Source organism: Hibiscus syriacus, unplaced genomic scaffold, assembly GCF_006381635.1.
Source record: "Hibiscus syriacus cultivar Baekdansim isolate YM2019G1 unplaced genomic scaffold, ASM638163v2 tig00110788_pilon, whole genome shotgun sequence".
Lineage (NCBI taxonomy): Eukaryota > Viridiplantae > Streptophyta > Magnoliopsida > Malvales > Malvaceae > Hibiscus > Hibiscus syriacus.
The window spans coordinates 455,729-592,667 of record NW_024062863.1 but is presented as its reverse complement, the minus strand read 5'-3'; the positions used below and the strand labels follow the sequence as shown (position 1 = coordinate 592,667).

The window sequence follows — 136,939 nt, the reverse complement described above, 5'->3', positions numbered from 1 at the left end:
CAAGATAAAAATAAGATTAAAACAAGATAAAGAAAAGATAAATGAATTGCAAATAAAATAAGATAACCAAGAAATCAAAAGATCTCCCTTATGAAGGTGAACGATAAAGATGATTGATGACATGGATGGATATATGGAAAATCGATGGATAATGTCCTATCGAGCCCTCCTAGTCGCAATGAAAAGGCAAACACGATAATATGGCTCTAACCAACCCTCCTAGTCGCGATGAAAAGGCAAATTGGAGTGTGAAGATTAATCTCCCTCACAAGAACTTGAAAGAACTCAAGGAGAAGAAGCTTCAAAGGCACAAGGCAATCAGCACTTGCAAAAACGAACTCTCGTTGTATTATTAATCAAAGAAATCTGATTTACAAAGTTGAATGAAGCCTCCTTTATATAGGGGCTGAATTCTAAATGTAACACCCCCAACCCGTATACCAACCCGGATACGAGTCGGAGATATTACATTGACTTTTAAAACACCACACATTACAAATAATAGTAAAATACTTGAACTTATTTTACGAAAATACAATAATATACATATGGTATTATAAGTTTACTAAAATATTCAGAGCATACACAACTTAACTTTTTAATTACATGCCAACATCTATTTTCTTAACAAAATGACCTACTGATTAAGTTGCTTCTGATCTGATGGTTGCAGGAGTAATGCTGTCAAGCTGCTTAACCTGTCTCGTCTACTTTCTCGGATCCTACGTGTGAAACACTCACACGCTAAGTCATCGACTTAGTGAGGCAATGTAATAATAATAACAAGGCAATGTAATGAAAATGTCATAATGAAATGAAATGAGATGAAAGCTTATACTTAATCAAGGTAGTTTACATCACCATTATCCTTACCTGTAAGCATATTACTTTAACATTCATGAATTTGTATTAATGAGTTTATTGGCCCATGATATCATATTGAGAACCTAAGGTATCTGAGTATTGTGAGGTTGTGCACTATGATGTCACCACAGCTCGTATAAATGCACCGAAGTGCCGCGTAGAATTGCACCGTAGTGCCATATAATAATGTCCATAAGGACCACATAGAATTCCTTAAGAATCATATACATATGCTAGGGATCACATATGTGTCTCACCAGACTTCACACATGTTCCAAAGAATATATATATATCCCGAATGACCGCGTAGAATTTTGTCCCGAAGGACCGCGTAGACCCTCTACCCTTGGCATGCCAACTATACCTATAGTTCTCATCTACATAACATGGGCTTTTACATTTCACGTAGTCTATATCGCGTAAACATGTAAATTCTTACCTTTTCACATAGCTCATAACTTTTCCTGCATATTCATGTCATATAATGCATTTTATATGAATTCATGTCATGTCTCATAATACAAAATATGATCATGTACCAAGATATAAAATCTAGACTTATCACAAGTCTAGAATTGAGTATATTTCTATAATTATGCTATGCATATGCACTCACCTATATTTCTTTGCCTTTTCCTCGATCGATCCTACTTGTAGATTGTTCCAGAACTCGTGTAGGCTCAGTATCTACATAAACATAATTTTCAAGATGATTATCAGATGTCTATGTCTTGAAATTAATCTTTAATAGCCTACCAATTTAAGGAATTAATAGTTTAGTCTTTCTTCTTTTTTCTTCTTCTTCTCTTTTTTTATATGGGGGAATCGGTTCCCCCCTGGGGGTATCGATTCCCCTCTAGCATTCTGGAAATTCATATTCGTTGAGGGGGTATCGATTCCCCTTGAATGGGTACCGATTCCCCTAGCCCAGAAATCCTATTTTGAGCTCGAAAATCATCTCATTTCAGCTCAAACATTCATATTTCACTCCCTTTAATACTCTTAACTTTCATACACTTACTTAAACTAATTATTATCCATTCAATACCTCTAAAACTAAAAAAACTAATCATCCATATAGAATTTAAGAATCTTACTCAAATTCCAACTTGTTCTAATTTTAATTCTATCACCTCATACTTCTTAATTAGCTTGATGACAAGTCAAATCCAACTTCTAATTCTTATTATGACCTTTAATCTAAGATTTCATTCAATGGCTCTCAACCTTTAATCTCCCTTAACTTGCAATTCTTTGAGTTCTAGGATCCTTGTTTCTCTCCATCATATTTCCTAAATCTTCATTAACCAAACCCATGCTTAACTCATAAGAATTAATCCAAAAGAAGACAACTCACCTTTGCTTGTAAGCTTTACGGTTGGAGAAGAAAGAGAAGAAGAGAAATGTCTGGAACCTTGTTTATCTCAAATGCTTCCCACGTGATTTATAAAATCACCCTAAGGAATATTTAATTATTTCACTTACTAAATTACTCTTTTGCCCTCATAATTTTCCTTCTTTATAATTCAATCTTACACCAAATAACTCAAATAGGTCATTGAACTCTTCCATCATTTTACTTAAATCACCAAATGTTGAAACTTTGCAAATTAATCACTAACCCGGCATGGAGGATGTTACAAATCTCCCTCCCTTAAGAAAATTCGTCCTCGAATTTTCAATAAGAAAAGAGATGGGGATACTGATTCCTCATATCCTCCTCACGCTCCCATGTTGCTTCCTCTACTTTGTGATTCTTCCATAAAACTTTAACCAATGGAATAGTCTTGTTCCTCAATTGCTTAACCTCATGAGCTAAAATTTGAATCGGTTCTTCCTCATAAGTCATATCCGGTTGTACCTCGATCTCTTCTGGATTTACGATATGGGAGGGATCCGATCGATATCTTCGAAGCATTGAGACATGGAATACATTGTGAATCTTTTCCATTTCTGGTGGTAAAGTCAATTGGTATGCTACATGTCCCACCCTTTTTACAATCTCATATGGTCCAATAAACCGGAGACTTAACTTTCCTTTCCGACCAAACCTCAACACATTCTTCCATGGAGATACCTTTAAAAACACTTTATCCCCAACTTCAAATTCAATCTCCTTTCTTTTAAGATCAGAATACTTCGGTCTTTGAGTTCATACCAATTTAATGGAGTACGACATTTTCTTCCATATAATGCTTCATATGGGGCCATCTTTATACTAGACTGATAACTATTGTTGTAAGCGAACTCTGCCAGCGGTAAATACTTTTCCCATGATCCTTTAAATTCCATTACGCATGCTCTCAACATATCTTCCAATATCTGAATAGTTCTCTATGATTGCCCATCAGTCTGAGGATGAAAAGCCGTACTAAAGTTTAAACGAGTCCCCAACGCTCCATGCAAAGATTTCCAGAATCTAGAAGTGAATCGAGGGTCTCGATCAGAGACTATGGAAACAGGTACTCCATGCAATCTAATAACTTCTCTAATATACAGCTCTGCATATTTTTCCATAGAGAAATCCGTTCTAACCGGAAGGAAATACGCTGACTTAGTTAATCGATCAACAATTACCCAGATTGATTCTCTTTTGTTCGGAGTCAAGGGTAACCCCGAAACAAAATCCATCGTAACATTTTCCCATTTCCATTGAGGAATGAAAAGCGGTTGCAATAATCCTGATGGAACTTGATGCTCGGCTTTGACTTGTTGACATATCAAACACTTAGACACAAATTCGGTGATGCTTCGTTTCATCCCTGACCACCAAAATCGATCCTTCAAATCCATATACATCTTGGTTCCACCCGGGTGCATCGTTAACGGACTGCAATGAGCCTCTGTTAATATTTCTTTCTTCAAGTCATCATTGTCGGGTATTACAATTCTTCCTTTACAATATAGATTTCCATCTGACTTAATCTCAAAGTCTTTAATCTCTTTGTTCTTTACTTGTTCAATTCTTTTCAAACACACTTCATCTTTACTTTGCAATTCTCCTATTCGTTCCAACCATGCTGGTTTAAGGGTTAATTCTGCACAAAGACCACCGTCTCCCGTTAAAGATAATCTTGCATCCATAGCTCGTAAAGCTGCAAACGTCTTTCTACTCAAAGCATCTGCTACCACATTAGCCTTTCCGGGATGATAGTCAATTATCACATCATAATCCTTTAAGAACTCTACCCATCTACGTTGCCTCAAATTCAATTCTTTTTGAGTCATCAGGTACTTCAGGCTCTTATGATCCGTATATAAGTAACAACGCTCCCCATAAAGATAATGACGCCAAATCCTGAGAGCGAATACTACAGCAGCCATTTCTAAATCATGAGTGGGGTAATTCCTTTCATGTAGTTTCAACTGTCTCGATGCATACGCTACCACCTTTCCTTCTTGCATTAATACATACCCCAACCCGTTATGGGATGCGTCACTGTATACTACAAAATTCTTGCCAGATTCCGGTTGAACCAATATCGGAGTTTCCGTCAGAATTCTCTTTAAAGCTTCGAAACTTTTTTGACATTCAGAAGTCCAAACAAATGGTACGTTCTTTCTCATTAACTTTGTTAGAGGTAGCACAATCATCGAAAAATTCTTAACGAATCTTCGATAGTAACCGGCAAGTCCAAGAAAACTCCGAACTTCAGACACATTCTTAGGAACTTCCCAATCCATTATAGCTTTAACCTTCTGAGGGTCTACTCTAATCCCAACTGCCGAGATCACATGCCCCAAGAAAATTACTTCGTTTAGCCAAAATTCACATTTGGATAATTTCGCATAGAGATTTTTATCCCTGAGAATTTGCAAAACTAGCCTCAGATGTGTGCTGTGCTCTTCAATGGACTTCGAGTAAACCAGTATGTCATCAATAAAGACAATAACAAACTGGTCCAGATAGGGCTGAAAAATCCTATTCATGAGATCCATGAAAGCAGCTGGTGCATTCGTTACTCCGAATGGCATTACGATGAATTCATAATGACCATATCTCGTTCTGAAAGCCGTCTTTGGAATATCTTTCTCCTGGATCTTCAATTGATGATAACCCGGACGTAGATCAATCTTCGAAAATATCGAAGCTCCTTTTAGTTGATCAAACAAGTCATCAATGCGCGGAAGGGGATACTTGTTCTTGATGGTCACCTTATTAAGCTGTCGATAATCAATACAGAGACGCATTGATCCATCATTCTTCTTAACAAATAACACCGGAGCTCCCCAAGGTGACACACTTGGTCGAATAAATCCTTTTTCTAACAACTCTTGCAATTGATTCTTTAACTCTTGCAATTCTTTCGGAGCCATCCGATAAGGTGCCATTGCAATTGGAGCGGTTCCTGGCATTACTTCAATTTGAAATTCTACCTCTCTATCCGGAGGTAATCCTGGCAACTCAGCCGGGAAAACTTCAGGGAATTCTTGAACAATTGGAATCTACTTTAGCCCTTTCTCTATAGCTCTTAAATCTATTACATTTGCAAGAAATCCTTGACATCCCTGTAGCAATAACTTCTTAGCTGACATTACTGACATTACATTTGCTAAGGGATTAAACTTTTCACTGCTCACTTTTATCTCTGTTCCTCCTGGACTTTTCAGGGTTACCTTTTTCAATCTGCAATTAACATCTCCATAATAACGGAACAACCAATCCATTCCCAGAATCACTTCAAACTCGTCAAAGGGTAATTCCATCAGATTAGCAGGGAATTCAATTCCCTGAACCTTTATGGGACACCCCTTACAGACTTTATTCACCCGGGCACTATGGCCTAACGGAGTTGTTACTATAATCTCATTACTCGTAGCTTCTAAGGGAATCCTCAACTCCTTTACTAACTTACTTGTAATATAAGAATAATTAGAACCCGGATCAATCAGTACCAATACTAATTTATCATACAACTGAAAAGTACCTGCTATAATATCAGGGTCATCACGGTCTTCACTTGTCTTTAGATTGTACACCCGTGCGGTTGATCGAACTTCAGGTTGAGCAGAGAATTTAGACGGGTTCCTTCCTCTGCCTCTTCCTCGTCCTCTTTGTGAGGAAGAACCAACTCTTCCAGATGGTGCAAGCTTACCAACAATCAATGGACAATCCCGGATAAAATGTCCGGCATCTCCGCATCGAAAACAAGTCCCAGTAGCCATCCGACAAGCCCCATAATGGTTTTTCCCACAGTGCTGACACTGTCTCACTTGACTCGGAGTAGATCTCCCAGCACCAGATTCCACTGACTGTGTCTGTCTAGGTCTTGCCTGACTTGCTCCCCTAGCAGACGATGCAACTGATTCTGATCTAGCTTGTGATCGAAATCTCGAGTCTCTTCCCCTTTTTGATGGTACTGAGCTAGAAGAAGCACCCGTTCTCTTTGATGTTTGAACTCTAAAATCCCTGAATCTCTCATTCTGAGCTCTTTCAAGAGTCTTGGCGCGATTGATCACCTATTAGAACGAGGACAAATTTAACACTATCAACGTCTCTTTCAATCTAGGGCGTAAGCCCTCCACGAACCATTCGCAAGCCTCTTTTTCAGTAGGCACAAGCTCGGATGCAAACCTACTCAGCTTGTTGAACTCACATTCATACTCATATACAGAGCGGTTCATCTGTTTCAAATTCAAAAACTCCTGCTTCATTTACCGAATGAACTGTTCTCCTATGTACTTGTTTTTGAATTCATCTAAGAACAAAGACCAAGTCAACTGGTCACTGGGCATCCTTATGGTGACTTTCGTCCACCATATCCTCGCCTGACCCCTCAATAAGGATACAACTCCATCTAACTTCTCCACTTCAGAACAGTGGAGACCATCTAACATGATTTTCAAATCATTCAACCAAAGATCCGCTGACACTGGACCTTCCTCAGCTTCTCCCTTAAATTCAGGAGCTCCTAAGCCTCTCAACTCTTTTGATACATTTATTCTTTGAGTTAGTGGAGCAGAAGGTTGAAGACGTGTCAGAATAGCGTCTAACGTTCTGAAAAACGTATCTTGATCTTGCACAGGCACTCCTTGAGATGCTTGTTCTTCACCTTACCTGGCCAGGGCAGGTGAATTACTGCTTTCATCATGCCTATCTTCTCCCGCTTCACTTCGGGAGCTATTATGTCCGGACATCTAATAAGAATAAACACATTGTTCTATTAGCAAAACAACATACTCATACTATACCAGATCAGAAGTTCTCACTATTTGTTGGCATGTATTCCATTTAAAGACTCTATAGACTCAGGTTTATGCCTAGAATCGGCTAAACCATAGCTCTGATACCATTAAATGTAACACCCCCAACCCGTATACCAACCCGGATACGAGTCAGAGATATTACATTGACTTTTAAAACACCACACATTACAAATAATAGTAAAATACTTGAACTTATATTACGAAAATACAATAATATACATATGGTATTATAAGTTTACTAAAATATTCAGAGCATACACAACTTAACTTTTTAATTACATGCCAACATCCATTTTCTTAACAAAATGACCTACTGATTAAGTTGCTTCTGATCTGATGGTTGCAGGAGTAATGCTGTCAAGCTGCTTAACCTGTCTCGTCTACTTTCTCGGATCCTACGTGTGAAACACTCACACGCTAAGTCATCGACTTAGTGAGGCAATGTAATAATAATAACAAGGCAATGTAATGAAAATGTCATAATGATATGAAATGAGATAAAAGCTTATACTTAATCAAGGTAGTTTACATCACCATTATCCTTACCTGTAAGCATATTACTTTAACATTCATGAATTTGTATTAATGAGTTTATTGGCCCATGATATCATCATATTGAGAACCTAAGGTATCTGAGTATTGTGAGGTTGTGCACTATGCTGTCACCACAGCTCGTATAAATGCACCGAAGTGCCGCGTAGAATTGCACCGTAGTGCCATATAATAATGTCCATAAGGACCACATAGAATTCCTTAAGAATCATATACATATGCTAGGGATCACATATGTGTCTCACCAGACTTCACACATGTTCCAAAGAATATATATATATATCCCGAAGGACCGCGTAGAATTTTGTCCCGAAGGACCGCGTAGACCCCTTGGCATGCCAACTATACCTATAGTTCTCATCTACATAACATGGGCTTTTACATTTCACGTAGTCTATATCGCGTAAACATGTAAATTCTTACCTTTTCACATAGCTCATAACTTTTCCTGCATATTCATGTCATATAATGCATTTTATATGAATTCATGTCATGTCTCATAATACAGAATATGATCATGTACCAAGATATAAAATCTAGACTTATCACAAGTCTAGAATTGAGTATATTTCTATAATTATGCTATGCATATGCACTCACCTATATTTCTTTGCCTTTTCCTCGATCGATCCTACTTGTAGATTGTTCCAGAACTCGTGTAGGCTCAGTATCTACATAAACATAATTTTCAAGATGATTATCAGATGTCTATGTCTTGAAATTAATCTTTAATAGCCTACCAATTTAAGGAATTAATAGTTTAGTCTTTTTTCTTTTTTCTTCTTCTTCTTCTCTTTTTTTTTTATATGGGGGAATCGGTTCCCCCCTGGGGGTATCGATTCCCCTCTAGCATTCTGGAAATTCATATTTGTTGAGGGGGTATCGATTCCCCTTGAATGGGTACCGATTCTCCTAGCCCAGAAATCCTATTTTGAGCTCGAAAATCATCTCATTTCAGCTCAAACATTCATATTTCACTCCCTTTAATACTCTTAACTTTCATACACTTACTTAAACTAATTATTATCCATTCAATACCTCTAAAACTAAAAAAACTAATCATCCATATAGAATTTAAGAATCTTACTCAAATTCCAACTTGTTCTAATTTTAATTCTATCACCTCATACTTCTTAATTAGCTTGATGACAAGTCAAATCCAGCTTCTAATTCTTATTATGACCTTTATTCTAAGATTTCATTCAATGGCTCTCAACCTTTAATCTCCCTTAACTTGCAATTCTTTCAGTTCTAGTATCCTTGTTTCTCTCCATCATATTTCCTAAATCTTAATTAACCAAACCCATGCTTAACTCTTAAGAATTAATCCAAAAGAAGACAACTCACCTTTGCTTGCAAGCTTCACGGTTGGAGAAGAAAGAGAAGAAGAGAAATGTCTGGAACCTTGTTTATCTCAAATGCTTCCCACGTGATTTATAAAATCACCCTAAGGAATATTTAATTATTTCACTTACTAAATTACTCTTTTGCCCTCAAAATTTTCCTTCTTTATAATTCAATCCTACACCAAATAACTCAAATAGGTCATTGAACTCTTCCATCATTTTACTTAAATCACCAAATGTTGAAACTTTGCAAATTAATCACTAACCCGTCATGGAGGATGTTACACTAAAAGTCCTAAATAACTAAAGAATAAAATATTAATAAACTAAACATGTTTTAACTCTAATTCCTAATAAAATAATAATAACTAAAAATATTGTTTTAACCCAACCTTAATTCCTAATAAAATAATAATTCTGATCCTAAAAGATAATTAATCATCCTATATTAAATTATATTACAAATAATCAATATAAATATTGAAAATTCGTAATATTTACAAAATAACGTATTAATCCCGTATAGGATTTCCTGCATGCACCGTCTTCAGTAAAATGGTCATATCTTGAGTTACTGATATCGGATTGATGCGATTCAAGAACCGTTGGAAAGATAAGAGATAGATGGTTTTATCTCCAGAAGACATGTCAATTGGATAACAACTGGATCCCCATAAAAAAGTTGTTGCAAATATGTTGCTATTAGACCCTTACGGATGAATGCTTGAACTGTGATTTGAAGCTTGTCTTTAAGAAGTTTTGTCCGGCCTCGTGTGATAGGGCCAAGTGGTATAGTAAATTCATCATCCTTAGCTTTAGGGCATGTGGTGCATGTATCATAGTTGTTGTGCACAAGTTTTATGGATGAAACAACAACTTTTTTATTATGGAATTGAAGTAGGTACTATTCCTATCAAGTGTGACAATACTAGTGCTATTTGTCTCACTAAAAATCTCATCCAACACTCTAGAACTAAGCACATTGAAATAAGACATCACTTCATTATAGACCATGTCACTAAGGAAGATGTAGTTCTAGAATTTGTTGATACTTTGCACTAATTAGCGGATATCTTTACAAAACCTTTAGACAAGGAAAGATTTTGGACACTTAGGAGAGAATTAGGTTTGACCAACCTATCTTCACTTAGTGTTTAAAATAATTTTAGCACTTTTAAGACTAAATGAAAAATGCGTAGAATAGTAATTTTTGATTGCATTCATTACTATTAGTTAGGGGGAGTTTATGATTCTTGATGAAAATTAACTTCATGTTCAGATATAGTTTAAAGATTAATTTGATTGTTTGAACATGATTAATTTTCAATATATGAGTTGTCAATACCACTAGAGCTAATTAATTTAGCATTTTGATTTTTAAACTAGATTTTTGAACATTTTTGTGCTTCATGCACCGATGCACTTAACAATGCATCGATGCATCCCTTTGAATATGCATCGATTCATCATGTTGATGCACCGATGCACGCCTTGAATATGCATCGATGCACGGGGTCATGCATCGATGCATCCGTCGGATTTTGGGTTAAAATGCCTTATTTTCTTCATTTTCTCAAAACCTAAAATCTATTCTCTCCAAGCCGTTCGTCCCTCTCACTCTAAAATCTCCATTCTTGCTCAAAATCAACGATTTTTCGTCGGAATCTTCAAGCTTTTCAACTTGCAAACCTGCTTCAATCATTAAATCGTGCAAAACAACCCCTCATCCCTCTCAATCCGAATTTTCAAGGTATTTTTCTAAAAACCTCTATTTTATAAATTTTTGATTTTAGAACTAGTTTTAATTAGTTCTAGAATGTGCATTATATCGGGGATTGATTGATTGTTGGTTCTAAACTAGATTTTACTAACAATTTCGTCAAAAACAAACAATTTTCAAGATTCTTCTTTGAATTTCGAAATTAAAAAAAATTATGACTTTGAAAATTAGTAATATTTCTAACTTAATTGTTTTGTTTTCATGAAAACTATATTATGATTATCAAATATTATTTTTAAATAGTTTTCAAAACATGCCCATTAGGATATGGTTTAGAGAACCTTGAATTGTTGAGGACTCATTTGAGTTTTGGGATTGATTGTGCATACATGTGTTTCAAATTGCATGTGATATTCCTTATTCCGATTTCCTTTAATCATGTCTAATCTCAAACGCCCTAGAACTTCGTCTAGTCGTTCTCGTTCAAACCAACCTCCTAATCCCGTTCCTCCTCCACCTTCATCTCTATTAGGATCTTGTTTTAACATGCATGAGCGTCTTAGAGATGAATTGTACTCTAGGTACAGAAATTCTTTCCAAACTTATAGAATTTGCGAAGAGCGTATTCCTTCGCTTCAAACCATGGTTGACATTGACTTCGAATACCTTCTGACTCTTAAAGCTTGGAAGTTTGATAAGTTATTTCAGCTTAAACCTATCGTATATCAACAATTGGACCGCATTTTCTATTATAATGCGGTGTGTATTCAAAATGAAACTCAATGTGGAACTATAGCTATTAGATCCTATCTTTTAGGTCAATATATTAATATTGACCCCGAAACTATAGCTTTCCGATTTGGGTTAGATTATAGTGGTGTATATAATGAGAATGAAAATATGGAATATCCCTATGTTCCAAACTCCAGTGTCAGTACTCTACGATCCCATCATGACCGTTTTCTCCATTTGATGATCTCCTGGTGGTTTAGACCATCCGGAGGTAGGTACTCCACACTTCGTGCTAGGGATTTATGGTGGATGTATTATATTAAAAATAAAATCAAAATAAATCTACCCCACATTATATTTAGTCAACTAGTGGACATCGTAAACATTGTTCCTTCAAAACATGTTGAAACATTGATTTATGGATGTCTTCTTAGTAATCTCTTTATCAAACTAGGTCTAGAAGTCTCTCTCAACAATCCTATCTCACTCCAAAATCAAATCAATATCATATCCTTGAAGATAGCGGATTGGAAACAAGATGAGGTAACCAGTCAATGGGTTTTTAGACCCAAAAAACAAACTCTGGGAGCTAGTTCCTCACGAACTGCTCCTAGCTCCTCTTGTGCTCCTTCTACTCCGGCTGATGACGATGATCCTGAATTCCAACAGCTTATGCAAGACATAGATGATCACGTACCCGATGACGAGCCTGGACTGGAACCAGCTCCACAAGAGGATCAAATGCCTCCATATTTTTGATCGTTCTTGGAGACATTTGATCTACGGTATGCTTCCATCGAATCACTCTTAACTGCTACTCACGAAGTAGTAAATCAACGTTTAGACACTTTGGAAGCTCGACAGATGGAGTTTCAAAGGGAGATGTTTACACGCATGGATAATCTCTCACTTTAGATGCAAGCCCGTTTTCCTCCGCCTCCTCCCGATCCTTCTATGGACAAGTAGATTTTATTTTGGTTTTGGATAGTCTTGAATGTTTATTGTTAAAACATTTTGAATATTTTGGGGATTTTTGTTTGACTTGCTTGACTTTGTTTGGATATATGATTTGGATGTTTTATGGATTTTCACTTAATATATATTGGTTTGGTTTGAATTTTCATTTTGAGCTTAATGATTATTAATTTTTGCATCATCATCATATTAGTTGCATTATGACCAATTATCCATTTATGATTATGAATATTGATTATGAAACTAATGGCTAATCTCTCTTTTGATTGTGATCTTAGCAGCTTAATGATTGTTAAGTGTTGAATGTTTTTAAAGGGGAGAAGTGTTATAGTAAGGGGGAGTAATTTTTCAAAATTGTTTTCAAATTTTAGAAAATCTTAAAATAACACAAATGTTTTGTTATATAAAAAAGGGGGAGATTGTTGAAAACATTTTGATATTTCGATATAACAAATTAAGTTAAATGAATTTTAAGATTTTACAAATGATTTTCTAAGTATATTCGATTGAATCAATCGAATATCAAAATTATTACTCCAAGCCTTTCAAGATCAATTTTAATCCTTACTAAAAGTGTAAAATTGTGATTTGTACTTAAACTATTTTTGAAACAATTTTCACAAAATATTTTGAACCAAAATCAAGCCTTAAATCAATTTTTAGTGTGATGCACCGATGCACCAATCCATACATCGATGCACCATGAATTAAATTGAACATCGAATGCATTTCATGCATCGATGCACACACCATGCACTGAGGATTTTATGAAAACATCGAATGCATTTGATGCATCGATGCACTAGCCATACATCGATGCACTCTGGCTATTTTGAAACATCGAATGCACTTAATGCATCGTTGCACTCTTAGTGCACCGATGCACTAAGGGTCCAACGGTCAAAATATTTGAATTTTACACTGATGCACCGATGCATCTAGGGTATGCATCGATGCATGAGACGCTCCCAACTGAATTTATTAATTGTTTTCACACTTAAACGACTCTATTGAATTCACTAATTATCCCCAACGTTCAGAAGAGATTCAAGGTGTATTTAAACAAGCTTAGAAGCCATTGATCAACAACAAGAAACATCAAGCAACTAAAATCAAGAGAGAATCAAAGAGAAAACATCAAACCTCAAGTTTGAGCATTTCAAGCCTATTTTTCATTCAATATTCATTTTGCTTTCAAGAACACTTATTGTGCTCAATTGTATTTATTCTTGAGTGTTCTTTCTTTGTTCTAGAATTGTGCAAACATATTTGCCTTGTGAGGTTTTTCTTGTGAGTTTGCAAATTTGTAATCTTCTCTTTGAGAAAAGAGTGTTCTAAAGAATTGGGGTATATTCTTGAGGGAGTTGTAAGGTTATCTCTTTGGCCTCAAAAGAAAGAACAAATTAGTGAATTTGTTGGAAAATCCTTAGTGTGGATAGCTAAGGTAGTGGACGTAGACTTTGGTTGATAAAGTCGAACCACTCTAAATCGCTGTGCAATTACTTTCAATTTTCTGCAAAAGCTTCCACAAAATTTTAATTGTCAATTCACCACCCTCTTGGCCGATTCCGTCAATCGATTAACTCAACAAATACATATAATCTAGAATAGGAAAACTTTGAGGGTAAGTATTTTAAAATATGAATAATTTTATAAAAGTTTTATAACTAGTATTTCTTTTATAAAATAATGATGATGATAATAAATATTTTAAAAATTTAAAAATTATAAATTTCATATATTTTTGAAAAAATTATTACCTTTTAAAATTAATTGTTTAAAAATATAAAAAAAATATTAAAATAAACTTTTAATTACAATTGAGGAATTAAATGAATTATTATTCATTAATTTTTACTTTTTAACAATAGTTAATAATGTTTATTCATTTTTAATAAAATTATTTAAATTTTTGCATTAAAATTACACAATACATATAATCTAGTATATAAAAACTTTGAGGATAAGTATTTTAAAATATGAATAATTTTATAAAAGTTTTATAACTAGTATTTCTTTTACAAAATGATGATGATAATAAATATTTTATAATTTTAAAAATTATAAATTTCATATATTTTTGAAAAAATATTACCTTTTAAAATTAATTGTTTAAAAATATAAAAAATATTAAAATAAACTTTTAATTACAATTGATGGATCAAATGAATTATTATTCATTAATTTTTAATTTTTAACAACATTTAATAATGTTTATTCATTTTTAATAAAATTATTTAAATTTTTGTATTAAAATTACACAATACATATAACCTAGTATATAAAAACTTTGAGGGTAAGTATTTTAAAATATGAATAATTTTATAAAAGTTTTATAACTAGTATTTCTTTTACAAAATGATGATGATGATGATAAATATTTTATAATTTAAAAAATAATAAATTTCATACATTTTTTAAAAAATTATTACCTTTTAAAATTAATTGTTTAAAAATATAAAAATATTAAAATAAACTTTTTAATTACAATTGGAGGATCAAATAAATTATTATTCAATAATTTTTTCAAAATATATGAAATTTATAATTTTTAAAATTATAAAAAATTTATTATTATAAAAAATAAATTTGTGACACTAAAATACTAATAAATTCAACTATTATACACACTGTCCACTTCATTAACTTGAGACAAGACCCCATCCAGTTCACAACCTGGAGTCGTGCGGTGTGGGGTGCCTGCACAATTCAAAATGCTGACGTTTTTACACAAATGTCACCATAATAGAAATTAATGACACATTTGGCACCCGTTTAAAAGTATTTATAAAATTAGCACCCGGGTTTTTTTACACATTTGGCGCGCTTTCGACCACGTGGCGTAAAGCATGGCGCAGGAGGCGCGTCTTCCTGCAAAGGGTGTTAGATCGAGAAATATAGTCTGAACGGTGTCTGACAGGGAAATATATAGGGTTAGGGTGATATTTCAGGAAATACGCCGTAAAAAACCCACTACCTATTATTTTAAATCATCAACTACATTATACTAAAATTCATCATAAAAATCAAAGCGAAGAAGGAGGAGCATACGGGAGAGAGAAGAATTGAAGAGAAAAAAGAGAAAAAAAACATTTCTTGCATTCTGTCGGATTTTCGTCGGCGATCGGCATCTCCGATCAATGTTCCGAATGGTGAAAAGTTACGCAAGGTCAATACGAACAACATACTGAAAAATCAGAACGATCGTACGGTGGACAGCGGCGGATCGAAGAAAATAAATCCGAACTGTTTTTGACTTCTTTATGGATATCAGAATTTACAATCAACGTTTCGAACGGTGAAAAGTCGTACAAATCCAACACGAATAATATACTGAAAAATCAAACAGATCAAAGAAAATAAATACGAACAATTATTATCATATTAAAGAAATAAATGAAAAATAATTTAATAAAAAACTTTAACAATAAAAAAAACTTTAATAAATAATAAAAAAATAATCATTACATAATCTAAAATACTTTACTAGCATTCTACAATGTACGCTTGAACCTAGTAGTTTAGTTTTAGTGCAGTGCAGTTATTTTTTTTTCAGTCTTTCATTAACCTATATTATTGTTTAAATTATGTAAATAATATTTTTTATTATTTAAAAATAACACTTAGAAATAATATTTTTATATGATATTCAAGATAAAAGTTTACTATACAATGATAGATCGATGAAGTAGGGTGAGAATAATAACCTCTTAAAATTTAAAATTATCATATATATTTTTTATTAAAAATTTTGTTTACGTTTTTATGTTTCCTAAACTTTTATAAATTTGTTATTTTTTTAAAATTTAGAAATTCATTTCCCTCTACGTTCGTTCTTGATATTATATCAATCATAAATTTTGAAAAGCATGTTTAATAGAATACACATTTACTTGATAGAAAATTTAATAAAAAAAATTTAAAATTTCAATGCCAACTACAGTTTATAGCGCAAAACTAAATTTTGAAAAAATTTAAAATTTTTAATTATTAATATAGTCTAATTTTGAGATTATTTTTTTCTTTTTAAAGTAAAATAAACAGTATCTACCTAAAGACGTCAGATGTTCTATGCATCTTCAAGTTAAATATAAAGACTATACGATTGTATGACGCCTCATGTAAATAAAAAAATTCTACAATTGTTTGACGTCTCCAGACAAATTAAGTTGATCCTAAGAATGCACAATATCTTCATACTAAAAAGAAGTTCTAGCTAAAAAAATAATAATATGGTTGATACATTATAAGATAAAATAATTTTTCTCACAACAGAGGAAGCCTTTATTTCTTGCAATTTATGAGCTATGAAAACAAGCTACTGACTGGAAGGTTAAGGATTAGTGGTTGGATATTTGGAATTTATATATTTTTGTTTAGAAATTTATGAGATTAAGATGACATTAAAGGGGCGTTTGGATGGGGAATGTGAGATTCTCATGAAAATGAAATTCACATTTCATCGTTTGGTTAGTTTGAGAATCTCATTCCTGGTAATGTAAGATTATTAATAGTGAATTTTTTTTGGTATATTACCGTGAATGTCTTTACATTCTTTTCCTTAGGTATTGTTAGATTGCTGGCGTTTTGGACTAAAATGCCCTTAAATTTTTTTCCAAAAATATCATTATTCTGTGATTGAATAATAAAAATTCTACGAAGGTTAAATTACAAATTTATCCTTAAACTATTTTAGATTTACAAACAAAAGTCTATAATTAAAATTTTATATGAAGTTCAGGGGTTAAAATAAAAATTTACCCTTTCATTAAACCTTTTTATATTTTTAATTTTGTAAAAAAAATTATATAAATTTTATGAATTTAAATTTTTTAAAGAAAATATATAAATATTTCTCAACTTGTTAAAAAAATAAATATATAATAAGGATAATTTGGTCAAATATACATTCCAATAATCTTTTATTCCTTTAACCAAATACGGTAATCTAACATTCCTGCTAAACCAACCAAACACAAAATACAACATTCCCATTAATTATATTCCCTGGTAATCTTACATTCCCACTGATAATCTTACATTCTGTGAACCAAACGCACCCTAAAGGATAATCGGCAGTAGTGATTTAAGGATCAACCGATGAATGGGGTTAATTTTTTTAATTTAATAGTTAAAGAAATTATTATTGTTTTTAGAAGTCATGAATTTAAATATCAATAACTTTAAAGGTGATTGAACATTCAATATCATATGGTTAAGAGTATTTAGAATATATACTATTTCATAATTACCTTTAACATAATAAAAAAAGATTTTGAGATTTTTTTTTTAAATTTTTTAAAAATAATTGTAATTTTAAGTTTTTCAAATAAAGTTTTAAATATTTATAAATATACCATGTATCATATTTTAAGTGATTGACAATATTTATTTTAATAATTATTATAGATCATATACTTAAAATAATAATGTTGATAACATTAAGGATGCGTTTGGTTCACAGAATGTAAGATTATCAGTGAGAATGTAAGATTACCAGTGGGAATGTAAGATTACCAGTGGGAATGTAAGATTACTGGGAATGTTATATTTTGTGTTTGGTTGGCTTAGCAAGAATGTAAGATTACTGTGTTTGGTTAAATGAATAAAAAGATTATTGTAATGTATATTTAACCAAATTGTCCTTATTATATATTTATTTTTTTTAACAAGTTGAAAAATATTTATATATTTTCTTTAACAAATTTAAATTCATAAAATTTATATAGTTTTTTACAAAATTGAAAATATAAAAAGGTTTAATGAAAGGGTAAAATTTTATTTTAACACCTAAACTTCATATAAAATTTTAATTATAGATTTTTTTTTATAAATCTAAAATAATTTAAGGATAAATTTGTAATTTAACATTCGTAGAATTTTTATTATTCAATGACAGAAGAATGATATTTTTGAAAAAAAAATTAAGGGCATTTTAGTCCAAAACGTCAGTAATCAAACAATACCTAAAGAAATAGAGGTAATGGCATTCCCGATAATATATCCCAAAATATCCACTATTGGTAATCTTACATTACCAGGAATGAGATTCCCGAACTAACAAACGGAAAAATATAAATTTCATTCCCATGAGAATCTCACATTCCCTAATCCAAACTACCCCTAAATATTTATATCGATAGAAAATTGTTTTAAAACGTAAATGAAAAAATTATAATTTAGATAAACTTTTTATTCTAAACTTAAAATTTAATCGATATATTTGAAACACGTGGCAGCACCGCCTAGACATCGAATCCGTCATTTCTCGTGACCCCAAAATCAAAAGACAAGAATGGGTTTTTCCGGCCATTACTCTTCGCCACGGTTATGCGTAAGCTAACGCCCTCGATTACACGTGTCAGCATCTCCTTGTCTTTCAAAGCCGACTACTCTCACCCACATGTGACATGACCAGTATCCTCTCTCCTATACTATTTATATTCACGTAAAGCTACCATTTCAATGGCCTAACTGTAAACTGAAAAATAAATTAATCAAAGTTTGACGAACGCTCTTTTCAGCTATGAAAGCTGTGATTCTGAGAGGTGGTTCGATTCCGGTCACGTCACCGGCTCTCGCCGCTTCTTCGTCTCCACGAGTTTCTCTTTCACGTCAAAGTTCGTTTGCCGGAATTTACTCCACCGAGAGAACGGCCTTTGGCTCTCCGTTGATATCTTTGCTTTCCCCTATGGATAAACGGAAGGCCAAGGAGACTCAACCTCACATAAGGCGAGCGTTGTCTGATTCCGATATCGTGAGATCGGCGTCCCAGATTCCTGTCGGATCTCGGGGCTTTTCGGCGGGTATACCGGAGGAGGAGTGCTTGTCGGACTGTGAAGTGGATTGGAAATCCCGAGCGTTGGTGACTGGGAATGGAAGTGATAGGGTGAGTTTCGCGCCGTTTGGGCCGGAACGCGGGATATCGAAGGAGGAGATTGGTTATTCGGGTGACGGAGTAGGGAATGGCGGGAAATCTGGCGGCAACCACGGGGATGATCCGGTCGGCCATACGATAGAGATAGGTGATTATTATAAAGAAATGTTGAAATTGAATCCGGCTGATTCACTTCTCTTGAGAAACTACGGCAGATTCTTACACGAGGTAAAATATTATTGTCGATTGAATATCAAGTATTAAATTAAAAAAAACTAAATATTTGGTCAAAATCTAGGGGTTAAATTACAATCGTTAAAAAATATAGGTAATTAATGCAAATTATGCCAAAGTTCTTCTTTTTTTTTTTTTTTTGAACTAATCACTTGTATCTCGTTGTTTTGGTTTGATTTTGAAGGTTGAAAAAGATACGGAGAGAGCTGAAGAGTACTATGGGAGAGCGATCTTAGTGAGTCCTGGAGACGGAGAGGTATTGTCTTTGTATGCAAAGTTAATATGGGAGAGACTCAGAGACAAGAGCCGAGCTAGCTCTTACTTCGACCGAGCCATCACTGCTTCTCCCGATGACTGGTAAAAAAATCTATTTACAATTTTACACTTCAACATCTTTTTATTTGCAAACACACCCAAACTTAGTATTTTTTTAATTTGCAGCATGGTTCTGGGATCTTACGCACACTTCATGTGGGAAGCTGAGGAAGACGATAATGAAGAAGACGAATTGGGTGACAAATTTGGATTTTCTCCTCCTATGGTTTCAGCCTTTTAATGCTCTCTCTTTATTACTATCTTTCATATTTCATGGTAGATTCTTATTAACAAGACACTGCCCGGGTCTAATTATGAATTGCACCCCTGTTTTCTACAAATATTAAAAAGTTAGTCTCTCTACTTTAATAGTTAGAAGTTAGTCCAATGGTTGGTATTTATTGATTTTTGTTGAGGGATCTTTCTGATTATATGGTCGGTCAAAATCTTTCATATTCACATGTTGTATTCTAGGGATACTATTGTTCTAAAATGTTTGAGACTCCATCTCTCTATTTTGTAACCAATCTTATAAAACGTTTTGGAGAGCAAAAATATAATTTAAAGATCATGTAGGGTTGAAAGTTACCTCATGACACCATGTGAAATTTAACGGCATTAGCTCAATTGGACTGATTTCTTAGATTCCGTAAACTGTGGGAATCAGATTTTGATAAACTAAAAATACTAATTTCTTTTATAACATAAAAGGATGAAATTCATAATTAGACCGTATTACATAACAAATGGAATGGAAAACTTTTGGAAGAAGGAAAATATGAAGGAAATTTGGAGGAAATAGGAGTATGAGAGTTGTAGAAAGTGGAGGGAAAGTATTTTAGATCAACGAGAATAGATAATGTTTTGTGTAATATTGCATTAATGCTAACTTTAATATAAACTTTAAGCTATCAAATGTTGTACATGTAATATGTTTTTACATTAAAATATATTAAGATTTTATGAATTTACCGACGAATTCATATTTCATACGTTAATATTATATATTTTTATATTAATAAATTATATGATGATATATTATTTAAAATTTTTAAAATTAAATAGTTTTACTTTTAATAATATATACTCCCCTGTTATCTTTGTTTTAGCTGGTGTATGAGTTTTTAATGTAGAAGTAGACTTTGGTATTTTTCAGAACAGAAGTCAACAGCTTATCGACGATGACGATAGGATGACGCCTTAATTCAATAATAAATTAACTAAAAAAACAAATTCAAACAACATGTAAGCAATGACCAGAAGCCCAATACTTGCCATGTTTTTTCCCCAGAAAACTCTACTAATTGAGGAATTCAATGTACACTTAATGATATGAAAACCATGTAGGATGATGATAAAAGATTGAGTCTGCTCACTCTTTGTTGATAATCACTCCGCGAGAAGCCAGGGTGGGAGTAGTTTTTGCGGCCTGTTCCGAAGCATTGGCTAGAGCTTGCAACATTCTCAAAATCTCGCTTCGGTCTTCCACGTAGTATTTCGCCTTGCTTGGTTTCTGCCCCACAGTGCAAGCAAACACCTCGGCGACCGGGGAGAGACAGGGACCGGTCTTCGCACGCATGATCACCTCGAACATGTCCTCGTCTGACCGGTCATCCCCAATACAAAGAACAAAATCGGGGAGTTTTCCTTTCTGTCGCATTGTCGTGAGAATATGTTCGGCAACAAGACCCTTGTTCACACCCTGTAAAATTAGTTGCACAAAGGTATTATGGGTTACAAAAACTCATGCAATAACGTAATACATATAATGTAAAGTGGTGCTACTAACCTGCGGTTTAACTTCTACGACATGCTGGCCACTCTTAACCGAAACCGGCTCGTTGGCGAGAACGCTTTCGAGGTGATCTAAAAGCTCCTTAGCCTGGCAAAATCCAAAATCAGGATCGGCATAAAGGTAATTCCACACGAGAGCGCTCTCTTTAGTCTCAATGGTAGAACCATCGGTTGTTTCAGTGTATAATTTCATCACCGGCTCAGCAATCTGCTTCCAATCAAAGTCCGGCAGCGAGACGCATGTTTCCCAATCCGAATCATGGTTTGGCCTGGAGAAAAACAATGATAATAAGGGATAGAGTAAGTTAACAACAAACAAGATCGAGAAAAAGAAAAGAAGCAGACCTGATATAATAACCGTGCTCCGCCGCAAGTCCGAGCTTTTCACAACAGGAAAACCATTCACTTATAGTCTTTTTATCTTTTCCACTAACAAGGAAAACAGCATTCTTGGGGTCTCTACACAGATTGTTCAAGATTCCAACAGCCTCTATATTGAGAGTAGTATTTAACGAACCGGTTGGCATCAAGGTGCCGTCGTAATCCAAAAGAATTGCGCGGTTCTTGGTTCTCTTGTAAGCCGAAACTATATGCTCGACGGAAAGCTTCCTAAAATTTGGATCCAAAGCTATTACTCGGAATCCTAAACCAAAACCAAACCCCCAGCACCTCCTCCTCAAATGATCCCCACAAGACCTCTCGAGATCCTGCAAAAAGCTGCGTGCCCAGTATGCCACATCATGTGTACTCACATATCTATAGTGCTTCTCATGCCGCAGTTGCTTTTCCGCCTCGGAGACGATTAGTGCAGAATCCATAGCTTCAGCCACAGCATCGATATTCCACGGATTTACTCGAATTGCTCCGCTAAGAGATGGCGAGCATCCAATGAATTCAGAAACAACCAGCATGCTCTTTTTTTGTGCCGATGGATGGAGCCCCAGTGTCTCATCTAGATTTTTGTTTCCTTGTCGGCATATAATGTACTCGTATGGGATAAGATTCATCCCATCCCTCACTGCTGTAACCAGACAACACTCGGCAATAACATAATAAGCAATTCGCTCGTAAAACTGAAGAGGGTTATCAATCAAAACAACCGGATCATACCCCGGTCTTCCAAACCTATTGTTAATCCTCCTCACCGTGGCGTAAGTTTCAGACTGGATCTCTTCTACATCTCTTCCTCGACCTCTCGCAGGATTTGCAACTTGAACCAATACAACTTGACCTATGTTCTTGGGATGTTGCACGAGCAATTGCTCCATGGCCAAAAGCTTCAGACTGATTCCCTTGAAAATGTCCATGTCATCAACCCCAAGCATAACAGTTCGACCACTGAATTTATCACGCAACTCGACCACTTTAGCTTCAGTCTCTGGAAGATTAAGCACAGATTGGATCTGTCCAATATGAATGCCCACTGGAAGGATTTTAATGCTCACTGTACGACCATAATATTCAAGCCCTATGTAGCCACGCTTAGATTGATAAGAAAGACCGAGCATTCTGCCACAACATGAGAGGAAGTGTCTGGCGTAATCGAAAGTATGAAATCCGATGAGGTCGGAATTGAGTAGTGCTCTTAGAATTTCAACTCTTATGGGAAGTGTCCTATATATTTCAGACGATGGGAAAGGGCTATGGAGGAAGAATCCGAGCTTCACCCTATTAAACCTCTTCCTCAAAAATGTCGGTAGAACCATCAAATGATAGTCATGAACCCACACATAATCATCATCAGGACTTATCACTTCCATGACTTTGTCGGCAAAAATCTTGTTCACCGAAAGATAAGCTTGCCAAAGGGAGCGATCAAACCGACCCCCGAGATCCGGTGATAGAGGGAGCATGTAGTGAAATAAAGGCCACAGATGTTGTTTACAGAATCCATGGTAGTACTTGGTAAAAAGCTGAGGAGGGATGAATGCAGGGACACATTTGAAAGTTTCAAGCAACGTTTGGGCCACGTCATCTTGTTTGTTAGGAGCAATCTCCTCTTTAAGACAACCTACATAGATTACTTCTACATCATCTCCGAGCCCATCTTTGAGTTGCAAAAGAAGAGAATCTTCATCCCAGCTAAAGCACCACTCACCGTCATCTTCTTTTCGATGTGCTCGAAGTGGAAGCTGGTTTCCCACAATAATCATCCGTTCTTGAGAAACAGAAGGAGCATCAGAGCCAACACTGTGGCAACTCTCATCATCTACCTCAGACAAGAGTCCAGGGACAGTAGCCACTCGAGGAAACCTTTTTCTTTCTCCACTGAAACTCGGGGAATCACATGAAGAAAGGTCCAAGAGATTTGAATATGACCTCGAAACCATGACAAGGCGGAAAACGAAGGAACAAACAAACAAAAAGGAACACTGGTTCGATGGACCTTTGTTCAACTAGTTTGAACAAGCCTTCAAAGAAAAAACACAGTAACAAACACAATCAGAACGAATAATGGTGAATAAAAATACGAATTCGACCCGTTTATCCTTTGACCCAACAAGTGAACTGCGGTGAAATATTCAACAAATATTAAGCCTAAGATTCCATTGAAAACATAAATTTATGAATGCCAGAATTGAGATATGATTCCTCAAACATGAATGGACCAAACACGTTTGGGCACTTCCAAAGAAAAAGAGGAATCTCACTAGTGGCAACCGACACTGGTTTGATCTGAAACCCAATAAGAACCAATAAAACCAAAGCTCTTTCATAAACCCAAAAGTTAAAATCACTCAAGCTTTTGATCTACCAAGTTCACCACTACATTCTAAACAAACTCAAACCCAGATAAGCAATCAACACATACATACAGGTACTTGGAAAACATAGAAGTGTACAACAATCTTCATGAATGAAAAGAAAAACGCAATGATAAAAAAGAATCAAGTGGGAAGCTAAGTACAAAGGGTAAGAGATAAAAACCCATTATTGCAGCTAAGAAGAGGAGAAAAAAAGTTACCTTTAGAAAGAACAAAAGATTCTCCTCCTGCTGCTGCCGCTGCTTTCTCTTTGTGACTAAGGCATGAAGCAGCTCAAATAATGGACCTTTCTCTTTGTAGGAATTAAAAGCACATTGGTTCTCTTTAGTTTTCTGGGTGATGAGTATGGTGGCGAGTGGAATAAGAAACAGTGAAACCAAAGAGCGACGGCAACTTTTGGGTTGAAGTTGATTAAACCATGGTTAATTTCCAGTTAAACTGAGATTAAACTACTATAATTATAATTGATTCCACACTAAACTCAAAAACTCCTGACAATGATGACAGTGTGTGATATTCCATAGTCAACGCTCACTAACAGCACGTGTCTGACACGGACCAATCATACATTTACGAGTAATTGTATGAGATCAAAGATCATTATCATGATTGGATAAAATACTGAAGAATTTATTCTTCATAAATATAAATTTTGGTTCGAGTCTTTTAAATAAAAAAAAGAATTTTATCTCATTTAAAAATATATTATATTTTAATTTGAAATAAACTTGAGATTCATATAATTATGAGACACAAACCATTCTCAAAAGAAAAAGGAAAAAAGTATCATCATGCATGATGCAACAATCTATAAGTGAGCTTAGTACTCAATTAAACTTGGTCTGCACTAAAAAAAACGTTACTAAATCAAAATATTAACACTTTAATAATTATATAATATATTAGCCAACGTAAAAAAATAAATTTTAAAACCAAGGGTAAAATACACAAATAGTCTCCTATTACAAGATATTGTTTTATTCAATCTCCATCTATTAAAAGTTACAAAATAATCCCCGACTATAAGGAGTTGTTTTGTTAAGTCCCTCGACTATTACAAGTTACAAAAATTCAATTATTCATTATGTACCAAACTCATTATTTTTCGTTAAAAAATTAATAGTCGTTTGAGTTGGACGGTAACATGTTGACTGAGATATGATAATTGTTTAAGATTATGAGATCATATTTTATTATATCTCAGTCAATAGTTTAACGTCTATCTTAGACTGTCGTTAATTTTTTTTTTATAGAAAATGACTATTTTGAAACATAATAGTAATAATTATTTTATAACTTTTAATAGTCGATTGATTAAATAAAATAACTCTTTATAGTCGAATAACTATTTTATAACTTTTAATAGTTAGAGATCTAACAAAATAATGTCTTATAAATAGATAGGTTTTCAAAAAAAATGTTTGGTATTGGTTAAAATTATTTTTAGACAAATAAATAGATATGTTTTTTATAAAAAAATTGATTTCGGTTAAAGTTATTTAAAAAAAATAGATTGGTTTTTAAAAGTTAATGTTTGGTATTGGTCAAAGTCCTTAAAAAACTAGCAATAGCAGATTGAATATTCAATAACTATGGGACTGGCATTAGGTATTTTCATTATTATAGAAAGTTCGTGTTGTTTTTATTAATGCAATAGGAAATTGGTACTGGTTGTGGCGGATCTATAAATATTTTTAGGGTGAACACGCATATATTAACAACATAAAATTTTTTATGGGTTGACACAAATAAAATTTCAATATAAGAATAATAAATAAATAAATAATTGAAGAAAATTCAAATTTCAGAATACACGCGCTCACCTATAGGTCAATGTGGATCCACCATGTGTATTAAATCTTCTTTTATAATACATACTACACATGCAGCTATATCACTTGTCTTAGGCTAAACAAATAAGAAAATATGATATGAACTACACGATCTCAATGATCAAGGGATTTATTGGTATTTCTTGAGATTTCATATTCGAGCATCACATATATAAATATTGATACCGTTTATTGTTAAATGATTAAAAGTCTTTTAACAAATATTATCTTATATTCACTCTAAATTGATTAAAAAATAATTAAGAAAATAACACCTAATTCAAAATTGGGTAAAGTACACAAATAGTTGTCAACACACCTTTTCGTCCTACTAGGATTCAAACTCTTAAAAATAGGATAAAATTTTGCTATGATTCAAACTTCTAAAAATAGGATAGAGCTATTATTTAAACTCCTAAAGATAGGATCCACAAGCATTATAAATAGTCATTGTAACTCACTATTGTAACACATTCAGAGAAGGATATACGAAATACCAAGCAAAAAATTACAAGCAACTCGTAGCCATTTTTCGAAGCGTTTATATTTTGAAAGGTAAAGTTCATACCTTCGCATGTTATTTTTCCTTACTCTTGTTGTGTTTTGATTCGAAAGAAAACTGAGAGAAGTGTTTTTGGCCGATGAACGGGGGCGTTTTCGAGATCTATTTTTGTAGATCTAGTCCCCGAGGCTTGTGTTTTTGAAAAACTATTCGGATTTTTATAAACGGGTCGTGTGGATCCGCGTGTTTTGTCGTTTTTTTCTTCGATTGAATTTTAATTTTGACCCCTAATTCATTTTTTATTTTAATTTAACCCTTATTATTTATATGTATATATATATATATATATATAATTATATTTTATTTATTTATTTATTATATTTTTTTTTCATTTTTCTTTACGTTATATTATATTATTTTCCTATTATTATATATATATATATATTATTTTTTATCTATGTTTACTTATTTACTATGTTTTTTTACTATATTTTCCTAACGTTATATATATATTCTTACTTCATTTTATTTTATATTTCTATGATTATTATTATTTTTAGTTAATATTATATGTATATTTATTTTTCATTTATTTATTATTATTGTTACTATTTAGTATTTTATTATATTATACATACATTTTTATATTTTTATATATATTTTTTATTTTTTTTATTTTATTTATACTATTTATTTATTTTCATTATGTTTTTAGTTTCTTTGTTCTTATTATTATTTTTCTTTTTTTAAAAAAACACTTTACATTTTTTATTCTTTTTTTGTATCTATATTTTTTTCTTCATTTATTTTATTTTATTCAATTTTATTTTTTTTATTTGTTTCATCCAATTATTTTATGTTTATTATTATTGGTTTCATTTATTTCCTTGGTTTACTCTTTAGTTTTGTTATTTTCTTTTATTATTATTATTTTCCTTTTAACATCTTATTTTAATTTTTTAAGGGTATTTCCGTAAACTCATTAAGGGTAAGTAATTCAGATCAAATTTTACCTTTTAATTTAACTTGCAATTTTCTTAATGAAAGACAACTGGAAATTACGTAGTACCCAAAGGGCGGTTCAAGGGTGCTAATCCTTCCTTGACCGTAACCGACTCCCGAACCCGACACATCTTTGGAAAGACGCCGATCAAGTAAGAAATAGGGTATCCGATCAACCCATTTGTTTTAAATAAATGATCGGTGGCGACTCCCAATCCATATTTTTCAAGTCGAAACCCAATTTCGGGGCCCAACCGAAAGACGGTTGCGACAGCTTGGCGTCTCCACTGGGAACACAGGTAAGTGAGTCAGGCTAAGGTAATTTCCAGTTGTCTTTTTAATGAAAAGGTAAGTTTAAATTTTAAGGTAACATTTCGATCCTTATTACTTACTTTTGATTATATTTTCGAGTAAATAGTTGTACTGACCGTTTTAAGTGGGGGTGAAAGCGACGCTTCGTGTGAATTTATTCATCGTATGGGCCTAGCAAGTAACCTTCGGGATTCATATACCTTATGCCTTCGTGTGAATTTATTCTCCGTATGGGCATAGGGGAATGTTTCCTCTCGAGTTTAACTTAGTCCACACAAGCCTGTGATGAGTTTAGGACTAAGGGTCTGGTAAGCCCAATGGGGCACCGACAAGGAGAACTCGAGTACCTTTTTTTAGAACCTAAACTCGGAGACTACAAGGATTTAGGGCCTACCCCAAAACCTCATTTTAAACCCTAGGATGCCGAAATTATTTTCTGCTTTGTTTTCTGTTCAAAACATGTGAACTAGAAATTTATGCGGTTAGGACTTGTTCAAAATCAACTTGCGGGATAGAGATCATGTCCGGGTAGGAATAATAAGCATGTGGGGTAGATATCATGTGGGGTAGGACTTTTATTTTCATGATTGCTTTGATTATTATCTTTACCTTACTAACTATTTTCATTTTTTCCTCTCTTTTATTTTATTTCCATCATCTACATCATTCAAAAGAGGTGTTGATCCACCAAAAAACGTGTTCGTTAACCATAAATAATCTGCATTAATGGACAAAGGTGTTGTAATAGAGGAGATTAAAAACCCCAAGGTACGACTATGGTCCGAGAAGACTCAGAAAGAAAAGGGAGTCAGTCTTCAAGGAAGTTATGTGTCAGAGCTTGTTAGCTATGCCTCTATCAGCCTAAAACAGAACAATGTGCAAGAACTTCGAGACATCTGGGACAGTTGGAAGAATGATTGAAAACATAAGTTTAGTCAGCGGTATGGTGACATTGCACTTTTGCTTCATGTTAAGACCGGTGAGCCCTTAATTAGAGCCTTGGTTCAATTCTGGAACCCGGGATATAGTTGCTTCACTTTTAACCAAGAGGACATGGTACCTACCATCGAGGAGTATACTACATTATTGCACTGTGACAGCATTAAACTGGAGCGAGCCTACATCAAACACATCAAGAGTCAGCCTTTCAAGAACAGACTGGCTAAGTTGCGGGAGTAGACGAAAAATGGGTAATTGACCGGACTCAGCGCAGAGGCGGTGGGGAAGGAATTGAATAGATCCACATAAGGCAATTAATAAAGAACCACCCTGATGAGTGGAAGACTATAGACCTTTTTGCACTAGGTCTGTACGGGTTGATTATCTTTCCGAAGGCATTGGGTTGCATTAACGCAACCGTGGTAGAATTGTTTGAACAACTTCCGAGACGAATCAACCTCGCACCGACCATCTTAGCCGAGACCTTTCGGTCTCTTAATCATTATCGAAGATCTGGTGGAGGTAGGCTCATTGGGTGTATTCAGCTCCTTCAAGTCTGGATTCACAGCCATTTCTGGAAGACTAACGGGGTCGCCTACAACCGATTTAGCACCACATATTCACCTTTAGGGGAGTTCATCACAATGAAATGGCATGAAGGTGCTTCAAAGGAAAAGTGGATGAAAGTTTTTACACATCTTCAGGATCGGGATATTACCTGGAGAGCCCCCTGGTTGTTCCTCGGTGACGTTCTTTTCCGGTGTGGGGATTCTGATACTATAACTTTACTCGAACATTGGGGTGCAGTTGGGTATGCTCTATTGTTAACACTTAGACAGTATGGGGCACGTCAGTTTGTCCCCACAACATACGGACTAATTAAATCAGAGTTTGTGTATAGCGGTGACAGTTATAAGAAGATGATCAGGGAAACATCTGAGTCATGGAAGAAAGTATTTCGAATGGATGTTGTTGCTGCTAGAGACATGCTTACTCGGGATTATGTGGAGTGGCGAAGATTGAGAAAGAATGATAACGTCTCGGTGCCAGACTGTGAAGACACTCGGACTATGGAATAACATCTCAGGCCTGTCCCTTCCAGACTGGAGATAGCCAAGGCAGAGTTTGAAGCCGTGAATAGCAAGCTGAAGCAGAGGATTAAGGAACTTGAAACTGAACATTATCAATGGAAACTCGAGGCCGACTCACATATAGATAAATCAGACAAACTAGAAAGAGAACATAAAAAAGTCCATTTTGAGCTTGAAGACTTGAGAAAGGGGTATCAAGATACGGTCAAGGATAACTCCAAGTTGAAGGTGTCTTATGAGTACTGGAAAGATGAAGCTCACAGCTTGAAAAGAAAGTTTGAGGGGCCTGATGAGAGAGCCTGGAAAGAACAGATAAAAACTGCCCAGAGATGCTTAGTAGACAGCCAGTATTAAAACCAACGCTTGAAAATCCAGATGGCTGATCTGGAGAAACAACATGAAAGAGATGGCAAAACAATAGCTGAGTTAGAAACTATTGTAGATGGGTTCAAGAAGAAAGGAAGCGAGCTTCAGATAGTTCCCTTCGACAGAGGTTTACAGTGGCGTTTCCGTTGGGAGCAAGCACAACAAAGGGTGAAGGCCAGAGATGCAGTCATCCGAGACTTCCTGGATCAAGTACAGAAGACAAATCGCCATATACATGGCCTGGCAAGGGAAGCTGGAGTGGTCCAACAAGGCATACAACCAATGACAGATGAAAACAGAAGACTTGTCAACCTGCTGGAAGCTGTTCGGGGTCTAGAGGATTTAGTCCGAATGTACCTTTGATTGTTTCTATGTCTCTTACAAGATAAAACATTTTTGTCGAAATAAGGATTATTTATAATAATGGACACTTTTCTGGATCAATGCCTCGAACATTTCATCCATATTTTTCATTTTGCGTTGTGCATCTACATTTCATTTTTAAGCATTTTCATAAACATGAAATTTCTTCATGGATGATTCGATGAAGTGGTTTTAACCACATGACACCACATGGAAGCAAGGTTGTAACATCAAAAGGAAAAAACTAAAAACAATACAGTGGGAGCCTGATCAGCTGATTGTAGGACAAAGCCTGTCAGGATGATCTAAGAAAAGAATCCTCATATCCTAAGGGCTACGATGTTGAAGCTGTTAGCTGTTACCACATAAGAAGCCCCAAACATTCATCTGAAAACTATAAGGCGCTTGCCGAAGAAGGGGGCATGGCATATACCATTTGTACTTAGAGGATTGTTTTGTTTAAACATGTCTTTGATCTTTCATGTTTGCTTAATTTTTTAAATGATTGAATTTATACCGCTTTCTAAGGTGGAGCAATTGAACAAATTTTAATCTTTAGTTATTCGAATATTAAATGAATTAATGATTCTTTTAATTTTTCAAGAATTATAGATTTTTGACATATGGAAAGATTAGACCTTTCTTACCCTGTCTCAAACCCCAGAATAAAATACATTGATTCTTTGCCCAAAATAACTCGTGGTCATTACCAAAAGACAAAATTTTGACATTACCTCCTTTTGATATTCTTGAACATTACCTTTATCTTTTTGATACACTCATACCTTTCTTTGAGTTAATAAGATCACACCACTGTCTTTTTTAGACTCAAAAATAACCTTTCTTACCATTAAAACCCAAGGCATTGAGTTGTTCATTTTAACATGAGCATTCTTCTAAAGAACCAACTTGGGGCATCTCGCGGGGAGCCTGAACATTGAGACATCTGGGAAAAAAGAAGAAGAATTTATTCGAAATAATTCTATCATACATTAATTACACTGTTTTCATGTGAATATAATTAATCTTGAAAATCTATCCACATTGGGATACCTCTTCTGTGAAGATTTACATGTATGAAATGATGAACGGCTTTCTTTCTTTATCCCTTCACAACAGGAGAAAAAAATATATCCCTTGTGTCCCCTTTTGAGCCTGTAGTATTTTTCTTCTGATTTAACCCTAACCAAGGATCATCCTCCACACTGGGGGGCAAGGTGAAAGAAATATGCTCACATGAGCGAAGACATTAATTCAGATGAGATACCAAAAGGTGAACCAAATGCCAAGTGCGAAGATTCAATCAGAACAAAAAGGGCAAAAAAACAAAAAAGACAAGAAGAAAACAAAAAAAAAGAAAGAACAAAAATCAAAAGGGACAAAAAAGAACATACAAAGATTCCCTGAAGACAAATGGTACATCAAGCTTCAAACTATGAGATTGATCAAGCACAATCATTCTCGAATCACTGAATCACTTCACTCGAAGATCATAGAGCATCAAGAGAGAGAAACATTTTGAGCAAGATTGAAGGCATCAGAATGAATTGATCCTTGGTTCAACACCCTGAAACACTTGTTTGGGCCTATTTATCCTTTTCTTTCATAACCATGAACCCTGGCCTACATTACGTGCCTTAAAAGTCCCTTCTAATCATATATGGATTTCTAAACAGAAGAGAATATCTTTAGATTTCATCCCGCCCATCAAGATTAATCTTTGTTTGCAAAAAACAATGTAATTAATGCATGGTAGAGAAAAATAGCAAAGGGGGTTCAAGACGTAAATCCTGAATAACGTCTTGAAACCAAATGAGGATTCGAGTTGAAAATCTGAAAAGGCGGCTCGAATATAAAAATTGTGCAACTGAGGCGATCACACAAATTCCTTGATAAGGCATCGTACAATCCGAGTGTGACAACGAAGGTTGGGAGTCAGAGAACACTTCCAGCAGAGAAATATGCAAGCTACCCCATCAAACCTTTGAGCATCAAATGCCAAACCTTTGAACATCAAATGCCAAACCTTTGACCAAACACAATAACCTGAGATTTTTTTTATCATTTCCTTACTTAACCACTTCCCAAAAAAAACTTTGATCTTGGCACTTGTCAAATAACTATAATTCATTGAAGGATTAACATTATAATTAATTCTTTGATATCCAATGAACTATAGTTTTATGATTCATCTCAATTGTAAAATCGTGAAAGTGACAATATTTTCAAAACTTTGGATCAAACATTTTTCAAAACTCTTTTAATTGATATTAAAAGAGAAAGAAAAACATTTTTTTCAAACAAGACAGTCTCTCTAGAGTGGATCTTGGTAAATGACATGTAACTCTTAGACACAAAACTCATGCTCAGAATCAATGCTGGAGCAAGAAATGAGGAACATCTGGGGCATCTTTGAAGATTCAACATCAAATATTGGGGTATTTTTGGATATTGGGGCATCATTTGGGGATTTAACATCCTAATGCAAATTATCAGACCTTTTTCATGAGATAAAATATAACCAATTCATGTTACATGCATCTTATGCATACATTTTAGAGCATCATATTTATCATTTTCCACATACATAATTTTTTGCAGGTTTTAGAGTCAAGTTTCAACTTCAAGACGAAGGATACTCGATTCAAAAGCACCTTTAAAGATTCATGTTGGTTGCTTAACTCAGCAGCAAGAAGCTACACTTCGACTAACTCGACAGATTGAAAGTTTCTCTCAAAACAACACAATTTGTTCGAGAGTGGATTTCAACTTCACGACGAAGGATATCTAGCTCGAAGTCAAACTTTACAATAAAGGGGTCTCCACGGTTTCAACTTCACGGCGAAGGGAATTATGTCCACCCGCAACATACAATACTTGGATTTCAACTTCACGACGAAGGATATTCAAGTCAAGGCTTAACTTCACAACGAAGTGGCCATCCGTGATTTCAACTCCACGACGGAGGATATCGTGCCACTCGAGACAACACAAGTTCAACTTAACAACGAAGGGACAACTGGTTGTCAACAAACAACTTCCCAATTTCAGAGCCAATTTCAACATCACAGCGAAGGATATTGGACTCCAGACAACGCAAGTTCAACTTCACGACGAAGGGACCGCTGGTTGTCAACAAACAACTTCTCAATTTCAGAGCCAATTTCAACTTCACGCCGAAGGATATTGGACTCCAGACAACGCAAGTTCAACTTCACGACGAAGGGACTGCTGATTGTCAATAAATAATTTCCCAATTTCAGAGCCAATTTCAACTTCACAGCGAAGGATATTGGACTCAAGACAACGCAAGTTCAACTTCATGACGAAGGGACCGTTGGTTGTCAATAAACAACTTCCCAATTTCAGAGCCAATTTCAACTTCACAGCGAATGATATTGGACTCCAGACAACGCAAGTTCAACTTCACGACGAAGGGACCGCTGGTTGTCAACAAAAAACTTCTCAATTTCAGAGCCAATTTCAACTTCACAACGAAGGATATTGGACTCCAGACAACGCAAGTTCAACTTCACGACGAAGGGACCGCTGGTTGTCAACAAACAACTTCCCAATTTCAGAGCCAATTTCAACTTCACAGCGAAGGATATTTGACTCGAGACAACGCAAGTTCAACTTCACGACGAAGGGACTGCTGGTTGTCAACAAACAATTTCCCAATTTTGTAGCCAATTTCAACTTCACAGCGAAAGATATTGTACTCCAGACAACGCAAGTTCAACTTCACGACGAAGGGACCGTTGGTTGTCAACAAACAATTTCTCAATTTCGGAGCCAATTTCAACTTCACAGCGAAGGATATTGGACTCCAGACAACGCAAGTTCAACTTCACAACGAAGGGACCGCTGGTTGTCAACAAATAACTTCTCAATTTCAGAGCCAATTTCAACTTCACAACGAAGGATATTGGACTCCAGACAACGTAAGTTCAACTTCACGACGAAGGGACCGCTGGTTGTCAACAAACAACTTCCCAATTTCAGAGCCAATTTCAACTTCACAACGAATGATATTGGACTCGAGACAACGCAAGTTCAACTTCACGACGAAGGGACCGCTGGTTGTCAACAAACAATTTCTCAATTTCGGAGCCAATTTCAACTTCACAACAAAGGATATTGGACTCGAGACAACACAAGTTCAACTTCACAACGAAGGGACGGCTGGTTGTCAACAAACAATTTCCTGATTCCAGAGCCAATTTCAACTTCACGATGGAGGATATTGGACTCGGAACAATGCTACTTACTTGGATTTCAACTTCACGACGAAGGATATCCAATTCCAGGCTCAACTTCACGACGAATGGGTCACCCACAGTTTCAACTTCACGACGAAGGGAATCGTGCACACAATCATCATCTATCTTTAGATTGGATTTCAACTTCACGACGAGGGATATCCAACTCAAAGAAGGATTATCTGTCAACAAAGACCTTCGAGTTCGACTACGCTTAACTCCAAGGCACATCATTTACAGCATAACTCAAGGCTATAAGGGTTATCTGCCATCAAAATTGTCGAGTTTGATTCCATTCAGCTCGATGACACATCAATCGCACTACTTTCTAGTTGCAGTCGAGGTTTTCAAGTCGAGAAGAGAACCTGGGTTAGCCGTGCCTGAGTGACAATCAACCATTTTCAAGCAGCATAGCTTAAGTCAAGAAAAAGCTATCTGTCAATGAAGATTTTTGAGTTCGATTCCGATCCAAGGTCTTTAAACTGAGAAGAAGACCAAAGGGCAACGGGAAGCCACGTGCTGATTCAAATTCTGAACTACGGCTTCAATTTCATATCATTTCCAGATGAACTCGACTTCACGATGGAGGAGTCATCCGTAACTCAATTCGACAGGGAGTTATTGAAACATCAGAGTCAATTTTCAACTCCGCTGAATGTGTCTTTTAATCTTTGTCCTATCCCCGTTACACGACTATGGGCAAAGAGGGGCAGCTGTCAACACACCTTTTCGTCCTACTAGGATTCAAACTCCTAAAAATAGAATAAAATTTTGCTAGGATTCAAACTCCTAAAAATAGGATAGAGTTCTACTATTATTTAAACTCCTAAAGATAGGATCCACAATCATTATAAATAGTCATTGTAACTCACTATTGTAACACATTCGGAGAAGGATATACAAAATACCAAGTAAAAAATTACAAGCAACTCGTAGCCATTTTTTGAAGCATTTATATTTTGAAAGGTAAAGTTCATACCTTCGCATGTTATTTTTCCTTACCCTTGTTGTGTTTTGATTCGAAAGAAAAATGAGAGAAGTGTTTTTGGCCGATGAACGGGGGCGTTTTCGAGATCTATTTTTGTAGATCTAGTCCCTGAGGCTTGTGTTTTTTGAAAAACTATTCGGATTTTTATAAACGGGTCGTGTGGATCCGCGTGTTTTGTCGTTTTTTTTCTTCGATTGACTTTTAATTTTGACCCCTAATTCATTTTTTATTTTAATTTAACCCTTATTATTTATATGTGTATATATATATATAATTATATTTTATTTATTTATTTATTTATTATATTTTTTTTTCATTTTTCTTTATGTTATATTATATTATTTTCCTATTATTATATATATATATATTATATTATTATTTTTTATCTATGTTTACTTATTTATTATGTTTTTTACTATATTTTCCTAACGTTATATATATATATTCTTACTTCATTTTATTTTATATTTCTATAATTACTATTTTTTAGTTAATATTATATGTATATTTATTTTTCATTTATTTATTATTATTGTTACTATTTAGTATTTTATTATATTATACATACATTTTTATATTTTTATATATTTTTTATTTTTTTATTTTATTTATACTATTTATTTATTTTCATTATGTTTTTAGTTTCTTTGTTCTTATTATTATTTTTCTTTTTTTAAAAACACTTTATCTTTTTATTCTTTTTTGTATCTATATTTTTTTCTTCATTTATTTTATTTTATTCAATTTCATTTTTTTTATTTGTTTCATCCAATTATTTTATATTTATTATTATTGGTTTCATTTATTTCCTTGGTTTACTCTTTAGTTTTGTTATTTTCTTTTATTATTATTATTTTCTTTTAACATCTTATTTTAATTTTTTAAGGGTATTTCCGTAAACTCATTAAGGGTAAGTAATTCGGATCAAATTTTACCTTTTTAATTTAACTTGCAATTTTCTTAATCAAAGACAACTGGAAATTATGTAGTACCGAAATGACGGTTCAAGGGTGTTAATCTTTCCTTGACCGTAACCGACTCCCGAACCCGACACATCTTTGGAAAGACGCAGATCAGGCAAGAAATAGGGTATCCGATCAACCCATTTGTTTTAAATAAATGATCGGTGGCGACTCCCAATCCACATTTTTCAAGTTGAAACCCAATTTCGGGGCCCAACCGAAAGACGGTTGCGACAATAGTCCCCCGATTATAGGGCGCTACTTTGTTGAGTCAACGACTATTAAAAGTTACAAAATGATACCTAGACTATAGGACATTGTTTTGTTAAGTCTTCCAACTATTAAAAGTTACAAAATGGTCACTCGACTATTCATATGTTTCAAACTCGTCATTTTCCGTTAAAAATTTGGCGTCATTCTGAGCTGGACATTAACCTGTTGACTAAGATATGAAAAAATATAATCCCATAATCATTTGAGTTGTATTTTATGGATCGACTCTCCATTTACATTATATTGTCGAGCTAGTGTTTGAAAGCAACGGTGGTGCTAGTAGGTATTATTAAAATATGATTTTTATCATATTTTAGTCAACATGTTAATGTCCAGTTCAAACGACTGCTATTTTTTTAACGAAAAATGATGAGTTTGCAACGTATGAATAGTCAAGTGAACATTTTGTGACTTTTAATAGTAAGAGGACTCAACAAAGTAATATCTTACAGTTGAGATATCATTTTGTAACTTTTAATAGTAACATGACTCAACAAAGTAATATCCTATAGTCTAGTGAACATTTTGTGACTTTTAATAGTAAGATGACTCAACAAAGTAATATCCTATAGTCGAGAGATCATTTTGTAACTTTTAATAGTTAATGAATTCAACAAAACATCACCTTATAGTCGGGGGCCATTTGTGTATTTTAACCTTCAAATTTCGGTAAGTAGGTTATTTGAAAGAAAACTATACTTTGGCGAACATTTCAAACAATTTATCAGTAAGAGGTGTGTTTGGGAGAAACAAATGGGGTTTAGGATTTGGGAAAAATATTAAATCAATGTAACCCACTATGTCATCCGTAGTTTCAACTTTCAATCAATAAGATCCATTCATTTCATTTTTTAAGGTGAATAAAATGTTATTTGAAAATTACTTTGAGATAAATGAATCTAGTTGAGATTATAAATCCCATGATGAGTCAAATCAATTTAATAATATATCCGGATTTGGGGTTTGAATGATTGGGGGGGGGGGGTGTAAGGTCAGGGTATAATGGTTGGGGGCTTGAAATTATTAGGCATTTGGGCGAAGGAAAAATCACCATTGCAATCATCACTCCCTTCACCAAACCCCAACGTCAAACCTGGTTCGTCCATTTATATTGCAACATGATTGTCGCACTCACTCCCACACTATACATTCTATGCACATCTATATCATTAATTAACATTTTTGAACGATAACAGATTAATCAAGCATCAATTTAATTTAATCGAGTGATTGCAAAAAATATTTTTATATAAATTATTAAATAATATTTAAGACTTCAAGGTTATTTTTTTATAGTTATATAAATTCAAATAAAATAATAAAAATATTATTTGAGGATCAAACACAATATTAGTGAACTTGTCTATAAATATTTTATCATTTAGATGAATTTTAGTAATTTTACACATAAAGCATTTCGTTTCATTTATATCATGAGTATGATAAAATACTTTCGAATATGAAATTGATATTACAGGTTAATTGATTATCAATTATAATTTAAGAAATAAATATTTGTAAAAACAATAATAGTTATTAATTTTATATTTTTTAAAAAAAAATTAATTGACAGCAATTAAAGACATAATTGATAATAATTTGTGCAAAATCTTTGCTCATCCACTCATGTGTGAAATGATTTTATTAATGATAGTAATTCAATTAATTCATGGGCTTATATTTTCTCAGTCCAACTTATTTTTGTCTTGGTCAGTTTCAAGTTCAAAGACTAGCTAAGATCTCTTTCTCCTCATCCAAAGCTATTCTTTGAAAATTTTAGTTTAATTGATATTATTAATGTTACAATGAATTGAAAGTTGTTGATTTTTTATAATATATTTTCAAGTCAAATCAACTTTTTATCCTATATTTGAATCTCATTCAGTTTTATTTTTTTTAAATTTTGTTTGATATAAATCAAATTTAAATTTAGTTTATTTTAGATATCTAAAATAATTTTGCTCACGGTATAAATCAAGTATAATATTTTTTCTATTACATTTTTAGATATTTATATTTAAAAATTGTTAAAAAAAAATTATTCGATATATGTCGTATTCATATTTTTTAAAATTTTCATTTAAATACTTTTAAATTATAAAAAAAAAACTTAAAATCCCTAAAAGAATATTTTAATTATCTTATTATCGTCGGTTGCCATCAAAATCGTCTACGAACTAAAGTAGGGTGAAATGAATAGTGAAGGAAAAATCGATCAGAATACACGACGTCTTTAAAAAGTCGACCGAAATATTTTAACGTCTTTAAATTCTTCATCATAACACTCGACGTATTCATCTCCGATGTCTTCAGGAGACAAAACATGATATTCCACCCGAGTATAATTATAGTAGAGAGAGAGGCTAATAATAATGTTTCGAAAATAAAAAGTTTGACGACGTAATATGTTCTGAATATTTTTCGAATGACTTAAGTACACCAACCAACTTCCAAAGTATAACAGCTATCCTAAATTAGAAAATATTTATTCCAATACCTTACATGGAAGATATTTTTTTTACCACCTCCTCTCAGCATTTTTTGCCCCCAACGCATCAACTCCGGCGCTCAAAAGACGGCGGCACAACCTCAACCAACGCCAAAGCCAGCGGCGGTCCTCAGTGCGAACTCGCGGTCATCTTTCTTGAGGAAGACTTAGGATATGGTGGATGATCCCGCCACCGATGCCATCGTTTCTTGGAGCCCAATCAATAACAGCTTCATTGTTTCGAATCCGCCGAGTTTACGCGGGATCTTTTACCCAAGTATTTCAAACACAACAACTTCTCTAGCTTCCTCAGTCAACTAAACTACGCCACTCTTTTTCGTATTTGTTTTGTTATTTCTTTTACATTGGGCTTTATTATTATTATTTAGTTACTGTAGTTAGCGTTTCAAGAGCTTGATTAGAAAAAAATGGACATTGCAATTACTATTATTTCTTTTTTCTTTAACTTCTAAAGTAATTGATTTGCATGTTGATTAGGATAGTTTCAAATCGAGTTAATTGTCTTGGAAGTGATCAACTCAAAAAAATTCCATTTATGATTTTGAGAAGATTCAGGAAAACAAAAACCATAGAGTATAAGTTTGAGAAAACGTTAACGTGAAATTTAATTCAAGAGGAACAAGTGTAGGAATGTATGATTGTAAGTATAAAATTTTAGTAGGGGATGAACTTATAAAATGTAAGGGGTGAAAACATATTTTTAATTGAAAATATATAAAAAAATCTAAAATATATGATAATTTTTAATTTTTAAGGTTTAGAGTTTATGATTTAAATTTAAGGGACAAAAGCAGATTTTCAATTAAAAATAAATAGAAAAAATCTAAAATTTATGATAATTTTCAATTTTCAGGGCCGACCGTTCCTATCCGCCCCTTCAATTAATCTCTGATTGTACGGTGGCAGCAAATCACTATTATATGTGTAGAACTAGGCATCTTTTAGGAAATCTGACTGCATTTCCTTGGGGATTAAGCTCTAATCACAGTGGGTTCTAAAATTGTTCTTCTCATTGTTAAATGAATCTCATGATATTGTTATATGTGTTGAACTAGGAACCTTTTATGTATCTTGTTTGTCTGTACTTAAGAGTTTCTTTTGCATTATTTCCTTTTTTCCTTGGATACGTACTCTATTTTTTCCTCCCCCAATAACAAATTCTGCATAGTGATCTGTTTTCCTTTTTCCTCCATATTTTATGTTCTTTGCGTTTTGATAGGGTTTCCGGAAGATTGAGCCAGACCGCTGGGAATTCGCAAATGAAGGATTTTTAAGAGGCCGGAAACACCTCCTTCTAAACATTAGCCGGCGAAACCCTGCCCGTGGCCATGGTCATCAGCAGACACAGCAAGCACATGGACAGAGTTCATCTGGATGCCTGTGTTGAGGTTGAAAGTCTCAAAAGGGGAAAGAATGTGCTCATGCAGGAACTTGTTAGGTTGAGGCAGCAACAACAGTCTACACATAACCAGGTGCAGACCATGGTGCAACGGCTTCAAGGGATGGAGCGGCGGTCGCAGCAGATGATGACATTCTTGGCAAAGGCTATGCAGTGCTTGAACTGGGATACTCCTACCAGGCTTGACTCCTTTAACAACCGTCACGAAAAGACGATTACAACAGCACAATCTACAGATATGAGTGCTCTGGTTGGAGCAGAAAAGGAACCATCCATGTGGACCATGTCCATTCCTTGGACAAATACTATTATGCCCGAACTTTCTCAAACACCGGAAATGGTCCCGGAAAGCATTGTTGATATTCCCACTGAAACCAACGTAGGGTCTGAAACTGGGAATGGGAAGTTTATTGATCCCATTACATTGGTTAAAAATAGTTCAATTCCGGCAGAACTCGATGATGATGCTCCTGATTCCAACATATATGCCTTACTGGATAGTTCTACTTTCTGGGATAACCTTCTTGTGCTAGGTCCAGTGCCAGAGGGCATTGAATTAGCCTCAACAGATGATAAATGCAAGGGAAATGAAGGAGCAGCTGATGGAGAATAATCGGGACAACAGCATATGGATAATTCTGAACAAATCGGTCCATATTATATATATAAGATTTACTTACCAGTGTATTCTGATATCCGCATCTGGAGTAGAATTCTTCTGGTGTTTACAGTGTTCGCTCAGGATTTATGTTTCTTATGCAACAACGGCCTTTGAGTGTACCAGTGTCTTCTCTTTGGTTGACCCTCTCCAGGTTACCCATCCCCCTGAAGATTCGTATTTTTGGTTGGCGCCTGGCACACGAGGCTTTGCCCGCTGCACGTCTGATGATGGTTGCAAATATTGGCACCGGTCACTGCTGTCTGTGTGGTGGGGATAATGAAACTGTTATTCACGCTTTACGGGACTGTCCGGAAGTTTCTCCGATTCTCCATGCTGCTGGGTTTGCATCGCCTGCTATCTTCGCTCCACAGTATTTGACGGGTGCTTGGCTACATGACCTTTGTTCCTTCCTCCCGGTATCATCCTTGAACCTTCTTCTAGTTTTGCTGTATCATTTTTGGCATCGCCGAAATGTTCTGCTCCATGAAGATAGATTGCTTCCAGGTTGGCAGCTTCTCTCCCCTAGTCGGGCGCTTCTTTTGGCTTATGCTGCAGTGCATGGTCATTCCACTTCACTTCCTACATTGCGTGGTGATTGTCAACATTGGTGTAAACCAAAACCTGATTCAATTACTATAAATGTGGATGGTGCTTGTTCTCGCTCTCTTGGTCATGCTCATGCAGCTGTTGGAATCATCGCTCTAGACCACCAAGGCATGGTTGTGGCTGCTAGGGCTATTCCTATCTCTGGTCCGAACGCCTCAAGCATTGTGGAAGCTGCTGCTGTCACACACGGCGTCCACATGGAACTGGAGTTGGGTGGTTCTTACATTCGGATTGAATGTGATGCAGTGAATGTGATCCATCAGTTATAAACAGCTTCTGTGGATTTATCGATTTTGTCTTTCCGTCTTCGGGAGGCTCGCCAACTACTCAATCTTCATCGTCATATTAGGATTTCTCATGTTCGACGATCTACTAATAAGGCTGCTCATGAACTTGCACACTTTGCATTATCCCTTGCAGCACCGGGTTATTATGCATACGAATCCCCTTCTTGTATTTCAGATGTTTTAATTCCGGATGCCATTTATGGCTAATGTAATCGAATATCGTGTTCTTTCAAAAAAAATTATTTACATGCATAAAAACTCATTAATTATACATAAAAATATATTCATTGGATGAATCTAAATAAACTATGAGAGTAAAACTAACTTTTTGATTAGATATTGAACCACAAAATATGAACCATCATTAACCATTGACATTTGAGTTGCCTCTCAGAATTTAAATTTATGAATTTAATTTTTATATTATATAAATTATAGAAAATAATAATTGAACGAAGAAGCGAACAAGCACAGAAACTGCAACGACAAATTAAGTATTCTTCGCCATCAGTCTAATTAAGATTTTTAAATATAATGCATAAATATGCTCAAAGCTGCCTGTGTGAAACTAAGTTAATTCATGTGGGTTTCTTAATATTTTAACCAATTTTTAAATATATTGTCTGATGGTAAAACATCTAAAACAATACTCTAAAAGTCTTGGCTCATCTCTATAAATAATCCGTTTCAAAGCCAAAACTGAGTAAACTTAACGGTTCCATATAGACATGCTAATTCAATTGCATAATTGAGAAAGCTTCTTGGTTCAAGCATGGATTTTTTGTCGTTCTGTTGCTCGTTTCATCTTGTTAGTCTATTTGTTTCTTTTTATCTCTACTCATCTTTTTTTGTCCAACACCCACGGTGTTTGGAGCTCCGATTATATTCAGAGTTGAGTCGAGTACGACTTAAACCTAAAAGTTTCTTTAAGGAACATCAGACTCCTTACATTGAATCAACAGGTGTTGGTATATTGTTATTATACTATTAGCATTAAGTGTTTGATGAAAAGTAAAATGAAGTTTGAATGCTGCAAACTGGACAGTGTTAGTCTCCTGCAGAGACGTAGCATGTGGTTGTCCCCCACAGTGTTCTTGTTCTAACCCCGAAACTGATGCTGCTGTTGATGAAGTACTCACGTGTTCCAGCGATGCAAATAAATCATGCGGATTTGGCCTTAGCTCTTGTGGTGCTACACGCATTTGTGCTTCTTCCAACACCTAAGAACAGTGCAGCAGCAAATAATCTTACCTGTGAGGAGAGGTCTGGGATTTCACTAAAATAAAGAATAGCTATCCGTCGTTGTTTTTCTTTCGTTTTGTTGATTATATATGTTGTTGTGTTCCCTATTGACCTTTCTACTTGCTCTTGATTTTACGTTTTGCAAAAACCTCATGGAACAAAAAAACAAATGCAGTCATAAGAGCATGCATTACTCACTAGAAACACCATTCTTTAATCATTAAAGAAATAACGTCAAGATAATGCACAACAGGCTTGAGCTCAGCACGTGCGGCGTAGATGGCTGCCATCCTGCAGAATCTTATTTTTTTTAGTAGTAGGTGATTATACATACATACACACATACATTCATATCTTATTTTTTAAATTTTATTGAATAGTTTGGAATTATTATAAAATTGTATCTATTAAGAATTTTAAGGGTAAAGTAAATAAATAGTCCCTAACTATAAGATACTACTTTGTTGAGTCTCTCGACTATTAAAATTACAAAATAGTCACCTAACTATTTATTATGTTCTAAACTTATATTTTTCCATTAAAAAAATTAATGGTCGTCTAAGATGGATGTTAACACGCTGACTAAGATATGATAGTCGTTTGAGATTATGAGATCAAATTTTATCGTATATCAGTTAATAGATTAACGTCCAAGTCAAACTGCAGGTACTTTTTTAACGAAAAAATAAGTTTGAAACATAATAAATAGTCGAGTTTGAAACATTCATATTTATAAACGTGGGTTATACTTATACCGCTCTATGATGCTCCATTCTTTTTTCTTTTTTTTTTACAAATAATTTTTATTTTAGTATTAAAAATATTATTTACAATTTATTTATTTACATGATTTTGATATATATAATTATTGGTATATGAAATTATATAATTATTAGTTAGTGCGATCTCTCATCTAATACTATAAATATGAATTGGGTTTACTTGCTAATTTGTTTTCATGTGTTAACATGTTATTAGTAGGGATCATATGGTTTTGCAGCTTCTAGATATGGGATTTTCTTCAGGTCTCAAGACTTGGCCTATATATTTAGCTGGGGACTATGATGGAGTCGATGAGATCCTGGAGTGGAGCTAGCTCTTTCTTGTCGATCACCCCGAATTCCTGCAGATGCAAAACCGCAAACTGAATTAAACCAACAACTTTCCGATCAACGATGCATGTTCCGGCACCCGAGGACGGACAAACGATGCACACCGCTGCTTCAAAAATAGATAAGCAGAAGAAAACTTACAGAAGTGAACAGAATGAAATGCTTGAAGCATGTGTTCAGATGGGCTTCTTCCTTGAGGCTCACGATTTTCTGGAAGTGCGAGTGATAGACGTGGGCGTATACTCGGAATAGTTTTTTGAATATCGTTTTCACGACCTCCTTGAAGTTGGGAGGAAACGGTACACCTAGTGAATTCGAAATATACAGTTGAACATAGACAAGCATTCAGCATAGACACAATAGGAAATTTTGGACAGAGTCTAGATGTTGTTCATCATACATGGATAAACAACTCTATCTCTCTTGATGACAGTATTTCAGACTATGTCACTAAGAATTGAAGAGATTGAGCGCATGAACAATGAAGAATTTACCAAGCTTTTGAGGAAAGAAGGATTGATCATCGAGTTGTGATTCGATCCAGTCCATTAAATAATCGACATATTTTGGTGCCGAAACCTTGATAGGTTTCTTGATCTGCCCACCATCGGCCCATCTATATTCATACCTATAAAGTTGTCAGGCAGCAAAATAATCAACTCCAGAAAGACCAAGATATTCACTATGGAAGAATTTTAAAAACAAGACTACTAAGGCGCAATGCAGGTAACTATGGAAGTGTTAAATTGATTGATCAGATAGCAAAAGGTACAATAACCAAACAAGAAAAAAAACAGAAAGTAAAACTCACCATCATCCAACACTTATTAGGCAATATTGCATTCCCCATAATTTGGCAAGATGTAATTTTATTTTTTACTGAAACTAAACAAATGCCATCTTTGTGCATGTTTCAAAGCAATAAAAAGACTTAAATTTGAGTCAAAGGAGTCTTAATTATCTTGATTACTTGGAGACTTTGAGCATCAATCAATTGATAGAAATACTTTCGATATCATCAACAGATCCAAACATAGAGCAGATTCATTGTTGGAAAGGGCAAAAGGAACTGGTTTGATATGTCATACTTGGGGCCTGCAGTCATTGTAGGACAATTCTCAGCAGTACAAAACTCTGTAAGGGTACTATAGAGCAGATTCACCTGATTGAAGAAATCCACGGCCGAAAAAGATCCAACAATTATATATAAGCAACAAGTTTCAAAGAAATCAGGGAGTGACCTAGAAATGAGAAAGAAAATGTACTGAAACATTCTATCAAAAAATCAGCCAATAAATTCGCAGTCACCGAAGTAACTTACAGCTTGGCCACACTAAAGTCGAATATTCAGGGATAAATTACACATGCAGCTTTAAAAACTTATATATCAGGAATTATTCTGAATGTTTGCATGTGTGTGCAGGGTGTATGTTAGTAAGAAAGAAAGAGAGGGAGCAAGAAATACTGTTGACTGCGAGCCATTCATTTAAATCTTCCCCGGGAGGTGGCCTTACTGCTTCCCTTAGATTCCCACTGCCCAGGGTAGAATCAATGTGCTGTTTAAGCTGTGCACCCTGCATTACGTCATTAAAGTACATGGATAAGAACTGCAAATTCTTCTAAGCCACTAATATTGCCAAATGAAGTGCAGAAAGTATTTACGTAAAAACACTATAAAGAAGCCAGCTCTGAAGAAATGGAGAGAAACCTCTAAAAGGTTATACGATCATTGTCAAGCTCCATACACAGCAGAACAAACCATGTTTAGAGGTAGCTCACTATATAGTAATAACATTATCACATCCAGTCCTTGTATACACGACCCTCAAATATCCATGAGTTGGCCCCACAGATGAGGCTGTAGAACCGTCATGCATGTCAGTAGAACATTGAAATCTGTAGTATTTCCACTTTGCCACCGAAATTTTTAAGTAACGCATCATGTTGAAAATTTGTTTTACGAGTGATTTCAAAAGAAATGGAATTTATCAAATGGAAATATGAATGGTGAAAGCTATTATTGGTAGGGTCAACTGAATTCTTGCTTTACAAATATAAATAACAATATCCAGAATTAATGGCAACCATTTAATTAGCTAAAATTCCAAGAAGTAAAAGGGCCAGGAAAAGCATTGAACTGACGATTCAGGAGCTTCTCTTCTTACTTGCTTATTTTGTTTCTTTTCTGCACACTTTATATCATACCTCTAGAGTGCTAAAGTTGCAAATTCAATCATAAAAAAATAGGAAACAAATTATTTACCAAGGGGATAACATGAGCCAGTGGTCAGTGGTCACATTAACAATCCAAAGGATTCAAGCACAAAAATAGGGAACAAGCAGAGATGAAAGATTATTTTTTTATTAGAAAAGGGAACAAAAATAACCAACCTTACTTCCTGAGGGTGCATTTTTTTTGGGGCGGAATGTTCGCTGATTTCTTTTTTAGAGCAATATATTATCAGGAAAATTGTTAACCGAGAAGATACACAAATGGTTAACAGCTATACTGCTCAGACATGGGAGTGGGGGTCAGGAATACACACAGCCAAACATAGGTAAGTTCAAATTTTCAAAAGTTCTTTTGTTGGTTCAGAAGAATTCAATCTAATCAAAGTATAAAATTGAATTAAGAAAAAAAAATAAATAGAAAAACAATATTTACTAGAGAAAAACAGAAAACAATCTTATGACCCTTCCAACTGGAAACCATTGATGATCTTAACCATCCAGTAAACCTGATTACCAAGTTTTTTTTTATCAAATTAGCTTCTCTTAGACTATGTTTGTTCACTCCAATTAATTTTCTCTCACTTAATCCAACCTTCTGAACTTCATTCCAACACCTTGAGTCTTCTAACCATGGCTACAAAATGTCTAACAGACCCAACCATGGTCATTCTTGAAAACCGCCTGGAACGGAATGGCTTTTAATCCTAGTTCTAATAAAACCGAACCAACCAATCAAAACAAATCAGAACAAATCATTAAATGAGAACATGAAGAAAATTTCAAAAAGCCTTAAGATTCACATTCATTCATGTATAGCCTAGCCTTCATAATTTCATTTGCTTAACATATAAGAAACAGTTGAAAATAAAAAGCAACAGAATTAACGATCGACGTGATTGACATGTTTTTGAGACTTAAAGCTTTCAGAATTTATAATAATCAAAAGAAGTTAACAATGGCGCCACTAATACAATTGCTCTAACAAAACAATAAAGTCGCAGCTAACGTTAACAGAGATATAACTGAATCAGAGAGCAAATTGAGAAAATAGATCAAATGTTTTCAGAAACTGAATTAAAGTTAACAATGCCGAGAAAGATGAATTGATGGCTGATCTTAAACGAGGAAACAGGCAATAGAATCATAACGGATCTCACATAACCTATCAAAGCATGCAGGAAATTAAAAAATAATAATAATTAATATAAAAAGAGAAAAGGAAAAGGTGGAAATTGCGAGTCACCTGCCCAGACCGAAGAGACTCATGGTTACAGAGTTGGAGAGGATTAGGCTTTTTCCTTTCTTCAGGTGGAGGAAACCTCAAAGCTGAAAAAAACTTTTTCTCTTGTCACCTTTCCTATTTTTCTCACTATTTTCTTTAAAAATAGTGTATTTTTACTATTCATTGCGTAATCTCAGCTGTTCTTGTCATTTTTATGTTGATGCTAAAATAAAGGGTAAAGTTTCAAAAATAAAAATAGTTATTAAATTATATTAAAATAGTTTTTTCATTCATTAAAATTTTAAATGATACAAAATAATTATTAGATTTATCAAACGACTATATAATAATCCTTAAATTTTATCAAATTATTATCATAAATAATAATTAAATTCAAAATAACAACAACAACAACAACAAAACCCAATTCCCATATGTATGGGGTAAGGGGGAGGTAGGGTAGTAGGCTACCCCAACGCCAGGTTGAGAGTAACTTCCGTGGAAGACCTCCGGCAGTCAGAAAATTAAAAATTTAGATAAAATGCAATGCATGTATAAATAAATACATAAATACATAGCTAAACAGTATTCATATGCAGTCATTAAAATCATATGTGCGTCTGTAACGGGAATTAATCCCTGCATAATTATCCCTGCGAAAGAATCTCTGCATATAGACATAAACATAAGATAAGATCCGGCTAAATTTAAAATAGGAAACATGAAGAGAATGATACACATAAGTCAACGTTAGCAAGCCCAGTTCTAATCCTTCATAAATACCAATAACAGAAACGTATAAAAAGTATAAGTCATGGAAAATACTACAAAGACATTAAAAGAAGACAGAGATGATACACCCTATAGATGTGACCCACACTACTCGACTACCCTAGTCTTTAGCCTCCATATTTTCCTATCAGAGGTCATGTCTTCGGTAAGAGCTAAATCCCTCAAATCAGATCTCAAGCAGTCTTCCCACTTTCGCCTTGGTCGTCCTTTCCTTCTGGCACCGTCGACTGTAATAAATGTTATAAATAATCCTTAAACTTATCTAAATTTATTATTAACTTATACTGTATAACGATCAATGTATAATAATTTAATTTGATAACTGCTTTGTAACTTCAATATTCAGAAAGATCATTAATATATATAATTTATTTTCTTATAAAGTAAATGATGTCTAAATATATATACACAGTTCGATACACTTTCTTTTTAACGAATAATTTTTAATTTATAGTAATCCATTAGATATATCATCGTATAATAATCTAAATAGAGTAAATGCATATAGTATGTATATTGATATTTGAGTACTATACGGGGGAGTTAAAGGGGATTTTACCGTTTGATGCCCTAACTTGTAGGGATGGCAAACGGGCGGGTCGGGTGCGGATACCCTCTCCCCATCCTCATACCCACCAAATATTTTTCAATCCACCACCCGCCCACCACCCATGATGGATAAAAATTTTCAAATCCACACCCGCCCACGCGGGTACATTCTCAAATCCATCCCCACTACCCACTGGAGACGTACCCGGCTAGACCCGCCTGACAACAAACTTAAGTTATACATAAGCAACAAACATAAAACAAACACATCTATTAAGAAACATAATAAAATAAACCAATGATTATCTGAGTTAAGTATTAATATAGATATTAAAGTATATAAAACATCATAATAAAAGACATAATTAAAGTCTAGAAACATAAATGACAAACACATAATGTTTTTGTTTTTTGGCACAACATTCTAAAATTTCAAACAATACTTGTGACATCTGATACTCCAGTATTACAATCATTAATAAAATTTGAATTTGAGAAGCACAAGTGAAACACTTAATTCTATTCAGTGGCGTTAAAAATGGAGATTTGAGAAACAACGATCTGACTTTGTTAGTAAAAAACGTGGGTGCTCAGTCACAATATACTGATTTGTAGAACATTAAGAAATTAAGCTTAAAACAAACATTAAGATGAATCTAAAAAATAATTAAAAATCAGTACGAACAAATAAAATTAAACTCTTAAAACGAAATGCAGAGGAGCTTAAAATGAAATGACTACGGAAATGACTCTTACAAAATTAAATTTCAAGTAAAAATGGAAGAAACATACCTGAATAAGCTGGAGAGTGAAGACAAGAGGTTTGAAAAAAAATTATGCATAAACTTATCCCTAATATTTGGTTAAATTACAAGTTATATCTTATACAATATTAGGATTTATAAATTAGTCTCTTAAAATTACACCTAAATTCATAATGGTCCAAAATTTAATGGATATTTAGTTGGGCGGACGGATGTGGGAGGGTGGATGCGGGGCGGGTGGATGCGGTGCGGATGCGGGGCGGGTAAGGTCTCAAACCCATTACCCGCCCACTACCCGCGACTGGTACCACTTTCTAAATCCACACTCGCCCACTACCCACTAAAATTATACCCATCCCCGCCCCAATTGGAGCGGATACAGTGCGGAATCAAGGAAATTGTATCCATTTACCATCTTATTAACTTGTGAGCCGTTGTATAAAATAGTTAATGGGCGGGAAAGTTATTTGCTTCATACGAAGCTCGTTAGATACTAGATTTTTGGTTTTTTTACGAGTAACCATTTATTAAAAATAAATTATTATTTAATACACTTAATAAAAAATAAATTTAAAATAAATAATACTAAACATCCTTTTAATTATATTTATATTTTTATAAAATAAATAATGAAATAATTGATAACATCTCAATTATGCTTGTCGATTTTTTTTCACCAATATTGTATCAGATAATAATTCATTAAAACTCACAAAACACAATCCGACTAACATGAACATATCCAAACAGTTAAAATAACATCTGGATTGAAAATTTACCCAACAGTTAAAATAACATCTGAATTGAAAATTTACCCATAATATTTACACAGGACGGAATCTAAATCCAAAACATAGATGGATCAAAGGGAGCGGATAAGGATAATTGTCCCTCTGATAATTTAAAAAAGAAAATAACTTCAGTGACTGAAAACGTCTTATAATATATGATTTTAACTAACTTTTTTTGAATTTGCGAAAATGATCAACAAATTCGTAATGCGAACTCTAATTTCGCAACACAGTTTCCAAATTCGCAACTCGAATTTTTTTCCGCAACGCGATTTTCCAAATTCGCAACGCGAATATGAAAATCGCAACGCGAATTTCGTAAATTTCGCAACTCAATTACCGATATAAATAAACACGATAGAAATTTCGCAACACGATATAAGTATGATATTGATACAACAAAATATAGATGAATTCGAACAAATCAAAAACTTGAGGATTCATCTGTGAACAGCTTCTTAAGACACTGCAACAACTTCCGATTCCTCCGATGAGACTTCAATCTTTCTTTAATGTCACAGACTTGCTCGTGTTGGTAATGATGTTCGTTTATCTTCTTTGATAACCAAAGCTCCTTGTCCAAAATTTCCTAGTCACATCTGCCATTGATTCTGTCGACTTCGGCAACTAGATCATTTATCAGCATCTCAGTGGTTTTTGCAGGTATTCCGCTTAGATACCAAGAATTGGGTGGGGGAGGAGTGATGGTTGGTTGAATCAGTTGGTCTAAGCTTGCCTTTGTTCCAATCCTTCCTTTACCTTCAGTACGTGAACAATACTCAGACAACATTTTCGGTTTGAAAGGAAAACAGATTTTCTCGTCAACGAAAAGTGGTTCGACTCGCCAGTAACCTTCAAACTTTTGCATGGATTCGCAACTCGCTCGCAACACATAATTGAAATTCGCATTGCGAATTTCACTTTCGCAACACTTACTGACCGCATGTTTCTCTCTCTCTCTCTCCCCTCACTGTCAACAAGTGCCCCCAATTTGAACACGTTGATGTTATAAGTTACTTCCTCAATCTCCTCAGCTCCAACCTCATGCTTTGCTATTTCACAACTGTTTCTTGTGTATGAGATCATCTATAGCAATCAAAACAAGTTCTTCTATTTATTTTTGAATAGCTGTTATGAATTTGTTAATATCTGGCTCTGTTTGGCTGCCTAGAAACTTAAAACTTACTGAAATTTTATAGGAAATGAACTTTTTTTCGATTCTCTTTTCATGAGTTGAAAGGCAAACGTTTCTGTTTTTGTTGGAATCAGAAAGGAAGAACTAAACCAATCTCAGTATTTATTTATACTGCTGTGTTATTCTTCTGTCCCGATAGTTAAAAAGAATCGGTAAATTATGCAGTCAGTAAACGAAGTGAGGGGGGAGAGAGAGAGAAACATGCAGTCAGTAAACGAAGTGAGGGGGGGGGGGGGAGAGAGAGAGAAACATGTGGTCAGTAAACGAAAGGTGTGCATTTCTGTGTTGCGAAAGTGAAATTCCTAACGCGAATTTTAATTGTGTGTTACGAAATTTATATCGTGTTTACTTATATCGGTAATTAAATTGTGAAATTCGCGTTGTGATTTTTAAATTCGAGTTACAAATTTAGAAAATCACGTTGCGAAAAAGAAATTCGAGTTGCGAATTTGGAAACTATGTTACGAAATTAGAATTCGCGTTGCGAATTTGTTAATCATTTTCGCAAATCTAAAAAAAATTGATTAAAATCATATATTATAAGACATTTTCGATCACTGAAGTTATTTTTTCAATTTAAAATTATCATATATTTTAGATTCTTTTTATGTATTTTTTATTGAAAATATTTTTTATCGTCCTTGGAATTTTAAAAATTTTGTCACCTCATGAAATTTTAGAGGTTCATCAACTAACATAAAATTCTGCGTGCATCCCTGATCTGAAACGTTAAAGATCACAAGGTTCAGCCTTGATATAGTCTCCATATTTGAAGCAAATTGGTTCAAAATTCATAAGGTGATCGGATTCTGCCGTCCCTAACAGTGATCTAATATAGCAACTAAGCAAATATAATTCAAGAGAGTTAGATGTTGATATATATTCCATAACAACGAGACCAAAACAGCACCAAAAACATACAACAACGTTGTTGACTTGTAATGAATATAGTAACCCTTCCATATTCATTCACCTATGTTGTAATCAAACACCAGCTCAACAACATATATGTTGTCATGCTGTCAGAGACAGAGAGGCTGCTTCTGTTCAGCATCCCCGGCATTCATGCACCGCTACCTCCACTTCTTTTCCGATAATGATATGAGCTGCAAAAGAGAAAATGACGGACAAAATATTTGGTATTATGATAAAGGAAGCGAATGTTGCATCTCTGAACAGAAATCAAAATTTCAAACACTGGAAGAATGCGGCTTGTAAGAATTGTGCACACGACATGCGTGCATGTGAACACCGGAGATAAAGGTCATTAAACCAGGTTAGGGCAGCCACAGAGAGATAATGAGAAGACAAAGAATTGAATTTTGCAAGAAACTACGGATATTGCCTAGAAGTAAGTAAGAACTTAATCTAGGAGAAATAAGAATGAAGAACATAAAATCTCATGTTCAGCCTCATCCATGATTGGTGCTGTAAACTTTCTGACAATATAAATCACAGGAGAATAATGAAGAACATATAAATCACAGTCTACCACAAAGGCATGTTCACTAAAGACAATCTAGTCTAATTGCAAACAGGTAGTTGTTGTGAAGGAAGAACAGGAAGGTTGGAACTGTTGCAATCGATAGAGATAAATATCCAAAGACCCCAAATCGACCTACCTGTTCTAAAAGTCTCTAAACAATCAATCGCTCGAAAAAAAAACAAAACAAAAAATGTGTCGCTTATGTGAAGTTGAATGTGGTAAGAATTAAAAGTTTTGATAACACCCTAGAATCTAAGTTTTCTCATAACTTAATCAGTGTGATATGACATCTTAATTAAAGATGTGGCTCATAGATACCTGCCTACGCCAAACCGTACCCAAATATAATGGCAATTGATAACCAACCTGGCGAGCCACTTGTGCTAGTCTCCGACTATCTCGAGATGATTCAGCTGTCAATGAGGATTTTTCAGAGTCTAGAGAACCATTTTGTTTATCCTCCATCTTCCTTTTAGAAGTGTCCTTGTCAAGTGAGCCATCTCTGTCGGGGCTGCTCAAAGAATCCTTCTTCCGCTTTCTTTTGAAAGTGTACATGAGAAACTTATTATTTACCGGTTGAGGAGAAGACCCTTCAGTAACTTCAGACACTTTAACATCCAAGTTTACAGAAGACACATCAACCATCTCGACATCCAGTTTGCAAGATGCAACCCCTAAATTCTCAGCAGATCCACTCTCCAGCCTTGATAACTCTTTCTCGTCTGCTACAACCTGGTCACGCATATCCATAGATGAGGAAACCCTATTTTTCTTGTATCTAGCAGCTCTTTTCCTTTTCTTGCGAAAATGACTAACGGGAAGTGCTTGAATGATGTTATGAACATCAGTTTGCATTACTTTGAACTCGTCTATTTTTTCCTCAGGTCGAGAAACTTTAGTTTGCATATCCCTCCCTTTTTCATCTTCTCTAGCGTCTTCAATCTTAGCATCTTCTACTTGCCCCGAAGGAGATAAATTTTCATTCAACAGACACCTTTCAAGTGCACGAATCCTCTGAGTGCACCCATTTCTATACAGATCAGGCTCTTTTCGTCTCATCACTATGGAGGCAAAATCAGGGTTACAAACGTAGCAATTATCCTTACAAGAACACTTAATACCCACATTTCTTGAACTCTTGATGTCAGAAACCGTCACAATGTCAGTTTGTGTATCTAGTTGAGAAGATACAACAGACCCGAAATTGCTGATTGTATCTCCATTTGGCAGTTTTTCACAAGCAGCAACATCATGTTCTGATTTTTGTTTGCCTGAACACCGGACCGGATTTTTGGTCAGCTTCTCCAACTCATCTTGAGCTTCTCTCAACTCTGCTCTAAGATCTCTAACTATATCCTCTGCTTCCCCCAGCTGTGCTTCCAGCTCTTCGATTTTTTTCTGTTGATTTAAGGACATCGTCTCCGCTTCATTTGCCTACAATCATGGCACAGACGGCAAATACCGTAAGACTTGGCTAGATGGACCAATTATTCATCTATAAAGGTTAGAGCTTATCTATGTCAAACCTGTCCTAAACGAACAAATACATCTTTATCACCGTATAAAGCTAAAACTAAACAGCGCATAACCTCTTATCAAAGCAATGCAAAGCAAACAGAATGAGCATAATGTTTTTTACAATGAATTGCATTCTTTCAAGCTCACCACGCAGTTTATGATGACCATAATGTTTTTTACAATGAGCAAACAAATCTAAATTGATGAAGTATCTATTTAGCAAAACATATGTAATGCAAATACAACCAACTAAGCAAGTTGAAACAAAAGGCAACCAAATAAATAAATCAAGCATAAACAAAACATCAACCGCCAAACAAACAATTGTCCAGATGAAACCGACATTATGAAAACATGCTGAAACATCATCATCCGAAATAAACCAAAATTAACAAAAACAAAGATCAAACAATTACCCTAGCATCCAACATCCGTTTCAACCTAACCAACATACGCAATGCCTCATCTTTGGCCGCGAACAGCTCCTGCTGGTACCGTTGAGCCTTCCTTTCCGACGCCATTATCCTCGCCGCCGCTTCTTTAGCCGTGTTCAAAATTATCTCGGCATAAGCCTTTTTCAAAGCCGTCAATTTCTGTTCAAAGCACAGAACACCCAGAAATCACCAAAGAAAACCATATAAAAATCCTCGTTTCGAACCAATAGAAGGATCAAAATCAACTCTTAAAAAAACCAACAACTAAAACAGACAAACAACAACAAAAAGAAATAGTGAAAATTCACTCTTCAAAGGGAGCAATAACTAGGTTATGCAGAAAGGTGGTGGAGTTACTTTACCTCTGAATCGGCCATTGTAACCACTACTGCATCGGACGGATATTGTGTCTTTTCAGACCAAATTGTGAAGCAGAAGAACAAATGAGAGAATAAAAAGAGAGGTTGTTTGGTTTTAGTTTTTTTTTTCCTTTCCCTTATAGCAGCAGTCAGTTGGGAACTGAAAGTCCCCTTCATGTTATTACCTGGTTACCCTCTCTTTTTCATTTTATTTACCAACACGCCACTTCATCTGACATAACGGTTGAACCGGTGCGGCTTATTGATCAATTGTTTTTCGTTTTCTGTTCTTCTCTTATGAGATGAAATAATCACGTTTAATATACAGTTAAAAAAGTGTTATCGGTTTTATTAATATTTAAATAAAAAAAACGAAAAACAATTGGTCTATAAGCCGCACCGGTTCAACCGTTGTGATAATATTCAATATGACGTTTTTTCATGAGGGGATCGACCATTGGCGCGCGAGTGATAATATTCAATATGATTTTTCTTTTATATTTTCAATTAAGTGTGTGTTGAAGTACTTGATCAGGTAAAAGTTTTGAGACGGACATGGGTGAGTTCTAAATTCGAATTGAGAATTTCTTATTTTCGTCTAGTTTTTTATTTGATCTGGTTTTAAAATAATTTTATTTATCCTAAATTCGGTTCGAGTATCATTCTTTCAATATCTAATTATTTTAAGTCAAACTTAATTTTGAAAACTAAAACCGATTCTATAGAATCAAATTTCATCGAAATAAATCTGAGGAAAACTGTGCAAAGTTTGAAACCATGTTCAATCCATACAACATTTTGGGCTAGCTAACCCAAGTGATACCATGTTCGCCTGTCAATGATCTATATATCATAGGTCATAAAATCAAGTCCTCCAAATGTCAACTTTCTCAATTTTGCTTAGCTTTGTCTCTTCAAGTACTTCCAGGCGTTCTTATTCTACAAGCTAATCAGCGGAAATTTGTACGATTCATTAATATAAAGTTCAAAATTATAGAAATCAGTTATAATCAACAAATTATCAATAGCGTAAATATTTAGGTTAGATTGGATAATTTTTAGGCGTTCTCAATATTTTATGTTGAAAAAAATGGAATTTAGAAAAAAAGATGGAGAAGATGGATTGGCCGTTGCATTTTGTCACCTTCAATCTCAGTCTTAATAAATGGTTCTTCATCCGAGTGGTTTTCTATAAGGAGGGGGCTATGGCAAGGTTGCCCTCTATCTCCATTGCTTTTCAATTTAGTGGGGGATGGCATGAGTGGGTTGTTGAACAAAGCTACTCCAATGAGGTGCTTCAAAGGTTTATCGGTTAACAATATTGAGATGCATATCATCCACATCCAATTTGCCGATGACTTGTTAATGTTTTTGGAAGCAAACGGAGAGATGATAAAGAATGTAAAGAGGATTCTTAAGGTGTTTGAGGTAGCAGCTGACCTATCTCTTAACTTAAAGAAGACTAAATTGTATGGTGTAAACGTCCCTGAAAGTAACCTGGTGACTTGGGCGGAATCAGTTCAATGTAGTGGGAGAAGCTTCCTACGTCGTATCTTGGGTTACCCTTGGGTCAACCGAGAAATTCTGTGGAAATGTGGAGGCCGATATTAGCCAAATTCCAAGCTCAGCTAGATGGGTAGAAGGGGAAACTTTTGTCCTTCGGTGGTAGGGTCACTTTGATTAAATCGGTTTTATCAAATTTACCGATATTTTTCTTGTCTTTTAAAGTGGTGGCTGCCAAATAATGTTATTACCAAAATTCTCTGTTCCATCCCCTCGTAGGAGGAAGATGTCTTGGGTGTAGAGAAATATTACCACCTAGGCCTGTAAATGAACTGAACGTTTAGCGAACCGTTCATGAACCGTGTGGCGGGAAGTTCGTTTATGTTCGTTTATTTATTAAATGAACGAACATGAACAAGATTTTGCGTTCGTTTAATTAAATGAACGAACACGAACAAGATTTTACGTTCGTATAATTAAACGAACGAACACGAACAAATGACTCGTTCGTTCATTTACATTCGTGAACGTTCGATTATATGTTCGTTTATGTTTGTTCATTTATGTTCGTTCATTTATGTTTGAACAGAAGGCAAGTTCAATATGTTACGAAGATTATTGAAGTTGTTTGGATTTCAAGAAGATTGTTTTGTTGAACAAATTAACTTTAAGACTTTATTATGTTCATATAGCTTATTTATGATTTATGTATGTTTTGTCGTATTCGAATAAATTAACTCTAAAGTTGCATGTTAAATTAATGAATTTTAAGTTGTTATTCTTGTTGTTTACTTTTTTTTACTTTCATTTGTTGTGTTCGAATAAGTTTTTTTTGCGTTTGTGTTGTTCGTTTATGTTCATTTATTATGTTCGTTCGTTTATATTCGTTTATCATTTAAATGAACGAACATGAACAAGTTATATTCCTTAATGAACGAACATGAACAAAAAAAAAATTTGTTCGTTTATGTTCGTGTTCGTTTATGTTAATTTATTTATTAAATGAACGAACATGAACATACCTCCGTTCGTGTGCGTTCGGTTCGTTTACAGGCCTATTACCACCCCTCTGTCCAAGGAAGAAGACTTACTGATTTTAAACATGAGGTGTACCGTGGGAAATGGGGCAAAAGTGGAGTTTTGGGACGATTTCTGGACGAATGTCCCCTCCCTCAAAAAGGCTTTCCCTCGGATATACAACATTGCTGTCAGAAAACATAGTAAAGTGAATGAGTTTGGTTGTTTTATGAATGGTATGTCATATGTGGGACTGGAGAATTGAGTTAAGGCGTTCATTATTTGATTGGGAATTGAGAAATTAGAATGAGTTTCTTTCCATTTTAGATAGTGCAGTTTGCATAGGAAATGTTGAGGATCGTCTTTCATGGCAGAGGTCTTCGGATGGATTATACACGCCTAAAAGCTTCTGCGTGTTGAAGTCGTGCGATGGGTTAGAGGAAGATTGGTTTTGGAAGCTTACATGGGCAAATCTAGCATCGCCTAAAGTGGAAATATTTGTACGGAGGGATGTTAAACAGAGGATTTCAGTTTTCAGCGAACTTCTGAAACGGAATGTTTCGGGAGTGGTGAATAGCATATGTGTTTTTTGTAAAAAGGAAACCGAATCTATAGATCATCTGTTTGTGCATTGCGAGATCATTTGGCGGGTTTGGCAAAAATGTTGCCAGCACTGGGATGCGATGTTGGTATTTCCTGCAAACGTTAAAATGCTGTTGGAAATTTGTTGTGTTCAAAAGTTTCGAAGAAAGGTGAATCCATTATTGGAAAATGAGATGTTTTGGATTTATGTGGACCATATGGTTATGCAGAAACGATTTGACCATATGGTTATGCAGAAACGATTGTCTTTAACAATTGCAGTTATAGTGCTGAGCGCATTTTTGAAGCCGCGATCCTTAGAACTGGCCTTCGGGTGAAAAATAAATGGCCTAATAGCGCTTTGTCTATTACAGATTTCAATAGAAATCCAAAGGAGTGTGATATTGGCCTGTCTTGATGCTACTGATTATAGTTGTGCTTTGATGCTTTTCGTTGCAGCAGTTAGTTCTATTCGTCGTGGAGGTCCAAATGTTCATGTACGTGCCAATCGTTTGATGCAGAATGCAGCAAAGTTTGCTGCGTTTTTGGGCTTTGATGTTTGTGCGTGGGGGATATTTTCGATGCTGCCTGGCTGAGGGGAGGGTTTCGATTGATACATTGGATTCCGGCTGCTAGTGCATTGGTTGTGTAATGGATGGGTTCATCGATTGTGGATTTACTTGGAGCAGGGATGGCTCACAGTTTGTTTTTAGTTTGATTGCGCTAATCCTGGTAGAGTAATATGCTGAAATTTTTTATGTTTGTGTGGTGTACTTGAAACGTTGTCATGCATGGTCTTGTTTCGTGCATCGCTATTGTGTTATATAGTTGATGTGATCTGGGGAGACTTTTTAACATCGACAAATGCACTCTTTTTCCTTCATTTAGTTTAGATAAATTTTGTAACGATACACTTGTCTTTAATTTGGGTTTTTTTATGGTTTATCAATAAAACGAAACACCCTTTCAAAAAAAAATGAAACAAATTTGTATAACATTTGCGATTGTAAGTCATAAATCTCTCGCAATATAATTTTTCAGTTACAACCGTAGGTTAAATAAGATAATATTTTACGTTGAAAATTGACTTAAAACGTACGGTGGTCTATCTCTAATGAGACACAAATCACATTCCATGATTTTTCTGTTCATAAAATTAAAAGATAAACCCCTATCCAAGATAATATTTGATATTGATATATGACTTTGTGAATTCTCGTTGTAAATTCTTTAAAAAGAAGGCGATCCAAATTATATATCTACTTATATATTAGTTGAATATTAAAGGAAACGTGTACTAATCCGATTCCTAGAAGTAAAAAATTGTTATAGAAAATATGGATAAATAAAATTTGATTTAATTTGAAGAAAATAATTTTTTATTTGAGTTATTCGAGTATAGATATTCAAAATTTTTGAGTTATTTGAATCAACTTAAATTTTAAATTCTATTCGAGTTTAAATTTACAAAGTTCAAATAGTTGAATAACGAAAACTAAAGTGACATCATTTCGATCTTTTGTTAAGTAATTTTATTGTTTTGTAATCAACTCATTATTCTCTTGTTTGTTAATTTCCTCATTTGTTTTAGTTCAAATTTTGACCAAATTTAAACTACATGCTCATAAAATTATTTTAGAATACCTATGTAGATTCATTTTTTTCTCTTGACAACAAATTTTCTACTTTTTAATTTAGTTTCTCAATTGTATATAATTTCATTATTTATTCAATTAATCATTCATTTTAAGTCCACTCTTAATTAAAATTAACCACATATTCCTCTACTTCTATATAATACCTAGCATAAGTAAATGGTCAGTTTAGAAACATTACTTGAATAAATAATGAAATGTATAAAAATATTTTGGTCATTTTATGCCATTAGTCCACGTACCTAGCATAAGTTGTACATTTGGTTTCTATACTCTAATTTGAACAATTGTTTGTCCATACACTTATTGTATTTTGAAATTTTATTATTGATCTAAACAATACAAGGATGATATAACTAATTATAAGGTTTGAAATCATTAAATTGGAGAACATTAACTAAATCTACCAACATACACATAATCCGGTGTATTGTTTTTTTATTTTTTATTTTTGAATTGGAAGAAGCCTAAAACAGTAGGCTATGTGCGTATACTCTCATCAGTTTGCTGATTTGGCTTATTTCATGGTTATTGTTTGATTTGTGACTGAAATTTCAAACTTTTTACAAAATATGGACTAAAAATTACCATAATAAAAATAAATCTACAATTTATGCATATTATAGGGACTAATAAAAGAATTTAGACCAAAATTTGTGTATTGCTTTTCTATTTTTTTTTTGAATTGGAAGAAGCCTAAAACAGTAGGCTATGTGCGTATACTCTTATCAGTTTGCTGCGCAACAACAGAGTCTAAAGCTAGGAGGTCTGCTAGCTCATCCGAGGGGATCAAAATGAACCAAGTTGTAGTGTTGTCGTGAAGCTAGCTTTGTCATCCTATCGACAATCTTGTTTCCATTCCTGCTAAATTGGATTTTTGTCACCCAGCATCCCAACTGTCGAATCTTCAGAATTGCGCGAAGCAATGGAATATGGCTTTCGATTGATCTACTTTCTCCTACCAATTTGACTGCTCTGCTGCAGTTAGACTGGATCCATAGCCTGTGAATGCCCAAGTTTCTTGCAATGAGTAGACCTTCATAAATACTCCAAAGTTCGGTGTGAAGTATCGATGTTGTGCCTACATTCTTTGTGAAACCTGTAATCCATTCTCTATTAGAGTTACGAATAACACCACCAATTGAGCCTCGCCCATCAAGTGTCGCCACTGCACCATCCGTGTTCAAGCACATCCATCCTCGGGGTGGTGGAGACCACGTGGGAATTGTCACATGTTGTACCGGATATATAACATGGACTTTGGAACTATTTACATAGCATTTTGCCCAATTATAGCTACTGTGAATTGTAGAATCTGTTTTGTAAGTAACACCCTTAAAAACAACCATTCATTTGCTTTCAGATGTGCCAAATAAGAGTAGTAAAAAGGAAGACCAAGGAGGATCGCCATCACTTACGGGTTGTTGCTTCTGAATATTTTGTGTGATCCATGATTGAAGTTCAATATCGAAGAAACTAGCATATGTGGAATGTGGAACAACACGCAACCACAGGTTTCGGCTGTGTGGGCAATCACGCAACACATGAATTACTGATTCCAAGGCTGCGCCACAAGTCGCACAGGAGCAGTCATTTGTTAGCATTCGCCTTCCGCGTTCATAGTTTGTCATGATCTTTTCTTTATAAGCAAGCCATATGAATATGCGGACTCGTTGAGGAGCGATGATCGAGCAAATATTCTTCCAAACATTATTCTTTCCGGACCAGCTATCCTCCATGAGAAATGTGAAGGTCGATTTGATCGTAAATTGATGTCCAGGATCCCATTTCCAGACCAGGGAATCAGATATATCAGTAGCCTTAGGCGGCCGAATGTTAAGCATGTGAGGGATGAAAGCTGGAATAAGAACTTGGGATAACGCCTCCACGTCCCAATGATTTCGTTCATCAATGAAATTGTATAGCTTCTAAGTTGGGTACACATGATAATGGCATAACCGCATAATGGCCCCAAATATGGCACTCACTCATCATTCCAAAAGTTTATGGTGTCTCCATTGCCTACCAACCAAACCAAACACGAGGATAATTGGCTCCATGTTTTCACTATCCCTCGCCATAATGGGGTGCAAGTGTGTCTTTCAATGGATGAAGAATAAGCATCCTGGATTTTATATTTTTGTCTGAGTAATTGGACCCCGTAAGAGGTTATCTTTACCATAATAGAATAACCAAGCTTCATCAGGAAAGTTTTGTTCTTCTCAAGAGGACGAATTAAACCCAACCCTTCTCTATCAATAGGAGTGCAGACCGTAGGCCAATTAACTAAGGATATTTTCCTTCCGGAGGGTTTAGAGCCCCAAATAAAGCGCCTAGTCGCAGATTCTATCTCGTCACAGACTCTTTTTGGGAAAGACATAACTTGCATAAAATAAGTCGGTATGGCTGAAAGGATTGATTTAGCCAGAGTAACACACCCTACCGACGAAAGAATTCGAGTTGCCCAACCGTTTAATTTACCCCTGAATTTGTCAAAGATAAATTCAAAATCTGCAGCTTTCATACGACTATGAAGAACTGGCACGCAAAGATATTTGCCTATATGGTCAACTTCTTGGAACCTAAGACATGAAAGAATGGTTGTTTTCGTTTCTGTGATAGTGTTAGGCGAGAAGTATATATGAGTCTTCCGTTTACTGACTTTGTGCCCTGAAAAGTGCCCAAATTGGGTGAGGATTTTCTCAATTTGCCTAGCATGAGGAAGATCAGCTTTTGCGTATAACATAAGGTCATCAGCAAAAAATAAATGGCTAATGGGAATTCCTTGTCGGGCAAAAGAGAAGCCCTTCCAATCTTCTTCTTCAACACATTTACGATTGCTATGACCGAGTCTTTCCATTGCTAAAACAAATAGATATGGAGAAAGAAGGTCACCTTGTCGGATACCCCGCTGTGGTTTGAAATCTGGAGTGTATTCACCATTCTATTGGATTTTCATAGAGGTCGAAGTGATACAGTGCATTATGACTCGGATGGTGCTGGCTGGGAAGCCAGCGTTAGTGAGCGAATCTTGGATAAAATCCCATCATAGACGATCAAAAGCTTTTTCAAGATCCACTTTAATTGCCATTCAACCTTGTTTCATCTTGAGTTGTCGCATGGAGTGGATTACCTCCTGATTTATAATAACATTTTATGTAATAGAGTACCCAACCATAAAACTCGTTTGATTCGACATGATTAAGATAGACATCAAATGCTTAATGCGATGAACGATGATTTTGGTGATGAGCTTATACATGACAGTGCATAGGTTGATGGGCCGGAAATCAGTAAAAGTTATTGGAGCTTCTATTTTTGGGATAAAAACAATCACGGTTTTATTTATATCGGCTTCAATATTACCTCCTGCAAAGACCTTTTTAACCATGCTGCAAACAGAATGAAACACCACGTGCCACTGCTTTTGGAAAAATTCTGTATGTAGGTCATCATGGCCAGGAGCTTTTAGAGGGGCCATATCTTTCAGAGCTTCAAATATTTCCGTATCATTTGGAGTGATAGCTATGGAGTCCTGCAGATGTGCTGGAATTATCGGGAAGCAACCTGAAATAGGAAATTTTCCTACCACTTCCTCATCACAAGCACAAATATTCATGAAATAATTAATGCTTCTTCCTTTAGTATATTTGTGTCATAGCACCAGTCACTTGAAGGGATTTTTAGTGACAGGATTCGATTCTTCTGCTTTCGGTGTATGACACTTTTATGAAAGCATTTTGTATTACGGTCACCTTGTGCAGTCCAATTGACTCTCGATCATTGTTTCCAAAGTGTTTCCTCTTGATCTAAGAGTTTTTCTAACTCGATGAGGAGCTCGACTTCAAGGTTGATAAGGAAATTCGAGTGGAATCTATTAAGGCTTCTATGCACTCCTCGAAGTCTTACCATAACAATTTTCTTTTTTGTGCCGATATAACCAAACATTGTTTTGTTACATGTATTTGCTGCTTCAGTAAATTGGAAAATAGTGCCTAAAAGAGTCTCAGAGTTTACCCAATTATCCTCCACCATTTGACTAAAGTCATCGTGTTGTAACCAACTAGAGAAGTACCTGAACTGAGATGGGTGAATATTGGCTATAGGGCTGCCGACACAGAGGATAAGTGGTCTATGATCAAACTACATACGGTGGAGGTGGTGTACGGTTGTCTCAGAATAAGATTCATCCCATTTGCTATTACATAAAGCTCTATCAAAACGAGCATAAGATAATCCCCTATTCCATATAAATTCAGGACCTTGGAATCCTATGTCGCGGATACCAAAATCGTAAACGAAGTCTTGAAAATTTCTGCAAGGTCGAGTAGTAGTTGCACAATTCTTCCTGTCGGAAACAGTAAGTGTGGCATTAAAATCTCCCAAAATGACCCAGGGGTGGTAATATACCCGGCTAGGGATCGAAGATGAGGCCAAAGCAACTTCCACTTTGTTGAATTCGGACTAGCATATATAAATGTCGCTAAAGTCGAGAAATTTCCTTTGGTGGTAGAGATACGACAGTGGATGACTTGGAGATGATTGAGAAGTATATCCACTTGAATTTTATCATGCCAGTATAACCATATGCCACCTGAAAAACCTGCTGCTTCAATACGATAAGAGCGAGGGAATCTAATGGCAGCGATAAAAACATCCGCTTTGCCACCACTTATTCGAGGTTCAAGAATAGCTACTAAATCTGGTTTAAAATCACACAAATATTACCGAAAGACTGTGAGAAAACGAGGATGGCCATACCCCTGGTCATTCCAACTTATTAGTTTAACAACCATAATAAGAGGTAAGAATTAAAAACCATATCATTCCATCATGGGAACCGGTTGGCTTTCAATGCAATTGTTTTGCATGGTATTCGTACATTGTGCAGGATTCGTGAGATTACCATTTGTTGAAAGATGAGTTTCATCACTTACTTGAGCATGGTTTGTATCCGGTGGCTTACGTAGAATTAACTTGTGCTGGGAGTTCCCTTGTGTGGCGTGCGAGATGATACCATCTGCAGTGTTTGGATTAGTGTTTTCTGATAGTACGATAGTCGAGTGTTTCGGTCTGTATAGTATTGAGACGTGTGGTTCCACAGTGTTTTGGCGGGGTTGATGACTTGACTGCCCATGGTAACCTTTGGAGGATCTAGCAGTTACTTTGGGGATCGTTAAAGGTTTACGGATAGGAGCTGTAGCCTTGCTCTTTGCAGCGTGATGATCGTTGGAGCGTGCTTTACTCGACTGTGCTTGAGGTGCCGTGGAAGGAGAATGAATAGCCTGGTTGGTTTTTGAAGATTGGCTCGACTGTTCAAAAGCAGTATCATTTGCATCATCAGTGGATTCATATAGAGGATTGAATCTCGAGCCATTAGTCTCCATATTTTGCTCGCTATCCATAGGAGGTTTTTTAAAGATTTTCCTTTATCTTCTTTCAACAACCATCCACGGTCTGAAGGGTTCAGATTTTTTGTTGGCATTCGACAACTGTGCTTCAGTAACTTGTTCTTTTGGAGCAGCAGATTCTTGTTGGTATTTAACAGTGTTTTTAGGGAAGATGTTTTTAACATGTCCATATCGGCCACAAGAGAAGCAGATGGTAGGCAGTGATTCATATTCAACGATTTGTACATGGCCATTGATTAAGAGTTTCGAGGTTAGCGGTTTTCCTAGATCCACGCTCACCGCCATTCGTGCAAAGCGTCCTCGACGCCCCGTTTCTGTTTGGTAGTCGATTTTAACAACCTTCCCAATTCATTCGCCAATTTAAGTGATGAGACTGCGTTTATAAAGAGTTACTGGTAATCCCGAGAGTCAAATCCATGCCACAATTCGACGAGGGAATAACTGTGAAGAGGAAAAGTCAGGTGACCACGGTTCGACAGTCAAATAATGTTCGAAGATTGTCCATGGACCATCGGAGAGGGCTGTCAAGAAATCTGATCGCGTTCGCAACGAAACAAGGAAGTAATCGTTCTCTATGTCCATGAGGCGAAAGGACTGAGATGGGTTCCATAGATTATAAAGCTTATTCTGAAGGGTTGTGTATCCAATACGCCTCCCAAGTAGCTTCACCACCATAGTCTGATTGAAACTTTTATTGGCAATGGGTTGGACTTGGTCGGAGAAGTCAATGGATATTAAACCATCCACGACACCACGAACGATATCGTCTTCAAAGACTTCGACATCTTCCTCATCCATTATTTCTTCATCAATCGAAAGATCCGTGGGATTATCTTTGAGTAGGGTATCACGATAGGATGTTGGGCCAGGCGAAGTTTCTGTGGCTTTGTTGATCGCCTCGATATCCGTACGGTTGAGAGAAGTGCCGCCTGTGTCCGGTGGCTCTTCGTCAAGTCTACGTGCCTTCTTTGATAGGCGATCCTCCTGCGGTGCTAGGTTTTCCATCCTAATATGTGTATTGTTTTTCTATTGATCATGATATTTATTATTAATTGGTTTTAAGGTATAAGGTAACCATTATGTTTAATTAATAGTAATTGTTAACGAAGCGTAGATTCATTGTCAAAGTTTGAGAATTTTAAAATTTTGATATTTTATGTTTGAGTTTTATAGTATGTAAATAGTATATTTATTTATTTTTGTTTTATTTTATTTTAAATTTTATCGTGTGAGTCTTTTCTCTGTATGTATTTTGATTATCAATTCAACTACATTTCATAATAATTAATACTTTTAGTAATTATTCAAATGTGTATAAGTTACAGAAATTATTAACTGATAATTAACTTTCAGCTGGACAACAATAAAAGTATAGGATTGAGAATGATTCTTCAACTTTTGATGGTCTAAGCATGCCCAACGAACTAATTCACTTAGCATTTTCATGGTCTGAATTCATTTTATTTATTATTTTTATTTTAAAGTGAAGATTGATTGAGAAATATTGAAAGGTAATGGACAGCTTATCATCCACCATCAAAACGCAATTAATCAACAGTGGAACCCCTTTCATGGGTAAATGGATAAAATAATTGAACAAATAAAGGCGGAGTTTGATTGTTTTAAATTTTTGATTTTTTACGGTTGTATTTTTTTTACAATAATAACGAGTAAAAAATATAATAAAAATAAATAGAAAAATATTTGCTTCATCTGGTTGAAATTTAAACTTGTTAACTGTTATATTTTAATTTAATTAATATCTTTATTATTACAACAACTAAAAAAGTTGAACCCGAAATTGTTTAAGAAAATGCGTACTTAATCTGGTTGAAGTATAGATCTGTTAACCTTTTATACGAGATAATTATATAATAAAGATCAAATAATTAAAATGTAATATATATATATATATAAACAAAGTTTGTAAATTTTTTTAAATAATTTAGAGTGATTATAAGATAATATTTATTCATAATATTTCTTAACTATTGACAATACATCATACTTTATAGACATAATTACTAAAACTTAAAACTTTTAAAAAATAATAACACCTTTTTAAGTATTCAAATCACCTAATAGGTCCATTCGCAAAAGGTTATAAAATATATGATAGTATGATAAAATTATAATGACATAAAAGATATTATTAATTACAAGTTGACAAGTTTTTAAAGTCAAAAATATGTTGACTGGATTCATCTGAATTAAATAAAAAGAAAAAGGATTGAGTAAGACATTATTTTCCCAGGAAATGCTCCTACCACTTCCATGTGCAATTGTCCTCGCATAATTGCAACGATTAAAAAGGTTGTTGGTGCAAACTAGTACTATATTATTATGTCTTAAAAGAAGTGAAATATAATATATCTGATATTTATTAAAGGTCGAGTAATTAAAATTTTGAGTTTTAAAATTTAAATATTTTACTTTTATTTATAAAATAAAATCTATTTGAGTTATTTCGGGTGTATTATTCAATTGATTAAGGCTGTTCTATGATCAAGATAGTTTGATCAAGCCTAATAAATAAAAAATATTATCACATTTACTAAAGTAATTAAAGATAAAAAAAAATAAAGGGAAGGGATAATTTTTAATAATAACAATGCGGCATTATTTTGTCGATTAAAAGAAAGCCCACTTCGTTATCTTTTTGGAGATTTACAAGCACACAAGACACTGTAACCAAACATTATGCGACACGTTTTCCATTGCAGATCGAAAATAATCACCACAGCGTGATGCCACCTCATCGTTGCCCCTCTATATATCAAATGCATAAGTATTCTCAACGCGAATTCGGTATCGGTTATTTAGCATTTTTTCCTCTCATATTTGTACGGCCAAAAGATTCCTTCGTTGCGGGAGATCGGAAGAAGGGAAAACACATGGGGAATCCAGCTACCACTTGCCCCTCAGCCTCTTCATCCACCTCGAACGGCGGTGGAGGTGGAGAGATTATGCTTTTCGGAGTCAGAGTGGTGGTTGATTCTATGAGGAAGAGTGTTAGTATGAACAATCTTTCTCAGTACGAACAACCTCATGAATCGAACAAGGAAGGCAACAAGAACAACAAAGATCAAGGCGATGATAATCTCAACGCCGGTTACGCCTCCGCCGATGATGCCGTACCTCACACAACCGGAAATCGCGAACGCAAACGAGGTTTATACATACATATATATATTTGATATTTTCCTTTTGTTTCTCTTTTGATTTTTAAGTTTCTGATTGTTTTGGAATTTTTGAAAATGAAATTTAGGAGTTCCGTGGACGGAGGAAGAGCACAAGCTGTTTCTTGTAGGACTGCAAAAAGTAGGTAAAGGGGATTGGAGAGGGATTTCTAGAAGCTTCGTGAAGACTCGTACGCCGACACAAGTAGCGAGCCATGCCCAGAAATATTTTCTCCGGCGAAGCAATCTCAACCGCCGCCGTCGTAGATCCAGCCTCTTCGATATCACCACCGATACGGTATTGGACATTACTATTCTTTTTTCAACATTTTTTCTTTGTGTTACTTGGAAAATTGACGAATCCAGAAATTTAATGGTCTAGAGATAAACTATGTAAAAATGATTTTTTTTTGTAAGTGATCTTTCAAATATTATAAAGTGTTACTTAAACAATTACAAAATAGTCCCTTATAACGTTAAAATAGCAATACATTAAATTTAAGTACATCTTACAACAGTTTGATAGAATTTAATATATATTTTTGGGATGAAATCGATGCTTGGAACATGTAGTATTTCTCTTTTTCTAGTGAAATTCGCATACTGGTGATCATATAATTTATTACGAGCAGTTGCATTTAATGTGTAAATATTCTCATAATTCACAGGCCTATATGTTGACCATTCTATTTTGCTACTATTTGGTTAGGTACAAGCAATTCCAACGGAAGAAGAGGGAGTTGATCGACAAGAGAACACAAATCAGCCACCCGAGACCAATGTATTCCCCGTGATGCCGGTTGCTTTTCCCATGGCTTTTAATCCCTTAGTCCCTCCAGTTCCGGTTGAAAATCTCACCATAGCACAGGGGAATCAATCAAATAACAACGTTGCAACGGCTAACCTCATCCGTCGGGTTCCACCTCTTCAAAGATCTGATCTTAACGTGAGCTTGAATCCAGCTTCCGAGCCTTTATCATTATCACTTAAGCTCTCTTTGCAATCTGATCAAATGGATTCATCATCTTCAGCTACGAGGCATTCTCCGTTTCAGGTGATGCCAAGCTTTAGCAATGGAGATAACAATAGCATCATCAGTGTTGCTTAAGAATGACATTAAATTTATAATAAGCAAAGCCGGAAAAGCTTAGGGAAAATAAAGAACATAAGGTAAAAATTAGGTAACTGGTTTTCGAATCCCTTTGTTTTTGATGTATAGACTAAAAACAGAACAAAACTGCCATGTCTGTTGTTCTTGTTGTTCTGTGTTGCAACTTATGTTGAATTATTGTTGATTTAGTTTTTGATCTGCTAGCCGATATATTAATAACAAAATTAACTGAAAATAACAAGTGCTTCTACTCCATTCGATTACTGATCTTGCAGTAGTTTTGGTAGATCAGACAATTTTTATATGAACATACTGGGTTTCGTGTGTTGTTTTTGTTGTCTTGATATGAGAAGCGGACATGTTTTTGTTTTAGATTTGTTTATTAAATAGATAGGGAAAGGAGGGGGGGCGATCTTGTTGGTAGTAGTTTTTGTGTGGTGGGTTTTAAGGCAGAAATGGGTGGCGGTTGTGTCGTGTCCTGTTACCTCTAAGATCATATGAAGGAGCACGGGGGTTTCATTTCTATGGCTCGGGACACCCAAGTCTGAAGTTGATTCGGTTGGATTGGACGATTACTCTTCTTACTTGCAGTTACATATAGAAATTTGCTTCCGTTGTCGCATCTTGGTTTTTTTTAGCCGGTTGAATCATTCAGACTTGATTTAATTGGATATATGTTCTAAAATAACTAAATTAAAATAATAAAAAATCAGAATTAAAAAAACTTAATCAATTGAATGGTCGGTTTCGTTTTTATTTTTTTTTTCATTAACTCATTTAATTGGGTACAGCTAGATTTACTTTTAATTAAGCTGTTTATTTAATCAATTATTGATTCCAAAGAATAATTAGTTTATATTATCTTCCGCAACATATTAACCAAAAACATGGATTTATATTCCATGACAATTTTGTTGATTCACTTTTATTTTATTTTATTTATTTTTATCAAATGAATCATATTATATAAACTTTTCAAATTAGATCAAATTAAATTCAGATTCTAACTCTAATACAGTAATATGTAACAAGGATGAAGTCATGGTCAAATTTAGTGATTCTCTAGCTGTTATTCTTAAGGTCTTCAACTCCCCTCCGATCAGTCTTAAGGATTCTTGCGAGAGATGTCTCAGGATCTCCCTACCGACGCATCAAACATCGTTGTACTGACCTCGGCTTCATTTTCTCATTAAAAAAAAAGAAGTAATATAATCGAGTATGGATTAAAAAATTGTCTGACTTTCCTTATATATGCAGCAAATTTCCCATCACTCTCTTCGCGAACCATCAACGACCCGCTTCCTCTGCTTTCCGACTGCATCACGAATGAATAAGGCTTCAACCTATCATAGTATTAAATTGCGACTGAACCAGTATAATGTCGCATTGTAACGTTTCTAAATATTATTGCGATATTGTATCCGCAACATAAAAATATAGCTATTTTTAGGAATTAAATCACGTCTTAACGCCCACAACACTGCAGTCACCGTCGTAACTGAAATTTAGTACGATGTGACCCATTTAGCAATTTCTCTGACATCTTGGAGGGTCGAGGCGGCCGTAGCATCAGCTCGTCATCAACGGTATCAAAATCCGTCATCACAGACAAAAGAGCTTCGGTGGTTGTTTTCACCAAGACTCGTATTGGCAATAAAAATGATGAGTTTAATGATGTTCACCGTTACTTTACCATCTTTTCTCCTCGACCATCTTTTTCAATACGAACCGAACTCGTAGATAAAGTCGTAAATGGTTGAAGATGAACTACGTGTATAAATAAGCCTTATCAAAACGTGTTTTTCAAGGATAACATTGATATTTTTAATGTCACGAGATGAGGTGATAAGTAATTATTGACAAAGGTCAGGGTTATAATGAAATTATGTCACTAATCTATTTAATTTTATAATGAAATGATTGTTTCTGTTAAATTGACTCATCCATTTATGATAAAATTGATGAACAATAAGTGAGTGTAGCATAATCGAAAGTATATTCTGAAACTACATTTAGAATAAAAAGAGATTCGTTATTTCGAAATAATATGTTAGAAACGGAGGATATAAAAAATAACATAATTTTTATGATGGGTTGATACAACCAAATCTTTATACAGACAATGCCACAGTTTAAGGATAAGACTTTTATACATATTGGATATTTATGAAGCAAGTAGATTGAATTTGAAATCCAAAACTTTTATCATAATTGAATCAACATGAAAGATGGACACCAAATCCTTTTAGAAACCGAGCCAAGCTTTGCGGATAGCATTGAGCAATCAGCATCGTAGCTTGTTTTACGTAAATTGAAGAGTCATGGAATGAGATTCTTCGATACGCTGCTTTCTACTTTACCTTTATCACTTGTTTATGGAATTTCAAGTCATGAAAAGTCGTTGAATTTCGATAAGCTGCGTTTGATCATATCAGTAGAAGCATTATTTTGTATGAAAAGTCGCGTCATTGATAGTATGCGTTATCAATGAATAAAAAAGGTTTAAAAATTATAAAAAAAAATATTATTAAATTTACCGACTTGTTATAATAGTAATATCAACATTACGAAATGATCACCGTATTACATCGATCACTGATGTGACTATTTTGTAACAATTCAATAAATTTAATAATTATTTTATAACTTTTGAGATTTAATGATAAGAAAATCATTTAAATAAAATTTTATTGAGTACTTTACCATTTAATAAAAGGATAAAGTACACAAATGATCCCTCGACTACAAGACGTTTTGTTGAATCCATTGACTAATAAAAGTTACAAAATAATCCTTTGACTATATGGTGTTGCTTTGTTGAGTCCCCAACTATTAACAGTTACAAAATGGTCATCTAATTATTCATATGTTCTAAACTCGTCATTTTCCGTTAAAAAATTGACAGCATTTTGAGTTGGATGTTAACTTGACGACTAAGATATGTTATAATATGATCATAGAATCTTAAACGACTATCATATCTTAGGCAGTATGTTAACATATAGCTTAGATGATTGTCAAATTTTTACCGTAAAAGAACGAATTTGGAACATATGAATAGTTGGAGGACCATATTGTAACTTTCAATAGTCGATTGACTCAACAAAGTAATACCATAGTTAGAGGATCATTTTATAATTTTTAATAGTCAGAGAACTCAACAGAGCAATGAGTTATAGTCGAGGGATCATTTGTGTACTTTACCCTTAATAAAATATTGAAATAAAGTTTATTTTCTTTGTAAGAAGTAGTTTTAAGCAAGTGGTGCATGAAGATAAGCTGCTAAATATGCCCTAAATAAATATCTTCCCTTTTTTAGCACTAAATGATTATTTCCATCCCTTTGCCAATTAGGGAAACTTCCATGTAGAAAACCCTAAAATTAAGTAAGTGAAAAGAATGGGTACACTTGGTTGGAAGACGAGTGAGAACCCCCCCCCCCATTTTCGAGGTCCCAAGAAACACTATTTTCTCATGATCAACACCTTATTTATAGTGGAAGAAATCTCACCACCTTAATCCTTGATTTCACTTGCAATCAAGCATTAACCTTCATCGGCTTTCTCTCCCTCTTGTGCTGGAAAACAAAGGGAGAGAGGTCATGATATCGGTAAGCTATACGCTAAGCCCGTCATGATCTCTCCCATATTCAAACCTAAAATCACAAAATCTTGAGGATAATCCTTACATCAACGTGTCTTTACGTGGATTTAAGGAGGATTTTGGATAGTTTTTGTGGAGAGAAATGGGGAAACGATCATTTAAACAATTCGTAGAACAAGAACTCGGGTCGGTCCCCAAGTTCTTCATCTACGCGTTGCTCGAATGGGTGATGATCTTCATGTTGTTCGTCTGCGGGTTCATTGTGTTCATATCGAACGAATTCGCCAAGTTCTTCGAGTTGCCAATCCCTTGCCTGTTTTGCACCAGGCTCGACCAGCTCCTCCACGGAAAAACCAGCGATGTCCATTGCAACGAGTCCATATGCGACGAACACAAGAAGAGCGTGTCGTGTCTTGCCTTCTGTCACGCCCACAAGAAGCTTTCCGATATCCGGAACTTGTGCGAGAGCTGCCTCCTGTCGTTCGCGACGGAGCGAGACACCGACTGCGATCGGTATAAGTCACTTCTCGGGATCTTACACAAGGATGTTGATCAGTTGTTGGTGGACGAAGACAGCGAAGTTCAGTTCTCGATGCCTTTCAGCGCTAAAAAGGATGAAGAAGCAGCGGTTTTTGAGAAGAGCAATGAGCATCATTGTACATGCTGTGGGCAGCCATTGAAGGTGAAATTTACGGGTTCCAAGGACAAAGTTTCTTCCTTATCTTCCATGGCTCCTTCGTCTTCTCCCCGGGCTCTTCCGGATAACGTGCTGCACATTAAGTATTCGGAGATAAAGCTTAAACTTGATGAACCAGAGGCTCTTGAGGATAATGATCGCTCTAAAGGTCAAAAGCCATGTGAGTTTAAAATTCGAAGCATATATATATACTTGTCTTGTTTCATAATTATACTGTTTGGATTTATGTGTTTAACAGTTAAGGAAGATGGCAAGGGTGGTCCAATGCCAATGGTGCTGGGGTGTGACGAAGACGACAAGACCCCCAACGTTATTAAGAGCAACAAGTTCTTCGGCATCCCCTTATCGGATTCCACCAACGAAAGCCCTCGGTGGAACCGAACTCCGAGAAAGTTACTGCTTCAGAAACCGGAGTTCGCTTCGGAATGCGGCGGCGAAGGCCAAATCCTGAACAGTCCTCGCATGGACCGAAAGTCACTCATGGCATTGTACATGGAACTCGACGAAGAACGCAGTGCCTCCGCCGTGGCGGCCTACAACGCGATGGCGATGATCACAAGGTTACAGGCCGAGAAAGCGGCGGTTCAGATGGAGGCGTTGCAGTATCAGAGGATGATGGAAGAACAAGCCGAGTACGATCAAGAAGCACTCGAGGAGATGATCAATCTGGTGGCAAAAAGAGAGGAAGAACTCAATGAGTTAGAGACCGAACTCGAGGTTTACAGGGCGAAATATGGGGGTTTACAGGAAAGTGATTTTGAAAAGCATGCACCAAGAGACGAGAACCATGAAGGAAACAACAACAACAACAACCAAGCGATGAAACCGACGGCGGTTTCATCCTCCAACGGCAAACCCGAAACCGCCTTCACTAGTACTACCGCGGAGACTCAGCAAGATCAGGCCACATCAAATTCCAGTAAACAGGAGAAGGTCGAAGCGGCGGAAATAGTGGGATCGGAATCGAATTCGGCGGTGGAAAAGACAGGAGGGGAAGTCAGCGCCAGTGCGAAATCAAAGAAAGCGATGCGTCAAATGGACCGGTTGAAAATTCTAGAGAAGAAGATGCATATTTCAACAATGGGAAGGCATGAAAGGCAAAATGTTGAGTTTGAGGACGAGTTTGAAGAAGATCAGTAGCGGATTAGCTACAATAGTTTGCCAATTTACTGGCTCTATTTTGCTATATGTCATGCTCTTTAAACTACTATCTTCAGATTCACAACACACTTTTATCATCCTATTGCATTTCTTTTTTGTTTTTACTATATTCAACTGTTAAATTTAAAAAAAATTTAAACAGATTTTAATGATTAAATTTGAACATTTTTTTTTATAAAATATTAATGTTGCATGACATAGCAATGATCACCTAAAATTTTAAAGAATTAAAATAATTAAAATAATTTTATTGTTTAATTTTTTTTTATTAAAATTAATAAAAATTTAAAAATACCTTTTCACAATATTATAATATAACATGTGAGATTAACTGATTTAAAAATTATTAAATTTAATGATCAACATTAGTAGAAGAATAAATTAATAAAATTTAAGACAATTACTTTTTTTGAATAAATTGAAATCTTTCGACATGTGCTCTATTCAAAAGAGAAAAGGATTAAACGATAATTCAAAATTCTAATTATAAAATTTATTGAGGAACTTTGATCATAAAATAGAATAGAATAATATTACTAGATTTAAACAACACGTTACGCAAGTTATTAATAAATTAAAAAAAGTAAATAATCACCTAAGATTATTTATAAAAAAAAATATTTCAACTAAACCTAAAAAATAGGATTGTTTTTGTCCTCACCCACTAAATCGTTCAAAAGAGAAAAGGAAGGATTAAATGGTAATAGAACATTTCAATTAAGCCTACTACTAATCCCAATCATTTATAAACACATATTTTCAAATCCAGTGGCACGAGTGAATCATCACAATAATGGGTGATGTAATAGTTAAATGGAAGATTAAAGACCACGTATAATCAACATTTTACAAGAAAAAGAATGGAACATGCAGCCCAAAATGACTCGAAACAGGAGAAAAAGAAAAATTAAAGGAAAACAGGAAAAAAATATTATTCTACAGATGAAGCCTATAGACTCGTATGAATGCAGCATAACAACAACCAAAAAATGATTAAAAGAAAACAATGGTTTCTTTTGTCCTTCCCTCAACTAGATGGCAGGATTCTCTGATTTTGTAAGGCACATCTACAAAAACACAACACGAGATACAGCATTTCAGCTGGTAATGCGTAAGATACGGGAATTATAAAAAATAATCGGGGGTTCTACGCGTGGTATCCGGTTCAATCTGACGAGGAGCCGGGTCAAACTGAAGAAAACTTTGCTCCATATTCTCCCCTATCTCAAGAATTGCAGCCATATTTCCACAACGGTAGCAGTAATTTGGTGCACTAAACACCGTTACCACATTCTTGTCCTGCAGTAATAATGATAATACAGAGATCAACTATACACAATCTGTGAGAATAAATTGTTCAAAATACGTTTCTATTTTTGCGATGGACCCACAAACCTGGGACCAATTATAGCCTTCCATTACAAGCTGGTGAGCTCTAGAAATCAGAGTGAGCCCATTAGTGTGATTGAACTGCCCAGAAATATCCTGTCCGAAGGTATACCCTGCTCCCCGAGGAGATATTCCCCATCCACATCGGTCATCAGGATCAGACCATAAGAGATCACACATTGGACCCTCATGAGGAACCTACGCATCCAATAAATGTGAAAATAGTACAATTAAGAAACCAGTAAACAAGAGTGCCTACACGTTTAATAGATGTTGCTGTGGTGATTTCACCATATGAGAATCAACACTATTATTAGTTTCTTTAAGATCGACAATGACAAAGAAATACAGCAATCCAAGGGTTAATTCATGTTGTACGAGTGATAGTATCTTCGGCTAGCGAGTCACGCACAAATCACATGAAGATAGTATCCACTATGGACCCTATTATGGGGTACTTAACAATGTATCCAGTGAAAGGTTTCCAAAAGTTTCTATGGCACACACTATTGTTTATAACAGGTAGACAATCTACTCTGAAACTATAAACACTTAAGTGTAAAGTATGATATAACTAAAAGTTTACCTCCTGTATACGGTCCAGAGCACGGATGTTATCTAATGTATCCAAAGGTGGTGAGAGTCCACCATGCAAGCAGAAAATCTGCAAGGAATATGAAGAGCTGTCAGCTCACAGCTGAGATTTGGATGGAAATAATCAACATGACAGTGTCAGAATTCAAACCTGACTTTCAATCAGGGCAGTCAGAGGTAAATAATCGAAGAGGTCAGTGAAATGCTTCCAGATGTTTGCATTTCCATATTTTCTCAAGCATTCATCATAAAAGCCATACCTGAGAAGTGCGGTACTTGATTATTGATATGAACGTGGAACGATTTAGCAAAATCACTAAATAGCTTCACACCTAAAATACTAGGACATAAATTATGTCAAATTAGCTTAACTAGTATCTGCTGCAGGTTTAACTGGTATCCACTCCAAATCTCCAACTCTCTTACAAGACACATAAGTAATTAGTTTGCCTTAACAGAAACAGAAGTGAAATAATCAACTTGTAGAAAAAACCTCATGATACATTTTTCGATTTTCACTTTAATGACATTAACATATGATATCTAACAAAATTAAAGTACTCCAAAAAACTTGTATGGCTACTTTTTGGCTCCAGTGTGCAGAAATTCATTTAGTTCGCAAGAACAAAACTATTGGTGCATTTACAGCATGAAAAGGAGAAAAACACTAGATATTATATCGCACACTTGAGTTATCTGGCGACTCTCATGATTGCCCCTTAAAATAGTTATTCTATCTCTATAACGAACTTTCAGAGCAACTAGAAGAGTTACAGTCTCCACAGAGTAATATCCTCGATCTGCATATAACAAGAAAAAGACATAAATCAGCACTGTATGGCAAATCAACTACTAAAGATGCATCACTATGTATGATTTGTTTCAATGCTAAGCAAGAAAAAGGCCAGCATAGACGATATTAGAGAAAAACAAACAGTATACTGGTGATACCAGATTGTTGGTAAAAGTCAACCTAATGGCACTCCATTATCTTTCTACAAACTCCCGTTCTACAGATAACGTGATCATCACCGTGTAATTACTGCATAGTGCTTCAAACCTAGATTTTAGAAAATCTTGATAGTTTTAGCTGAAGGGTAAATTTGTTGTATTTGTACTAACTTGAGAATATCACATATGAAGCCAAACAAAATTAGAATCAACTTTTCACTGAACTCTCAGAAATGGATTCAAATATAGTTTGAAATTTAATCATAATGTTCAGGATAAATAAGGAAATAATCCTCAAAACTTTACATATTTCTATTTCAACAGCTCAATCTTATCCTAGAGACACAATTCTATTCCAGCTCGTTAGTTGATAAATACAGTTCACTCTCCGAAAAAAAATCTAATATTAAACGTTAGAGCTTCATCTTGTACCAAATAATGAAGGGGTGTCATTTCCTTCCCTAAATCTTCCTTTCAACTTTTCTGTTTTCAATCAACAATATTTATTGTCTAAACCACAAATCCGGAAATATAAAAAAATACCCAAAGCAATAAATCTTATTAAAAAAACATATGATTAGAACTTAGAACTAAAAACAATAAAAAAATTTACATGAAAATCAGAAAACGGCAATTAAATGCAACGAAAACCGGACCTACCTACGTAATCGCCCATAAAGAGATAATTAGTGTCCGGAGCGTTGCCGCCGATGCGGAACAGTTCAACAAGATCGTGGAATTGGCCATGAATATCACCGCAGATGGTGACGGGGCACTTCACCGGCTGAACATTCCACTCCTCCACGAGGATCGCTCGAGCCTGCTCGCACAGAGTCTTCACCTCCGCCTCCGATAGCGGCTTGCACTGCATTAAGTGCCCGATTTGACGATCCAGATCCCCGTGGGACGGCATCGTCTGGCAGTCGAGAGATTTGATGCTGATTTTCTTTTGCTTTGTATTCTATGATGTGGCTTTGATCGGACGGCGTAGGATGAAGATGGAGATTTTGGGGATTTTAGATCAGGTCATGGTTAGGGTTTGTGGGAGATTAAATTCGGACCTCAAAGCTCTCTTTTTCTCTATTGGTGAGAGGCCAACATTATTTTTGTTTACCAGATAATTATTGGAATTTTCGTTTAAAGCCCCTGAAGTTTTCTCCATTTATGAATTACCTCCTCTATATAGCAAAATTATAAAACACTCTTGTCCCCTCGTACACATTGGTGTCTCTCGTCTGTATAAACGTCTCTCCCTCGACGATAACATCAAGAATATTTGATTTTCTTTCTTCAAATCTTTTCTAATTTATATTTCTTTAATTGAATATTCTAACACCGATACCGTCATTTCTCCCTCGACGACGACAATAATAATATGAGGAATCTTCGATTTTTTTTTCTAATATACATTGCTATAAACAAACATCGGGAGTTCCTCCACTAGACGTCGAAAAATAATTTGCATAATATCATCTAAATACCAGAAAATAATTTTTGAAAACTATTTTTCAAAAAATATAATTCAGTTTTCATAATTCATTTTCTGAAATTAAAGATAATTCACTTTTTTTCATAAAAATCTATTTCTTTTCTGTTGTTAATTTCAATTATCCATCTTCACTGATCCACGTATAAAAGACAGATAAACCATAAGAACATGGCTGCGATTCAGAAGATTGTCTAGCAACTGATACAATGAGGTTGTCTGAATCTAGTCGGATGGAAAACATACAGCAGATTAGATGATGTGACATTACAAATTTAGTAACACTAGTCCACATTTATGAAACACAATTTCTGCAACACATGTAAACCAATCACAATTTTTTCCCTCCTTTAAGCTAAAAGACAACAAACAGATTGTTCTTGTTGCTGTGTATGAAAGCAAGGGTTTTCCGAGTTACGTCGCTCTTTCGAAATTCCCACCGACGTGCATCTGCAACCACTCCGGTTGCAATCCTTGAGCATATTCCCTTGCTGTTTGTGAGCCAAATATCATTCCAGCACCATCAATTGACTGCAAACCAAGCTAAAGCCCCAGATTCTCGTGTTAAACATATTAGACCGTAGCTCCGATTATTCTATGATTTTATATGCAAATGATTGTATATTTGCTCAATTTAACTTCTACATAGATCCCTAGAAAAGTTCTGCAATGCCAAATGAATTATTCTAAAGGCAATAGTCAAAATGACGAATAGTGTGAATTTAAGTTTCAGTGATGGCATCAATAAATAAAGCCAATAGACGAGTAACATAGTAACAGTGCAGTCAAATACAAAACAAAAGATGCAGAAAAGCCAATAGATAAGGCATGCGTCGAAGGCAGGTTGTGCGTGTGCCTCGCACCTTTAGACAACAAAAGCACCTCAGTCCCTTTCCTGTAAGATTCATTCGATCAAGTGCATGCCTAGTGCACCTAGGTGCCACCTTTTTGTAAGGTGATGGCCGTAAAAGAAAAGGCCCACCTCATTGAAGTTTATTTAAGCTTTACACACACACAAACACACAGAGGCAAGCACTCTTTTAATGCATCGAGAGAAATATAAGGGTTCTAGCGCTTACAGTGTGCCTTTGTGCCCTTTACCACTAAAATTTAGAGAATCATAACTGACTTGTTGGTCGAAAACCTAGGATCATTCAAGAGAGACCGTCCAATCAAAGGAAGCAAATATTCTAGAATCTTCTAGCCTGATCCCTATGTTAGAGGAAACATAAACCTTAGATTAGAGTCTTCCCCTTTAAAGTAAGTACTTAGTTTAAGCTCACAACTTTCCTCTAGAAACGAGAAGAGATCACTAAAGAAATCTTTGAATATAAGTTTCCGGCTAATAATAAATTAGCTTAAAAAGATATTAAGCTCAGGCTCGGTTGGTTGGTTGTAAATTGATTCACATATTAAATTTCAGATATTATATTTACTTATTTGTCTCTCGTAGGGCTTCAATCCAATGCTATGCGTGCTATAGCTTATGTGATGACACAGATATTATACGATCAATCAACATAAGCATACTTACATCCTTTGAATGAATGCTTTCCAAGCTAGGATTAATGTTTATCCTTGAATTCACTGCTTCGAGTTTCATAGACAAGAACTGCAAAATTATATTCATAATTTCATATAACAGGTTAAAGCTTGAAAGGATAGCGGAAATCGCAACACTACTACAGTAAGATGTGTAGGATTCATACCTCAACTTGTTGCTGCAGTGACTGGATGTAATTAATAATCTCATCAAGGACAAGTGCCTTCCCTATGACCTGATTGAAAAGTTTGCACTAAGTTTAATATAATAATCCCATCTCGAAATTTTTGAGGCACGAAACCAAAACATAGAATTAAGGACTAATAGAACAAAACTATGCAATAGTAAAAACCTTGTTGCATCCGGGGACCAGATCCTGAAGAATCTTCATCCTCTCGCTAATCCGGTCTCTCCTGGCCTGTAGAGGAAAAAGTTATTCTAAGAACATGTTTCGAAAGGGCCCAAAAACCTCCATGCTTTGCCATTCACACTAAAACATGAACTAGCAAGACCCATAACTCCAGATCCAAAATTCATTTACCAATCCGGGAAAATTACATTTCTAAGTTTCAATATCAAAATTTGCAAATTTAATGGGATTAAAGGTGAATTACTCTCTCAGCCAAACTATGGCTATCAGTTGCTTGACCTCGTCTGGATCTGACGTGAATATAGTCTTGCTTAGGCGATTCGGCAGGCTTATTATTCTGTTCTAGCTTGCCACCCTCATCAGAATTCGCCTCCACCTCAGCTTTAGGACCAGCAGTTTCATTCTTTACTCCCGGCATCTTCATCCGTTTTCCATTTGAATCATCCTGTTAAAATACTAAACCATAAGACATCATGAATCCCAAACATAAACCAAAATTAACTGCAACTAAAAATTAAACCAAGAATATAGGCAAATTTTGAATCTTCAAAGTACTTCTTTTCATCCTCACTGATTTGAAGCCAAACAAAGCACACAACTTGGCATAAACTACAAGTGGAAAATTAAAGGAAGAACAGAATTTAAGTAAAACAAGCTGACAATGAAACAAAACCCATACAGAATTCGATCAAAAAACCTTAAATTAAAGAGAGAGAAGGAGAAAAAAGAACTAAATGCCAGCATTAATTGACCTAAATTTCCAAAATTTTCCTACCATTTTCTTATCTACCAATCAACTGAAAACCTAAAAACTAAAAGGAGCTACAAAAACCCAAACATTAAAAAATAATATTTGAAATTAAGAGGAAGATAAAAAAAATCCCACCAATTCATTTGCAGTAGTTGTAGTGGAAACAATCTTGGAAGACTCATCTTCAGAGCTAAATTCCTTCCTTTTTCTCCCACCTACACATCCAACACTCTGCTCAGTCACAGTAGATTCCTCCATGGACCCATCTCTAAGACCCGAAGTCTCCCCAAACCCGCCCAAATTACTCATTCGGGGCCCCAACCCACGTCCAGATACAACAGTCGGGTCGGAGCCTGGGTTGATCGGGAAAGGCCAAATCTCAGCAAGGCTGTAAGCTGAAGGATTTGCTGCTGAAAAAGATGACTCATTGATCAATGGAGGATCCATAATGAAGGTTCCTTTTTCACGAAAACTTGAATGGGGTTTGGACTTGGGTATTGGATCGGAAATGGGTTCTTTGAAAAATGTGAAAAAAGGGGGGTTTACAGGTTAAAAAGTTTGGGTTTTGGGGGGGGGATGGAAGAGTGGAGTAAAAGGGTTTAAGCTTTACAGAGTGGGGATGATTGGTGGGGGAACTATTTAACGAGTTGACAAAGGGGAAAGGGAGCGAAAGTAATGAAGAGGTGAGTTCAAACAGCTGATTAAGAGGGATAGAGAAAGAGATCTGATCTTTATTTGGAAGAAAAGAAGAGGGATGCCCAATGTGCATGTAGTTTATACAGTGCAGAAGAACAACGAGGCAGGAGCAAACTAGTCTTTACTCGCGTTTTCAGGCATCCACGTGTAGAAATCGGAGATTTGTTGGTATTTTACCATTTTGACCTAGTTCCCGAGAATGGTCGTCGGGCTTTTTTGTCCTAAAATAAGTACGGTCAACATGGGACAAGTGCCCTCCACTACATCTGGATCTCATCCTTCCATTAAAAAGAAAAAAATGCTAACATAATAGGATTAATAACAAAAATACACAAATATTTTATTTGTAAAAACTTATACAGACTTTAGAGTTTATAATTCGAGTTTGTTTTCATTTGATCTGAAAATTTTATTATATGATATACTTGAGAAAAAAAATTTTGAGAGAGTAAAAAATGAGAATCTATAGTTGTAGCCTCATATGAATTGCGAGGCTTTCGAGCTAGTGTTCTTATATATCATGATTTTAGAGTTTGATTCAAACTCTATAAAATTCTTTTATAATTTCTTATCCGCTAAAATAGAACTATTCTTATTTGTTTTTGAGATTTTTTACGTAAATTGGAGTGATATTATTTCCTTATTATTTTATGATCATGTATTTACTGTTATATGTAATAATATTTATATATTTTATTATACTATAATCATATTTTGCTATGAATCATATTTATATAAAATTTGTCAAATTACAAACTCATATTTTACTATAATATCTCACTTCACTTTTCGTGTTTATATTACTTTTCTTATTGTACTTATATTAATTACGTTATCAGGTCTAATATACAAATATATATTCGAATGTTCATATATCCAAATTCGTTTGTTTTTATTAAAACATTGATTTTAATCTGATATATTATACAATAATTGATTGATTTTTTTATTTAAAAAAAAAGCAATGCCATTTAGTTGAAAAGAGAAATGGACCTAACTATTGAAATTATTGGATACAAATGGTTTGGTCCCAATGATGAGTACAAAGGCTTGTGTTTAGTCACACAAAGAGAACCTATGAGGCACATTACCATCAATGCCTAACAACTCCTTTCAACATCTGCCAATCTTTCCTTCAATTGTCACCATGATTTGTATTTCATGTATAATTTATATATTAAAATATATCTCTACTCGATATCCTGAGAAAGAAACTTTAAAATATATATATATAAATTATATAATTTATTATCAACATACTAAATATAAATTGTTTTGGTAATATTAAGTTAAATCTATTTATATGGATTTCCCCAACCTCAATTGTCCCTCACCAAACTTGCTTAGCCAAAAGGAGACATGATACCTAGATAAGCAAGCGAAAGAACCCCCCCCCCCCCACAAAAAACTTCCTTTTCAATGTTGATGGGTTGAGCCACCACGTGCCGAGTGGACTTATCACTTGTTAAACTAGATCTTGTCTTCTTAAATTTTTAATTTAAATATTTAATAGACTTCTATTTTCTAAAAATTAGTAATTTGATCATTGTACCGCCATGGATGATACCGTTCAACACCATGAAAACAGTGTGTCGGAGAAAGCTTCGGTACGGTGGTATGCGAGCATCAAATTGGAATTTTTAGTATTTAAATAAGCGGTTTCATTTAGCCCATCGAGGTTTTTATTTTTTGTATCTTATCCGACTCCCGGTGTTCGATGGTTGACGATTAAGGGAACCCTAAATCGGAAGCAAAAGTCTAAGAAATCAACTCAACAAGAGAGAACGAACATAAAATTAGAAAAGGGTCTCTTAAACTGTTCTATACAGTTTGTATGTCAACAGGGCAACAGTTTGACCAGTTACTGTTACAATTTCCAAGCGAAAAATGCAAGTTTGACCGCTATATTTTAACCTTCACTTTGACAAAAATTGCTGAGTCATGCAATCTCAAACTACGAAGATCCGCCATAAGAAAAATTGCAGCACCATGAAATCCGATTCCTCGGCAACACGGTAACGCTGGATAATATGGCTTCATTCTGATTGTGCCGGAGCAACATCTCCTTGACATCTTGAGAGTTATAGCAAATATCAGCTATCAAGTGCACCGAGTGCTTTCATATCTTCCAAAAATGCTGTGTACGAGTCGTCAATACTCTGTGCCTTTGGAGCCGATGATGAGCTGGAGGATTCTTGCTTCACAATGGTAGGAGCTAAAGGCTTGGCTGCTGCCGTTGTCATGGTCGAGAGTGAAGGCTTTGGTTTTGCTTTTGGGGCAGTAATCTCCCTCCTTACTCGAACTGATGCAGGGACCTAATCCCGTTAAAGCTTACATCAGAAACCCATTGAAGTCATTTTCCAGAGATTTGGAAATATATCAAGCCCACAAATAAATATTAAAGCACCATAAAAGTAGCAATAGGAAGTATACTTACCATAGCCGTAAGTTCCGGCTGGTGCTGAGCCAGTGGCCGCTTAATAACGGTAGGTGCGGCAGATTTAACGTATGATGGTTTCTGTGGTAAAGGGGGTCGATGTGCAGAATTATAATCATCCATTGTATTAGGGGGAGGACCGGGAGGAAGTGGTGGTCTCATCATTGGTGGAGGTCCTGGTGGAGGACCCAAAGGTGGTCTGGGCATCAGTGGGACCATCATTCCAGGAGGAGCTTGACCAGGAAGTCCACTAGCAGATAAATGTGCCCGCATGTCTGGAGGTGCTACTGGGGGGAATCGTGATATTCCAGGTGGTAATACGTCAGGATGTAGAACTGGGACCATGGCAGGTCCAGGCACAGGAAGTTGTTGCCTGGGAAGAGGTGGGGGTGGCGGAACCATTTTAGTAACCTCTTTTATCGCCGGATGGTGATTCGCATCAGATTCTGACGGAGCACCTTCAGCCTGATTAATTGCCAATTTAGGGGGCATTCCAGGTGGAGGCACCTAAAGAGACACACACACAGAGAGAAAAATTAACACTTTCTTCTGAGCAAATAATTCTGAACACACACAGAAAGATTAACACTTTCTTCAGAGCAAATAATTCTGAACTACGAAAGTATTTGTTCCCTGCATTTGGACCATGCTAAGATCTTTCTGGAATAAAGAACTTTGGAGTTCCTACCCTTGATAGGTCAAGCAAAGCTAAAACAATTTATACATTTTGTAGGAATTATAGAGATATGATTTGATATCATTCCTTTAATTACGGGATTTTGTATATATATTTATACAATCCCTTATTTTAAGAGATCACATCCTAGGATTAGTATTTTTCCTTTCTTAAGTGTTTCCTACTTTAGAGAGATAATTTGTATATAAATATGTAATCTGTCCTATTGAAAATAATATGAAAATACAGAGAATTACTCTGATTTCTACATGGTATCAGATTAGGTTACGGTTTCTTTCCAACCTAGACGATGTCCACAACTTCTTATCCTACTCCGGAGATCACTTTGAATCCAGAAAATTTTTCTGGTTCTGCTACTCAATCAGAAGGTACTCTGGTCATGAAAGAACCAGAAGGTAAACCTCACGCTACAGTTTTTTTCTCCTCCCAGTCGACCCCTAATTGGATCCTCGATTCTGGTGCTACGGATCATATGACTGGTAATAAGGATTTGTTTTGCAATTTTTTCCAAATTTTGGTAAAGCTGTCAAAACGACTGATGGTTCCTTGTGTAAAATAGAAGAACATGGCACTGTTATTCTCAATGACCAGATTTTACTTAAAAATGTCCTCTTCGTACCAAATCTGGCTTGCAATCTCGTTTTCGTTAGTAAACTTTCCACCGACTTGCACTGCTCCGCAATTTTTAATGATATTGATTGTACTTTGCAGGCACTGAACTCGAAGAAAATGATTGGTAAGGCCAGCTTGCAGAATAGTCTCTACATTCTTCTTGCTTCTACTAAAACCGAAATCTCGAAATCTTTTACCGCTTTAAAAAATTGATAATGTTATGTTATGGCATTATCGTTTAGGTCATCCTAGTTTCCACTATCTAGCAAAAGTTTTTCCTTCTCTATTCATTTATAAAAGGCCAAATTCTTTTTCTTGCAAAGTTGGCTCTCTTGCCAAACATACTAAATCAACTTATTCTCCTTATACATATAAGCCTTCTCACCCTTTTGCTTTGATCCATAGTGATATTTGGGGCCCTTCTCGGGTGAAGAATGCTAATAATTGTAAGTGGTTTATCACTTTCATTGATGATCAAAGTAGGATAACTTGGACTTATTTGCTAAAAGATAAATCTGAAACTGCTAGTGTTTTTACCCAATTTTATAACATGGTTCTCACTCAATTTGGGTCTAAAATTCAGCTCTTTAAATCTGATAATGGCAATGAATTTTTCTAAGTCTTTGGGTGCGTTTTTCAGGGAAAAGGGCATAGTTCAAATTAGTTCTTGTGTTGACACCCCACAACAAAACGGCATTGCCAAAAGAAAAAATAGACACCTCCTTGAAGCTACCCGTTCTCTTCTATTTACCACTACTGTTCCAAAATATTTGTGGGGGGAAGCCTTATTAACTACAACATATTTAATCAATCGAATGCCTAGTAAGGTTTTACAATTTCAAACACCTCAATCTATATTTTTGCAATACTTTCCTCATTTTAAGCCTATCTCCTCCATTCTTCCACTTAAAATATTTGGTTGTACTGTTTTCATCCAAAACATTGCTCCTAATAAGTCCAAGTTAAATCCTAAATCATTAAAGTGTGTATTGGTTGGGTATTCTTCACTTAATAAGGGTTATAAAATCATCCTCCTTCTAAACGATTTTTTACCACTATGGATATAATATTTTATGAACAGGATCCCTATTTCACTCGTGTTGAAATTTAAGGGGAGACATGGAAAGATTTTCAGCCACATCAGGTATCTCCTCTTACTCTTCATTCTCAACCTTCAGAATTGCCACTGATTTTGTCTTTACCTACAGATTTGTTACCTGTAACTACTCCCATTAATTCATCTGTAGTACCTATCACTACTTCACCCACACCTACTTTAAACACCCTTCCTGAAAACACACCTACTCCCATTCAAAATCTTCCACAAACATCACCGATCAAACAACTTCGTGTCTATACAAGGAAAAGCAAACATATTCCTGAGGCTGTTTTGCAATCTGATGCTTGCCGAGAATTGGATTTGGGTCCAGCTGTCGAAATAGAAGAAATTAGTAAGTCCACTTCCCCTACTCTAGATGACTTCCCTATTGCTATTAGAAAAGGGGTTATACAGTGCACCAAGCATCCTATTGAAAAATTTGCTGGTTATAATTCATTGATGCCGTCTTTTCAAGCATTTACAGCAAACTTGGATAAAGAACAGGTTCCCACAAGCATAGCTGAAGCTCTAAAGGATTCAAAATGGAGAAGGGTTGTTGAAGAGGAAATTTGTGTACTAGAGAAAAATGCTACTTGGACCGTTACGGACCTTCCTCAAGGAAAAAAGGTTGTTGGCTGTAAATGGATCTTTGCTGTAAAGTATAACTCCAATGGTAGTATTCAACGATACAAAGCTAGACTAGTGGCCAGAGGCTTTACGCAAACATATGGGATAGATTACACCAACTTGATGTAAAAAACGCTTTTCTTAATGGCAAGCTAGAAGAAGAAGTCTATATGAAGTTGCCACCTGGCTTAAAGTCTGTTGAAGGAAGTAACAAGGTGTGCAAGCTCAACAAATCTCTATACGGATTAAAACAATCACCCAGAGCTTGGCTCGAGAGGTTCACTAAAGTCATTATGAAAAACGGCTACAAGCAGTCCCTCGCCGATCATACTCTTTTCATCAAGGTAACTTCTACAAATAAGAAAGCTATCCTTATTGTGTACGTGGACGACATAATTCTTACCAGAGATGATGAAGAGATTTGCAATTTTGAAGAAGTTGTTAAATGAGGAATTCGAAACCAATGACTTGGGAAAGCTAAGGTATTTCCTAGGAATAGAGGTGGCAAGGTCAAAAGAAGGACTTGTAATCAACCAAAGAAAATATGTACTTGATTTACTCAAAGAAACTGGTTTGCTTGGTTGTAAGCCAATTGATACACCAATGGAGGTAAGTTTGAAATTTAGCAAAGAAGATGGGTCCTTAGTAGACAAAGAGAAATTTCAAATATTAGTTGGGAAACTAATTTATTTATCCTTGACAAGGCCAGATATAGCCTTTCTCATAAATGTGATAAGTCAACACATGACTAATCCTACTGAAGAGCATACGGCAACAGCAAATAGAATTCTCAAGTACTTGAAGAAAACTCCAGGACATGGCTTTATGTTTAAGAAGACACAAGACAAAACTGTTAAATTTTTTACAGACTCTAGTTGGGCCGGAGACCTTACTGAGAGGAGATCCACTAGTGGCTACTGCACATTTGTTTGGGGTAACATTACAACTTGGAGAAGTAAGAAACAATCTGTCGTTTCAAGAAGTAGTGCTAAAGCTGAATTCAGAGCACTAGTATTGGGAATATGCAAAGGAATTTGGCTACTTAAACTACTGAAAGAACTTGGCACTAATCAATAGGATCACTTTGAAGTATTGTGTGATAATCAATCTGCTATTCAAATTTCCAAGAACCCAGTTCAACATGATCGGACAAAGCATGTTGAGATTGATAGGCATTTTATAGTTGATCAAGTTAACAAAAAGACAGTCACACTTTCATACATTCCTTCAGAAGAACAAGTTGCAGACATTCTTACTAAAGCTTTGCCAAAGCCTGTTTTCAATAAATTCCTATTCAAGCTGGGATTATACAATGTATATTCTCCAGCTTGAGGGGAGTATAGGAATTATAGAGATATGATTTGATATCATTCCTTTAATTAAGGGATTTTGTACATATATTTATACAATCCCTTATTTTAAGGGATCACATCCTAGGATTAGTATTTTTCCTTTCTTAAGTGTTTCCTACTTTAGAGAGATAATTTGTATATAAATATGTAATCTGTCCTATTGAAAATAATATGAAAATACAGAGAATTACTCTGATTTCTACACATTTACAAGGAAGAAAGGAAGCAACATATTCAGAGGGCATGGAGAAGAAAAGCTAACCTGAGACAATTCCTTGGAGGTTGAGTCATCTGATGGTACAAATATTTTCTCCCCTTCATTTTCACTAGTGCCCGAGAGAGGTGGCAGCATGGACTGCGGAAGGGGAGGAGGTGGAGGTAGTAGAGGGCGAACTGTAACTTGCTCTTTAGGTGGGGAACCAGGAGGTGGTGGTGGACCAGGGGGAGGAGGTAAAGGAATACCCAAGTTTTCTGTGGCAGGCTTGGGTGGCATTGGAGGTGGGGGTGGTAGAGGCAAAGAAGCGGGTGCAACAGAGGCGTCCCCTGAGTTCAATTGATCGGTATCTGGCAAAGGAGGTGGGGGTGGTATAGTTGCAGAAGTATCCTCTGACTCAGTCTGTGAAGATGAAGCAGCAGCACTCGATGAAGCACCAGACAAGGGAATTCTAGGTCCTGAAGCCCAAACAAAAGAAAAATAAAAGCATGAGAGAGAGAACAAAACCAGCTTAAGTGTATCGGTCAGAAGAGCAGGAAAAAGAACCGTGTTACAGCAGAAAACAAATCAAAGCAGAAGTTACCACACCTATTGATGATTTATACATGGGTGGCTTTCCAGGTGGTGGAGCCCCTGTGGGATTCAGAGTAGGATGATAATAAACAGAGTCCTGTAGATACGGGGGGAAAAGGAATAATACAAATTAGATTACAAGCAAGCAGGCCTCAAAATATAATAATAGAAGTTAACTCTCTCATTCAGATCTTACTTCAGGTTTAGGATACTTCGCTCTCTCATCATCTTCTGCAGTTGTCCTCCTCTGAGGAGTCCCCAAGTGACTGCAGCAGAGATAAGTTATAGTTGGTAAATGAGAAATTTTGAAGATGCTAAGACTGAAGCATAAATGAACATATCATAAAGAGAATTGTCTATTTACCTAAACATAACAGGGGTCTCACCCTTCTCCTTCATTTTATCTTCATATTCCTGCGCAAGGGAGCAATGAATAGTGTAATTATCTCATGCAAACAACTAATACTAATAAATGACAGAAAAAAGCATAAGCCAGTAATTATTTCTTCAAAAAAAAAAAAGGTTACAATCTTAATCACTTAAACTATTACCCTCCTCTTCTTTAAGACAAGGTTAAGTGAGTCTTCAAGTTGTCTCTTCTTGTGTTTTCTTGCTTTGTCTAAAGCACCTTCAGCTTCTGTAATATAGCTCAACAAAGTTATTGACTATAAATGGCAGTAAACCAGACTGCATTTAAAAATTAAAAGTTACTAAAGAAATAACCAAATATACTAGAAAGAACAAGGTGAACTACAGAAAAAAGGCTAAGTACAGGAATAAATTTTTCTAACCACTTACAATACCCGTTCAATCTTTCTTCAAAAAATGAATGGAAGGAAGAAAAGGGAAAAGAAAACTTGTGTAGGTAGTTGTTACATCAATATTCTAATGTAAAAACACATCAGTATTGTAATGTAAAGTATAAACATATTTTCATTGAGATTGCCATCTAGGAAAAGGAAAAATCAATCTTTTTCCATCTTCACGCTGCATACAATCCAAGAGCAACTTCATCAAAGGAAGATGTACAGCAAGATGTGCAAATTCTAGACTTTGAAAATAATAAAAAAAATTGGGAAATTACTTAGAGGAAACTGATTTTTCCCGCTTCTTTTGAAAACTATGTTCTTCACAGTAGTTAAGAAACGGTTTACTCCAAGCTCAAGAAAATGACTAAATGCCACAAAGACAGTAACAGAAACCTCCTCAAAGGAAGGCAAAACAGAGTAGAAAATCAGCTAGCAATAAAGGTTTGATCAGTCCTCATCATTAGAACTAAAATTTACTGACCAAGGGGAAAAATAGGACATTCCATTCCAAATAAAATTTTCCAATTTCAAATCAAAACAATCCCCATTAAGCTCTGCTCATTTTAATTAAGTGCTAATTTGCATTTGAACAGATATTAATTCATCAATCAATCAATCAATCCATCAAGAAACATCATAGTAGAACGACTTACTCATCATTTCTAACTTGTCAATCTGCTCCTTGATTGCCTGCGGATCCTTCTTCAGAATCCCGACCTCTCTCACCTTCTTCCTTTCCTTCTTGTTCTGTTAGAATAAAGTAAGCATTAACAACAAATAGAACATTAATTATACAAGAATTGTAAGGTGATACAATACCTTGTTTTTACAAGTTCGACTCCAAAGCAACTAAATAAAATTATACAACGCTATTATGTTTTAATTTTTGTTAAGCTTCAAAAGCTTATTTAAGACGAATATCAACATTGAAGCCGATACTTTCCCTCGAATTCAACACTGTTCTTCGTAAATTCGTTTGTTTAGGTGAAAAAAACTAAGTTATTCAAATTAGGTGAAATAGTTTTGAATTTCTTTTATCCAAACAAGCAATTAGGGCAGAATGAGAGGCGCGAATGATTTTTTTTTAAATGAAACAAAGAAGAATTCAGCATTATTGAAGTAAAATAAATAAATTAAAAACCCTAAAAAGGAACGGAATAATGTAGAAACTTTTTACCCGTTTCAGTTCTTTCTTACGGAGTTCCTTACGATAGGCATCCGTAGGGTTCATCACTTTGCCTCCCTTTGTCGTCTTCATCTTCTTTTTCTCTTCAAACTTCTCCTTTTGTCAATTTTCCCAAATTCTTCAGGGTTTTTTCTGGTTTTTTTTAATGGGGTATCAAATCGCATGTGCAGAAATTACGTCTTTCAGTTTCAGTAAGAAAAGGGGCAGAAAAGATAAAGAATAAGCAATAACGACGATCGGCAATGGAAATCTCTCGTCGGAGTTGGGAGAAGTGAGGATTTATAATCTTTATTCGATTATTTTGTTCAGTACCTGTGTGTAATTCTGTATGTATCCTTAGGCCCAATATCTCCTTGGGTAAATTATCTATTTGGTATATTATTTATTGTAATATTTCTTTTTTGATCAGACAATTATATTTTTAGGCAAAATCATATTCACGTTTTGGTTTATTTTGACGGTTGATTTAACAAAGATAGTAATACAGTTTAGTATAACAATAATTTTAATCTCTAAAATTTGTATATTTTATTAGTTTAATTTTAATTTAAAATATTTTAATAAATTTTATTTAATCTTCAATATTTAAAATGATATATTGATGTTAAATATGTTTAATTCAATATGTTTAATCTCTAAAATACTGATTATACAATATAAGTTCTTTATCCATGTATATATGATTTGATTTTAAATAATTATATGCATGATTTTTATTTTAATTTTTTTTATAATTTTTAACTTCGTTATCAATACATAAAGATGGGTCGATAATTATACTCTTAAAATTTTAAAATTATCATATATTCTAGATAATTTTTATATTTTTTATTAATAATTTATTTTCATCCTTATAAATTTATCTTTTAAAATTTTAGAAATTCGCGCTAACATAAAATCTTTCATTCATTCATATAATATCATTTTTGTTATATATATATATATATATAATTATATTTACCTAACATAAAAATGATTAGATACAATTTAATTAAAATCAAAATTTGCTATGTATCACGTTATACATGGGAATAAAGTCTACGCAAAATATATCAACAATTAGTTAGTTTAATAGGATGAGACATATGATTTCTTAAGCAATATTGGAGGTTTGAATCCTAACATTTGTGAATTGAGCAAATTAGGTTGAGTGAGTCATCCTCGCTTTTTCAGTACCTGATTCAGATTAATCGATTAATATATTAGATATCGATAATTATACCAAAAAAATCCATGCGTAATAATGAATTTGAATCCAATAAGCGATTCTGATCACAAAAGGTGACAAATTCCTCGTAGATAACTTGAGTTCGAATAATATTATTTACAAAATGTACATAAATTTATCCAAACTAAAATAGGACATATATTATTGTAGAACCAGTACCACGTTATAAATAATTCAAACATTATAGTTCAATTTGATTATTACTTTTTAAAAAAATACCAACGTTACAAAATTTCCTTAATAATTTCGGTCTTCTTCGGTGTCAATACTTTTAGCATCGATAATTTCCGCAATCGAATCTTCACCAGCTCCTCCATTGAAAGCCTTAATAACCGCTTCTCAAGCTCATTAAGAACGCCCTAATCTTTGAACCACAATCCCCCCATAAAACTTTCTCGTCCTGATGAACAGCACAAATGCGACGAGGAATCCGAGCAAAGCAACCGATGCCATGATGAAAAACGAGATCATGAAACACCGAGTGCCGTAGCAAGACTTATCTTCGCCGGTCGCCACCTTGTCGTAAATATACCCAATGATCCTCACGGAGAAAATGTAAGATCCAATAGGACTGGCAATGGCGATGGTGTTGAAAATCGTGCCCATGTGTCGAACTCCGAAGATCTCAGCGGTGATGGTCGGCATCAATGACCATTGCGAACCGTAGCAAATACCGACCACGATCGAGCCGATGTACAAGTTCCCGGGGAAACCGGAAGCAACAATCAAGTGACCAAACGTCAATGTTGCTAGTGTGATGACCATGAACGATGGCCTAGCCCAACCTTTGTGTAACAAAATGTCCGATAAAAAACCTGCCCCGAACCGACCTAGGAAGTTCCATATGCTCCACAAAGCAACCAATGAAGACCTCTCTACGGTCGAGTAACCAAGAGATTCACCAATTTGACTAATGTTGTTTATCGTCGCCAAACCCGAACCCATTCCGCATATCATAGCGATGAACAACAACCAAAAGTCCGCGGTAAGCATAGCTTTCGATAGATCAAAAACGATATCATCTTGATCATCCAATAAGTTCACATCCGAAGACAAAGCAATCGACTTACCTTGGTCCGGTTCGCCGCGAATCTCACCGTACTCCCCTTGCTCTTGTACTTCATCATACTCGGTCGGCGGCATTGGCTTCGGATCATACATTAAACAACTTGTTTCGAGTGAAGACCATCCCGAATCCCCATAGGCTTTGAACGCAATTCCGAAAGGCGAGGCAAGTAGAGCCAGTAGGAACACGAAGGTGACAATCTGAGCCCATGAGGGTAGAACGAAGACGTTTTCGAATATTATGATGACCATGAGATACGCAGCGACGATCAGAGCAATGTAAGAGAAACCATTCAAGTGTTTCTTGTCGGAAACGGAGGTGGTTCCATGGATTTTGACGAAAGGCATGAGCGAAAGGGAGACCAGAGTCGGAGTGATGGCGAGGATCAAAATGAAAGTGGTCGGATCACCTTGGCATATGGTGTTATACACTTGAATCAATAGTGCTCCACTTAAACCCAGAAATCCCTGACATCAAACCTCAAATTATAATTAAATAATTAATTTTATTTTAAACGTAATTAAAAGATAAAGAATAATGAAATGAATTTACAAGTGGTCAGGTTTAATTCGATTTTTTAAAAAAACTCCTTCTCAAGCTAATTACAAAAAAATACTTTTATGTATTTACGTAATATTAATTAAGTTTTGAAAAAAAAATATAAAAATTAAAATATAATGTACTCAAATTATAGTATTAAATTAAAATTATTTTGATTTTATGTTATTAAATATAATAAATTAAGATTTGATTTGATTATTTTTATTTTAATAAAAATATATAAGAAATTAAAAATTATGTTAAATCGGCTCAATTTCTTAATTAAATTTTAGGATTGAGTGGATGAAACATTTTAAAATTAAGGTTAAGTCAAATTTTATTACTATAATATTAAATTAAGGTCAAGTCGACCAAAAAATACACGACTCATTTCATTGTCATCCCTAATTCAAATCTAATTTAATTATTAAAAAACTAAACAGAAGCCAATTCTACTGTTTCATTGTGATCCCTAATTCACACTGACTCATAAAAAAGAATTATTAAAGTATTAAATGAACCACAGCCACTTGACGTAGATATTACTCAACTATTTTATTTCGTGTACTAACGTCTTTCCTACATTTATTGGGTAGCTTTTCTTTCTATCCTTATTTGCTTATTACAGAAATTATTACATAAAATTTTATATTTATCTACTAAAGATTTAATATTTGATACATATTAGAGGAATATTTTAATTTAATAAATAATATATATTTTAAACTCTAAAACCTTTATCTAAAAACTGACTCATTAATACTACATATCATCTATTTAAATGTGTTTATATTTTTTTAATTTCATTAAAAATAAATATAATAATTTCTGAGTATTAAATTATGAAAATTAAATAATAATAATAATAAAAATAATAAAGGGAAAAATCAGTGGCTATTACTATACCTTCATGATTCCCACAATGGTCCCACTGAAAGACTGAAAATTTTGCACGCCACTAACCACGTTCACCGTGTTGAAAAACGTTTGCGCATGAGCTGCCAGAAGCATGAACAAGCACATCACCGGCACCGGCGGTTGGCCGATCAACCCCACCACGGATGCCCATATGAAAAAATACCCAACGAAGCACTGGACGGCGCCAGTCACGAGGACCACCCAAGGGCCACTAAGGAGCCCGCTACGGCGAGCGGTTACGGTGGAGTAAAGTAGGCCAGAGAGGATCCCGACGTTGGCGCCTATGTCTTTGAAGACTGAAACGGTGTCGAGAGTCGATTGGTCGTAGGATTGTGATGATTTGAGGATGGAAGAGTAGATCCCGAAGGTGTAGGATGCGCCGCCGGTACACTGGATCCATATGCTCGCCGCCGTGGATATCCATTTGGTGTGGAGGAAACTCTCCATACAAAAGTGGAAGAACTAAAAGAGAAAAAACAAAGAACACTTATCCGTGGAATTTGGAATCTTGTTTTTGGACAATTATTTTGGGAGATTAGCATCCGGTAATAATGGCAGTGAGAAATATCAAAGATTTGGTGTGATTTGTAAGAGAAAAATATTTGTTTTTTTTAAAGATAAATGATTTATTTGTTGTTTTATGGAGTGTTTAATTTTTAAAAGTTATAAAAAATTATTAATTTTAAAATATTATTTTATTAAATATCACAATTGTTAAAAGTTTTAAAAGAATTATTTAACTATTTATATGTTTTAAACTTATTTTTTTCGTTAAAAATTTAATATGTTGATTGAGATTTAATAAAATCTGATCTCAGAACTGTTTGAGTTATATTTTGTTGATCAATTCTCCATTTACATTATATCATCAAACTAGTGCTTGAAACATTATGATGTTGAATCAATACTTGAAAGTAACGACAGTGTTAGTATTAAAATATGAATTTATTATATTTTAGTTAGCAATCTAACGTTCAACTTAGTCGGTCATCAATTTTTTTTTTAAAAAAAGAGTTTGAAATATATGAATAATAGGATAATTATTTTTTAACCTTTACTAGTTAGAGACTTAACAAAAAACAACAACATATAATCGACAAAACATTCTATAATTTTTAATAATCAAAATACTCAATAAAATAATACACTATAATAAAAAAAACAATCTATATACTTCATTTTTTTTTGTTAGAGCTTGGGCTTTAGACTTTATGATTATTTTATAAAGAGAAATGTATCAAATTGTTTTGGTCTAATATGTTTAAGATTATTAAATTATATTTAAATATTTTTACTACGATCACTTAATAGATTTAAATTAATAGATATTTTTATTTCTAATATTGAAAGGTCAAAATTTTAAGCATCTCAACTCGTGGGCATATTACATACGATTTAAACCAATAATAAATAAATTAAATTTAAATTGGCGATACCTTAATTAGGTAAATTATGTTACATGTAAATGCCTATCTATAAATAAAAGACTGATTGTAATACCGACTCTTCTTTTTTTTAGAAAATTCAATAAAATACTACAAAATCGGTTGTTAGGGACATGGTTAATGATCCTTTTCTATTATCAATACTATAATGTTTTATATGATATAATCTCTTAAAAAAGAAAAAAAAACTATAAATAGTATAATATTTTATTATTAAATATCAACTCACTTTAATATTATATGATTTAATTAATGAATAATTTCATTGTAACCCCCTCAGACCGATACGGTTAACCCGATCCGATCTAGAGTGTCACATTAGGGCCACCGGAGCGACCCACTGTAAAAAATAACGGAAAATTTAAAACTTTTATTAAAACATGTAAACTCATAAAATCATTTAAATAGGTATACATAATTAAAACAAATTTTCAGACTCATATATAAAACAAAATACAATTACATGCCCCCTAATCACATGTACCATACTCTGCAAGCAACGCCGGAAGAACTCCTTTATTGATGTTGATAGCTGTACTGATACAATTCTTTTAACCTGTAATGGTGAGTAATAGAGTGAGCTTCAGAAAGCTCAGTAATACAGAACTACCAGATGATGCTGAAGAACGTGCAGATACAGATAAACATATTTTTCCTTATTGGTTCAGATATTTACAGATTTCTTTGGCCGAGCTGAGGTCCTATTGATATTTCAGGTAGTAATAAATAATATTCAGTTCAGATGGAAATATTTCGGATGTCTAGGTTTAGGAGATCAGAATAGGTTATCTAGTGTGTTCCCGTAAAACGAGTGAAAATATATAGATAAAATATTTCAGTAAAATCGGTTTATGTAATATGTTTTAAAAACATGAACACTACCCCCATCCGTCAAGTCCAAAATGTGTAGGTTCTCCAGAACCATACACCCACCGTCAAGTCTAGTAAGGCCCTGAGCAGACAGCCGAGTCGGTAAGTAAAGCCTTGAGCACAAAGCCGAGGAGCCTCCAGGTATTCTTCCTCCAATAATACCCCCAAATGAAACATGTTCCGTCCGTAAACGGATATATCAAAAATCAAAACATAATTCATGTCAAGTATCATATCAAAATCCAGGTCAAGTATCAGATCAGAATCCAAGTCAAGTATCAGATCAGAATTCATGTCAGATATCAGATCAGAATCCATGTCAAGTATCATATCAGAATTCAAGTCGAAAATCAGATAAAATATTTATATGATTACGGATATTATTCATAGGTACTGGATAATCTTATCATGAAGATAAACCCGGATCTTCAGTTTACCGATAGAATGTCAGAATTTAGAATTACTATAGGAAGGTTTCAATAACTGAAAAAAATCATCAGTTATTTAGAATATGAATTATCATGATCATATCTTATTCGAATATTTTTCAGAAGTTGTACGTAATCAGAAGGGTATTCAGAATCCTTTACAACTATGTCGATTGATCGAATAATCGAACAACTTGAGACGAATAGCTCTCAGAAAAAATGCTTGTCGACTGGTCAATTTATTGTCCTTCTAGGGTATTTACTCATTAATACCACAAATTATTGTCCATAAATCAACTTTTAAGTCATCACTGAACATATCTTAAAGAGACGAACATATATTCTAATGGTTTTTATTTCATTTTCACGCTTCCACGATACCATGAAATGCTGACGTACTTGATTTGTGGTTCATAACACATAGGGATGATACATCATATAAGTTCATATGAGTTTCCAGACTTATCCTAATCACTTACTTAATCCTCACTCCTTGAGATTACTTAGTTCATTTAGCATTCAAGTTCATCCCAGTTACTTCGGGATTTTCCAGAATAAGACAGACGTTTCTGAATTTCAGATACATATTGTAATTTCGTTCAATTCAATTTGATCTTCGTGGTTGATTTCTCTAATGAATATTCATTTCTTAGTACCGGATGTGATCTAGAGTTGAACTGAGCTGAGCTGAGTACTTCCCAAAATTATCATCAATCCAAACTTGAGGAAACGAACACACATTCAATTAATATCTATGTCATTCAGGTATTGACATAGCTCTAGGGTTGATCTACTCACTTAAATTGTGTTCCATTACTTTTAAAGGTAGTCCAACACCTATGCTTATTTGGATTCCTTAATTAATCCAATACATTTTCTTAGTTTAGGCCATAAGGTTATTTTGGTAATTTTGGTGTTCAGTTTTATTCCATTAATTTCATAGCTTGAGGATATCCAACCATTCCTGAGCTTGGTGATATTATTGGGTCATTTCCATTACAGGAGTATTCTGGTCATTCCACAGATCCGATGTATTTCAATCATTTCCTTCCATCCTGTCTTATTATTTAATTCCAATTTATCATCTATTCCAGTCCCTTCGAACAATTCTGATAAAAGATATAAGAGCACCCCGATAAATTGTTATTCAAGTATTTACTCGTAAGTCGGATATTTTCGGGTCAAGTGCCTTCTCAGATTTTTACCAACGGAATATCAAGAATTTTCTGCACTAAGTCAGGATCTTAACAATCAAATTCGTACTTAATCGAGTTAAGTACAAATCCTCAAAGTATTGTCTCGTTTAGGGTCAACTCGGAGTATTTTACCTCTCAAGGGCATTTTCGTAATTTTTTAACCAGATAATTTCGATATTAGCTCTTAATGAAAATAATTATAATTTAAATATCCTATGGTCAATTGCTTTCCGAACATTCTCTGATCTTGAAATTATTCCTTAACAAACTTCAAGCATATTGTGCAAACCCCTTTTTGGCGTTAAAACCAGTTATCTAAATTTTCTAAATAAAACTATCATTCCTTATGCACATCTGTAAATATATCAGATCAATATGTCTTTTCAGAGTTATTAACCAACTTCCAGGGATAAATTCTTGTCATCCTACAATATAAGGGTATTTTCGTAATTTTACCCTACTAGAGTATTCTCATAATTTCTCATCCAAGTACCTTTAACATTTAACCTTTGATGATATAAAATATAAGTTACAAATTCATGGTTGATTTCTTTATCACTAATCACAAACTTGTAATTTAATCCTAAAAATTCCTCAATCTCTTATATTAGTCATTCGATCCGTATTCAGTTACAGAATTTCTACCACATTCATATCGAGTGTATAAATTATTCAACTCCACAAAAGTGACCAACATTATCTTATTCATGCATTTACCAATATCAACATGTTTCATAAAGCATAAAGAGGTAGTAAATTATTACCTCGATTTTCGTGTCATACTAATCGACCATAAAAATTCCATCCGAACGCACTCGATCTTGAAATCAAATTCCAATAATTCCCCAGATACATAACAATATAAATTTTATAAAAAACGAGACTTAATATCAGTTAAAAACAGCTTACCAACTCAATTTCTAGCTTCCAATCTTTTTCTCAAGAACCCGAACCTTCAAATATGCGAACCCAAATCTAAAATAAATTTTCTCCCCATAAAAATAACTTATTAAAATCTAAATAATAATTTGAGGACTCAATTGGTAAAATTGAAACTAATGGTGCCATCACAATAGTTAATTACTTAAATTAGTGACTAAATTGATTTTGTAAAAACTATTATGTCATAGCTATAACCACTTGGAAACTAAGAGACAAGATAAAAATCTCACCAAACTTGGATGACACACCTTGTGATTTACCCATTTTTCACTTTAATACGACCCCAAAATCACGTGCATTCCATTGCTCATTTCACGTTCAAGCAAGAAAGCGTGCCAGACGATCGCCAGTACACTGCATCAACCGCCCATTTTGTCACCGTTTGAAACTTCATTTACATGTTCGAAGCATCTTATCCTCCTTATCCTAGATCCGACCTCCATTCATCGAGAAATCTTATGGATCATTGTAGATCTACCAAAAGCCATTTGGTTTTCTTAAAACAAAACATGTCAGTTTGCATCTGGCGACCTTCCAATGATTTTGAACTCGAGCTATGTTGTTCCTTATTACCGACCAAGGGCGGTACTGAAGTTTAAAAGAAACCGCTAACTACCATTCTGACACACTGAATTTTGACCTATCAAAAACTAATGATTCACGATAAGAGAAGAAGGAAACATTAACGAGCCAAATATAGAAGATTCGGGTTTTACTAATCAAGCCACAGTTCAAGTGAAATCATCAACTACTATCTCTATGCAATAAAGTTCAGACAAACTAAAAGTTAATAATTCGAGAGAACAGTTCCTCAGCAAAATTACCAAACATAATATCCCTGGTTTAGCTTTTCCAAATCAAGCTATAGTCCAATCAAAACTATCAACTACTCTGTCTATGCTTTGGATCTCAACATTCCAAAATTTACTGATTTGAGTTAGGAGAAGGAAAGATTACCGAGCGAAAAAACCATGATTCCTCTTGCGCCTGATGATACTAGGCCGATATGCTCTCTTCAGGAAATAAAGCATTGGCTCACTTAATGAATCTCATGAATAAAAATCCAAAATATCTTATTCATGTGTGGTTCCAATTATTTTGAATAGAAAAATATTTTATTTTCAATCTCCTCGGTAGTCAATCATTCACTCCCCCATTATCTTAAAAAATATATATAAAAACAAATCAGAACTTTAGTAATAATTACATACGAAAATTTTAGAATTATTTATCAATTGTTCGATTGAAATTGAATAATAAATACCTTAGCTTTATAAATTAAATACACATATTTATTCATGTAATAAATCACCATACTTTCTTCCAAAGTAGCCATTTAAAATTAATATTTTTAAATTTTTAAAATTTAACCGCTAAATTAGAGTGTTACGTTCATATGTTCATATTTAGTAGAGTACTGATAAATATAAAGTCATTGTTGGTGTTATTTGCGCCAAGCAAAGGATGTTGACAAGAAAGTTTATTAATGACGCCCAATCATTCGTAAGCCGGAAACCTGTAAGTTTAGGTGTGTGATATTTGGCATTTAGTTATAATTTTTTTTTAAACCTACAAGTTGCCGGTTAGATTACATTTAATCCCATTTATAATATTTAATGTTTAATTAAAGGGTAAACTACCCAAATGATCACTAATGTTTGAATAAGTTTATGTTTTCCCCACTGAAGGTTCAAAAGTAACATATTGGTCCCTAACATTATTGATTTGTAACAAATTAGTCACTCAACCGTCGTTTCCGTTAAGTTGATGACATAACAACGTTAACAAAAATGTTAACATTTAGTTTTGTCCATAAACTACTGTTAAAACATCAAATAGATCTTTAAACAATAATTTTATATCTAATTTATCCAAACATATTTTTAATTTCCAGTTTTTATTTTTCAAATACTCACAACCACCACCATATTCCTCCCCCTCCCGCCTCTCCCGCCTCATCAACTCCCGAACCCAAATGCAGAAAATTATCAGCACATGCTCCAAGCATGGGCATTAGTATGCCTATTTTGATTGTGAAAATGAAAAAGAAATATAATTTAAAAGATCAATCTAACTCTATTCTCTTCTGAAAATGTTGAGTGTTGGAGGATAAATATTTATTTTGAGCAGGCATTGAATTCGATAAGGATAAAGTATAAACCCTTTATCTGAGGTTGTTGTTGAGGGTAAATAAATGTGTATAAGCAGATGACTTCTAAAATGCTCTAGGCTACCAGATTTACATTGCAAGATTGAAGCCTTGTAAATTTGTAAGTTACTTATAACTTTTATGTAAAGCTCGACTGATTTTTTGTTCGATTTACAGACATTGAAATCAACCCAAGCGATGAGAGAGGCAGTGAAAGGTGCAACAAGGCAATGAGACAGATGAACTTGCCATTCCTGCAGAAAATTATGCAAGAATTCGAAAGACAGAATGAGAAGATGGAGATGGTGACTGAGATGATAGGTGATGCAGTCCATGATGCTTTGGAAGGGGACGAGGAAGAGGAGGAAACGAAAGAACCGGTGAGCCAGGTTCTTGACGAGATCGGTATCGACATCAACATCAACCAAGAGGTACTATTTTCACCATTTCTCTCACATATTGCACATAGCTTATTTTCCGCATCTATTTGTTAAGATGTTCTAACACTGCTTATTCGAATCCAATCTTAGTTTGTAAATGCACCATCAGGGGCCATTGTGGCACCAGCTTCAAAGGGTATGGTTGCACATGCGAAAACGACTAGAAAAGATGACAGTGACTTACAGACAAGGTTAGACAATTTGAGAAGGATGTAAGTATGTTTGGGAGCTGATGAGGTGGGAGAGACGGGGAGGGAGGAAAACAGTGGTGGTGGTGGTGGTAGGTATTTGAAAAAAATTAGAAATTAAAAGATTTTTTAGGTAAATTAGATATAAAAGTATTGTTTAATGACTTATTTGATATTTTAATAGTAATATGAGGGTGAAACTAAATACTAAACTTTTTGTTAACGCCATCAATTTAAGGAGATAATGGTAGAGTGATTATTTTGTTATAAATCGGTGACGTTAGTGATCAATATGTTACTTTTAAAACTTTAATGGAAAAAACAAAAACCTACTCAAATATTAGTGATCATTTGTGTAGTTTATCCTTAATTAAAGGGTAAACTACAAGATTGATCAATTTTTTAAGTTCTGTACATTTTTTCCTCAATGAATTCAAAAAAGTAATATTTTGTCAATTTTGTCGTTATTTAATTAAGAGGTGATCATTAAAGATTAACTGTCGTTAGACCTTTAAAGGACTATTGAAGTGACACATTGAATTTATATAATTCAAAAGGATAAACTACACAAATGATCACTAATGTTTGAGAAAATTTTTATTTTTCCTACTAAAGTTTCAAAAGTAATAAATTGGTCACTAAAACATCAAATAGGTCATTGAACAATGATTTTATATCTAATTTATCCCAAAAGCTTTCTATTTTTTTGTTTATCATTCGAAATATTCGATTCCAAAAAATTAGAAAGCTTTTGGAATAAATTAGATATAAAATCTTTGTTCAGGGACCTTGTTGATGTTTTAGTGACCAATTTGTTATTTTTAAAATTTTAGTGAGAAAAACAAAAAAAATATTCAAACATTAGTGACCATTGGTGTAGTTTACACTTTTTAATTTTATAAATTCGTTGTGACACATTAGTAATCCTTTAAAAGTCTAACGACATTTAACCTCCACCACATCTTAATTAAATAAAAATAAAAGTGACAAAATCTTATGTTTTTTAAATTTAGTGAGGAAAAGTGTACAAAACTTAAAAGAAAATGATCAATCATGTAATTTACCCTTAATTAAATCAATCAAATTTTGAACATTATATTTAATTCATTTTAAAAAAATGGTGATTTATAACGATGATAAAAAGACTTGCACTGGACACGTTTTGATCAGACCCAATCCGAAAAAGTCTTTTTTCTTTTCTTTTTTTTTATAAGGATGATTTATATTCACAGAGTTTCGGAATATCGAGAGTTGAGTACCCTAGGGTCCTAGTGTATATACATACTTGACCTTCTCTTTAGAATAAATTTGGGAGGAAGTTATATTTTAACAACAGAAAACAGGAAAATAAACAACTAGAAAAGTTTCCATACCTCCCCCGCTTAGAGTTTGCTATATCCTCCTGGCAATAATCCTTGTACTCAAGGCCACCCGATCATCAAACTGCCCGATAATCACACCTAATTCTGCTTTTTAAAATTTGTATTCAAAAAATAGAAAACAAAATCAGGCAGAGAGGGAAATAGAGTGCTCATACGTACCACAGAGACCAAGTTATGTTTATGTTTGGGGTCCAGACCTCGATAAAGCACACTAATATCTATTTCATTATTTAAGGCAGCCACTGTCGCTGCTATGTCATCAGCACTTTCACATGTATTCTGCCAAACAATTAGAAAAGTGATGTGGGACAAAAACTGAACCAACCTCTTGGAAAAAATTACTATCTGGATACAAGTTGCTAAGGGCTATTCTAAGTGATGTAGGGGCAACTGGTTCTCTCCGTGCATCACTGGATGCAATGGTCAGGGCAGTGAAAATTTCATACAGTGCACAGACAACACATGGATCTCCCACATGAGCATGATCTGATGCTGATCTCCAAAAGAATTCATCACGAAATTGCCTCAAGTGCCACAAAGACTTCAGTTAAGGCAGCAAATGAATAGAAAGAAGTTACAAATAGGGCCAAGTTCAAGGATGGTGGGCTGAAAGAGACCATGAATCACAATACGAGAAAACCAACCTGTATAATAACATTCAGAAAATAATTGTATTCACCAACTTCACTCAGAAGACCTGTACCAAACACATCAGTTTCATTCAAACCTTCACAGGAGATCTCATTTGCGGATACACCTTGGTTGTTTACTTCCGAAGGTACCCTTTGTACTGGTCTCGAATTTGAAGACAAGCGCTGTCTCTGTCGTGCTTGGTATGTTTCTGAAAAATGACATCAACAAGTTAGAATGCTGCCGAAGCAGCCAATCTACTCGATTAAAAATTAGGAACATAACACCAAGACCATGTTTAAACAGTACGCACAGCTTCCCGGCTAAGCTGTACAACTGAACTCTATCACAGTAAGGAATACATATATTACAAAAACGGTGAGTCCAATTTATATAAGTGAAATTTATTTTGGCACATATTGAAGCATGCACACATGTGAGAATATTCATGCAACTACACAATAGACTGCCAAATACCGGTACACTCTATAACGCAAGCCAAAACTAACAAGTTAAATAAAAATGCATTACTAACGAGACAGTTCGTCGTCCAAGATTTTTCACGCATTAGCCAATCAAATTGAGGACACCATTACCTGACCTTTGTAACAAATACCCAGGCAAAGAAGTTTCATTGTCTCAACAACTGCAGAAAAGCATTATTGACTACAAAATATTTCTTAAATAGATTAAACATAAAATTTCTTTTACAATAAAAAATTCATTAGTGAAATCATTTTAAAGTCTGTTAAGATGCTACCGAGAAAATCGGTGCCAAGAAAATTTACCATACATACACTAAAACAGTCATTTTACATTCACCAAGTACGTGGGACTTGTATCAAGACACCAAATCCCGACATGAAAAAGTAACTGCAATAAGAACATTACCAAGGCTTTGGTGAACGGCCTTCTTAAGGTCTGCTTGGAACCTTTCTTCATCATCTTCCTCAGCTTGCAGTTGTCTTAAAGTCTTTGTACCACGGTCCCCAGGGCCACCATCAACATATCTACCTTGCTCTTCCACATTGCCATGGGAGCTTCTAAGTTGAATGTTTTGGTTTTCAGATGGCATGATACTTTCCATCAAGAAATTTGTTGTTACCCTTATGCCATCTACCCTTTCTTCCTGCCCATTCATCACTAGGGAAAAATCTATCTTCGGGGACTGCACCATTAGATAGTCCTACATAATGTGAAAAGATGATGATTTCCAGAGTACCATGCCACAAACTAGCCAAATTAACAAACCTGGTTATATTGTTAACCTTGTTTAAACTTTGCAAAAGTGTCAGATATATTAGAAGTCACTGGCACAGTGGAACCATTAGCAGTGCTTGTTGGTATGCTATCCAAATTGTTTGTGACCCCACTCCTTAGTGCCAAATGTTGCTGAAAAGAAAGTTTATGTAGTTTTCTGATTATCTTATCACTGTACCCATAAAGTTAACAGCATAAAGCTTGTCTTGGCATAATAGCATTGACCAGCTTCCCATCGCATCATGTATAAAGGAAAGAATCACCAAGATAATGCTCACCTCAACATCTAGATTACCAGCATCTGAACAACCATCATGCAATCCATCAGCTGCATTCTCTGCATATGCTTGAATAGTTTTTTATTTTGCTCAGCAAGGTGCTTCTGTTTATCCTCATTCTCAATCTGTCTTTGATACTCCAAAGTCTCCTCAAGCTTTCTTTCCTCTGCTTCCAGTTCTATTTTTCGCCTAAATTCCTGTTCTTGCTGTTTTAAGTCATCACTATTCACAGAAACAACTTCAGAATCTAGATGATCACCATCAGAAGCAACTACCACAGAACTGCAATAAAACATGAATGGAAATGCACATCAACATTAGACTATGCAAACAGCAGAATGCTTAATGGATAATGAGAATATAAGAATGGAGAACAGAAAGGGAAACACACACTTGCTCATCCGTCTCGTCATTTATTATATGAAGCTCATTTGCACCAGAAGCCTGAAACAGTAAAAAAAATTAGACCTGCACACAATGGAATATGCAGCCCAAGTAACTAGCAGCTGAATTATACAAAATAAAAAGTAAACCCTACCTTTGAACCTTTGGATTTTCTGAACTCCTTGTTCTTTTTCTTATCCTTGATTTTCTCCTGTGAATGTCTAGAATTATCACCTCCTCCTCGGGCACCCTTCTTAGAGTCACGTGCAAGCTCCGCTAAGAAAGCTTCTCTCGCAGCATCGGATTTCTCAGTGGCATCTTTCTCAGCCAGGTCCTCTAAGTGTGCCTGAATTTAAAATGATAAATAAATAAATAAAGGGCATATAACAATATAGCATTGTATGAGATAGAGCCTCGCACAAATCCAATTAGCTTAATACAAACCCTCAAGTATGATTTCACTAAAGGCAATATTATTGACTGATAACCATGAGCAGATACAAGCTCAAGTATGAGTTCCAACTGCTGCATCCCAGTTACATTCGCATAATTCGTGCATCAAGTTTGCTTAGCTGCTTGACAAATGAAACAATTAAGAATGGTAGGTTAAGAATCAATTCTTTATATTGAAAGTTGCACCTAAAGCAGACGGCAGAACTCTACTGATAATTGTTCCTTCTGTCTCTGAATGGCAACATCTATGCAGGCATCCACTTGATGCAGAAAATCCTTGGCTCTCCAGTCGCAATCTTCCCCAGATTCCAAGTCACGTAGCTGAGAAGTAAGACCATCATAAGTATTCTCGTGGCCAAATTGATTGGCATTCAGTGCTTCTGCTTCTAGTAAAACATGTGCTATAGCATCTAACTCGAATATATTGCTAAGAAACATAGCATCATTCTTGGTCTCATCAAGTTCTTCTCTGCGCTTTCTAAGAACAGATTCATAGCTTCAATGAACAAATTAAGTGACGGTCTCCCTCTTCTTACCTTCTTCAAGACAAAGATCCTCTAAAGCCTGCAATGCTTCCTCATAGCTTATATGATCACATTTTCTCTCACAGAGACTGTAGGTGATAAAACTCCTTCTCCAGCATCTGGAGAATTTCCAGTCCTTTCTGTGTTTTCTCTTCTTTCATGTGTATCCATGGTGCCAATTGATGCCCACTTGAGGGGCCTGAAAAGATCCAGGATAGCAGAGCATCAGCATCCCGCACAAGCTCATTTCCCTTGCTACCACTAGAATTTACCAGTGCAGAATCTTCTATTGCTGCATCGGGCAATAAATGTTCATCCAGGAGGAGACAAGAAGCATCTGCAGTAAGAACAATCTTCTCTTTAACCTCAAGAATCTTAGTAGCACCATTCACATCATCCAGGGGAGCAGTCTTCTCAGTATATCTAGCCAGACCACAAGAATGAGATAAATCCCGCAAGAATTTAAGGATTTTTCTAAGCTGTGTAGCTCCCAGAAAACAGATGCACATGGGAGTTTGATCTACAACATGATTCAGAAGCTGAGGATCAGAAACCAGACTATGCAACTCATCCATTGTGAACTGTATCACCTTGTTAAGATGACTCGCAGCAAGATACTTATGTCTAATAAGCAGTTCAAATGTAGCATGAATTCTTTCAAGCAACCTGGCACGCTTGGCATCTTCCACTGTTGGACAACTATCCACAGAGGGATATGCCACAGAACCCTTGTTTCCATCACATTCTCTGCACTCAATGCTAGAAATTTTGTCGGTCATTTCCCTCTCCACTAACACAATTGTAACTATTCCCAAAGTTTTCCTTCTCAGGAGATGAATCCCATGCATCTTTGAAGCAATCATCACACTGCTCATTATGGTTTCCTGAGACAAAATCCCCTGATAAATCTGAAGCCTGGGACTCAGACCGGTTCCCAATCATTTTAGCTGCAGCAGAAATATCCAAAGGATTCCAAGAACAGTTAAGGAGCATCTCTATCCATTCACTATCAATATTCTGTGGCAAAAGGTTAGGTGTAAATGATACATACTTTATAAAATAAATAAAATGCTATTATAGAATGATTTTTTCTTTAATATTAGTATTAATATTGATTAAATATATTGTCTTTAAAATATAATTAAAAAAAATCCAAAAATAACACCCAAGACATTTCGATTTATTTTAAGTTTTTTAAACATTTCTAAATAAGTTTCAATGTTGTATATACTTTTTTTTGGTACATCAATGTTGTATATACATAAAAAATGTATTTCAAAAGAAAAATAATTGATTAATTAATGTTGAAGACCTTACTAAAAATTAAAGATGTAGTCTAATATAATTTAAATGTTAAAGAAATTATTTGAGTGTAAAATATAACTATCAGTAAGTTATTTCAATGGAATAAAATATAGGGTAAACTACATGTTTAGTATCTAAACTATTACTTTTTTTGGTACATAAACTTTCATTTGTTTCAAAGTCATACCTAACGGTTAGTTTATGTTTCATTTTGGTACCCGTCGTTAAAAATTTAACATAATTGACATTTTTATAGTTAAAATACATCATTCATCACTCAACCATCGTCTCACTCTAATTTTGGTCACTCAAGTTTAAATTTTTTTAATTTAACTACTCAACTTTCAAATTCCTCATGTTTTAATCACTCTAATTTAGCTAATTGATAATTTTTTTCGCATGACTTTTTTTTTATTTTATTTTATTAATATATAATTGAAATAAAAATTAAATTTGAAAGTTAGAGTGATTAAATTAAGAGTAATTTGAAAGTTAAATAATTAAATTAAAAAAATTAAATTTCAGTGACCAAAATAAGAGTAAGAAGATAATTAAGTGATAAATGAAATAATTTACCCATAAAATATGTCATGTTGTAATAATTCCACTAAGTTTTTAACATTGAGGTACCCGAAACAAAAAAATAAACATTATGTATAACTTTGAAATAAATAAAAATTTAAATACTAAAACGAGACAAAAATAATAATTTAAATACTAAACATATAATTTACCCTAAAATATATATGAAATTATTCTAAAGAAATTTGAAATGAATAAAACAATTTAGATCATGTACATAAAACTTCTCGGCCAAAAGTTTGTCATTTTAACATTAAATACATCCTGCTGCTCAATTGCCAAGCCGTAGCATTCGGATCCAATATCGGGTTCGAGTTTTCAATCAAAAAGCTCATCTAAACTGCAACAAAATGAAGAAGCTGGCATCAGCTCCTTATTTAACTTTAAAAAAGGCAGCTTATAATATAAAAAAACCTCTTCTACTTCCTGCAACAAAACTCCGTTGTGCTCCGGTCGGGTGGACAACAAACTACAGCAAATGCATCCGCTCCACGTATGATTGAAGTAACCATCTGTTAAGAGGCTCTCCACTCCCTACAAAACACCCGGAATTGCCATTCTCGGTGAAGAACGGAAAGCTAAAAATGTTAAGAAGATCTTGAACAGCTTGTCGCACGAGTGATGATCCGGTAACCCTGCTCCGCCTGCCCCATCCAGTCACTATATCAATCCTGCTGGGACTGACTCCCGTGACCAGCATTTGTTGGCGAAACCAGGAAAGTGTCCTAGCCAATGCTGTTACAGCAGTTCCATCTGACATCACATGTAAGTTGATCAGCCAATAACATGAGCTTTTCTCTCTAACAGCATCTGGATACACATTCTTCTCCATGGCTACCTCCCAAACAGACCCGGCCTCCTCCTTTAGCCCTGATTTGTGAAGAAAATCCACAACAGCATCCACCAGCCCCCTCTTGCTCTCTCTATCCTCACTGTGCATCATATCCAAGAACTTGTCCACATGATCCCGCACATTTCGACCATCAGGTCCCGCTGAAGGCATACTTAGCAGAAACATATGTGCAGGATGACCTGTAACAGATAAGAGCTGGCAACAAGTCCCCATATCATACGGTGACCTGGCCTCTGTACAATAACTCAGGAGCAAGGTATAAGTTTGCAAAGAAGGATTTAAACCCAAATCAAGCATGCTTTGCAGCAAGTTATAAGCATCCGACAACCTGTGTACCCTAAGGAACGCACTGAGCAAAGAATTGTAAGTAGGAACATTCGGGAGCAGCCCTGCTTGTAGCATGGACTGATACCATTGCCAAGCCTTCTCGATATTACCAGCCTTACCCCATATGTCAACCAGCAGGCCATAAACAGTTTCATCAGGCACCCAGTTTTTCCTTTTCATCACACCGAAAATTGCTTCTGCTTCATCCAGATATCCACAGTGTCCAAGCACCTCCATTACTATGCTGTATGTGACCTTGTCGGGTTCAAATCCAGCATTTTGCATATCACGATAAAGTTTTAATGCACTGTCATAGTTCCTTGCCTTTGCATGCAAAGCGATCATGATGTTGTAGGTGACTAGATTAGGAACACAACCTTGATCGCCCATCTCACAAAACAGCCTGTTGGCAGCAGGCAAGTGCCCAGCCTTTCCAAGACAGTTGATTATCACACTATAAGTGAATGTATCAGGAGAAAGGCCAACTGCTTGCATTCTTTGGTACAAGTCCATGGCAACATCAAGAAACCCAGCTTTGGCATGGATATCGATGAGAGTACAGTATGTGACACGATCAGGTTCACAACCAATTTCCTGCATTTGATTGAACACATTGATAGCTTCATTCAAGTAGTTTGCACGTCCATAACTATGAATAAGACGATTGTATGTCACAACATTTGGCTGACAATCATCCTTCACCATCTGGTCAAGCAATCTATTTATTGCCCCAAATTGCCTCGCACGACCAAGGATACCCACCATGGTGGTGTATGTATGACCATCGTGCTTGAATCCAGCCTTGTTTTTCAGCCAATAGAAAAAGCCAAGAGCAACTGAAGGATCTGGTATCTGCTTTAGGACTTGGTTAGCTTGAAATGCATCCATTGAAAAGTTGAGATTTTCAAGAGCCTGCTCGGCAGCAGGGCCCCACTTCAGCTGTTGCAATATCTGGGATACAGTTTCCACCGCGTGCCCAGTGCCTCCTAGAGATCTGGTCATAGAAACTCCCGTTGCCATTTTCATATCTCTAAAAGATTTCCTGAAGCCATCCATGCCAGAATCTGAAACCTTTGCACTTGAAGGTATTCCATTGGAATTAAAATTTGACATGAAACGATGAGATTGAGCTCTCACTCTCTGTGGTATAGGCTTCCTCCGATCATAAGTATTTGCAGAACTACTATGAGTTTCTGATGAATCCACAAATTCGGCATTCGAAACTCGCTTGTAACCTTTGACAAAATTGGATTTGTTGCCTCTATCTTTTGTACCATGGTAGCTAACTGTTGATTTTTCCCCAGCTGCTACTTCAGATGACTGTTTTGGGTTGACTTTGGCAAAGTTCTCTCTTTTGACAGGCTTGAAAGCTGGAGTCTTTATATTTGGAAGAGTCCTTGTCGATTCAACCACATAGTGTCTAGGTGAGCTTAATATAGTACCCCCATCAGACAAAGGAAGTTTATAATTCATCAGATCGGACAAGAATGACACAACTTCGATGCCTGCTTTAACAAACTGGTCAGAAATGGTAGCTGTTGCACGTTCATCATGTTGAACAGCATTAGTGCTGCTAGCAGAATTTACAATGTTAGATCTACGCAAAGGAATAGGATGAGAGACAGGCTGTGTTGCTCTCTCAGCTCCATGAGAATCTACAGCTTGGGATGCAGTCCCCAACTTCAGAGCTCCCATAGCAGAGGGTTTCGACAAAGCTTCATTTCTTATGTTCTGCCTTCTTGAAACACAGGTCTCATCTTCGGAGCACGTGCATGAATTTCCATCTGCAGCAGTACCTCGTGAGCCACTAAATAGAAATGATCTTGCACCATTGGACAGGTTACCAATATGCTTTGCTCGTAACATGATCTGCATAGACCAGAAGATTTTTCAAGGAAGAGAAATTGTTTAACCCTAATATATCAACCGATAAGAAAAGCATCGATTACACAAAGACACAGCACTAAACCAAACCATAGGCAAAGAGGGCAATCATCTTTTTCCACAAAAGCAAGTGTTACATGCCACTAAATGCCAACTAAATCCAGCAGTTTCCTTCGATGTCTTCACTCAATTCCGAATAAGCAAAAGAACAGGTCATACATCATAGAAAATGAGACGTGATTTCATCTAAACATTGCATGGCGTTTCTGCACCAAGTCATTTGAATAAGAATCACACTCGAAATTATAGCACAGAATAAACAAACAGCCTGTTGTTTATAAGAGGTTTTCCATAAACAGTATGTTTATAAAAGATGTTTCAGCTCTAATCCTCTCTATCAATTACAAATGGGAGCAGTCCATGAGCATACAACATTTTGCCCAGCAATATCAACCATTCTGGACACCTTATCTACACTTGGCAACTGTAGAAGAATAGTTTTCCCAAACGAAAAATAACCGATCCCAGAGGAGACATTCAAACGCTTATAATGCGACAGAGAAAGTGAGAAGCATAAATAGCTGAAAAGAATGACAATTGCAGGTTATATCATGCAAAAAGTAACTCCTCTTTCCCTGTCGAAAGAAATAATCCATTGTTTTTCGATCTACTAATTTTCATACTAACAGTTCAAAATCCACTGAAAACCAAACATACAGTGCTCTATGTATTCGATCTCCGAAAGCTCCGAAAATGAGAAATTTTCTAGAACTAGATCTCCAAATTACATAATTTGGCAGTCCTTTCCCCTCTAAATTCTCCATGAACCTTAGCATCAAACAATGGAAAACTGTACTCTAAACAACAAGTGCTGCAAATAACTTCAAATAACACCAAGTTTATCTCTTTTACACAGCAGATCAATGAAAACAACAGAAGAACAGCCAACCACAAATCCCTCCAAAAAAACGCCATTCATATCGCTAGAGCTTTCTTTACATTTGACTTATCTCCTAGTGCTTTTAAAAATCAAACCACCATACTTTTCTTCTTTGTCGCCGTTAAAACACTCACTTTAAACCCAAAAGACAAATGACCACGACATAATAAAAAAAAATCATATAAAGAACATGCAATTTCCTCCACATCTGAGAATGAACCAACAAAACCTATGTGCTTAATCGTCGAATAAAGGAATAAAAAAAAAGTACCCATTAGTCCTAAAACCATATAGAAGCAAAAGAGCTGAAACATAGTAAAGAATAAGATCAACATGCTGCAAAAAAAAAGGATCATAGTTTATGAGAAGAGAAATACCTCAGAATGGAGTTGAAAATTCTGGGTTTGTTTCAGAGAGATGTACAGGGGAAGCCTTTATTGAAAAAAATTGTTATTCAGGAAGAGAAATAGAGACTGCTCTCTTCTTCCCTTTCTCTATGTTGTCAACCCTCTATTCGTTTTTTCCAAGTAAATTGGGAGTGGCTGTGACGGTAGTTGTTCTCACAACTCTCGTCTTTTGTCTTGCAAATTTCACACTATTTTAATTTATTTATTTTATAAAAAATATGTTAAAACCATAGAGAAAGATTAATCCTATTTCTTAGAGAGTAATTAAATAATAATTTCCATAATTAAATGGTAATCCTATTTAAGGATCTAAAGATTTGTAATTATTATTAGTATATATATTTTTTTTGAAAAAATATTTTACTTTAGAGTGTAGATATGTGGAGAAAAAGGAAGACAACAAAACAGCCAACTGAGACTTTGTGGATGTGAGGCTACCTTGCAAAACAAATTACATTCATTCCACTTATTCTTTAATTGTCATTAATTTTAAGGTAAATTACATAAATGATTCAACGACTATAGGATAATATTTTTTTGAGTTCTTAGATAATTAAAAATTACAAAATGATCGTCTAATTATATGATGTCTTTTTAGTCTATCAGCTATTAAAAATTATAAAATTATTATCCGACTATTTATATGTTTTAAACCCGTCATTTTTCAATAAAAAATTTACGATCATCTAAATTGGACATTAATATGTTGACTGATATATAATAGTCGTTTACGATTTTGAGATCAAATTTTAATATATCTCAATCAGTAGGTTAACGTCTAACTCATATTGACATTACTTTTTTAACAAAAAAAATTGCTTTTTAACGACAAGATTTTATAATATATTTTGATAATAATACTCTCCAAAATAATATAGTATACTAATTTTGACAATATATGTTGCCTTTTCGTGGTGTTTTTCTTCTTTTTATCTTGTAATATTCTTCGTACTTTATGAGGTGTATGTTAGATTTGAGTAATATAACTAAAGGTAATATTTTTTTTCATTGAGTTTTAGTTTGATTGAGTTATGAGGGGTGTTTTAACTATATCCCTTTTACCTTTAAAAAAAATAGTCGAGTAACTTAATAAAATAAAATTTTATAGTTAAATGACTATTTGTATATTATACCCTAAATTTTATACCAAAATTCATGACAATTATTTTGATAATAATACTCTTTATTTTGTCAAAATATATTTAAATTAGTGTCTTGATAATATAATTTTTTTATTTAAATTTAAAGCATAAGTTTAGGAATCCAAAAGATGTCCAAACAATCTTGAGTAAAAAATATTATATTATTAAAATAATATAAAATTGATCAAGGATATGTTAGATATAATTATATACATTAAATTTTTTAAATTATCATGTAATTTTAATATTTTTTATATTTTCTATTAATAATTTAATCATATATTCCCTTGAGTCCTGTAATTTTATAATTTTATAACCTTTAAATATTTAATAGAAATTTCTAAGTTTACCCCTCTTAAAATAAAATCATATATCTATCTCAAATTTGGTCTAAATTTTTTGACATTTTACCTCTTAACATTTTAATATTTTTATCAAAACAGACTTTGATGGCTAAAAATATTAGTTGACTAACTGACAACCAATATTGCTGACGTAACATATTCACATGTGTCTAATAATGACAAGTCATACCATATTATCACTTTTGATGATATAATAAATGTCGTGTCTTCACTTTAGGTGATGGGCACATGTCATACCATTGTTTTAGGTGGTGTGACATTTGTCACGTCAATAACGTGTGTTAACTCTTAGTTAACTAACGATTTTCATCAAATATGTCCGTTTTAATCATAAATTAAAATGTTCGAGGAAAACACTAAAAAAATATGAAACAAAATAGCTATTTGAAGAAACGTTGGGAAATAATTTTGTTATTATACTTTTATCAAATATTTTTATATTTGATAATAATATATCTCTCAATTATATTTAAAGTTGAATAATATTAAACTCCTAGCAAAGCTCTTCCTCTTAATAAGACACGTTGTCCAATTCAATTAGTTTGTTTTGTCTAACAAACTCATTCAACATTATTTACTTTGAACACAAACATGTATATAATAATTTGATTTGAACAAGTCGCCAACGGATGGCCAAGAAATCTATTTTAATTACTTTTAAAGTTTTACACTTTTATATAAATTCCAGTCAACATCAACATAGAAGATTCTCTCCATCACGATGGATGGTTCTGGAAATCCGACGGTGCCGATCTTGTGATTATAACATTATACACGGGGGAGAAGGGCATTGGAACACGACCTACGATATTAACATCGCACATTTTTTGTTTTTATTACTAATTTGACGGCACACCTTTCTTGTTTTTTATTTGGGTAAACTATTTTCTGTAGTCATTAAACTGTTAGAGTGATTTCATTTTGGTCATCGCACTTTTTAAAATTTGTATTATAATCACTAAACTTTTAATTCACTTTCATTACGATAACTATCGTTATATGTCGCTAAAGAATGATGGCGTGGAATCTTCTTCGCCCAAATCCATATTGGTCGTTGCTTTATTTTGTTATTGTTTCTATCGTTGTTCGATGATTTATTTGGTCGAAAAGATCATCAAACTATTCATATTCTTCCTCTCTTTCTTTCTTTTGGTTCAAATTAATCCGTTGAAAAATCTTTCAATCTCTTCAAATCCCTTGTAAATATTAATTGAATTAAAAGTTAAAACTCTTTGATATATTATTATCAATCGTCTGATCATATTGAAACCAAACTATTTTAATCTTATAGTTAAATAGACCCTTCTCACATTTGGGATCGATCGATGATTGTTTCATTTATTGAAAATTTAACCTTGGTAACGACTACAAATTTGGAACCGATTTTAATGTGTAGCGTTAATATTTATTAATGTTAATTATTATAACGAAAACGAATTAGAAGATTAATAACTACAATGTAAAAATAAAAAATTTAGTGATTAAAAAAATGCCTTAAAAGTTCAATCACCATAAAATGCAGCTTATTTTTTAGTATTAAATTAACAACGCATATTTTATAGATATGTAAATAATTTAATAAACATGCTGTGACATATGTAATGACGTGTGAACAATTCTTTGACTAACCATTAATTAGACTCCACACACGATGATAATAATAATAATAATAATAATAATAAAAAATCTCAATTGCGAGAAAAGTAGAACGAAAAAAGAAAATTGCAATAAATAAATAATTGTACAGTTAAATGTTTCTTGGAGCACAAGTAGGATTTCGGAGTTCGTAAATCCCACGAATCCAGGGCAGGAAAAAATGAAATAGCTGCGGCTCCACGGAATATGATTTCAGCAAGCCATGCAGTAACATGAGATTCGACAGCACAACCCACATACCTTGTTTTTTTGTTTTTGTTTTTTTTTTTGTATTTCAAGATATCCCAGGTTTCGCCTGAGACTAATCCTCTAATATACTATCGAGCACGAAAGGTGGTGGAAACCTCTCCCAAAAAGGTTTTCTGCATCTACAAAGGTTCGAACTTGAGATCACTTGCTTAAGCAACCAGAGCCCTTTCTAGTCAGACCAACCTTAGTTGGTTACCTTATTTTATTTGTGTTAGTAAAAATAAGGCTGCTGCAAAGCAAAACAACATAATTATTATTGATTAATAAATAAGTAATGAAATAATAAATATAATAGGACGATTTATTGTACCAAGGTAAAAGTTATTGTCTAAGAAATAATTGCATTTGTATTGGTGTAATCTATAAATAGACATTATCCTCCAAAGCTAACGCATTCTTTCAAGTCTCGTATACCTAAAGTGAAGAAGTGAAAACCGTTTATGTTGCTTCAATAAGAAATTTTTAAAAAAATTAATGAAACTATCAATTTCTGTGTATTCTAATTAAGGAGATGGACTTCCCTTTTATAGGAATAGTAGAGGGATAAATTGTTAAATGATAATTACCCACTCCAACTATTCCTTAAATATGGGTAACATACTCCCTAAAGTAACTCTCCACTATTGTATTACCAATAATCCCTCATTAATGCAAATAAGTAGGGTATTTTGAATTCAATAAAGGAGTAATGATGAAATTAGTCGCTTAAATATTAGTAAACATATTTGAAACTAATATATAGTAGAGTGAGCAATTCTTCACTTAACAAGTGAATGAATCTGAAAATTGTTAAAATAAGGGTAAACTCACAACACACGGTTCCGCGATAGATCAACAAATTTAGTCAAATATACATCGGGATGCTGATAAGTGCTCTAGAAAGATCGCCCAAAGTATTTCATAAAAGGTGGCTAATCCTTCACACTTATGTAGGTAATTTCATCAAGTCCATCTCAATATAGACTACCCAAACTAGGGATATAAAATCATTAAAAGCATTTAGAAAGCTCAACCTCTCATTTTTAAGTTTCAGTGAATTCATCAAGTTTGTCTCACAAGGACCACCCAAATATTGGGCTATGAACTTATTAAGAGCATAAAACTCAACATATAAAGTAAGTGAATTTATCAAGTCCGTCTCACTAGGACAACCCAAATCCTAGGCTATGAATTCATTAATAGTGTAAAACTCATCCTTTCACATTGATGGATTCATCAAGTCCTTCTCACTAGGACCCTCAAAACTTGGGTTATAAATCCATTAAGAGTAAAAACTCATCCTTATGCATGTACATTATTTACCATAGAGATAGGTAAGAATGTACACTATGAGTCTTTCCATGGCTTCGTTTGGCCACATTGAACTTAAAAGACTAAGTTGGATGTCCACTATGAATTCCTCAAGCAAATGGGCTTAAGACTTATCCCCTCAATAAATCATGAATCTTTTTTCATTTTAATTCTTTAAGAGATCAATATAAATCCTCTTCAATCCTCTCGTACTTCAATTTAAGTACTATCATTTTATTTTACGGACTTATGTCTTCTCTTATAATTGTAGGCTTGATTTTTTAAACCACTTATACGAGTCACGTAAAAACACAAAGGAAAAAATTTCCTCCCTTTAAGGATTCTTAACAAGATAAATTCCTAAACCATTCAACCTCTTTCCTTGCTAAGTCAAGACTTATCATTAAAGTCTTCACATAATCACAGTAGAGTTACTAAAACAAATTTTCATAAAAGCTGCTCTACCCAAATTGAACGTATACCCACTAAGAAAAGTTTATAGATGCATGATTAGATATCCAACCATAAGATCCTTTTAGGACTGAATGTGTAACACCCCAACCCGTACCCGACTTGAATACGGGTCCGAGATGTCACATTGACATTTTCAAAACCTTTACTCTTGTGAAAGTACTGAACCTTTGAATTTATGTTAAGAAAATACAGTCAAATATTATTCAATTGTGTGTGGTATCAAAATTTGAGATAAAAACGTTTTTATGAACGGTGAAATACGATATGAACAGTAATACAGTAACCTGTTACAGTGATTTTTCGTAAATTGTACATAACACTCATAAAACTTTAACAGTTCATTTCTTTGCATTTGTACTTATATATATATAAGTAAAAGATTACAAAACTCGATCAGAGCATAATACTTAATTTACCTACTTTACTTACATGCCAACCTATTTATCATAATTATACATACTGTGTAATTTACTTCTGATCTGGTCTTTGGGCAGAGATATGTTGTTACTTTGAACTTAGCTTTGATCCTTCTGCTTCTCAGTACCTACGTGTAAATCACTTACACGCTAAGTCATAGACTTAGTGAAGCAAAAACATAATAACAATAATGCATTTCTCATAAATATAAACATTCAATCTATGAATTCAATCGAGTCGCATATAATTCAGTATACATGATAACCTGAGATAATATAAATACTTTTAGTACCTCTTTATCGTATAACTACATATATCGAACATTTCTCTACATACCATGTAACACATATACTACTTCACAACAAAACATACCTAGTCCATTTACTCTCTGTAAAGACCATGTATTAGCCCATGTATACTTTTGAGAACTCAAGGTATGTGAGTACATTGAGGTTGTGCACCACTATGCTGTCACAACAGCTCGATCAATGTCCCGAAGGACCAGTCCATAGATTCCGAAGAACCTAGGTAAACAGTCCATATGTTCCGAAGAACATAGGTAAACAGTCCATATGTCCCGAAGAACATAGGTAAACCTCGACCCTTGGCATGCCAACTATACCCCTAGCTCTCATATCACATAACATGGGCATTATCATTTATGACCGATCACATTACTTATTCATATTCTTACTCTTATAAACACATATCGTTTCTTTTCAATCACGTATTACATATACGTGTAATCCTTGATCTCATAATCACATGTTCCTTCTCTTCTATCACATACCAAATGTATGTGTAAACACATATCTAATATCATATGTTGCCTTTTCATGTAAGCATGTAAATCATGTAACATATAAACATGCATCCATTTCTATGTACTAATGCATACAGAGTAATCACATAACATTATATAAGTTACTTCTTACCATAGTAACTCTATCATTGACTCATCGCAAGCCAATGTTTGATCAATCACATAAGTACAATTTAAATTGCACTCACCTTAGCCTTGCTTTGATTCGATTAATCCGGAACTTGTTTAGGCTCAATATCTACATAAATATATCATTTCAAAACAACTATCAGAAGCCTAAACTTTAAACTTGATGTTAATAACTTAAACCGGTTTAATAAATTGAATTCCGAATTTTCATTTAGGGGGGAATCGATACCCCCCCCAGGGGAATCGGTACCCCCTTAACATTCTGGAAATTTTTCGTTCAAGAAGGGGAATCGATTCCCATTCATAGGGTATCGGTTCCCTCTTCCCAGAAATTGCATTCTAAGCTCGAAAATCATCAATTTTCAACTCAAACCTTCCTATTTCACTTCCTTTAATACTCCTAACTTTAATACACATGCTTAAACTTATTTCTATTCCATAATCACTTCTTTAACTTCAAATATAGTCATTCCTATGTAATTACAAAAATTCTACTAGTTTTGCAACATGTTCAAATTCCCATTCTAACACTTCCTATCCCTTAATTAACTTGATTACAAGTCAAATTCCACTTTCAATTCTCAATATACACTTTATTTCAATATTTCATTCAAAAACTCTAAATCTTTAAATCCCCATAAACTCTTCATTTTGTTGTTTTAAAGCAAAATAATCCTTCCTTAATCTTACTTAGCATCTAATAAACAAAACTAAACTTAAATTTCAGCACATAATCAACTCAAGAGACAACTTACCTTTTGCTTGGCTTCACACGTGAAGAGAAAATGAAGAAGGAAAAGAGAGAAGAGATTTTTCTGGAAACTCTCCATCCTTATCCATATATATATATCATTTAATTATATTTTCAAGTCTAATGACCATTTTGCCCTTTAACCCTTTAGATAATTACAATAGACTTTTAGGAAATATTTCTGAACAAATCATTAAACTATTAAACTATTATACTTTAATCACCATATTCTGAAATTTTACAATTTTGGTCACTTACCCGTATTTTGGGATGTTACAAATCTTCCCCCCTTAAGAAAATTCGTCCTCGAATTTTCATTACACCAGGAGATAAGATATTGTCTACACATCTCCAATGCATTTTACTTTAACCTTTCTTAAAATCCATATAATGTAACTCATTATATAGACAGTAACCTCTAGTTTCATCACTCCATACCAATCATCCATCTATAATGTAAATCACTGATGTACATATTCTTAAACTTTCCTATAACAATATTCTGCATCATTCGATCTTTTAATATTCTCCTTATAAGAATCATCTCCTATGCCTTATTTCATCAATGCAACAAAGAAACTATTCTATTTTAGAACGATATAAATCCTCTAACATTATACTACTGGTTTATTTCCAATCTTACTTCAAACTCATTGAATAACAATTCATCAATTTAGTAAGAATTAAATTCTCCGAATTATAATGGGACACTTTCAATATATCTTACTTATCCACACACTGTACCCTAATATATTTGTCACTGTCATAATACTATGAATAATTTCTAACTGAATTCTCAATTCTTTCACCCATTCACTACTAATATACAAACATGCAATCTTAAATCAATCATTATCATAATGTATTTATTTCACACTAGAAAGATACCTGCTATTATCTCCGGATCATCAAAATCTTCATTGGTATTGATATTATACATTCGAGCAGTGGAGCGTATTTCTTGTTGAGTAGAAGATTCAGGTTGGCTCCTACCTCTTCCTCTCCTTCTCTCTCTCCCAGGTATCATAACAGATCGTTCTGACTGTACTGATTCTCCTTTCCCCAATGGGCAATCTCTTACAAAATGTCCCATTTCACCACATCGGAAGCAAGCTCCGGATTCTACTCTACATATTCCACCATGATATTTTCCACAAGTCTGACAATGTCTCTGTTGGGTTCTGTCCTCACCAAACCCTACTGATTGGGTCTGTCTAACTTTCCCCTGATTTGATTCTCTAACGGAGGATTCTACCCCTCCAGACCTTGCCTGAGACTGAGTACCAGAATCTCTACCCCTCTTGGGTGGTGCAGAACTCGATAAAGCCCCGGTTCTTTTAGATGATTGGGTTCTTTGATCCCCAAACCTTTCATTCTGAGCTCTCTCTAGAGCTTTAGCACGATTTACTATTTCTTGAAATGAGGACAAGTTCAATACTATTAGCATTTCTTTCAACCTTGGGTGCAAGCCCTCTACAAACCACTCACACACATCCTTCTCTGTTGGAATCAACTCAACCGCAAAACGACTTAACTTATTAAACTCGCACTCGTACTCATACACTGTGCGATTCATCTGTTTCAGATTCAAAAATTCTTGCTTCATTTGACGGATAAATTGATCTCCTATATACTTATGCTTAAATTCTTCTAAGAACAAAGACCATGTCACTTGATCATTGGTCATTCTCAAAGTGACATTTGTCCACCAAATTCTCGCTTGCCCACGAAGCAAGGAGACCACTCCATCTAACTTCTCTACATTAGAACAGTGAAGTCCCTCTAACATAATTTTTACATCATTAAGCCAAAGGTCCGCAGCAACAGGACCTTCTTCGGCTTCACCTTTAAACTCTGTAGCTCCTAAACCCTTCAACTCCTTTGCAACATTCATTCTTGGAGTTGAAGTAACAGGAGGTTGATAACGCGTCAATACCGCATCTAATGTTCTAAAGAACACATCTTGATCAGTTACAGGCACTCCAGAAGGTGTCTGTTCTTCACCTTGCCTGGCCAGGGCAGGTGAATTACTACTCTCAGCGGGCCGATCATCTCCCGCTTGACTTCTATAACTATCATGTCCGGACATCTATTAAGAACAAACATATCGTTCTATTAGCAAAACAACATACTCATTACTATACCAGATCAGAAGTTTGCACTATTTTGTTGGCATGTATACATTATAAGACACCCTAGACTCTTGTTTATGCCGAGAATCGGCTAAACCGTAGCTCTGATACCATTAAATGTAACACCCCAACCCGTACCCGACTTGAATACGGGTCCGAGATGTCACATTGACATTTTCAAAACCTTTACTCTTGTGAAAGTACTGAACCTTTGAATTTATGTTAAGAAAATACAGTCAAATATTATTCAATTGTGTGTGGTATCAAAATTTGAGATAAAAACGTTTTTATGAACGGTGAAATACGATATGAACAGTAATACAGTAACCTGTTACAGTGATTTTTCGTAAATTGTACATAACACTCATAAAACTTTAACAGTTCATTTCTTTGCATTTGTACTTATATATATATAAGTAAAAGATTACAAAACTCGATCAGAGCATAATACTTAATTTACCTACTTTACTTACATGCCAACCTATTTATCATAATTATACATACTGTGTAATTTACTTCTGATCTGGTCTTTGGGCAGAGATATGTTGTTACTTTGAACTTAGCTTTGATCCTTCTGCTTCTCAGTACCTACGTGTAAATCACTTACACGCTAAGTCATAGACTTAGTGAAGCAAAAACATAATAACAATAATGCATTTCTCATAAATATAAACATTCAATCTATGAATTCAATCGAGTCGCATATAATTCAGTATACATGATAACCTGAGATAATATAAATACTTTTAGTACCTCTTTATCGTATAACTACATATATCGAACATTTCTCTACATACCATGTAACACATATACTACTTCACAACAAAACATACCTAGTCCATTTACTCTCTGTAAAGACCATGTATTAGCCCATGTATACTTTTGAGAACTCAAGGTATGTGAGTACATTGAGGTTGTGCACCACTATGCTGTCACAACAGCTCGATCAATGTCCCGAAGGACCAGTCCATAGATTCCGAAGAACCTAGGTAAACAGTCCATATGTTCCGAAGAACATAGGTAAACAGTCCATATGTCCCGAAGAACATAGGTAAACCTCGACCCTTGGCATGCCAACTATACCCCTAGCTCTCATATCACATAACATGGGCATTATCATTTATGACCGATCACATTACTTATTCATATTCTTACTCTTATAAACACATATCGTTTCTTTTCAATCACGTATTACATATACGTGTAATCCTTGATCTCATAATCACATGTTCCTTCTCTTCTATCACATACCAATGTATGTGTAAACACATATCTAATATCATATGTTGCCTTTTCATGTAAGCATGTAAATCATGTAACATATAACATGCATCCATTTCTATGTACTAATGCATACAGAGTAATCACATAACATTATATAAGTTACTTCTTACCATAGTAACTCTATCATTGACTCATCGCAAGCCAATGTTTGATCAATCACATAAGTACAATTTAAATTGCACTCACCTTAGCCTTGCTTTGATTCGATTAATCCGGAACTTGTTTAGGCTCAATATCTACATAAATATATCATTTCAAAACAACTATCAGAAGCCTAAACTTTAAACTTGATGTTAATAACTTAAACCGGTTTAATAAATTGAATTCCGAATTTTCATTTAGGGGGGAATCGATACCCCCCCCCAGGGGAATCGGTACCCCCTTAACATTCTGGAAATTTTTCGTTCAAGAAGGGGAATCGATTCCCATTCATAGGGTATCGGTTCCCTCTTCCCAGAAATTGCATTCTAAGCTCGAAAATCATCAATTTTCAACTCAAACCTTCCTATTTCACTTCCTTTAATACTCCTAACTTTAATACACATGCTTAAACTTATTTCTATTCCATAATCACTTCTTTAACTTCAAATATAGTCATTCCTATGTAATTACAAAAATTCTACTAGTTTTGCAACATGTTCAAATTCCCATTCTAACACTTCCTATCCCTTAATTAACTTGATTACAAGTCAAATTCCACTTTCAATTCTCAATATACACTTTATTTCAATATTTCATTCAAAAACTCTAAATCTTTAAATCCCCATAAACTCTTCATTTTGTTGTTTTAAAGCAAAATAATCCTTCCTTAATCTTACTTAGCATCTAATAAACAAAACTAAACTTAAATTTCAGCACATAATCAACTCAAGAGACAACTTACCTTTTGCTTGGCTTCACACGTGAAGAGAAAATGAAGAAGGAAAAGAGAGAAGAGATTTTTCTGGAAACTCTCCATCCTTATCCATATATATATATCATTTAATTATATTTTCAAGTCTAATGACCATTTTGCCCTTTAACCCTTTAGATAATTACAATAGACTTTTAGGAAATATTTCTGAACAAATCATTAAACTATTAAACTATTATACTTTAATCACCATATTCTGAAATTTTACAATTTTGGTCACTTACCCGTATTTTGGGATGTTACAGAATGATATTTTCATTAAGGATTTTTCATCTTCACCCCTAAAACTAAAATTAATATATCAAAACATAGAAGCCTAATTTGGTTCTAAAAGCTTTCTAGTGCAAAAAGTCATGTAGTTAGAGTAGGAAGAAATGGATGTTAAGTTTCACAGTTATACATGGTAAAATCGCTTATGTTCCCTTGACAGTGCATGATAGTGAGGTTTGAAATTGATTGTATTTTACTATATTCTTTAGGCAAGTTTTGGTTACGAGTCTTGTCAAAAGCAGAGCCCTTTGTTTCAGTTCTGCCCCTTCCCCCTTGTTAAATATTTGGTGTCTTCTTTTATTTTCATCCTGATGTTAAACACAGTTGTTCAGGATTTACGACCGATAGCTCCACCATATAAGACAGAAAAATATTTTACTTTTCTTCAAGTACTATGATATTGAAAAATAAAAAGTTGCGGTAGGTTGTCTCATGTTGTCTATTTCCCCTTGTCTTTTAATAATTACATGAAATCTTATTTGGGTTATCTTTCTATTTATTAGCTATGTTGGAGGGCTATTCGTGAAAAGTGCAAGAAAGCCAATAGAAATTTTGTCCAAATTAAACAAAATGACAGGATATGCTCCTGATAAGTCTTTTCTAATTAGTGTAATTTTTCTGCTTATTGTGTCAACAAACCGGTATATATTATTTGTAGATGCTCGTTTTGTCCGGGGCTCTCTTTCGAATTTTTACTCCATTTTATATATATTACTATTTAGTTATTATTGCCAAGTCTTGCATATCTATTATTATTAGTTTATTATTGGCATGTGTGTTTAATTATGTATTGACCGTTCATTTAATTATATGAGTTGTTAGGCTTGTAGTCATGTATATATATATATATAAGTATTTATGGGTATATGAAATTATATATATATATAAGTATGTTATGATAAATGGATTTACTAAGTAATTGATTTTTACAGGCCCAAATTACAAAATGATTACAACAGTGGAACCTAAGCAGGCCCAGTCGCATAGCAGCCCAAATGTAAGAAAACCTTAAAACCCATTAGGGTTTCCAGCTTCTATCCAAGGTTACAGCCGCCGCTCACCCTAGACCGTTGGATCTGCTTCTAATCCAACGGTCCAGATTAAAGGACCGTTAGGGTTTTTGCCCTATGCCCAGCGCCGCCGAAACCTGTGCCATTGGATCTGATGAGATCCAATGGCTCTCAATGATCACAGAATACTGAGACAGTGCACATAGCACCCACCATGCATTCCTCGGGACAACACGAACCAACCGGGTGCTACCCACGTGAAGTCCCTCGGGGTTGTTCCCCATCGCCCGTGCCCAGGCTACTGAAGCCCCGTGACCAGCTCGAGCTCGTGACCTGCTCGCTCCATAGCCCTGCAAACACACCAAACGAGAGCAGAAACAGACGAAAACAAAACTAGATAAGAGGGGATCTACTAGAAAGAACCAGAAGAGAGAACGGGGGGTGGGTGGGCATCAACAGAACCAAGAACGAGAGAAAAAAACTAACTAAAAAGCAAACTACCAGCCATCAACAACGAAGAAAAAACCCGAATAGAGACCAAGCAACCATCCAAGAAGAAAACCCAAAAGTTAGAATGACCCGTACTTTTCTCGTTTGTAAAGACCCTCGTCGCCCTCATTAGGAGCCAGTGCCTCGTCGAATCGAAGGTAAACCCTTCACCCTTCGTTGGTTTTTGGTTGGTTTAGGTGTGCATGTGCGTTTTGGGTCTGGAGTTGGAAGCTGAAGGGGTAGATCGGGGTTAGGCCATCGTTTTTGGGTTAGGTTCTAGGTAGGTTTCTGGTCAAGGTTACTCATCGGAGTCCTCCGGGGAGGTAAGAGGTCAGGGCGGCCGTAATGTTGTGAGGTTACTGGAGGGTGAAGTCGGTTGGGTTTTCAAGTTTAGTTTGGGTTTAGGTCGCCGGTTTAGGTTGATATTTGAAGGGGTTGTCGTCGGAGTGAGTTTAGAGGACGTCTTGGCTCCTCATCGGAGCTATTAGACGGTGGTGGCCACGGCGTTGGCTATGCTTCGTCTGGGGTTTGAAGGTTGAAGAATGAGAGATTGAGAGGAAATCAGAGAAGAGCGGCGGGTGTGTTTTGAGGATGAAGGGTTGAAGTGATTTAGGGTTTCTGATTTTACCCTAATAACCTATATAATCGAATGCCAGAACGGCGTTGTTTCATTTAGGTCCAAAACGACAGCGTTTTGATAGCTGGGGGGAAAACTGCGTGTTTTAGGAAAAATGGTTAATGTCTGGTGAGGCCTTTCTAACTTTGTTCATCCTGATTTGGTCCCTAATCTGAGCTTTACCATTTTCTGATATTGCCACTTAATTTTTGGCGTGTTTTATTTTGGTACAGAATCCTGTTAGGGCTATTTTAATGTTATTTATACATTGGATATGTAATTTGGAAAACCTTCAATTTAGTCCTATGCAATATTTTGGGTTATATTATGATTGCAGTACATGAAAATGGAATTTTTATGAAAATGAACCTGTTGTTTAACTTTTTTATTTTAGTCCATTGTTTAAATATTTTAGGTTAATTTAGATTTATTTTAAGCGTATGCATGCATATTATTTTGAGCCTGTAATTCGCATAGATGTAGGTGTAATTTATTTTTATGAGTATGTTGAATTCATTTACTTTAATCGCATATTTAATTAATTTTTGCATTAACATCACTTTGTATGATTTGCATGTTAGCCTCATATGTACGACTCCACCAAGTCACATAATCGGATTAAGGATAATACCCTTTTAATTTAAAACTGTCAGAATGGCTTTTCTCAACTTACAGGAAAGTTGTTCTTGACGATTTTAAATTACAAGTGTATCCCATCATTGTCGCTAAAAAATTGATTCTTCACCTTAAAATTTGAGAGTGAAAGAAAAAGAAATGTTCAACTATTTAAATCTGTTGAGAAAATGTCGTTAGAACTGACCTAAAGATCTGGTCTCAATATTTTTAAATAATCGAATATTCTTTATCTTTCTAATGGCTTGATAATTTTAATTTAACCTATTTTGTTGCTTTTGAATGTTAAAATGCACTTTTGTGATTTTAAGAGATCAAAAATTAAATTAAATTCGAACTTGTAAAATTCGTTGCAAAGACATTAATTAATCGATTAGGTACCGATTTAGGGTGTTGTGGGGGTGATAATTCTTCCCCACACGTAACCGACTCCCGGACTCATATTTTGATAACGCATACCTCAAATTGTTGTTTTAATTAAAATTAATTTTATTTAAAATTACAACGCTTTTGGGTGTCCAATCACATCCTAATCAAAGATTGGTGGCGACTCCTCGAACCTACATTTTTTTAGAAATCCCAAATATTTTGAAACGAGAGGTTTCTAAAATCGCATTGTTTTTAATTAAAAATTCAATCGTAAAGAGAATAATTAAAAATTGACGCAATTTTCCAAATTTCGCCCCACGCTGAAAAAAATCGTTTCGACATTATCGTGACAAAAGGAAATAAAATATAGAAAGTACACGAGCAAACCACCTATTAGATATATAAGCATTCAGATAAGTCTTTCACGTAATCACAAGGTGACCAAAATTTTATAAATGAGCATATTTTTAGCTGCAACGATCACTAGAGCTGTTGCAGCATGTGCCCGGAGATTCACTGTTTTTTCAGTTTGGTTTTTATCGTTATCAACGGAGAAAATGTTTTCCTAATGTTGGCGTTGGCGATGATTGATAAGAGATTTAGCCTTATTACAACAGAACATATGGTCAGATATTGATTTCCGATCATCCAAATAAAGTAAGGTTATTCATTTTGACCTTATAATTATGACTAGGTTAGCTACAAAATACACCTATGATCCAAGTTCAAGGCAAGATTTTAAATTGAAAAGGGTGAAAGCTCAAAATAAAGGCTGGAATGTTTGTTACTAATTTTAATTCCATGGCGTGGAGTAATGAGGTAGGGTATGCAAAGGGGAGTGAAAAGGGTATTTTTCCTTTTCCCTTTTTTCCAACATAATGATGGAGGTCATCTATGGCTACTTCTCTCTTTTATTTTATGGGGTCTACTAATTATCCATGACAGAATATAAAGTTTCTCCCTACATTAGGGGGGGGGGGCTCCTCATCATTGCTTTGTGAGATTAGACTTAAAATTATATAATAATTCATTCATTCATTTTAGTTTTATCATATTATTTAAATAAGGAGATTGAAATTAATAATATACGATAATGTATTCATTCATTTTACTAATAATCAATTGGTCTAATAATATTTTATCATACTCCTTAAACAAAGTTAATAGCTCGAATTTTAATATTTACGAATAGAGTAAATTAGATTAAGAGAGTTATCCCGTCTCTATAATACATGAATCGAATTAGTTGATTAAAAAAATTAAATATTAAAGGTTACATTTTAAAATATAACAATCCGTAGTCCCATATTAGTAAGTTTTTTCCACATATTTTTATGTTAAATCAATTTAAATTATTGAAATCATCAATAGTATTAGACAATTTTTAAAAGAAATATTATAACTCATAAATAAAAAGGTTAAAATTCAAGATTAAGAAGAATTTGATGGATATGTTACCATTTTACATTCCAATTTTTAACGCATTAATAAAATAGAGAGACTAAATTTCACATTTACAGAGAATACAAACACCGGGAGAAGTGACAAAAACCGGGGTCCTAAAACGGTAAAATTATATTTAAGTCCCTGAAAAACGTATAGACTTTTAAGTTGGTAATTGTAAAATTGCATTTTGTCCCTTAAAATGATGAAATCATTTTTTAAATCTAAAAAATTATGAAATCAGAAGTTAATAGAACGGCAAAATTACTCCTGGCCCTATCAGATATACCATTTGGAATATAAATATCAATATGGTAAAAAGGGAGGGAGGATTAAGTCAATTTCAACCTTGTTTGATTTATTGGTAACCCACATTCATATTTGCTTGAACTTTTCCAATTTTGTTTTGTTTTTACATGGGCAAAGTGGTCTAATAATTTGCGTTGACCTTGATGGATTGGAACCTTGACTTTCAGCCTCTTATTTGGTAGAAATGGTTATGTTTGCATAGAAAACTAAAAATTGAAAATCGACCCGAATTGTTGTATTTGGACGGATAATGACTCACATAAAAAACCTCTAGAAGTAGTATTAATTAAGGAGGCTGCTGGTCGATTGATTAGGATATTCAAACCTCATCATCTTGACCACGTCTCCGCCAAATGCCCATGACCAGCCTTGCTAATTTCTAAGCAAATTCCTAAATCCAAACCTACTTTTTATTTTTGGTTTATTCTCCTAATAGTCTATGAATTATACGTTAGTTGTGGATTCAATCACCGTATTTTCATTTGATCGTTTTTGGTCATGTAGGTTTCATATCTTTAAACTTCATTCTTCATCCAATTAATAACCGTGGGATATGTCTGGTCATGTTATATTGTTGTTCTTTGTATTAGGAGTGAGTTGTAGATTTAGTTCATGTTCTCTAAATTGATCATTTTAAGTTTCGTGAATTTAGTCATATTGTCCCATTATTGTATTATTTTGGGTCGTGGTTGAAAATTTAAAATTTTAATAAATATAAGGGTCAAAATTGACTAAATTAGAATATATTGACTAATTAATTTGACTATTTTTAAAAATAATGAGGACCTAAAATTTTTACCTGAAAATTAGGGAGCTAAGAGTTAGTTTACCTAGTTTCACAACCAAGAGGACTTTTAAAGTAATTAAATATAAAAAGTTAGGAGGGTCAATGTTTAATTTGTCTAGCTATAAAACTAAGAGAAACTAAAAAAGTAAGGGTAAAATACATAAATGGTCTGTCAATTATAAGGTGTTTTTTGTTGAGTCTCTCAATTGTTAAAAGTTACAAATCCCTTGATTATAGGGTGTTGTTTGCTGCGTCCCACTACTGTTGAAAGTTACAAAATGGTCACCCAAATATTCATATGTTTCAAACTAGTCCTTATCTGTTAAAAAATTAATGACAGTCTGAGCTGGACGTTAACCTGCTAACTGAGATATGATAGTCACTTGAGATTTTGGGATCAAATTTTATCATATCGCAGTTAGCATGTTAACGTCAAACTTAGGTTGTCATTAATTTTTTTAATGAAAAATGACAAGTTTGGAACATATGAATAGTCATATGACCATTTTAAAACATTTAATAATTGAGGGACTCGATAAAGTAATGTTCTATAGTCGGAAGACCATTTTATAATTTTTTAATAGTCGGGATCTCAAAAAAATAATGCTCTATAGTCGGATAGGACTGTAAACAAGTCAAGGTTGAATATTGCTGAGCTCGACTCGACTAAAAAACTTGTGAGCTTAAAATTGTCAAGCTCGACTCAATTCGAAAGCTCATGAGCTTAAAATTTGCAAGCTCTACTTGAAATAAAAAATTGAAGCTCAACTCAATTCCAAATCTTAAATACATGAAAGCCTTATGTTGTATTTTTTTAAAATATAAAGGTTAACATTTTAATAATTTAATTAAAAATTTTAAAATTTTTAATATATTATTTTTTCGAGTAGCTCGCGAGCTTTTTAAGTCGAGTATCAAGTAACTCGCTTTGGCTCGTTAAGAATTCGAGTCGAGTTCGAGCTTGAGTCAAATCTATTTGATTCGAATATTGATTGAGTCTATCTCATATAGTTCAGGATCTGTCTCGTCTCACTTACAATCCTATAATTGAGGACTATTTGTGTAATTTACCCAAAAATCAATTGGGACTAAAATATTTTAGGCCCATAGCCCCACCATCATATGCACCATCCCTAACCTCTATAATGAATTTATAGTTTATTTTATCCAAATTATTCAATTAATAATTCAACCAATAATTATAGGAAAATTGTATCACATTATATAATTTACCAATAAAAGTGTATTGATTTTAACATCTTCAATAACATTATATATTATTGTTATTAAAATTTCAAACGACTATTATATAACAGTTAATTGATTGACGTCTAGTTTAGACTATCATTATTTTTTAACGAAAAAGAATGAGATTAGAGCATCTGAATGACTATTTTGTATCTTTTAACGAAAAATGAGTAAATTCTTTCAAAAGTTGTTGCATTTGTTTCTTTCTTAAGAATTTTCTCTAAAAAGATAGTATCCGCGCGGACGTGTCGAAGACACGTATTACCACGACCACGACCACGACCACGACCACGACCACGACCACGACCACGACCACGACCACGACCACGACCACGACCACGACCCGACCCGACCCGAGACGAGACGGCGGCGGCGGCGGCGCGCGAGAGTCCCCCTTGTTCTCTTTCACTCAACAAGGAAATGGGAAATCCAAGCCTTAAATACACTTCACAATAGTGTTTCCAATACTATGTGGGATTGAGCATTACTCAACACTTCAAAGAAAATATAGCAATTTTTGTAGCATGTTTCCCGCTTAATCCATATTTAAAAATATTAAAACATTTTATCATATTAAAACTATATGTATAAGTTTGAATTGAAATGTAGATATCTACAACTCTTTTAATTCTCTTGATAAAATGTTTTAATATTTTTAGATATGGATTAAGTGGGAAAATACTACAAAAATTGCTATATTTTCTTTGAAGTGTTGAGTAATGCTCAATCCCACATAGTATTGGAAACACTATTGGGAAGTGTATTTAAGGCTTGGATTTCTCATTTCCTTGTTGAGTGAAAGAGAACAAGGGGGACTCTCGCGCGCCGCCGCCGCCGCCGTCTCGTCTCGGGTCGGGTCGTGGTCGTGGTTCGTGGTCGTGGTCGTGGTCGTGGTCGTGGTCGTGGTCATACGTGTCTTCGACACGTCCGCGCGGATACTATCTTTTTAGAGAAAATTCTTAAGAAAGAAACAAATGCAACAACTTTTGAAAGAATTTACTCATTTTCTTAATCGCGTTGCGATTCTTGGAAGATCGCGTTGCGATTTTCTGAATCGCGTTGCGATTTTCTTAATCGCGTTGCGATTCTTGGAAGATCGCGTTGCGATTCTTGGAATCGCGTTGCGATTTTCTTAATCGCGTTGCGATTCTTGGAAGATCGCGTTGCGATTTTCTGAATCGCGTTGCGATTTTCTGAATCGCGTTGCGATTTTCTGAATCGCGTTGCGATTCTTGGAAGATCGCGTTGCGATTTTATGAATCGCATTGCGATTCTTGGAAGATCGTGTTGCGATCTTCTTTTCAACGTTGCGCTTTTCTAAATCGCGTTGCGGTTTTGATATCGCGTTGCGATTTTGTTGGTCATTTTGGCAAATCAAAAAAAAGTTGGTTAAAATCGTATATTATAAGGCATTTTTGGTCACTGAGGCGATTTTCTCATAAAAAAATCACGGGGTCTAATATTTTGAGCAACTCCTCACGGTAAGTGTAAGTTGCAACCAAACCAAATACTTAAGCATCCTCTAAAAAAGATGTATTACCTAATGCCTATTAATATTAATATAATAATAATAGTTTAGAATTATAACGAAGCAATATTACACTACTATAATGAGACCAACAAATAACTATTTTAATGTAATTTTTTAATATTTTCTGTCAATAGTCTAATTTTACTCTTATAAATTTTATAATGATTTTATTAATATGAATGTGACTAGTATCTACTGATAGTTTTGACTTTCGAGATGAAATTAGAATATTCAAAAGTATAAATATTGATTTA

The 136,939-nt window shown here is 34.7% G+C and overlaps 12 protein-coding genes and 3 pseudogenes across 14 annotated transcripts; 5 read left to right on the top strand and 10 right to left on the bottom strand.

The window, feature by feature from the left end:
* The first annotated feature begins 18,862 nt into the window (after positions 1 to 18,862).
* Positions 18,863 to 20,082, top strand: LOC120140632. The gene is made up of 3 exons (XM_039155603.1): positions 18,863 to 19,501; positions 19,692 to 19,864; positions 19,949 to 20,082. Exons 1-3 carry the CDS (start codon positions 18,923 to 18,925, stop codon positions 20,061 to 20,063), a joined length of 867 nt encoding a protein of 288 aa, XP_039011534.1. The 5' UTR covers positions 18,863 to 18,922; the 3' UTR covers positions 20,064 to 20,082.
* A 963-nt stretch (positions 20,083 to 21,045) lies between these two features.
* On the bottom strand, positions 21,046 to 24,662 carry LOC120140843 (alpha,alpha-trehalose-phosphate synthase [UDP-forming] 5-like). 2 transcript variants are annotated; one of them, XM_039155831.1, is made up of 3 exons: positions 21,962 to 24,004; positions 21,612 to 21,885; positions 21,046 to 21,524 (listed from the first exon to the last, which is right to left on the bottom strand). In XM_039155831.1, exons 1-3 carry the CDS (start codon positions 23,944 to 23,946, stop codon positions 21,195 to 21,197), a joined length of 2,589 nt encoding a protein of 862 aa, XP_039011762.1. In that variant the 5' UTR covers positions 23,947 to 24,004; the 3' UTR covers positions 21,046 to 21,194. The 2 variants fall into 2 exon arrangements, with proteins under 2 accessions (XP_039011762.1, XP_039011763.1); XM_039155832.1 differs by lacking the exons at positions 21,046 to 21,524; positions 21,612 to 21,885 and adding an exon at positions 24,582 to 24,662 and having other exon boundaries at positions 21,897 to 24,027.
* A 14,660-nt stretch (positions 24,663 to 39,322) lies between these two features.
* LOC120140922 lies at positions 39,323 to 41,794 on the top strand (annotated as a pseudogene).
* A 3,095-nt stretch (positions 41,795 to 44,889) lies between these two features.
* Positions 44,890 to 48,753, bottom strand: LOC120140768 (MOB kinase activator-like 1A). Its single transcript, XM_039155747.1, has 7 exons — positions 48,565 to 48,753; positions 47,481 to 47,529; positions 46,555 to 46,663; positions 46,178 to 46,271; positions 45,584 to 45,717; positions 45,231 to 45,394; positions 44,890 to 45,100 (listed from the first exon to the last, which is right to left on the bottom strand). Exons 1-7 carry the CDS (start codon positions 48,585 to 48,587, stop codon positions 45,026 to 45,028), a joined length of 648 nt encoding a protein of 215 aa, XP_039011678.1. The 5' UTR covers positions 48,588 to 48,753; the 3' UTR covers positions 44,890 to 45,025.
* A 4,733-nt stretch (positions 48,754 to 53,486) lies between these two features.
* LOC120140583 lies at positions 53,487 to 56,527 on the bottom strand. Its single transcript, XM_039155549.1, has 4 exons — positions 56,435 to 56,527; positions 56,055 to 56,231; positions 54,487 to 55,554; positions 53,487 to 53,740 (listed from the first exon to the last, which is right to left on the bottom strand). The coding sequence occupies exons 1-4, from the start codon at positions 56,447 to 56,449 to the stop codon at positions 53,708 to 53,710; spliced, it is 1,293 nt and encodes a 430-aa protein (XP_039011480.1). The 5' UTR covers positions 56,450 to 56,527; the 3' UTR covers positions 53,487 to 53,707.
* A 12,865-nt stretch (positions 56,528 to 69,392) lies between these two features.
* Positions 69,393 to 71,083, top strand: LOC120140742 (transcription factor MYB1R1-like). Its single transcript, XM_039155724.1, has 3 exons — positions 69,393 to 69,770; positions 69,868 to 70,076; positions 70,488 to 71,083. Exons 1-3 carry the CDS (start codon positions 69,494 to 69,496, stop codon positions 70,884 to 70,886), a joined length of 885 nt encoding a protein of 294 aa, XP_039011655.1. The 5' UTR covers positions 69,393 to 69,493; the 3' UTR covers positions 70,887 to 71,083.
* A 3,519-nt stretch (positions 71,084 to 74,602) lies between these two features.
* On the top strand, positions 74,603 to 76,329 carry LOC120140741 (probable myosin-binding protein 5). Its single transcript, XM_039155723.1, has 2 exons — positions 74,603 to 75,337; positions 75,428 to 76,329. The coding sequence occupies exons 1-2, from the start codon at positions 74,635 to 74,637 to the stop codon at positions 76,327 to 76,329; spliced, it is 1,605 nt and encodes a 534-aa protein (XP_039011654.1). The 5' UTR covers positions 74,603 to 74,634.
* Positions 76,330 to 77,316: 987 nt separating this feature from the next.
* On the bottom strand, positions 77,317 to 80,364 carry LOC120140743 (serine/threonine-protein phosphatase PP2A catalytic subunit-like). Its single transcript, XM_039155725.1, has 6 exons — positions 79,945 to 80,364; positions 79,019 to 79,133; positions 78,485 to 78,593; positions 78,326 to 78,403; positions 77,746 to 77,937; positions 77,317 to 77,649 (listed from the first exon to the last, which is right to left on the bottom strand). The coding sequence occupies exons 1-6, from the start codon at positions 80,195 to 80,197 to the stop codon at positions 77,476 to 77,478; spliced, it is 921 nt and encodes a 306-aa protein (XP_039011656.1). The 5' UTR covers positions 80,198 to 80,364; the 3' UTR covers positions 77,317 to 77,475.
* A 752-nt stretch (positions 80,365 to 81,116) lies between these two features.
* On the bottom strand, positions 81,117 to 84,203 carry LOC120140744 (transcription factor bHLH79-like). Its single transcript, XM_039155726.1, has 6 exons — positions 83,570 to 84,203; positions 82,928 to 83,128; positions 82,666 to 82,731; positions 82,480 to 82,548; positions 82,305 to 82,382; positions 81,117 to 81,313 (listed from the first exon to the last, which is right to left on the bottom strand). The coding sequence occupies exons 1-6, from the start codon at positions 83,879 to 83,881 to the stop codon at positions 81,185 to 81,187; spliced, it is 855 nt and encodes a 284-aa protein (XP_039011657.1). The 5' UTR covers positions 83,882 to 84,203; the 3' UTR covers positions 81,117 to 81,184.
* A 1,813-nt stretch (positions 84,204 to 86,016) lies between these two features.
* On the bottom strand, positions 86,017 to 94,051 carry LOC120140740 (protein EARLY FLOWERING 5-like). The gene is made up of 9 exons (XM_039155722.1): positions 93,728 to 94,051; positions 93,204 to 93,297; positions 92,293 to 92,378; positions 92,106 to 92,155; positions 91,938 to 92,007; positions 91,757 to 91,838; positions 91,217 to 91,626; positions 86,568 to 87,074; positions 86,017 to 86,445 (listed from the first exon to the last, which is right to left on the bottom strand). The coding sequence occupies exons 1-9, from the start codon at positions 93,806 to 93,808 to the stop codon at positions 86,224 to 86,226; spliced, it is 1,602 nt and encodes a 533-aa protein (XP_039011653.1). The 5' UTR covers positions 93,809 to 94,051; the 3' UTR covers positions 86,017 to 86,223.
* A 1,076-nt stretch (positions 94,052 to 95,127) lies between these two features.
* On the bottom strand, positions 95,128 to 98,038 carry LOC120140739 (protein NUCLEAR FUSION DEFECTIVE 4-like). Its single transcript, XM_039155721.1, has 2 exons — positions 97,477 to 98,038; positions 95,128 to 96,497 (listed from the first exon to the last, which is right to left on the bottom strand). Exons 1-2 carry the CDS (start codon positions 97,933 to 97,935, stop codon positions 95,313 to 95,315), a joined length of 1,644 nt encoding a protein of 547 aa, XP_039011652.1. The 5' UTR covers positions 97,936 to 98,038; the 3' UTR covers positions 95,128 to 95,312.
* Positions 98,039 to 103,833: 5,795 nt separating this feature from the next.
* LOC120140921 lies at positions 103,834 to 105,174 on the top strand (annotated as a pseudogene).
* Positions 105,175 to 106,796: 1,622 nt separating this feature from the next.
* LOC120140920 lies at positions 106,797 to 108,335 on the bottom strand. The gene is made up of 3 exons (XM_039155913.1): positions 108,050 to 108,335; positions 107,173 to 107,369; positions 106,797 to 107,069 (listed from the first exon to the last, which is right to left on the bottom strand). Exons 1-3 carry the CDS (start codon positions 108,333 to 108,335, stop codon positions 106,797 to 106,799), a joined length of 756 nt encoding a protein of 251 aa, XP_039011844.1.
* Positions 108,336 to 108,397: 62 nt separating this feature from the next.
* On the bottom strand, positions 108,398 to 111,231 carry LOC120140919 (annotated as a pseudogene).
* A 914-nt stretch (positions 111,232 to 112,145) lies between these two features.
* On the bottom strand, positions 112,146 to 116,493 carry LOC120140759 (pentatricopeptide repeat-containing protein At1g18900-like). 2 transcript variants are annotated; one of them, XM_039155738.1, is made up of 2 exons: positions 116,326 to 116,493; positions 112,146 to 115,002 (listed from the first exon to the last, which is right to left on the bottom strand). In XM_039155738.1, exon 2 carries the CDS (start codon positions 114,997 to 114,999, stop codon positions 112,414 to 112,416), a length of 2,586 nt encoding a protein of 861 aa, XP_039011669.1. In that variant the 5' UTR covers positions 115,000 to 115,002; positions 116,326 to 116,493; the 3' UTR covers positions 112,146 to 112,413. The 2 variants fall into 2 exon arrangements, with proteins under 2 accessions (XP_039011669.1, XP_039011670.1); XM_039155739.1 differs by having other exon boundaries at positions 112,175 to 114,993.
* Positions 116,494 to 136,939: the final 20,446 nt, after the last annotated feature.

Coding starts and splice junctions, on each gene's coding strand:
- LOC120140632 (XM_039155603.1), top strand. CDS start 18,923: ATGAAAGCTGTGATTCTGAGAGGTGGTTCGATTCCGGTCACGTCACCG. Junction 19,502..19,691: donor ACGGCAGATTCTTACACGAG/GTAAAATATTAT, acceptor TTGATTTTGAAG/GTTGAAAAAGATACGGAGAG. Junction 19,865..19,948: donor ACTGCTTCTCCCGATGACTG/GTAAAAAAATCT, acceptor TTTAATTTGCAG/CATGGTTCTGGGATCTTACG.
- LOC120140843 (XM_039155831.1), bottom strand. CDS start 23,946: ATGGTTTCGAGGTCATATTCAAATCTCTTGGACCTTTCTTCATGTGAT. Junction 21,886..21,961: donor GAGCACGGTTATTATATCAG/GTCTGCTTCTTT, acceptor GTTTTTCTCCAG/GCCAAACCATGATTCGGATT. Junction 21,525..21,611: donor TCGTAGAAGTTAAACCGCAG/GTTAGTAGCACC, acceptor CTAATTTTACAG/GGTGTGAACAAGGGTCTTGT.
- LOC120140768 (XM_039155747.1), bottom strand. CDS start 48,587: ATGAGTCTCTTCGGTCTGGGCAG. Junction 46,272..46,554: donor TGAATGGCTCGCAGTCAACA/GTATTTCTTGCT, acceptor GATCTTTTTCGG/CCGTGGATTTCTTCAATCAG. Junction 45,101..45,230: donor ATTTCATTCTGTTCACTTCT/GTAAGTTTTCTT, acceptor TTGCATCTGCAG/GAATTCGGGGTGATCGACAA.
- LOC120140583 (XM_039155549.1), bottom strand. Junction 55,555..56,054: donor AACGGATGTTGGATGCTAGG/GTAATTGTTTGA, acceptor CCATGATTGTAG/GCAAATGAAGCGGAGACGAT. Junction 53,741..54,486: donor TAGCACAAGTGGCTCGCCAG/GTTGGTTATCAA, acceptor TCTCTTTTGCAG/CTCATATCATTATCGGAAAA.
- LOC120140742 (XM_039155724.1), top strand. CDS start 69,494: ATGGGGAATCCAGCTACCACTTGCCCCTCAGCCTCTTCATCCACCTCG. Junction 69,771..69,867: donor AAATCGCGAACGCAAACGAG/GTTTATACATAC, acceptor AATGAAATTTAG/GAGTTCCGTGGACGGAGGAA. Junction 70,077..70,487: donor TCGATATCACCACCGATACG/GTATTGGACATT, acceptor CTATTTGGTTAG/GTACAAGCAATTCCAACGGA.
- LOC120140741 (XM_039155723.1), top strand. CDS start 74,635: ATGGGGAAACGATCATTTAAACAATTCGTAGAACAAGAACTCGGGTCG. Junction 75,338..75,427: donor GGATAATGATCGCTCTAAAG/GTCAAAAGCCAT, acceptor TGTGTTTAACAG/TTAAGGAAGATGGCAAGGGT.
- LOC120140743 (XM_039155725.1), bottom strand. CDS start 80,197: ATGCCGTCCCACGGGGATCTGGATCGTCAAATCGGGCACTTAATGCAG. Junction 79,134..79,944: donor CTTTATGGGCGATTACGTAG/GTAGGTCCGGTT, acceptor TGTTATATGCAG/ATCGAGGATATTACTCTGTG. Junction 77,650..77,745: donor AAGGCTATAATTGGTCCCAG/GTTTGTGGGTCC, acceptor TTATTACTGCAG/GACAAGAATGTGGTAACGGT.
- LOC120140744 (XM_039155726.1), bottom strand. CDS start 83,881: ATGGATCCTCCATTGATCAATGAGTCATCTTTTTCAGCAGCAAATCCT. Junction 82,549..82,665: donor TGGTCCCCGGATGCAACAAG/GTTTTTACTATT, acceptor CTTTTCAATCAG/GTCATAGGGAAGGCACTTGT. Junction 81,314..82,304: donor AAAGCATTCATTCAAAGGAT/GTAAGTATGCTT, acceptor CTGGGGCTTTAG/CTTGGTTTGCAGTCAATTGA.
- LOC120140740 (XM_039155722.1), bottom strand. CDS start 93,808: ATGAAGACGACAAAGGGAGGCAAAGTGATGAACCCTACGGATGCCTAT. Junction 91,627..91,756: donor CATGTATAAATCATCAATAG/GTGTGGTAACTT, acceptor TTTGGGCTTCAG/GACCTAGAATTCCCTTGTCT. Junction 87,075..91,216: donor CCTCCAAGGAATTGTCTCAG/GTTAGCTTTTCT, acceptor GTGTCTCTTTAG/GTGCCTCCACCTGGAATGCC.
- LOC120140739 (XM_039155721.1), bottom strand. CDS start 97,935: ATGGAGAGTTTCCTCCACACCAAATGGATATCCACGGCGGCGAGCATA. Junction 96,498..97,476: donor CCATTGTGGGAATCATGAAG/GTATAGTAATAG, acceptor GTTTGATGTCAG/GGATTTCTGGGTTTAAGTGG.
- LOC120140920 (XM_039155913.1), bottom strand. CDS start 108,335: ATGGTGCAGTCCCCGAAGATAGATTTTTCCCTAGTGATGAATGGGCAG. Junction 107,370..108,049: donor GGCCGTTCACCAAAGCCTTG/GTAATGTTCTTA, acceptor GTCATTTTTCAG/AAACATACCAAGCACGACAG. Junction 107,070..107,172: donor TTCTGAATGTTATTATACAG/GTTGGTTTTCTC, acceptor CCTTAACTGAAG/TCTTTGTGGCACTTGAGGCA.
- LOC120140759 (XM_039155738.1), bottom strand. CDS start 114,999: ATGCAGATCATGTTACGAGCAAAGCATATTGGTAACCTGTCCAATGGT.